Below are 144,179 nucleotides of genomic sequence, written 5' to 3' on the forward strand. Positions count from 1 at the left end.
TGTATGAGGCAGCATGATCAGTATGTGCTATACCCCCTGCAGCAAGGATTTCTGTCTCTTTCTGCTCATTTATTGTGTGTTTATTTGCCTTTTTATTTTCCCATGATGATGTCAATATTAAGGGAAAAATGCTGAAACTGAGGGATTTTAGCCTTTGATACAGAAGGATTACAGCCTGCAAACATGGTAAAGAGATCCCAGCCTTATTCTGAAACCTTTCATTGACTTCAGCAGTAGCAGAATCTGGCTCTAAATGCATTTGGATTATGTATGATCCACAGGAAATTTTCAATATTATGTACAGCAAAGTTAAGAATCAGAATGTGCCTTTCTTTAAAATGAAAATGGAATTTTCTTAGAAAACAAGAACCAGACCCCAGCTGCAGTTTCACTGGTGGGATGAGCTGCAATACATACTCCAGGCCTTAGGCTGCCAAATATTCTGTCATCCCAAAGCTAAGTCTTGCCTGTAGGTCCTGTTTCCAGATTTCCTCACTTTTAGATATATATATATACACACACACACACACACACACAATTTATATTTTTATATATATATATATATTTTTTTTTTTTTTTAGTGTTTTACAGAGCATCATTTGAAATGGGTGCTAAATGAAGTCTAAGATCTAATGGTAGGGACTTTATCTTGAATGCCATATGGATTGTTTCTGTATCCTCATTGTTTTTCTTGTTGCTGTTATCGTGTTTGCTCCATACACACCTGACTTTTCTCCCTTTATGGAGAGTTTCCTTCAGTACGCTGGAAATAATGAGTCACAGATTAATTGGTTTGAGAAGGTCAAGGAGAGCAGCTCTGTGGGCCATCAGCCTGACCGACGGGGTGATGGTTTTGGCACTGTGCCCCAGGTCTCGCAGACTGGTGGGTTCTCAGCTGCAGCGATACAAACCAGACAGCATCTGCTCCTTACAGCAGAAGAAATTTCTCTCATGGTAGGCAACCCCAGAGGCCTTAACAACGTGTAATCCGGTGATCTCTGAACGTAAGAGTGGCTCTTTGGTGTTTGGCAGAGGCAGAAGGCTGCTGTGGGTGCGGCCCATTCGATGCTCTGCGCGCTGAGGAGGTGGCTGGCTGCGTGCACCGGTTCTGCCTTCGTCTCTGGTTAGTCCGTTCCTGAGGTCAAGTGCGATTCCCGTAAACCACCCGAGCACCAGCGATTGTCGCACTGGTGTACATGAGTAGATAAAGAAGGTTGCGCTTGCTGAAACTCCCCAAGCTCTGTGCTGTTTATTTTTTCCCCATTTTTATTATCTTCACATTGGAAGCTCTGTGCCTCTGCCTTCTTGATGGAGAGGCTGCGGAGTCAGGCGTGAACATGTGTTAGGGTAAGGGATGACCTCCCTGCTCGGTGCCTCTCTGCCTTTGGGGCCATTCCCAGCTCACCCAGGACCGTGCTGCTGGGCAGCTCGATCTGGAATGGCATACAACTGGACCAGTGTAGGGGATTCACACATCTCAGCTCTCTTTCCCAGGTTTGTTCCCCAGCTGTCCGTCCATGCACACTTCTTGTGCTGCTCATGGCCAAAAGCTTCACATGATGACACAAAAATATCTGCAGCCGAGACCTTATTCTTCACCCTTCTGAACTCCCAAGTGCTCAAAGCCCTGTGAAGTTTATAAGAATTCAGTGTCAAAACTGAATCTTCAGTTTTCTGAGTGGTTTCTTGCCAATGAAAAACAATGTCTCTCAAAAAAATGTGGCATACTTCGTTTTTACTGATTCTACGAAAAGCCTGATGAAGGCAGGCAGACGTTCTTCTGGCTATAAATATCTGGAAGAGTCACTGATCATTTAACCTAATTTACAAAAAAACACACCTCAAATTCTGCTTTTTCTCTGTGGCCATAAAACCTGTTCAGACACCTCTGCTGAACCAAGGCAGGCAGCGTACATGGAGTAGTTAGGGTTTTTTAATGATTCATATCTGTCTGAACCCTGAAATCACTGTTTGGTCATTATTCAGACCTTACTCAGGGGTAATTCCCATTATATGGTGGTGCTTCTCTGGCAGCTGTTGCAATTCCTGCCTTTGAAGTCTTTTTCTTTTGCTTTGTGCTAGCACCGTCCTATCAGTTGAAGTGGCTCCTGGTGTTGGTGCTTCTTCCTTTTTTGTATGTTGATGAATCAGTTTGAGCTAAAAGCTTAAAGTTGTGACTTCCCAGAAAGTCTTGCAACTCTTGCTTGTAGTTCAGTGCTTATGAACTACAGCAACTGGGAGCAGATGCACGGACACAGAATGCATTCTTGCTTTTCTTCTTTCTTACTTTTAGCTATGGGAAAATACTTTCCTACATCCTGCTTTGGTCACCACAGAAATATAATGTTTCTGGTCCTGGAAGTGGATGTTTTTCATTCTGAAAATGGCTGGAAGAGGGTACTGCTGCAGCTTTAAAAAAGTATCTTCCTCCTCTCCTCGCTGTCCAGTCCTTGCTCCCCTGCTCCTCACTTTCTGCAGAGCTTTTGGGAACTCTGAACGAAATAGCAGCTAATGGCTTTTTTTTGCTTCCTTTGCACAATTTCAGTAGCCTGGATGATAAGCAGATGTCTATAAGCCAGTGTATAGGCATTACTAGTTTGATGGCCAAAGTCAAGAATGAGAGTAGAAAGTAGAAATCTATGTTCCAGCTTTGCCAGGTGTCCCCAGGCAGATCGGACTGTCTGTACATTCTATTTCCATGTTTCAAATGAGTGAAAATATGACAGACTTATTCCACAAGTCTCTTCTGAAGCTTTATTTACTTCAAATCTTCAGGCAACAAACAATGCATAGAGGCAAAGAATTTTTTTCTGCTTGTTTGCTCTTTGCTGGATTTTGGGAAGAAAATTCCAAATTTGTCTGGTTCCTGCTGTTCCAAGCCTTGCTGACAGTAGGAAAGTTTTGTCCATAAACCTATATATGCATATTTGAACTAACAGCAGCTATTACTGTGACAAGAGACACAGCAGTGTGATAGCACAGCCAGTGGAAATCCACTCTAACATCATAAACCATCATGGCAAAATTGCGCTGGGGTAGCTCCACTGCACCGCTGGGCCCTACTGCCATGGTCTTGTTGGGTTGGGGAAAAAAAAAAAAAAAATCACATCCCTTCCTTAGCTGTGCTGGTGAAACTTCAAAGGGTAGAGTACAATTTAAGCAAGGGCTATGGTATTCTTTCTGTTGTTGTGGCTCTGGGGATTTTGGGTGTGAAGAGGTGTGGTCCTTGATTGACGGGACATGGCTGGCAAAAGCCTCAAGCATAGACACAGTTGCACCAGCCAAACCTGTGCTTTTTGGTTGTGGGGCAAGGTGGGGCTGAAGCAGACTCCACTGGTGAAATCTCAGTTTTAGCAATATCCTCTGCATCCCTATTAGAAATGCTTCTGCAGTGCAGCTATCTCAGCCAAGCACTTGTAAGACAGAGATGGCTTTGCTCAGGCGGCTGCAGAAGGGAACTTTTTGGTACACAAAATGTTTTGTCAGAGTAATGTCTATTTTCTTTCTTTTTAATTTTCCCAGCCTGCTGCTGAAAGGCTTCTGTTTTAAGTCATGGTTGAGCAGGTAACCATCTGTTAATGAGTAATTCTTGTGTCTGATATCTGCATTGATCTGGTCCGTATTTTGCAATGTAATGTCATCTCCTGAGTGGGCTTGCTTGGAGCTCCTTTTTATTGCTATACCATGCTTTTAATTAGCTCCTGAAGGGAAAGAGACGGGAAATGTCTGGATGGTAAATCATCTCTGATTACAAGCAACATTGGAGCAGCTCCTCTGGAGGTGCTCTTAAATGCTTGCTGAGTACACCGGCGATCATCTCCGAGGGTCAGGCACTTTGTAAACTCTTCACTCCCTGTGCTTTAGGGAGAATATCTCACTACATGGCATTCCCATCTATCCACAAAGACATTAATGATTAACAACGATAACAGCTCTGCTTACTTAGAAAACTAAAATACCCTAAAGTCAAGTAAATCGCAGTGCCTTGTGAAAGCTCATTGCTGATTCACCCTCCCGCTTCAGCCCAGCCCTGGAAGTTTCCCTCTGCCAGGCAAAACCTTCGTGAGAGGAGACCGAAGATGAAAGTCTGTGCTCCTTTCACTGTTGTCTTGGCTCTGACTCTGAGCAGTGACTGTGCGAGGATGGTAAGACTGATTCTTCTGTTTTGGAGTGGTGGATCACCTACGTGCTGGCTGGCAGGACGATGTTGCCTCGGGGTTGGATGAGTGAAGGTGCCAACCAGACCGAAAGGAAGAGTGCTTCAAATGAAAAACAAAAGGGATTTGCTAGATGAAGGCTCACAGCAGTGATGACTAAGTGGGGGGCCTGTAGGATAGCTGGTCCTATATGTATCTGCATTTAAAGAATTTCTTACATCCATGCCCTGCTAGGGAGGAAGAACGGGAGGGGAGGAAGGGCCACAAAAATTGAAATACTTTGAAAATGCATCTTAGAAATGTGTTGCCATAAGCAGGTACCTGCAGTAGCATGGAAGGAGAGTGCTACCCCACCAGGCCTTACTGCTACCTGGTAACTGAACATGCCAGTTTAGGTAACCATCTCCTTCTTTTCAAACCTCTCCGTGTTTTCATGCCATGCCCTTCAGTGTTTTCATCGTGTGCTTTGTGTCTTTTTCGGGGTATGTCTGCAAGGCACCTGCAGCACTGCTGAGCATGGCCGTGATGGTTTGACTTTGCTAGTTTGCTTAAACAGCACCATGGCCTGGCATCCACCATGGACTAGCAGTGCAGCTAATAGCCCGGATGCTCAGTTGTGTGGCTTTATGATTAGCCTTATTTCACTTGCTAGGTTAAAACTAGCTCAAATATACCTAAATGATGCTATAATCCTAACCATCCCACTGAAGTACAGAAGTGTCTCCTTAGATACTGCAGGTGGGAGTAGAAAGGAATATTCCTGGTGCCTAGGAAAATGTCAGCCCTGGCTGAAGCCGTTGGAGACTACTCAGTGCTGGCAGGGTCGGTGTAGAGCGCAAAAACTGTTCCTTCCTCAGAACTGTTCAAGCCCTCCCTAAATATCTTAGCAACAGCTTTGTCTTAGCCCTTACTTGTTAAGTCCTCTATCCAGTTCTACGTTCATGATGTGCTGCTTCTTTGACTTCTTTTGTGATATTTTTATTTTGCTATAGTTCAGTTGTCAGCACCTTTGGTGGCAGCAGCAATTTATGTGTATTACCATTTTTTATTATTTCCTGTGGCTTAAAATCAGCTCAGCCTAGCGCTCTTTGCTTGCTGATTGGCAAACCCAAATAGAGTAGAGGTTGCTTTTTTAAATAATGCCCTGGGGGATACAGCTAAATGGCAGGAAAAGTCAAATTCTGGGTTATTATTTGTAGCTGTGAACCGGCCCCAGAATGCATATAAGCTTCCTGCCGAGAGAAGTAGGAGATGTGTCCCTTGGCAATAGAAAGTTATAATGGAGCAGAGCTTTGGCCTTTTTTGTGCTGTGCTGGGTTTTCCTGGTTTAACAGAGACCTTTCACGAGCCCGTGTTTATCTACCCTCTTTCACCAGACTGTGCCCCAGCAAAAATCACATGCAAATAATGAGATCTTTGCAGAAGCACTGGGAGAAACACAATTTCAGGGCACACTGGAAAGCACATTTGTCTCTATAGGATGGTTCCCAGAGTGAATTTGTGTCTCCAATCCACATTCTTTTTTTCTCTTTGTAGCACTACAAATCTGGGGCAGGAAGAGGCTCAAAACATGAGTTCACTCGCCCACAAGGTACAAAGTCAATCCAATAGGTTTCATGACAGTAAGAATGATCTGCCTGTCTGTATCCATGCTGTGCAAGTCAGTAGTAAGCCTGTCTTTGTTTCAACATGAATAAGGATTATGGAATAGGTATGCCAATATTAATTTCTGTGTAGAGGGGAATTTGGGATTAGCTCAGGAATCTCAGATAATTTTCCTTCAGGTGTGGATTAATGGGAAGGTGCTGATGGGATTTTAGTTTGTCTCAGCTGGCGTGGCTTATATTCACTCATAACACGGTGTGGCTGTAAGTGTGCAACTCCCTTTATTTTAATCAGAGCTGCGTCTGCCCTGCGACTTTAAAGTGTAAAAGCTCTTTGTGTGTATAGGTTCAGTTTGTGCCACAGCCCTTGATCTCTCTGTGAGAGAAGGGTTTGAGCCTCATGCAGTTTGCTGGGTTGCATTTGTTTTGATGGCACCTAAACAAACAGACAACCTGGCTGTGCACGGGCATTGCAGACTTCCATTTTTAAAGCTGTTGTTCTCCTGTGCTTTTGCTGTTAAGGATTACATGAATTAGGCCATTAGTGGTGCCTTTATAGCTTAGAACAGTCTTTAATGGACTTTGGGATGCAATATGTCTTCTGAATGGATGTATTTTCACAACTCCCCTAACTGCTTATAAAGGGAGGTATCAGAAGAGGTAAATACCTGAACATTTGCTTAATTAGTTCAGACAATGAAAACCAAGCTTGGAAAAGGGATAGCAGAGGGGCTGGCAGTAGCTAGTTTGCATTGACAGAGAAGGGGACAGTTAGGACAGATAGAGAGACCATAATTCCAACCGGTTAGGAAGGGCTTGGACCACAGGGATGGGTTATTTTTTTCCATAATGCTAATAACTGGCCTCAGCAGCTCTTTGAGATGATAAGCCTGGGCTCGTGATGGTTAACAGGTATCGCAAGGGTGTGCAGAAGCCCCATCCGTCATGGAAGGGGTAAGCTCAGGACAAGGAGCAGTCGTACATCGTCACTGAGAAATGGAAACGCACTGTGCTGCCAGCTCGGCTGTACGCCCCATTTCTCTCCTACGGCAGTGGTTGGCTTCCCATTCATGCTGCCGGCTCTCAAAAGTGATTGCTTTTAGTTTAATGGCTAAATAAGCTCTGACAGTTTTTCATTGTCTTTTTTATCTTCAGTCTCTCATTCTCAAGACTCATCTTGAAGGATTTTTTTCTGCTAGACTCCCACTAGCCTTCCTTAGACTCCCACCACCCTTCCTTAGACTGCCATCACTGACGTGGTGAACATAAAACTTGCCCTTTTTAGATACTGGTCCCATCAATGTCTCCCCAGTTGTAAGGAATCTGCTTATCCGAAGAGAAGGTGGTATGATCAAAATTATCTGTCTTCCCCCAAACTTTAAACCCTTCTTTCTCCTGACTGTTTCTATTTCAGTTTGTACTGTCTGGTGCCTTAATTGTTTTAAACAGATGTTACAATGTGATATGGAGCCTGAAAGGATACTACTTCAGAAATCAATTTAATATGCTATTACAATACTACATAATTAGAAATGATAATTGCAATTAATGAATATAATTGGCATTTGCTGTACCAGAATTTGCAATATATTTTGAGCCGAAATGATCTGAGATCTTTATTCTACCACAGAGCCCATTTATCTTTGTTGATTTGGTCATTATGTAGTATTTTAAGCCTCTTCTTACGCACTAGAAGTTGCAGAAACACAGAGTCCAAAGTACAGCTGAAAAACTTGAATATATCTATCATCTTCATAATTTCATTTAATAACATATAATATATATACCCGTGGGTTGGTGTTCACCTGCATGATGAGTTTTTTTATTCTTGTATTTCAGTGTTTACGGAGGATGGAAATTTATGCAAATTTCCTTTCCGGTACGGTGGAAGGTTTTATCACTCATGTTTATCAAATCTATTTTCCCAAAAGAAATGGTAAGTTCACATGGCTCATAAATGAAGACAGCATTCAAATGAAAATGCCATCCTTTTAGTGCTTTAATCTTGTTTTTAGAATAATTAACTTGAGCTTGATGCGTGCCCGAGGAGAACCATGCAGTTCTCCTGCTTATTGTCATGGCCCTCAGGTCAAGACATGCTCAGAGGTTAGAGAGCCCAGGCACGGGGTCTCCAGGGCCACAGAAAGCTCAAGAACTGCAGAAATGTTTCCTCCTTGGCCTTCATGTTGGAGTTGCAACTTACATGAGTGGCAAGAGCTTGTACAGAAAGGGCAGGACCAATGAAACAACGTGACAGAAACCCTCTGCTGAGGGAGAAAGGAGAGATACAGACACCTATAAGAGATGACACTCGGTTAAGGAATTGTTTGATTTGTGTGAGCCATACTTGTACTGCAGCAGAGACCATCTGATTTTTGAGGAAAGTAGGGTTTTTCCCCCTCCTCTCCCCTTTGTCCTGCTTGTTGGGCAATGATTTATTCTACTAGTGTGTTTAAGACCAGGTGTCCTTATTTTGGGCAAAGGTTATTCTTTTACATACGCAGAAGTTGTTATTCATTATTCATTTTGGGGTAGGGGCAGTCAGGTGGGAATCCTACTGCAGCAAGCACTGAATAAACAAGACTAACTTTGCAGATGAACCTATCTAATGGGCATATATTAACAGAAATCAAAGGCAACGAAGCAGGGAATGTCTGGGTACCAGTAATGTGAAAATGTATGCGCAGATGAGCTATGTGAAAGGCACATACTTGCATGTTTTCAGGGTGCAGATAGTATTTTATAGTTTATTTTACTCACCCATACAGGACAGAACTCTCATTTTTTATACTGGACTGCCTAATTTTTTTCGTAATCTGTGCCATCTTTCTAATGGCACATCTGTTTTAAGTGTAAGTGCTGGTGTAATGTAAACAACACAACACATACCTTCTTACACAAATAGACATAGAGCTTCAGGCTAGGAGGCCACTTCTGAATTTCCCTGACATCCATAGATACAATCCAGATAAGAAAAGCCTCAAGGAAACAAGAATTACAGAATATCTTAAGAGATATTGGAGAGAACCAGAATAATTTTCCAGTTTGAACCCTGTCTTTGATGAACTGTACCCACAAAGAGTTTGACCTTTGGATCCACTTAATTTCATGCAATGCTTAAGATAGATCTTGTTAATACATGACACTCTGTGTATTTGTTTTTAGCCAGTTAGGCCACAGAAATGGAAAAAACCAGAAAAACCTGTGAATGGATGGGATCCAAGGTTAGAGCACACTTTAGAGCTGACCTTGGACAACTTGCTCTTATGCTTCCAATTTTTAAAAAGCCATTTACAAGCAGGGAGATGAGGAGGAGGACAGCTGGAGCTGTTTGGTTTTGACAGGCCATTTCACCCCATGGCTGACCTTCTGGGCGGTGTTTACTCTTCTTTCATAAGCTAAAAGCAACCTAACGTGTGACTTCAGGCACGGAGATGCCGGGAAAAGAGCCCTGAATAGCAGTCAGGAAACCTGCTCTGTGCATTTTTGTGTTACTTGGCACTAGCCCATGTTGGGCTGATGCTGAATAACTGATCCCAGGGCACCTGGCAGGTAGCAGGTGAGGGCATGGCCGGTGTCCTTCCTGCTCCTGCCTGCCTGCCAGCTGCTAGTAAGGATGGAGATGATGGGACGCTGGATGCAACTTGCCTCTTTGGGTCCAAATGCAAGGAGACCAGACCAGGAGAGTGCTGGATTATGCACTTAATGAGTCCACGTCCTTAGTCCTCAAGCCATACTTTAAGGCAGGACTATAGGCAGGACTCTCTAGTGTGAGCCAAAGCCTGCTCCAGTAGGCTTTAATTTTATTATATGTTTTCTCCTACTACGTATGACACAGATATTGTGTGCTAGCCCATCATATTAAGTTCAATAAAAAGATAGTCCTCCTGCAGAAAGCACTTAACAGCAGTGTCTACCTTAACACAAAGCTGGATATCTCATTTATGGAAGCTACTGTGTTGATTCAAAGGGCTAAATGTGGAAGGCAATCAGACATGACCTTGTCCATTCATAGCGTTAAATGTTTCAACATAAATCAGTCCTGACTGCAGAAACGTCTCCCTACTTTCTCTGAGAGCAACAAACAAGTTGTGTCTTTATAAATATTTATCAAAAACACAGGAAAGAAGACAAAATAATTGCAGTATTCAAATAACAAACTTCCTTTAACAGCATCCTGTATTGCATTTCCCTTTAATTATAATCTGTTTTCACAGATAAATTCCCATTTAGAGGCCTCTTATGAGGTACTAAAGATGTCATGTAAATTTGCTTTTTGTGTTGAAGAGCAAATATTAGCTGGAACTGTTGCTAAAGTTCATTGGTACCTCCAGAAAGACAAAACAGTGTAGGGACAGACAAAATGGGGGTGCAGTGAACACCCATGAGAGCAAATGGGGATGGTGGTCTGAATTGCAGCCAAGCTGGGGCTGCAAGGGATGCTACCAGTGCCCTGCCCCTGTGTCCCATGGTGGGATGGGTTCCCTTGAGATCCTGCTCAAGGGGAACAGTGGGAGCAGACTTTGGCTCACATTTTGGCTGTGAATTGAAGGTGTTGACTCATACCCTGGAGAAACCTTATCCTGCAGTTGAGTGCTGGATGTGCGGGTTCCCGTTGTGCCAGGTTGCAAGGGTGGGCTTAGGTCTGTGGAGGAATGGCATGATCTTACCATCTTCTCTGGAAACAGGAAGATTTGATGCTTTGGCCACAGATTGAAAACAGTGCAAAGGAGGGCTTTTTGGCCAGCTGGATTACAAGCTGGAGAGTTTATGCCAGTCCTGGAAAGGAGAAGGACATGTGGGGTGAGCCAGGAGACACCAAACGTCAGGCTCTGGATTTTGCTGGTGCTAGTAATGCTTGCTCTGGTGTTATCAGGCAAAGTCTGGCCATCTCCTGTGGTCAGTACAACAGCTAAAAAGGTCTGAGGGAACCTCTGGGCCTCGAACACGGTGACAGCACCAGGTGTGATGGCAGAGCTTATTCCTTCCACCAGTCTGGCTCTGGCCCAAGGCTTTGCTTGGTCTCCAAAATGTCCTATTATTAAGGCTCCCGATGCTCCTGATGGGTAAAATAGCCCTCTTTCCATTTAACCTGCCTACCAGTTAGGCCTCACCTCTGATACACCATTTTGTCCATCCATTCCTGTGTTGTTTACCAGGCATGGGTTTAAAATGTTGTTTAAATCAATGCCTAGTAGTGGACTTTTCTGGTGTAATTAATTCAGTATCTGTGTCTTTAAGTTTTCACTTTTTTATCAACAATTTTATGTGACAGGCTGATGTAAAGACATTTGTTGTCTCATAAACTTAGAGAGTGGTCCCATTTACAAGTAGCACAAAGAAATAATAAGCCCATTTGGTTGGTGTGGCTGCTGGAGGTAACAACCTGTGAGACCAAAATGTCATCACATTTTTGATAAGCCTCCCAGCCAAGAAGAGATTTTAAAAAGAAAAGGAGAAAGACTAGTGAAGTAGCTTTGAGGATGCTCTGAGCTTCTCCCAAACAGTGAGAGATAGGCGGTGGAAAATATGAAAGGATTATGTGAATGTGCAAGAAGCCTGGCACTGAGGAGGCAGCCTGGCATCGCAGGGGAGGACCAACCTCTTCGTAGGCACTGAGAGGCGATAGGGAAGGAGAGGACTGGCTGTGAAGAGCATTGGGTGGGAGGACCAGTGGGTTGTGGAAAGCTGGTGGAAGAAGCCTCTGTCAGGGTGTCTGATGACAAAAAACATTTAAGAGGGGAAAAATTGAATTCTCCATTTGCTTAGAACTTGGCTGCTACTGGACAGACTCCAGAGAGTATTAATTTGCATATAAATTGGTTTTTTCCCCCTAATGATCAGAGTTTGCTTGAATTCCTTAGATGTATATGGGGCCTTTTCCATTTGCCTCTTCCATGCTGCTCAGTGTAACGTCGCTCTGCTAAATCACTAATTAAGTCAGTCAGAAAAGTTTGGATTCTCCTTCCCTGTCACGGCTGGCACAGATGAAGTGTTCAGTCAGAGATGGTTTTGCCAACAATGACACAAGCAGCGCACCGCTGGGAACCACTTTTAACTTACTCCTCACCTTAATCCTCATGCGTAATAGACCGTCCTTTAAAAAAAACACGATCCATTTCCCACCGAAGGAGCACAGAGAAATTTCCATTAACTCCCAGCAGAGTCACACGGGCCTTAATGCCTGTGAGAAAACAGCCTCTTTAAGAAGGTGTCAAGTTAATCTGCACTAGACTACCAAGCACCTTTCTTTTTGTGCACCTTATATAATTGAGGTCACCAAACTTAATATGTGTGGCCTATTCAGATGCTCCATAGGAATTAAAGCATTTTAAAAACCGCATGGCACCTAATTAAGAAGCAAAGTAGGGCAGTTAAAATGGTAGACATGCTCTACAATAAAATTTCAATCTAGCTTGTGATGTCCTAGGGTGAAAAAATATTTGATAACACAACTGTTCAAGGTATGATAAAACCACACATAATAAAAATAGGTTATCAGGCATGTTAAATAAAGCAAACTCCTATTTCTTCCAATGCCATGTAGCCACTCATTTTCCTGTGTAGTGGCAGCTGATGTTTATTATGCTGCATTAGAACTGGTTAAGGTGGCTATTTTGGTGGATGGTGCATTGGGACACAACATGGACCTCCAAGGTTCAGTCACACACTCCCTGTGTGGCCTCAGGGAAGCTTACAAGTCTACCTCTGCAAATGGAAAATAGCAGCTTAATGCTCCTTGGAGTGCTGTGAGCCTTGGAGATAACAGACTGATGAGGGCAAGGAAAGCGCGTGGATAAAAGAGTTGTCAAAGTTTGTCTCTGTAGGATTCTCACAGGCGGCGTGGCGCGCGGGTTTCAGCCCGCTGCTCTGCAAAAAGGAGAGGTTTTATCCGTGCATTTGGAAATCACCCTGTGTCAGTTATTTCCTCATTTTGTCTGGCAAGTTAAAAAATAGAAACACTTTAAAGGAACTGAGTGCAAAATATGTTTGCCACTGAAAGCCAGGAAAAAGTCCCTCTGTGGACAGTCTCCTGACTCCACAGATTATTAAAGTAACTGACAGGCATAAGAAATGGGTTGGTCCTGTTTTGCTTGTTTTGTAATGAATAAAGGAGACATAATTTATGTGCTTTGGTTTTGGTTTTTATTTCTGTCTTTCATTTTCTAATCTTAGAAATAGCAAGAAGGTTGGGTTTTTCTGGAGGATTCATTGGAGATCTCAGGTCCTGCTTCCACATCTCATTCTTAATCTGTATTTTGTTTGAGAGAAATGGGGCAGAACATCTTTAACAAAAGAAAGTGTATTTTTCCTCTGGTCTTAAGAGAATTTGAATGAAACAGATGCTAATTAGAAAAAAACCTATGAATTGCCAGGTTGCCAAAGTGTGAAGGCCATATAGTTTCAGTGCAAACATCCAGGCTGTTTAAAACTGCACTAAACTGCACCTTTCATTCTTTTCAGGTGTTCAACAACACATAACTATGACCGGGACAGGAGATGGGGACACTGCGCTTCGCTGCCCGAAGACCACTCAGGTAAGGCGAGCCATTGCTGAGTGGCTCCAGATACCTGGCTCCTAGTTTGCCACCTGCAGTAAGGAGGGACGGTGCCTTCAAGTGCTGCTTTTATTTGGTGTACACAGAGCAAGCCTTCACATTAACTGTTTCTGGGATCTCTCTGTGACTCTGCATAATTATAGCATTAGATTGTGACTATCACACAGTCTTTAGTTCACTCTCTGTTGACTAACTTGAGGTCATGGAGAGAAATTATCGTAACGCCAGCATGGAAATCTGAACTCCTGCTGGAGCCAAGCACAGAGGTGTTCATCCTTCCCCTCACGGCTTGGATGTGCCTTTTACTTTTCCCTTCATTTAATCAGCTACACTTTCTGTCTGTTTCACCAGTTAATTTTTTAGAAGGTACAGAAATATTTCACACCCTGTACAACACACAGCCATCACTTCTGGCTGTCCTTCCTGGAGATCTCAGGGTAAAGAGCAGGCCTCCAAAACCAGACTTCCTTGGGCTTTAGGCTGTGTCAGAGAAGACAAGAGGACAGACGCATTCATTGCAGGAGTACTGAGGGACAATGAAAGGGTTACTTAGCTGAGCAGTGCTACGGCTTCTTGTGGTCACCACACTCCAGTGCTACAATCGTCTCATTGCGAAAGTCTGTCTAAAACGGGAAGCCAAGGTCTGCGGCAAACTCTCCTTTCTAGATAAGTCACTTCAACTGACACGCTGGGTGAAAGCACCACGTCCCAAGCAGTTCAGTGGGGAACACGCAGCCCTGTCCTCAGCAGTGCCTCAGGGGCTGGCCCTCGCTTGTCTCTGTCTCCCCAGCTCCATGTTTCATGAGCTGGATGCTGGGGAATCTCAGTTTGTAAGGAATGTATATATCTAATTCTCAATTCATACAGCAACAGACCAGCATTGAAATATCAGGTGTTGCACTGATCAGACTTGACGCCCCTGAGGTTTTTTTTGGATCTGTGTCTAAATGCTGATCGTGTTCCTCTCTTCTCCATCTCACTACTTTCAAATGTGACCTGTCTTGTTTAGTCTGCGGGATACAAACAGATGCCCTTAGATGTTTGCTTCCTACTTTCAAACAAAGGTCATTTTCCACCATCCCCTTGCAGGGAGTTCTCCACAGTGTCAGAAGTCTCATTGCCAAGCTGATTGCAATCTACTGGAGCGCTCGAAAAGCCAACGTTAGCTGAATCATGCTGACAGTCTAAAATTAAGCAGTGCACAGCATCATCATTTTAAACTTAACAACTTTAAATTATTTTCCAGCCTGGCTTTAAAGCAGATTAACAGTAGATCAGAGACAAATGACCTAACCCCAAAACAAGCAGCAATGTATGTGCCTTTGTAATGCAAGTATGTTAGACACGAATGTAGACTTTATAGACAGTTCATGCTTACAAGAGTCAGGCTATGAGGGCTGCGCTAACTTATTCATGAGTGCCCTCCCAGAGCTTAAAATGTTGGAAGCTGTAACTCACGACTGCTTTAATCCGCCGGTGAAACACTGACTGTCATGGTGGTAGCTGGCTGACTCAAAGAGGCTTTTCCAGTAGCTGAAGAAGGAGCTCTCCAAGCCTAACATTGCATTTCTGGGGGTGCTTTGTGCCACCTTTGTCCCTCAATCTGCCCATTGCCATTGACCTGCCAGCCCCACGTGCAGCCATCTCCGCAGAGAGCTGGCTGCCCGCAAACCTTTTTGAGCTTGCTGCTTCATTTTTGCCTGTTGCCCACCACAGTGTTAGATAAGGTGGTTTGCAACAAGAAAGCTACCCTTGTCTGCCTGCCCCTCGCTGAGGGGTATCTCTGTCAATATACCTTCACACCAGTGAGGGCTTGCTCTGGCTACTGTTTTTTCTCCAGAAAAAAGAAGAGTTATATGTGTGAGAGAGGAAAGGAAAGAAAAGAAAGGATGGGGTAGCTGGAAAAGATCACTGCTGGCTGTTGCAAAGAAAAGACTTTATTTCTGGAAGCGTTAAGAATTTTGTGAAATTAAATAAAAGTTCTTTAGCTGTTAATTATAAACATAAGTCTACTTTTTTTTAAGTAGCAAGCACAGTATTTGGACTTGGAAAATGTTTGACAGATCACCAGCCATAGCTTAAAGAGAAAAGTTTTATGGTGAGGGTGAAAGGAAGGAGCTGCATAATGGCTGAAGGGAACTTCAAGCAAACAGGAGGAAAGTTTGCCTGCCGGGGAAGATAGCTGGGAAGAAAGAAGCAGTCAAACTGAATAATGCTGAGCTTTAAGATGTGGAAAATATATGATTTTGTTGTGAAAAAAATCCACTAAAATATGAAATGTTTGAGGGAATCTCAACCACTTTATAGACACTTGAAAAACATGAAAAAATGAAATTTTGGGGAGAGAGAGAGTATCCTTTGGCCATGAGAGATTGGTGAGGAGTGTGTGAACCAGGATGGGGAAGGACCTGCTTGAAAGTGAAGCCTGAAGCACAAACTCTCTCCAGGCCAAGAATACCATGTGTACATGGGTGTAGACTTGAAACCATTGGAGCTGCTTAGAAATTAGTGCTAAGCAAGTGTTGGAGGCATTGATACAGAAAAATACATCTGCCAACTTCAAGAGAAAGTTTAAACAAAAAGTGTTTATCTTCAGGATGAAATGAAGCTCAGGTATGAAGGCTATGATGGAGGGAGATGGTAGTACTGCACTGTACAGAGCCAGAGCTCACCGTAACAACATCCAAGGCGCTTGTTCAAACCTCCCCTAAATCAGTTGGAGCTTTATTTCTGCCTTCAGGTTTCCAGAGGATCCTCCACTCCTGCCCAGGGGATCTCTGTGGACTGTGTGTAGCATGTGCCTGATGTGATCCCTTCATACATATGGGCCAACTGGGCTGCGAACGTGTAGCTCGTATGTACGTACATATATATGCACAAAAGTGCAATGTGCCTACATGTGGGACCTCCAGATCTTGGGCAGTCTGTTAGGACTACTGTTCTGAATGTCTGGAAATCTTGGACGAATGGCCAAACCCCCAGGGAGACTCAGACTTGGGGAAAAAAGTGCCAGACAGTGAGGTTTTTTGAGACGTTTGGACCGATATGGAAGGAAGAAGTAGAGTCGTGTGGGCTGCGCAGGCAGGAGGAAGAGGCATCATCCCAAGAGAGGCTCTGGGGAAGAACAATTCCAGTTCTGGGAAAGGTGGGTGGCAGAAACAAAAAGGCCTTCCTTCTTTTGTGGGAAGATATGGGTAGAAACGCAAGACAAGGCTACTTCTCTTTCAGCAGAGCCTCAGAGAGGTGAAGCTGAAGTCAAGATGATTGCTAGCAAGCATGGAATGTTTTACCCATGAGGGTGGGGAGATACTGCTGGGTGGCTTTAGACATTGGCTGAGCAGGCAGGGACTTGTCACTCCCCAATTAATGGATAGTTAATGGTGGGCAGGATTCCCTGCAGGGAACTGTGAGTTGTCCATGTGCTTATGAGTGGAAGTTGTTGCTGGACTCCAGGAAAGGTGAGGAGGGATGCAGAACACCCCAGGGAGGTCAGACTGGAGTGGTGGGTGGGATGTAGTGAGGCACTCCAACTGGAAAGAAATAGACTGGAAGTCCTTTTTGCAGATTTAACGAGGGTACAAAAAATAACTTAAGCGCCACTGCACCAGAAGATGGCTTGGAGATCAAGTCATGGTTTGGATGTGATGGGAAAAGGAAATGCCGGATTTTCCTTTGAGGAAATATTACACCACTAAAAGTTTCATAACTATCGAACAGCAGGAACAGTAGGAACGTCACTGCCTTTACTTGCTCTCTCTTGATGTTATCGTGGAGTGAAACTACCGCTGAATACACCCAGACCTGCTATCTGATATCAATTACACCACTCTATTCTGAAGTAAATATTTTGATCCATGCAGGGGAACCTTACATTTACACTGCTGCAGCAAATTTCCAGATGTACCTTTCATGCTTCGCTTCAGCCCTGTATGTGTGTGCCTATGTTTCTGTATGTTGCATCCCATGCTTAGGACCGTACTCTCTAGCTGAAGCAGCACCTGGATTGAGTAACTCTACAGCTGCCCTCGCAGAGTTTGACCAGCATTAAAAATGAAGATTCAAATGCAGACAAGCTGTTGGGCCAGCTCTGCAGCAGGTGTAAAACATTGATGTTGGTTAACTTCAGGGGAGATAACTCCCTCGACACTGCCTGAAATCAGGAATGTTGCCAGGCCAGCAAGACTGTTACAACTTTTGCATTGCACATTGCCAAGTAAAGCTTCTGTCGCAGGAGTTAAGAAGGTTGTCCTGGCACATCCCCTCCTCTCCCACCATATTTTCCCATGATTTAGAAAATTCTTTAGAAAACAGAGATATACTAGACTGGTCCAGTTTAATATTGCTTGGCCTGATTTACTTGGATGTGCCCTTGTTTTGCTTTACATTTTTTTCCCTTGTTCCAGCTGTCCATTAGTTTTAGACATAATCCAAAAATCCATGGCAAATTCTTCTGTCGAGGGTTGTCCTTTGTGTAATTGAAAGAGAGATGCATAATCCCGGTCATTGATGTTGAAATGCTAAGCATGCAGGGCAGTAATACGGGCAGAGGCAGAGCTGCAGCCTTCCCTCCCCAGTGTAAAGGCACAGCTCCATCTTGTGGGCATTTGCCCCATCTTCTTCCTCGCCACAGTGGCAGCTCTGGCAGCTAACTACATGCGTGCCTGGACCTACCACTTTCGGACAAGTTACTCTGGGGGAGGAGGTTCAGCTCAGTGATTTGCTATACGGTTATTAAAAGCTGGATAAATATAGCTGCTATACAGCTAGAAACAAAACCAATGTAAATTGGTTGGAGGAACTTTGTTTTAGGTTAATAGATGGTATTAAAACCACCATGCATTGAGCCAAAATGGTTCATGTAACCAAGCTGACGCCTAACACAACAAAGCATGGCTTATCTGGCAGCTATTAACAACAACTTCTTATGTGGCCTGTCTAGATCACTGTGCAAACAACCCTTGCCAAAATGGAGGGACCTGTTCTTTTGCTCATGGCCATAGGATGTACCACTGTACCTGTCCCGAGGAATTCACGGGCGAGGACTGTCAGATGAGTAAGTATCTTCTTCTGTGAGTGTTACAACATGAAGTACGAGCAGTAAGTAGAGCTCGTTAATGTTCGCTTAATGAAAAGGTAGTGCTGTTGTGATGGGAGAGACCACTGCAGCATGAATATTTGTGTAGGCGGGTTTCCAAGTGGTTATGACAGACAATCCATTGCTGACAGGCCAGCTGAAAATAGCTTGATTATACAATTATAAATCCAAGCATGCTCTGAGCCAGTGAGGTATTAAGCTATGGGAAACACAAAGAGCCTCTTCCCCTCCCTTTGCTGTTTTTAAGATTTAAATATCCCTTGCATGTTTGGAAATTACTAATATCATCTAGTAGGTAGGGCAGAGAGACATGAAAAAGCAACAAAATTTCAGGTGACGCCTTATCCCTTATGTATATGCACACATGGGTCTATTATGACTTTTCCTGTGATGTCAGCTTTGCACCTGGGCAGCTCCTCCACCTTCAGGGTAGTAATTTTCAAAGGAGGAGAGTCAAGCCAAAAGGCTTTGCTTGGGTTATTTTTCCAGTTTTATGGTGGTGTCACTCCCAATTTACCGCACGTCAAGCAAGGAACTAGGCTTTTACACCTAGGGTTTTCAGCTGTGTTTGCTGTTGTTTAATGAAGGCTTTTCATAGAATCATAGAATAATTTAGGTTGGAAAAGACCCTTAAGATCATTGAGTCCCACCATTAACCTAACACTACCAAGTCCACCACTAAACCATGTTCCCTGAAGCTCTAGACTTCTCTCCCAACAAGAAGCAAAGAAGTCTTTTTCAGTCCTCATGCTCCACTGTCTCTAACACAGCCCATCATCTGTGGATGATGCAGTGAAGTGGGACAGACAGAAGTATATACCACTGATGATTTGATTTTTTGTGTTTGCTGAATGAACTTTTGGAAGGCCTTAAGTAGTGGTGATGCTGTCGTGCTTATAGGGCTTGAAGAGAAAGCCACCTCTGCCTCAAGGGCCTTGGAGCTGCTGTGAGAGTGGCTTAGTGCCTCCACACTATGGAGGCTTGCTTACTTGAGAACCACTGTCGACAAACATGTATCTGCTCAACAGGAAAAAAGGGATGAGCAGGCAATGATGGAGACTGTGGTGCCATGCCTTGCAAGAAATAACCTCAGAAAGCTTGTGTTGTTTTTTAAACTATGTTTCAGATAAATGTTTTGACAACAGTCTCTATGAGTTCTTTGATGTGGGCATGAGCTGGTCAAGAGTCCAACAAGGAGCTGTGGAGCAGTGCATGTGTGTGAACGGTCAGATCGAGTGCAGGAGTGTCGAACACAAAAGTAAGGCGCTATTTTGTATTGCAGCTATTGGCCTGCATGCAGTGGGGATAAAGGACAGTAAGGATATCAAAGCCTGAGCAGTGTTATACACAGTAATGCTGCTCTTGCAGCTTGTGTACCCTCCCCAAAAGAGAATATTTTAACTTACCTTTCCATGTATGAGCAGTAATGCTGACCCAGGAAATCATTTCAATGTGTCTGTATTTATTTGAGGAAGCAACTATATGCATTAAGCTGAATTTTAGGGACACATCTTAGGGTTTTCTTTGAGAGGGATGCAATCCTGAACTGCAGCATGTAAGAATATGCAACAGATTATTTAGTAGAGGTGGTAAAATTACTCCTCCGAAACTGTAACATGCCTGAGAGGCATGCCCTCCTCTACTCTTCCCCTGCACACCTACAATCATTTCACATTGCTGTTTCAGCTCTGGGTTTTCTTCCCAAGGCTATCCCACTCTTGAGTTGCCAGCACGTAAACTCTACCCACCTCCAGGATCCCATATGCCCTGCATTGACCCCAGAGTCCCCATGTTTTTTGGCCCGACATATCCATTCCTGGCTGCAGTGATGCTTATGTTATGAAGCCTCCTCCTTGTTTTGGGGCTGCCAGGTGCCTGACACAGCCGGTCGGCTAGCTGCAGGGCATGCGCTTTGGGTTGTCACTTGTCTGATGAAGCCAGCACAGCACCTCCTTTTTGGAGGGATAGATGGTGGGAAGCAAACCGTATGCCTCCTCTATATGTGTGCTCTGGTACGGCTATTCTGTTATTCAGTCTGGCTGACTTTTACCCTGCCCAGACTCCCAAGTAACTTACAGTACTAAGTAAGCTTTATAAAAGCCCTTCGAAATAGGTAGGTGCTTTTATTCCCGCCTTACAGAACTGGAAACTAAAGCATGGAGAGTCGGTGGCTTTCTAGGACATTGGAAGTCCATGGGAGAATTGGGAAATTTGATAGGACTTGATACTTCCCAGTCACAGATGCTAAATATTTAACTGAGCTCCCTGCTAGATACGTTATAAATTTTAATGCAGCTCAGTGGCAAACCTGGAATTGGCAGAACCCTCTGTACGGAAAGAAGTGCTAATGCCATCACCATCACCACTAGTAATAATAATCACCACCCCCATTTTACCTGTTGTTCATTGATAATATTTGTCAACAGCTAGGCTGACATTGTCCAATAGAAGTGAAAACAATGAGACAGACTTCAGTGGGCAGAAATCAGTAGAGTTTCCTTTAATTAATATCAAGTGTAGGTCTGAGATGAGTAAAAAAGGAAAAACTTCCCCAAAATGCATATGCGCGGAGAAGGTGTACTAAAGTAAGTTAAAATGGACTGATTCTCTTGAATAGTTTGTACCTTTGGTTTGATCTTTGGTTTCTGCTTGTAGGTTGTGTTCATGATCCTTGCATGAATGGTGGAGAATGTAAAATGGTTACTTTCAGTGGGAAAATAGTATGCGATTGCAAAGGAAATTATGCAGGAAAGTACTGCAGTATTGGTAAGTATAACAACCTACTAGTGGGCAGGGAATTTGGAGTTTTCATCTGGGTGTGAAGCTGGTGTTTTTTGCCTCTGTATTGTATTCTGCCTTTGCAGACAGTTCTTGTAATAACTCAAGAGTCACACAGAGGAAGTGTTTAATGTATTCTTCCAGTGTAAAACACAGCACACTCTTCACCACCAAGACCCTGATTCTAAAAATATTTGTCCATGTCCTTAACTCTATGGAAAATTAAACACAGAAATTTTAATCCAATTACTCAGGCCCGTCAAATAAGTGCATGCTTCCCTTTTGCAGGATCAGTCACAGATTGTACTCTAGTCCAAATGCTTCCGCACAGATCCATGCATCCCCTCATAAGGGGAGGGATTTATGCTCTGACAAAATCTAGCAGCTGACTGTATTTGGTAGCACTAGATTATTGTGGGAAGTAGACAAATCTAAAATGCACACCCTTTCTTTGGGTTTTCTTGTATTTTAAATTAATAGTACATTTAGCCCAGTACAGCTTATCTAAAAATCCTTACTTGCACTGGTGGGTCAGGACAGAGAAATTTGCTTTTTGGTGCCTACATGTTAGTTCTGTGTTGCTGCTTATTAGATGCTACATAGTTTTTGAGATAATTTTCCTCCAGAAGACTTAACATTTCTCACTGTAGGGGTTAAATCTGCTTGTAAAACTTACTTGCATGCTAAATCCTCAAGTTATATCAGTGGCTGCTTTTCAAATACAGCAGGTTTTAGGCATAAATTATAATAGACATTCAGTCATACAAGCCTGTGATCCCATCAACTCACTGGCTATGTCCTTCTGAGTACATAAATCCCAGGGCTCATCAAAATTGAAGACAAGACTCCTGGTAGCTATGGTGGGCAACTAGTTGTCCAAATGGGTGGTGGGGTAAAAAAAACGTGGCAGTGAACACTGGAATTGGTATCCAGTATTCTTTTTTATTATTCTGATGGTTAATAAATGGTGTAGCCATCTACTCAAGCTGGGGAAAAAAAAAATCTATTTGGGAAAGCAGCAGTACAGCTGGAATAACAAATAGCAGGAGTGAATTGGCAAATTGAATGGTGTATGAACTGATCCTGAAACTTCACTCACCAGGTACCCAATGAATTGTTCAAAATAGGCTTGTGACTATTCCAAGTCCTTCATAAGGGTCTATATTGTAGCTCTGTTTTTTTGTCCTTTAGTTGCCCTAGGGATATTTGTCCCAGACTTTGGGAATGCTGCTGCATGGATCCGGGTTCAGGGCTGCGTGTGCACAAAGTACGTGCGACCTGGTGTCTCGGGGAGGACTGCGCGCTGCTCGTCTTCACCTGAAACTGTTTTTCAAATTCCTATTTCGTTATCAGCTTCCAAAGCAGCAACGCTGTGCATAAACATCCACCCAGCGCAGCCTGGATTATAAGTATCAGGATGACAGTGTTATAGCTGTAATACTGGTTTCTGTCTGACTGGCTTAGAACAAGAAATAAGCAGGTGCTCTCTGATTACTTGAAAATAATAAAGCAAACATTTGGTTTGCTAAACAAATGGCTTTAGATGCTTACAATCCATCTGTGTTCAGCTGCCTAACACCCCCACACAAAACGGGAACTGAAGGATTGTATTTATGTGTCAGGGCCTTGCAAGCAAGTTTAAAAATGAAAAAACCCCTTTGCCAGGATTTAGTCATTCTAAACTAATGCAAATAAATTAGTGCTGGGGTCTATAAGACCTGGTAGCATCATCACAGGAGGTCAATGGCATTCTGATGAAAGTACCGGGAGCTTGTGCTCTCAGAGCACGTAGAACTGATTTTTAAATATACGTTGGATTAATTTTTTCTTCAACCCTTCAATTTGATGCTGTGAGCACAGCTGGCTTTTTTTCTTTGTTTTCCTTTTACTGTCTTGTATAGTATCCCTTTTTACTGGCTTGTATAGTTTCCCTTGTCTAACAGGACTGAATTGTGAGGTTACCCTTCAGTCTGAATAGTCTATGGTTATAACGGTTGATTCAGAGAAAGTTACAGTGTCTCCAAAATGTACTTTATTCTAAATTATTCATTTATAGAGGCAACCTTAAACCCAAGATGTGATGCAAAAATGTCTTCCTTTAAAAAAAAAAAAAGAAAACAATCAGTTTACTAAACAGTAAGTAACCCAAAATGTTATTGGGCTGTGATATGTTTGAGGTCTCTCTGATGTCCTCTGCGCTTGACTTTTACAAAGAGTAACCAGTCTTCATATGTTTCTAATGGAAAACCAGCTAATTTGTCTTGACGTCACACTCACAAATATTAATAACCGAATTGCCATTGTCAGATCACAACTCTAAGTACTACTGTGACTCAAGCACTGGCAAAGTAGAGGGTGACTGAGGAATAGTGTAAGTAGCAGGAAATTACTGAGAAATACTTCTGGTTGAGGATATTCTCAGCAGGCAGCTGGACCATAATATTTGATAGACCTTTACCTGTTTTCCATGAATTTGTCTAAACTCTTTAGAACTCCTCTATGCTTTTCCCTTTCACAGTATGCCATGTCAAGAAGTTCCAGAATTTAAATAGATATGATGTATCTTTTGTATTTTCTATTGTTAGCTTAAAAACTACTGCCTGGTAATTTTATTTCCCCCCTTTGAACAGTGAGTAACAAAGAATAATCATAACTTTTGTGATTTTACAGATACCTATTTATATGTCCATTAGTTGTTTCTTTTTTTGGATTATGGGGTCCCTGTCAGTACTCAAAAATAATCTTTTCACCAGTCTTAAAATTCTCCTGCAAACAATCATTATATATATGTATATTTATATTGCCAAGCCATTATCATAATGGCCGTGCAGCTACTGGCAAATTATGAGCTGACAAAAAAAAATATGGGAGGTGATAAATGTAACATAGGAGATATCTATAACAAAAGAGATCGATATATAAAAGACAGTTTCTAATATAGCTCTCTATTCTTTGTGGTAATACATTACTTTCTAGCCCTTAAAGAAGAAACTTTCAGTACTAAAGAAAGAACTGCCATTTTAAAAAATGTTCTAATACGGTTTATAGGCATAAGATTTCAGTGAAGTTTAATTTCAAAGGAAATGAGATACGTCACCAGCAAATCCATCCCCAAACAGATGCTGTTTAAATTTGGTCAAGGATCCATTTTTAATTAAGTTTAATTCATAATAATTTCCCTTAAATATGCACTTATTTTCGGAAATAAGGATTTTGTGTTAACAGAATAGTTGCATTCACTTTGGAGACGGAGTTCTTTCTGAGAGAGCTCTGAATCCAGGCTTTAGGTTAAGATTCAGAATTGATTATCCAACCATGACTAGCAATAGTTGTCTTATTGTACAGAGAAAGTTACAAAAAGGGCTCAGACCCAGCCACTTTGGCAGTGATAAATGTGAGGAAGAAGTGAAACCTGAGAAGGATGTGATATTTCATCTCTGGCCCAGGTTGGTACAGGGAGTGGAGAGGGTATTTTCTGGGAGATGTTTAACTTCAGAAATACTTAGCTTCATTGAAGGTGATAACTTATGACAAACAGTTATAAACATGTAATTGTAAAATTACTTGACATTTTATGTTTCTTTGGACAGATAGGAGCCATGGTAGAGATGTTGGGTGACTACAGAGGGACACACAGCTAAAGAAAGAGGAGGAGCTATTTGGCTGGAGGACAGATAATTCATTATAGTAAGCATTTATGCGATGTTAAAGGGAGTTGGAGGGTGAAGGAAGGAGTTGTAGGATTTTTTTAAGGGATTGGTGCCTTTAGGTTTCTGTGGTTGAAAACCCACCATTGCATTCACACTGTCAGCCTCAGTTGATATGCAAGTGGAAACCAATATATATTTTGCCCCATTTCCTGGGTAACAGCACTTCCTTCTCTTTACCATTGCTTTGGTACTGTTTTGGGGTGTGGGTTGTTAGAAAATTTGGGGGTCTCATTTGTATTTTTTAGGTTTGTTCTTGATTTATTGGAGGGTATGTTAGCGGAGTATCTTTATTCTGTTTAATTAGTTGCCAAGCCTTTTCCCGAAACATATAGTCTCTGTAGGTGGCTTTGTTATGTTGCTGTTGATCAAAGGAATAACTGGTAGTCATATGTAGATAATTGAGGTGGGGTTTAATGCTAGTATTTCAATGGTTTGTGAGCTTTCAACTGGATTTTTAGGGTCTAGAATTACCTCGATCATTGGGTGGTACATTGCTCTTGATGGCCAGCTGGGGTTTTCTGGCCCATTTGTGTATTAGGGCTCAGCGACAGTTCAGGGTGTGTTCTTGTGGAACTGTTTGTGAAAATAAGGTAGCCATGTAATAAAGTAAATCAGTGGGATGGGTGAGTTGTGGCAGATTTTGGTGCTTTTCATGATTAAACTAATGAAGAGGTAGAAAGCAGCACATGGAAAGCCTGTTTGGATTCGTGTCACTGTGGTTCTGGGTTACAAGAGATGGTAGGTTTGAGAGTATTGGGAGGACTGCGCAGAGGATTATATGTTTTGAGTTTTCTTTGGATTAAGGTTTAGGTAGCAATAATGTTTTTGCTAGTATTTTGGTCACGATGAAGTATGAAGTTGTCGAAGGTATTTTTGAAAACTCTTTATGTTTTCTAGCGTTTTTTTTTTCCTAGTTAGGCTATGAGTAATGCAGTTATAGGGGTACCGTATCTTTAAGGAAAGTATGAGTTGGAATGCTAATTGTGGAAGGCTTATGGTTATATAAGGAGATGTGTTGTTGTATGTCAGAAGTAGGTTGAAGATTTTTAGAAAAGGAAGATGACAGAATAGCTGAATATATAATTACATACAGGAAAAAAACCCACTTGGCCACATCTTTGGGGGTTAAACTGGGGGAGTTTGAGGTAATAAAAGAAGTAAAAAAGACAGCAAACCCACCTTTTTAGTGGCTGTTTTGCTGAAAGAAGGTGTTTGCAGTTTTCTACTAAAAAAGGTACTTTAGTAAAGGAAATTCAGCTCTGGAGGCTGGAGAGAAAGTTTTAAATCTTTTTCTTCTGAAGAAGACAGTGAGAAGAAGATAACAAGTCTTAACTTTTTGGTTTATATTTACCAATGTTATCTATAATCTACTAGAATGCTTTTGGATTGGTGTTTAACTTCTTATTTTCTAGAATCCCAGGGGGAAAAAAAGAAGAAATAGGGTGAAGTGTAATAACAAGGTCAGTTGGCTGACAATGGTGAGTGAGTATTCAACCAGTCAGTCCCCCACTGAGCTTGGAGAAGTAGTTCTGCTACTGAGAGTTGAAGAGGATTTGTAAGTGGGGCTGAGACGCTGCTTGTTGCTCACATGTATGGACCATTGGGGATTAGTAATAAAACTAGGATGAAAAAGAATAAGGTTCCACAGTTCTGGAAGTATGTATGGGATAGCAGATAAAAAAGCATCATTATGGTTTGATATGGCTTGGAGAGGGGACTATGTTTTTTGCAGGGGTAAAGTTTTATGGGTCCCCTGGGAGGTTGCATGAGGATAGGGTAAAGGTTAATAAGGCAAGGATAATGAAGAGAGAGCCTAGGGTACCGTTGCAGAAATAGTAATGGTGGGTTGGATTTTTATCAGATTTTGATTTATTTCAAAGTAATTCAAGTAATGCTGGAGTTACATAGAGAAAAACTAGGTCTAGTAGACTATCACCTGCAATGATAAATGGTGGAAGGGATTGGAAGATGGAGTGAGTGAGCATGGCATTATCAACTAAGAACCCACCTCTCATTCATTGCACTAAGATAGTGCCTATATAGGGGATGGTGAGGAGACTAGGGCTAACTGTGGCTTTGCAAAACGGTAATTATAAGGTGTCATTTATGGAGGTGACAGATGTGAGCAATAACAGAGAGGCTACTCTGATCTCCCAGGTTTCTTCATAGAGTTAGGAAACATAATAAAGATTTTGGCTGATATAGAGAAAAAATGCAAACGAAGAAGGGAGCACCATTTGCATGGAGGTTACAGCAAATGTAGGCTAGAGAGGAGAGGGCTAATGAGCTATACTGTTAGCAGTATAGCATATAGAAAGGATTAACTCTATAAAGATTGAGCAATAAGACAAATACCAAGAAATAGGCAAAAGTTTCTCCAGTCAGAGATAGGGGTAGTTTCAAGATCAACAGAGGACTTTATTTTTACAAAGAAATGCTTTTTCCGGATGTTGGTGGGCACTAAGGTTTCTGTGGTGCCTTCTGTGTTCCTACAGTGGTGCCTTTTTAGATGACAAGTCTTTGTTGTAATCCTACTATAAACTAATACGATTAATATTAGCAGCTGCTAATATGAAGCAGCTGCTTAGTCCTTACTCTTATGATAGAGTGCCTGACTTGGCAGCAGTGTCAGTTATTGGGTGCTGGTTAATTCAAAGCCATAAAGGTGTTTTTAATCCTATTTTTGATTTATTTGAGACACGACAGTGGTATTGGTTAATTATGTTTTATAGAGGGCACATCTTCTCTTGAAATGTGAGGGGTCTGACATCTCTTAATTCACCCAATCTGTTTTGCTGTATAATTGCCAGTTAGGAAGGTGGTTGAAGGGAAGATGTGATAGATGTGGTACAGAAGCTCACAGGCTTTCAGCTCACCCCTTGGATTACTGCAGAAATCTCCATTGCACTGTTTGTCTCTCCCATCGCCTGCTTTCTCCCACCAGCTCACACTGGGTGTTTCAGGTGCTCCAGAGACCCCCCTCCCATTACTGGCTCTCTACAGAGCAATGGCTCATCTACTGACCATCATTAATTGCTGTACAGTCTGTTTCTTTTCCTGTCCAGAGACTTATCTTGGGTCATTCTCTTAACACATGAGGACCTACAGGTATATTCAAAAGAATGGAAGCTATCACTATGAATTAGGCACTCAGTCTTGAAAATCCCATAAGGTAGTCCATGCAACAGGTTGTTTCCCTGTCAAAAGAATATAGCACTGAGATTTGCTTGTTGCTGTTGGAATTTCTTTCCCCTACCTATTGACAACCTATTTCCTAAATATGTTTCTCCTTTTAGCTCTATATACTTACTTAGCTGATTGAATTTATGACTCTGTAAATCATAACTATTGTGTTAGAACTGAAGATTATAAATAGAAAAATGAAATGGAAAAAGAGTGAGTCCTCCCTCTTATCTAGGATATTACTTTTCTAAGCTATAAGAAAATACTGGCAGAGTTTGTAGATTTCTGGATTTAAATCTTTGTGTGAAAGAATTAAGGTAGATTTGTACATTAGCTTTTATAACAAACATAAATCTCTTCAATTTTAGCTCCGTTGATCTAAGTATTTGTAAGTATGAAGGTACAAAGATACTTTGAAGAAGAAATATATTAAAAAATAAGTCTCGTTTCAGTGAATGGAGTGTACCATCCTTATGTTAGGATGCAACTTAAAGAGACCTTTTGTGCTTTATAAATCACTTTGTTTTCCCAGTCTTAAATCCATCCTTGTTTTACATGGTAAGTTTCTATTAGATTTAATTCATTACAAAAGCATGCCAATTTTTCAACATTTCTGCCCAGTTTGTGACTCAGGCAGATGGTTTGTGTGTTTCATAATCAGGCTATAGTTTCAGCAGGGATTTATTTCAGTGTTAGGTGCTGTCAGTCCAGGGGTTTTATTGCTATTCAACAAACCAGAAAGCAGCACAACTATTTGAATCAATTATTCATTATAAATTAGTGACATGCATTATCTGCTGTTGTATTAAATCATAAACCCAAACAGAAATATTGAAATCTAGATAAATATTATAAATGTATGATTGAATTATATAGAAATATAGCTATATAGATATATAGTTTCCCATATACTTCAGCTGTGGTTTATGTTCATTAATTTTGAAACTCTGAAAGCTACAGTGGGTGCTGTTATTCTCACTTTCACAGGCAGGTATTAGTGCATGAAAATGTGAAGCAATTTGCTTCAAGCCAGGAACAGTCCAGTCCTGGGGCTGCTGCCATGCAATCTCCTGCCCCTGCTCATTAGACTTCACATTCTCACCATTAAAGAGTGCAAAAGATGGCAACTGCTTTCTTCAGTGCAGTCTATGCTCACTTGGCCATCTTCCTAGATATTTACAGAGATTTTCAGCCACACATGGAGCCACTGAAAGATAAACCAAATCTTCCTTTGGGAGCAGTGCTAGGTTAATGTGGACATCCTTCAAAGCTCTCTGTGTGGTGTTTGTTTTATTTTGCACAGGATTATTTACCTTATCGCTTTCAGAATACCTGGGGTTGGGGGGTGTGTGGGGATTCAGTGCTTTATCTGACGCAGTGAGATGCCTGCAAGAACGGTCTCTAGGAATACTGGAGACTCCTTTCTGTCACATGTTTATTGTCAGCTCAGACTAGTGGTTAGCTGCACTTGCAGCGGGGGAAGCACAGCTCCCTAAAATCAAAGACTTTCACACCTTTCATCTCTGAGGGGATCTCATGGCTACCCAGGAAAGTTGATCAGGGAACTTCTAGGTGAATCAAGAAAAGACGGATCCTTCTGCAGGCATCCGATGAGTCTGAGCTCATGTAGGAAGGAAACTTGACTTATACCCTTGTAAAGGATGCCTTGGAGAGCAACACGTCCTGCAATGCTGAGGCAGTGTAAGCAATAAGCTTATGCAGAGGCACAAAATTTCATTGTTCATTGCTACTCATCTTCATTGTTAATAGATGAAACAGGATCAGGTGGAAATCTACATTGATAGATGTATTAGAAAGGCTTCAGAGAGATATGAATGCCCTGTCTGGCAAACCAGCTGCTATCTAGTGAGCACTGAAGTGCTCACTCTGGCCAGTGCAGGGGAGGTAGAGCAAGCACTCAAGCCCTTGGCTCTGGAGCTTCCTGAGGCACTGCAACAGGAGTGGAAACGTGCTCCAGGGAAGCTCTGAACGAAGGATGTTCTCCTAATTCCACCAAGGTTTTGCTTTAGTTTATGATTTTCTAAAGAACTCTTCCATTGGCATAATTGATAGTTAAGACACTGGAGAAGACCTCTTGTAAAGGTAATTGGAAGCAGAGAGGGGATTTACGCCTTTCTCCTCTTCCCCCCCTCTCCCTTCCTGCTATCAGCTGATACAGAGCAATACAAAAGAAGATATCCATCTAACATTGTATTTAATAAAAGCATTACAGGTTGGTCAGGGATAAAACAAAGCATTACTGAATGAAAGGTTACTTAAAACTATGCTATTGCAGGATTAGGAACATCAGGGGGAAAATGCATATTTATTAACAGAATGAAACAGCTTATGCGTATCTGCAAGAAAAATACAGTTAAAGCTCAAAAACATTAGGAAAATTGCTGGTGAGATGTTTTGGGGAAAAAAAAATCTAAAAGTTTTCTACAGAAAGACTTCTAAAAGAAACTCATAAAAATGTTCAGGTATGTAACTGCGGAACCTGAAACAAGATCTGGTGACAAAAAGTCTTGTGAAAAGTTTTCAGGAAGTTAGCAATTAGAACTGGTTGGATAACTGCTATTTCAGGTTGCTTTTAATTTTAAGACATGAAACTTCTTTTTAATGAAAAAATAAAAGGCAAGGAATTGGTGTGACATGCTGATAAAATATGCCATCCTAACAAAAGTAGAATGTTTTATGTGAGCTATTTAAACCTCTTGGGTTTTAAAAATAAAACATAACAGGAAATTATTTCTACATTTAAATTTTAATTATGTTTTTTTTCCTGGAAGAAAATGAACAGTGGTGATAGTGGCATAGGTCTGCAGAGTAACTTGAATCTGCATTTGCATCAAAACTTTCATCATCTGAAAGTTTAGGCCATTTCTACTCTTAACATAGTGATTGACAGTACCGCAGGGAAGTGAACGAACAGAAAAATACATATATTATGCCCTCCGTTACTTTCTTCCACATAAGAAAATAAATATGTTTCAGAGTTATGAGAAGTTGCAGAAGCTATAAAGAATTGAGATTGAACAATTCCCAGTCAGAGCAACCCATTAGGAACTGCTGAAAGCAGATCACCTACACATTGTTTCTGATGAAGAGGGGAAAAGATATTTTTTCAGTGCTGCAACTCTTAAAAAAAGAGTATTAGAAGCAGAAGATCTATACGACTCCAATAATTGCAGAGATTTTTTTGGAAAACTGGTTGTCCTGAATTATAGGTGATAAATTTTATTAGGCTTTGCGTATACTTCTTAACGGCTTTAGATACATAATGAAGTGCCCTTTCATGAGTGGTGATGTGGGTACCATGGTGCTACTGCAAGCTAGTGAAATAAAACTTGCTGGAGTGGAGAATAGACCGATGTAAAGCTACCAATGAAACGACCATGTTAACCTAGATGCTTCTCCACAAGATACGAGATTAAGTCACTTTATTCCTGTGCCCAAAATACTCCTTATAAAACCAAAAAGAAACAAAAAACTGATAAGAGATATTACTATTCCTCTCAATAAGTGCAATATGTAATTTAAACTTCTTAGTTACAGGAGGAGAACATGAGGGATGATTTAGAAAGGGCCCAAGTTCTTCCAGTTATAATCTTCTGGCAGCTTTAGCAATGACTGGCAGACCTGACGAAACAGAGATGCATTGGATTTTAAGCCTGACAAGGGTGAGCACAATTTATAAACACTGTCTGCAAGATGTTCAAACCATTGGTATTGCAGAATATGGCCCTGGTTCTGCACTGAAACAGAATCTTTTGTTTCATCCTTGTAAAAGTAGGCAACTCTAAATCATTTCTGAATGTAGGAAATACAGTACAAATAAAAACAGCACCTGGCACTTCCCTGGATAAATGAAAGAATTTAGCATACAGCATGATGGTGGTATTTTCATGACACTGTTTCAGGCAAACAAAGCAACATAACTTGCAACTTGTCCAGAAAATAAATGGCAGGGTTGCCAAGAAATGGTTACTATTGCTAGCAATACAAATGATAGACAAACTATTTTCTGTGAGCTCCTAGATTATCGTTGTTAAAATATGAGCTTGATTTAATGTTATATTCATAGTTATTGAAATACAGGGAATTTGATACAGGGTGCGGGTAGGAGAAAATATTGTCTCATCATCTCAGAAGTGTCTGCTGGGCCAAGCTAGAAAGCAAATTTTGCTAAGTATTTGTATGCTAACTCACACTGAAATTCTTGCACCAAATTTCTTGACCTTCAGCCCCCAAATTTATGCCATATGCTTGCTTGTGGTTTTGAGGTCTGTTGCTATACTGATGACTTGGAAGGATAATTGACATCAGCAGTTCAGTGCTGAGATTCACTATTTCGGTGCTGGTTACGTGTCCCGGTTCATGTGTCACCTTATTCTGTCAAAATAAACAGATCTTTGACAATAGCTGTCCACACTGTGTGATGTGATAGATTATCCTCACAGTGTGTTTTTCAACAGGCAGGCAATATCATGATGTTATATATTTAAGTATGTTTATAAGTTTAGAAGAAGATTCCACCAGTCTTGCAGATGTCAAGGATAAGTCACACTGGCATGGCTGGGATAAGAAACCGTCTGAGGCTCGGTCACAATTAATCCTCTTTGTACATTAGATGGTTTTGTGTTTCCTTTGGGATACTCTGAGCTGTGTTTTGAGGTGTAGACTTTCTGCTCAGAGTAGCTATTTGTATACAAATGCATCCCCATATGTTTTTCAGCCATAATGCTGGTATGTGCTGTTGATAGATCTTGGCAGCTGAGTATACAGGTCATAGAACATGTCAGACCTAGCTGAAGAAATAACCCATGTGCAGGTGACAAGGAAATGGGTTTTGAATTAGAAAATTCAACCTACTAGTTAAATTCTTGCAAAATCGATATATTTGCAATATGTAGCTACATATATATAATATACATGGGTATATTGTGTATATATATATATATATATATATGGGTATGTATGAGGCCATAAAAAGAAGTATTTTCCAAAATCAGGCCTTTTAAGCACTTGCTGGCAGGGCAGGATTGTTTTCACTACTTTACAACACAGATATCTCTATCTGAGCTAGTTGACTTAAACTCCCTTTATTGTCAATGGAGATTCAGTCAATGTATTCAAGAGTGTATGGCAAGATTCGTCTCATCTTTAAAAAGTCACCTCAAACAGGCTGGATCAGTTTGGCTCCAGAAATGCCTGTTTCTCTTAATTGACTAAAAAAGGAGGTCTCCAGTGATGAGCTCAGTTGTGTTTAAAATTAGACAGGAGGAATCCCAGCCATATTGCTGACTTTGCTGCAGATTGCTGACTAAAATCTTCCATATGCAGTATAAATTTTAGGTCTACTTTCCTGCCATACTGCATGTTGAATAGTTATTTGTGCATGTGTAAAATCAGGCTAACTCACTACTAATTTTAAACAGAAGTTTTAACTGCTTGGGCTCTTTTTTTATTAAAAAAAAAAATATCCTCATTTGATGCATTCAATTCCTGTGAAAGGTGAAAGGTATGATACAGAATTGGGCCTGCTGGCTCTCATTTGGGACCTCAGCTGAGAAGTGAGTATTTAACATGTAATTAGCACCAATTCCTGACCAGTGTCTTATGCTTTGCCAGTTCCAAGCCATCGGTGCTATGTCGGCAATGGCACGGAGTACAGAGGTACGGCAAAGACGACCATTTCTGGACACAGCTGCTTGCCTTGGGATTCAGACTTGCTTTACCAAGAACTTCATGTCGACAGCATTGAGAAAGCTGTACAGCTTGGCTTGGGGCCGTTCTCTTACTGCAGGTGAGAAAAGTTCTTGTTTGCCCTGTATTTGTAAATCAAGAGATGGATGTATTGTGGAAGGGAGAAGGGCCAGGAATGTCAAAGCAGGTGTTATTCCTGGCTCGGAATAGCTAGACTGACTTAACAGCCTGACACAAGGAGTGTAAGTGTGCAGAAGACAAGATCTGATAGATAGGCTAAATCAATAGCTAGGTCTACCAAGGGAAGCTCAGACACAATTTTTTTTTTTTTTTTTTTTCCAAATAAGACCGTAGTGCAAAACTTTTGAAATTGTTCATAAATACTATCCAAAAAGAGAAAGAAATGCAGTAGCCAAATTGAAATGGTTAACTTTTTATTTCTAATTCTTAAGTTGTGAGGTATGTAACATAAAGGAAAATATTTTCAAAAGTGAAAAGTTGTTTGAAAATGAAAAAATCAAAGCACTATATTTCAATAATGTTGAAATGGGATGTCAAATTTCTTTCCTGGATTTCTTCCAAAGGAAAACTATTGCTAAATAAAATTTCACTGTGTCTCAATTTTGTTTGAACCACATATTGATAAACTACATTTCTACTGAAGTTTTCTGTTCCGCTATAATGAAAATAGCTTGTGGTATATAGGCTTGTGCTTTCTCCTCAGTCACTTTATGTTCCCCCTGTCTCTGAGGTCTTCATGAGGTCAATGGATATCCACAAATAAAAAAAAAAAAAAAAGTTTCCATTTAGAGAGAATCCTAGAGATGAGCAAATGTTAGAAATGGCAAGCTTCAGATGATTCTCTGTAAATTACTGGTTGATGTCTAGGTTTTGGTTGGGTTTTTTTGCTTTTTGTTTTTGTTTTTCATGGAAGTTAAACCAGTATTTCAGGAAAATCAGAATGTACTGCATTTCCTAATTTGTTTGATGATAAAAAGCATGCATGCATGCTCGAAGTAGATCTTCTTCTCTATCTAACACAAACTACTAATAAGCAGTTCCTACACCCTCCCTTAACCCAGATCAGCTTGCTTTCCAAGGCTTGGTCCTGATTCAAGCACTTAAGTATGAGATTTATGGTCTCCCAGCACACTATGGCAATTTATTGGGCACATATTTTATGCTTTGATAAAACTTGATCCTTTTGATTAATATAATTTAAGCAAAATATTCAGTTGCAGATTGGAAATGCAAAGAACAAAATGGTGTAGGAGCTGATGTGTTCATGTTCTGTAGAGCTGAGAAAAAAGCTTTTCACTTTTTTGTCAGCTTGTTACAATTTCTGGGGATATCTCTGCTACACTATATAATCCTGCAGATACCTTCTTCAACTAGCCTAATTTAGAAACATTGTTGGCGGAAGATGACTCAACCTGTGTTGCTTCTTCAGTTCTGAGAATTTGAAAGTGCTGTAGTCTTTTTCTGAATAGCAGTCAGATTAAAAAGAAAAAAATACTGAAGAACCTGACAATAATAGATAGTGCTTCTGATAAATCCAACTGAAATTAGAATTACTGTTTATCTGGAGCCCTGAATTATCTTGTCTATTTTTCTTGGCCTACTGAAGATCTTTCTGGGTCTCCAAAGTTTCCCTATATTCTTGGAGGAGTAAACTGGGCAAATTCCTGGTTACTTATAAGGCATTGATAAAGACAATTAAGCTGTACCATGGGGAGACCCTAATGGAATCAACCCAAAACCTGCTTAACACCAAGGTAACAAAGGGCTAAACTGTTTCTGATATTCCTTTTTTTTTCTTTTTCCCTTCTGAGGAATACAATATTTTCTTGACGTAGTCTTTCATTTCCTCAGACTCTCCAGGGAATGTGAACCTGAGCTTCTCAAATTCGTTTTTGCTAGCTATTCTTGTTATGGATTTTCTATGAATCTACCTGTGTTGGAATTTCCTCACTTAAAAAAGTCATCTAAAAAAGGAATCTCTCCCATGGGATTTAGTCCTGAAAATAGCTGAGCTGATATCTGTTAAAGCACTTCAGTGTGGGCTGTATTTAAACCATGTGAACATGCTCATGCATCCAAACACTTGTAGGCAAGTTTTGCAGGTGTTTAGTCATGTGTCTTTATTTCAGGTCCTACAGAACCTTAGACTTGGTTAGCTTTAAGCATGAAGAATTCTACTGAAAGGCTGCTCACCCATTTAGGGGTTAGCAGGTGCTTCAGCGCTTTGTCAGGTGGCTCGAACTCTAAGAGTCCTGTCAGTCCTCTGCATGGGGCAGGGGAAAAAGCAGAAAACCTTTGGGAAGCTTGGAACAACACTGTGGTTAATGCTTGTAATTCGCTCTCCCCCTGAATTAATTAGAAATCCAGATGGTGATGAGAAGCCATGGTGTTACATCATGAAGGAGAACAGTTTGTCTTGGGAGTATTGTGACATTCCATCTTGTGGTATGTAAAGGCTCTCTTAAAATCCATGTTATGAATGAATGAAGAAAGATTTATTGATACTAGAGCAAGCTTTTACTGTATAATTTTGAATGTTATGCTGTTCCCAGGAGTGTTGAGTATTTTACTGTTTGCGGTAAACCAACAACAGGCTTCTTTTGCATTTTTTGGAGTTGTGATACAATCTGTGATTTTTGTCCTGAAATAACAGCCCTGTCACACCATTGCTTTCAGTCACAATCATCCCAATATCACCAAATTTTCTGCTAGAACATCCAAGACGTCAGAAATTATTGATGCTTTGGTACAAATTGTCATCACTCAGGGAATTACAGGCCCAGTGAAGTGAATGGGCCTCTATGAGCAAACAGAGGACTGGATCCTAAAGATGTATGAGACATAGTATTTAATTCCAAAACCTAAAGATCCTGCTCTTCCCTAAATTAATACTTAACTGTTGTTAATGTTGAAGCTGACCTTTAGAACAGAGATGTAAACTAAAATGTCAGTTTATAAAGTGATCCTTTTATTTCCCTTTTATGGTTCTAATGCATTTGATAGATGATGTTAACACAAGCATCCTAGTCCTTGCTATTGCAATGGCAAAACTCAGTCCAGAATCCAAAAATGAAGGTGTGATGTATCATGCATTCTGTTGTGCCTCCTCCAGTAGTGAAGGTTATATTCATACTGGTAAATGAAACAGTGTCTGGGAATGTTCACGGGTGCATTTAACTTACACTAGTGCACACGTAGCCGGTGTTGGGAATAGGCATAGCTTTCAGTCTTGCAAATCTCCTGAGGAACTGAATGAGATTCAGTTGTATGTGAATGTTTAATGATAATTTAACGAACCTTTCTTTTAAAGACTCCTATAAAAGTTCCAGTCCTTAGAAATCACAAGGATTTATAGTCTGATGCCATATCCCTTTATATCTCAGCAAGCAGGGAAAGGAGGCCACCAGTTCCAGACAATGTAGATAGTTTTGCAGTTACCAGAAGACCATGTGGGAGAAGACACAAAAAAAGAAGTTTTGTGAGACCTAGGATTGTTGGGGGATCTTCATCTCTGCCTGGATCTCACCCCTGGACAGCAGCTATATATATTGGAGAGAGTTTCTGTGGTGGAAGCCTTATTCAGACTTGCTGGGTTGTGTCAGCAGCACACTGCTTTGCTAACAGGTAAATTCACCCATTAGTATGACAGTACGTCCTCTCCTCCTCATAGTCACTGTCTGCTTGAGACTCACAACAAACCTGAACTGAAACAAATAAGAAAGAAGATGAGATTATAAAAGACCAATGTTTCAAAAGGAGTTTCTGGCAATTCAGATGCTGTTCATGAGCTAACAAATAGCTTGGAGTCCTGTTATCTCATAAGCCCTTATCTTGTTCCTTAAGGAGTCTCAAAGAAGCTAAATGACCTGACTGAAGGCATAAGGTAGGGCAGAGCAGGACATAGAATGGGAGCTTGCATGTGCAGGCATCTGCAGGGAGATATTAGTATTTCTTTTCTTCTCAGTTACCTTTTTGAATGTTTATGCCTGCTTTGAGGTATAACAGAGATGACTATGCTCACTGCTGTGTTTTGTTCAAAAAGGCTGAGACAGCCAAGCAATGATTTATTAGAGACAATAAATTACCGTTGGTTGACACAAATAGAGTGGGCTGAGCTTTACAAAAAGCCAAAGGGAAGAACTGAACTGTTAAATTTTTGAAGCTGATTTCCTTGAGAGGTGTTTTGGGTTTTTTTGAGATTTTTTGTCCTCCAGCTGTGGGATGCTGGAGAAAATATTGACTATAGGATGCTCTTACTTTATTCTCAATATTTCATTTTCCACAAACGCTGAACACTTTCCCTGATTTCAGTTTGATCACATTGATGGGAAAAATATTACATCATTTCATACCCTTTGTTCCTTTGCATAGTAAAGAAGCCAAGAGAAACAGAAAACCTTGTACCAGAATACATATACTGATATCTTGTAGAGCTAATAATACCATTGAGAATGCTGTACTGAAGCATTTGGAGCTCGAGCCACAACGCATTTGTTTTTCAAATGTTGTGAAATAGCTACTAACTTTGGCAGTTATTCAGGACATTTCCGCCCACTTCCAGCTGGTGGTTTGGTACATACAGATTTTCCATAATTGCTGCATTGTAATTTGCACTCTTCCGTATGTTTAGTACCTCTGTTAGCCACAATTTCAACTGTTTTCCGCTAGGCGACAATAGATACCTGTGCAGCTAACTTGTTTTTTTTTTTTTCCTTTTCCATAACCCCTCATGTTCTATTTCTCTTCCTGAATGAACCACCTGTAAGTCATAGTAGGACCATTCAGTGCCTTTAAAATCTATACTAAATACTATTCCAGGAAGTGAACTTCCACTCTCTTTTACAGGCCCAAAATCTGATTTTCAAGGGGGTTGGTTTTCCACTGCAAGAACACTGAGAAAATCCTGGCCTTACATATTGATCAAAGAATATTTTATTGTCTTCTTGATTTCCAGTCACAAAAAATTAAACTTTGCATTTCCCTTTGCTAATTATAAGCATAGGTTTTGTTGCAAGGTGGCTGCTGGCTCTCTGCTGCTATTAGTTAGAAACTCTTTCCTCTAAATACATTACTGTTGATCATCACTTCATGCTCAGTACTGGAGGACAGTCCACAGCACTTTTGTATCTGACGAGCACTGGTGACGCATAGAAACACAGCTAGGGAAACTGCAATGATGTTGGCCACTCTGCATCTGTTCATGATGTGTGACAGCAGATATTTTCTACTCCTGCACTGTGTAACAAAACATACGAGTGCTCCGATGTTGAAGACACTTGCTAACTATATTCGTTGTAGACTTATGCACATGCAGATCAAATTGGTTTTAAAGCAAGAGTGAAATGCGAATTCCATTGCTTCCAAAACTAGAGAATTTACTGTCTTTCCAAATGCTTCCAGATTATTTCTAAATGTTTCTTTCTTCCCATCTGTTGTACTGGTTCTTATTAGTTGTCTGTCCTAGGACACCAGATATGAGAGGACTGTGGTCTTTTTAAAGTAAACATACAATGACTGTAAAAGATGGTGTGAATTACAAAAACTGTATTCTCCTCTGAGTGTGGTTTTTCCCATTAGATCAGTGTGCTGTTGGGACCTTCCTCCGCCAAGTTGCTTTTGATTCTAGACAACAGATTTAACATAGATCATTCTAATCTCTGAGCAGAAGTGGTGACAGCTCTTAGGTGGAAGCTGCCCAGATGTTCCTGAGTTGTCAGTTTGCCAGCACCTTTAAAATCTTGACCCATGCCTGTAATATTTCTAAGAGCCTGGTTTCCCAGAGAAATGACTCATCTTTTGGTCCCTCATTTCTTCCTCAGTAATTTTTGTACTCGCTGGCAAAGTCTGGTCGAAGTTGACTCAGTTAAGTTTCTAGAACAAGAAGCGCTTACAGCCCCTGAAGATGCTTGTTAGCCAGACAGCAGCTGGGCAGCAGTGCCTGTGCTTGCCTTTTCCTTCTGTCAAGGAGCCTTTAGTTAGGCTAATCAGGACCCTCAGAGCCTGGGACTCGCTGTAACATTAGTCATCCTTTTCCTGGCCCCCAGTAGGTAGGAGGCCTGGGAAACAGGTCAAGGCATTATGAGAGGGTAAATAATGGACGTGATGGGGGGCTGAGGTTATAACAGTTCATGGGATACACAGCCGTTGGAAATCAGGCTTCATTTGTCCCGCTAATCACAGAATTGCTTGTTCTTTCTTTTGTATTACAGCCCACTAAAATCCACTATTAGAGTAGTTCTGGGTCAGCATATATTTAATAAAACGACTGAGGTAACACAAACATTTGAAATAGAGAAATATATCTTGCATCCTCAGTATTCTGTGTTCAACCCTACTGAACATGATATTGGTGAGTATTTTTGTTCTTACAGTTTTATTTTCTGTTTATTCAACTTAGTTTCAAGTTTAGTTGATCTGTCAAAAATCTGGAAAAATCATAGATAGTAGGAGAAGCTTTTGAGTGCAGAGAGTTTTTAGTTCTACCAGAGTTATAACAGCATCTGAAAGCTAGACAAATTCAGATGAGAAATAAATTGAAAATTTTAAATAGTTATGATAATTAGCCTTCGGAGCAATTTACCTAGATGTATGGCAGATTCATCATCAGTTTAAGTCTTTGTGAGATTAGGCATTTTTTCAACTGAAACAGAAACTGTGGGCTTGATGCAGGAATTACTTTGTAAAATTCTATTGTCTGTATTGTATAGAGGATCTGACTAGTTGAATATAATAGCCCCATCTGCTCTGAAAATCTATGTTACTAAGAATAATTTTTTACATGGAGATCGATTTAAAAATCATCTGTCTTACCAGTCAAAATTTAAATGCCCTTCTGATTGACCTTATAATATTAGTCAGAATGACAGTGGAACAGCAACTTGCTTCTTATTTTCTGATCTGCTCTTGTGGAAGGTGGCACATCACCCCAGGGTATCAAGCTGCGTGAACACTTTGTCTATGGGACTATTTAATAGCCTGGCATTGGGGCTATTTTGGGTCAGGCATGTACCGGCTTTTCTGCTTCCAGATGGCGAATATTTCCCACTCTGTAGCAAAAAGCATTCAGATACTGTGTTGGTGGGAGCTCTGTCACAGAGTACCAGGAGACGAACTGAATTTGGGGTATTACTCTGCTCTGAAGTATCCTGGTATAAACCACTGTTGGCATTTTGAGATCTCCTGACTTTTTGAATTACTCTGAAATTTGGCTTGCCTCACCTATATGCAGTGTCCAAATCTAGGGTCAGCTGAACATGGAGTGCCTTAGACAAGCCCAATTGCAAACAGGCAAACAAGCAGGCAGAAACTGGGGGGGAAAGATGTGGGGGCATGTTCTGCCCTGTCAGTGATTTCTACTGATGCAGCAGAAGAGTTATTTCCTGCTGAAAACACTTTTCTAAAGGAAACAACGAGCCGCTGAGTGTTGGAGTGTGGTTGATGCGGGCTTCTCAGCCTGTGAGATACTCTTCCACAAACGCCAAAAAATGTCGTCAGTAGAGAAATAAGACTATCCAGTGGGATCTCTTGCTTTCCACACAGCTGTTCACAGAAAACCCACAGCTTCTAAAAGGCGTGATGTGAAGCTTTCATAGGTGTGTCCACACTAACTCAGCTCTGTCCTCTTTGAGTAGTGTGCCCAAACCCAACACGTTGCCCTTGTTACACCAAGTACAAAGTCCCCTCTGTTGCTTTACAGCCAAACACAGGGGTTTTGCGACAGGGGAACCAAAATTTCTGCCACTTTTGACATCTTCTTTCAGTATCAAGCACATGATGCTGCACAGCTCTGTATTTACAGTTTTCAGCCCCATGAGGGGATAGTAAAGGTTGTGTAGGTTGCGTAATTCTCTGTAGCTTTCAGAAGCTTGGCTTTGAAATATCCTGATTTTTTATTCCTTAATTTTCAAGATCTTGAATTTTGCTGAACTCAGTGATAATAGAGCATGAAATACAACAGCTCTTGCAGTAATTAATTTTTTAAATCAAATTGGAATTAGGCAGGTGGCCAAGCTTTCAGAAGCAGTGAGCACTTGCACATCCCACTTATTTCAGCTGAAAGTTGTGGATATGCCACTGTTATTTAACTTTAGGTGGGAGGAGACATATGTATTTTCTATCTTCCCCCTTCTCTACAAAGGCAATGAAGCAAAATCTGCTCAGTGAGTGCAGCATAAAATAAATATTCCCACAAGGGGAGTAGTTGAATGTTTCAGCCTTCAATTTGCTATGAAATCAGGTGCTGTTGAGATGAGTCTGTCTGTCTTTGATTGAAATATCTTAATTAAGAGAGGCTTAGGGGATAATTAAAGTTGTATCTCAGACCCATTGCTGCCAATCCCATTAAAGAAAGGGAACAGTCACTTTATTCCTCCTGTATTTTCTGATCTGCAGCTTTGATTAAGCTGAAGAAGAATGGCCAACGTTGTGCTGTCAAGTCCCAGTTTGTTCAGCCCATCTGCTTGCCAGAAAGTAACACTGTTTTCACTGATCAGTTCAAATGTCAAATTTCTGGCTGGGGACACAGGCATGAGAGTGAGTAAAATGAGAGTTGATGTCTGTAGAAAAAACCTGATGATAATTAAAACATAATGCTCAAGTATATGTTATACAACTGATAGTTTGGTATTCTGTTTACCTGCCTTTAGATGTTTACAACATTTACATCTGAAATAGTCATCCTGAACTTCCTTTATAGTCCTTGGAATTTGGAGTGTGGTTCCCTTGACCAAATGTTTGGGTCTATTTTAGGATGAGATGAGCTATGAGCTAGCTAGATCTCCGTGGACTGGGAGGGGAGCAAATAGCTTAGTTGTAGGTGCCAACAACTTGACACCTTAGCTGAGTGAATCCTACCCCTGGTTTCTCAAGGTAGATATCAAAGACTCCAAACCAAACACTACCATCTTACTAGTCTGTGATGGAGGAGATCTTTACCTTCACTAGCAAGAAACTTTGGAAACATCTACAGGAGAGGGCCAGATAGACTTTGGGCTGAGAAATGCTTACATCCAGCTTGAGAAAGGTGGAAAAATCCATCCCATCCTTTCAGATGAAGAATTTCAGGATTATGAGGCTTGGCCATGCTGCTTTGATGTGGAGATAGCAGAGACCTATGTAGACAGATGAGAAGGATTGGGGAGCTGGCTGCCTCATTTTGGTAAGTGATTTAGTGTGAGCAAATGTTGTCCTGGGCTAAATGTGTAGTCTAAAGGCAAAAAGAGGTAATGGAACCTTTGGTAAATTGATGATTTGATATCACATCTGGAAAGAGGAGAGGACAGGAGTTCCTGAGTCTCTAGGAAATGAGAGAACCCAAAGTGGATTAGTGTCTGGACATGGCATACTGTAATTTTAAAGGGCATTGAGTCTGACTGGAGGAGCAGAAAGTGATCTGGTCACTAGAAAAATTATTATCTTTCAAAGAGGTCTACAACACAAATATGACTGAAAGGTGTTAAGTGTGTTTATATGTCATATTGTGCATTGTGTTTCCATGTTACGCTTTTCACATTCTATAAAAATTACTTCCTTTTCCTCTCTGGGAATTTTTTAAAGATATATCTGGTTATTCACATGTCCTGCAAGAAACACTGATTCCAATTATTCCTGACGAGAAGTGCAGAAGCCCTGAAATTTATGGAACAGAAATGACTGAAAATATGTTCTGTGCTGGCTACTTCGATAGCAAAAGCGATGCTTGTCAGGTAATGTGAGTCATCTCTAGGCAGAGAATATAAATGTATATTATTGCCAGAAATGTTGCAGTCTTACAGTGCTTACTTTTGCCATTACAGTGTTCCTAAAGAAAAGAAATGTTCCTAAAGGAAAGAAACTTATGTGCCTGCACTGTTTGCTTCCACCTTCATTTTTTAACCTGTTCAATGTCAATTAAGTTCTACAGAAGGGCAAAAAACCTACAGGGTGTTATATTCCTCCTACCTTCGTAAAAGGCAGTGGCTATGCACTGGAGGGTGAGTTGCTTTAGCTCCTGGCTGAGCCTGCAGTGTGATGGCAACGGTTTGCTTGCCAGCTGGCAGGGATGTGCTGGCAGGGATGCGCTGGCAGGGATGCGCTGGCAGGCAACCGGCGGAGCCAAATCCCCGAGCTGCTGCCTCTTGCCTGAATGGAAATAAGGATACCTGGGTAGGAGGTGGGGAGCAGTGGTGAGGTTTGGAGGAGGAAGGAGCTGAGGTTACTATAGCGGATGGGATTTAATGGTGTAGAATATCAATTAATTGGAAACCATGTTTCATGACTTCAGTCCTTCATGGAATGACCTCATGCTCTTACTACTTTGCATCTCTTTTTGAATTATGTCACACCTTGGCTCCGAATAAGGATGCAGAATTATTGTGGTGATAGATGAGACTATTTTGTAAATATAGGATCAGATTATTCCTTACATACACCTTCAGATTTTATCTGCAGTTCATTTTGAAGGAAAAGGGTTATGCTCTATTTGCATAAATTTGGAAACGGGCAGCACATAGCTAATAGTTGGCAGTGAGATTAAGTAAAGCAAGGAATATCATATGTACCGTGTGCTGGAATCCCTATAGAGATCATAAAAGTGTCCAAAGAAAGGTGTCAAGAGTGAAACGGCAGCAGCCAGCAGTGGCTCAAGGTTTCCAGGCCAGGGCTGAGAACTGATTGTAGTTATCGGCTGCAAGCGTTCGTACTAGCCAGAGAACTAGAAACTACCTTGCTTGCTCAGTTTTCCTTGCCTTACCCAGGAAGTACAAATACAAGACACAGCATTATAGCTGGTTCTCACTCCCTGCCCTGGAAAAAAAAAGTCGATCAGGAATGAGGGGGAGAAAGAAGAAAGCAGAGGGAAGGAGAGAGGAGCTGCACAAAGACAAGTGGTCTGGAGAGAGTTGCAAAGTCTGAGAAAGAGTGATTTTGAGTCGCAGATGTTGCTGAAGAACAGTGCTCATGACATGAAATCATTATTAGTGAATCAATAATTCATTTTTTTTCCTGTTGGCAGACTTGTAGTGTGCTCTAAGGAGAAATAGCATAGACCTCTTAATGTCGCAACAAATGTAGATGACCTCTGAGTTTTCTTAATGTGTGCTTAGGAAATTAAACTATAAACCATCTGTAATATTTAAAAATATTTCAAGACCAAGAAATGCCAAGCAGATAATGTGTTCTGCTTGATTATTTTTTAAAGATTTTCTTGGAAACTTTTTTTTTTTTTTTTTAATCAGTGCACTGATACCAAAATTGCAATCAATGAGACGAGTTGTGGAGAAAAAAGCAAGATTCTGAGAAGTAAATTGATCTCAGATGCAAGACTTCATTTGATGTCCCTCATTTATCACAGAAATCTCCTAGTATAAAGGCAACACAATTTTCCTACCTACTTTGCTTTCAAGGGAGTTTCTTTTTAAATAGGAAAAAACATATTTCTCCTTAGTCTCAAATAATTACAGTGCTGGCTCCCTTCACCAGTACTGTTTACTAAGTCACATTTTTCTTTTCATTTCCAACATTTTCATTTCTGTAGAAAGTCAATCTAAGAGTAACAATAATAAAAACCCCTTTCCTGAATGCTTGCAAGCTTTTAAATAAGTAGAAGTGTTCCAAATTAATCCTTGCTGTATTGTGTCATCAAACATTAGTTTAGTCTTATTTTTGGTCTATGGTTTTAATGACAAGGTAAATGCTCAGTAACACCAAATTCAACAGATGCAAAAACCCCATATGCCACATAAAATTATAGCATCCCACAGTCACATGGAAAAGTGTGTATGTATGCAACACCTTTCTTTGAAGACTTTCCTGATCTCTGACAGTTGCAATACCGCATGGAGAAACCCTCCAAATATTCTCTGCCTTATATAATCCATCCATGCAGCGCCCATATCACAACACAGTGTAAGCCTCAAAGACTTGCTTATTCCCATTGAAAGTGACCCAGATCAACTGTGCTCTTCAGTAGGTGTCTGAATCTAAAAGAATTTCAGATTTTTAAACAAAATCTGTAATTTGATACTTCTGTTCAATGTGGAATTAAAAAACCCCACCATTATATTAGAGGTATGACTAAAAAACTTTCTATAATGAAACTTCAGTAGACCGCTGCTTCCACTTTTTCTTTTTAAATCTCACATGAAAACGTTCTTAATTTAGGATTTTCCCAAACTGATCTTTTTCTGTCTGCTTTCTATCAAATTAGATAATCTTTGCTTACTTTTAACACAGGGAGATTCTGGTGGACCTCTGGCCTGTGAGAATGATGAAATCTGTTACCTCTATGGAGTTATCAGCTGGGGAGATGGCTGTGGCAGAGTCAACAAGCCTGGAGTATATACACGAGTGACAAACTATGTAAACTGGATTAATGAGAAAATAACCCCCCGAAAAACTAGTTGAACAGTTAAATATGCTAACATTTGAAGTAGGGTTCAGGAGTCTTTTGGTTTCATTAAAGTGGCATAAATATCTTACTATAAGCTAATATGAAAACTGTCCTGGTAATTCTTAGCAATTCCAAACCAGACCACCAAAAGTAGGCCTACTCCATCTGATGTAAGCAGCCTTGATCTAGAACTTTAGGGCTGTGCATTGCTCAATATACGAGACTGTCTTTATTTGGCTTAATAAAACAAACATGTTGAGACAGTGCAGTGCACCAAAATCTACAACTGTTTGTCAGGTTGGTGGATTACATAAAAAGTGATTTGAATGTGTTTGTGCAGTTTCTGGTGGAGCTGTCATCCCCTAAACCAATCAGTAACAACGTTATCCTTGTATTGTCAGGTGAGATAAAAAAATAAACAGGAGGAGCACCAAAAATGAAACTCCCTCCCCCTCAGAAATGATCTCTTGAAGTTCAGGTCAAGAGACACCAATAGAGTAACACAGGTGAGGCTGCTCCTCAGCTGACTGCAACAAACCAGTTATGGGGAAAAAACAGAGGGTTTAGGTTTTGGTTCAACCAAACATGTAAGCATATTTTTATGTTCCACTGACATAAAAGCAGGAACATGCTGCAGAGCTCTGCTGAATCTGGTGTGCAATTTTCCAGCAAGGTTAATGCAACACCTCCTGAAAGCACAAAGTTTCTTGCTGAAAAGTATTGGAAGTCAGAGCACCTGATTTCAAGTGGGTGCAGTTAGGACCTTTTGCAGACTGTGAGCTGCTCCTCACCCTGAGGATAGCAGTGGAAATAATTCACCTTGATGATAAATGCCTAAATGTTTCTTAAATTTGAGGGTGTTTTGAAGATGTCTTAGATTTTGTACTAACAAGTTGTTCAGCTGTTTAGATAATTCAGAAAGGAGGTTTTCTCTTAACAGATTTTTAAACTGGATGGCTGGGGGAGCAGCTTGACATTTGCCTTGGGGATTTGGTGATATCATAAACTACAGGCTTTGCTGTCATGGTCTACGGAATTGTTATGGGAACAATCAAAGGAATTATTACAATATACAGCTGTTCAGAGGCCGTGGACTCAGCTGTGTTAGCAAAAAAGGCAGAAAATGATTCAATGAAAAAAATCTAATCTGATAAAGAAGAATGGAAAATTGCAACTTTTTTTTTTTAATACCGGGAACCTTTAGCCCGGTAAAAATATACAGATGTGTATATGTGAAGGTGTTGATGTAAAATGTATTTCTTCTCTGATAGTTAACATTTTTGAATTCTCTTAAGTGTTTCAAGCAAAGCTGTGCTTTAAGATACAGAATTTTAAAGTGGTGCCTAGATACTCAGATATGTGTTTTGTTTTATAGTACTGGCAGTGTCTTCATGGGTTTCTTAGTTGTGGTGAATGATTTCTGCAGTTAAAAGAAACTTTGTAAGGAAAAATAACCAAAACCTGAATTTGCGTAAGTACAAATACATAACAATGCTAATCTAGATAAATGATGTAAACTGTTTAATAAAAATGTTTACCTGCTATTTCTTGGACTTACTCTGTTATGTACAAGGTTACAATTAAATCTTTGAATCCCTCTATAGGCTGTTCAACAGGTTGAGAGCTGGTAGAAAAATGAAATGACACTTCTCTGTGCTGGAAGGCATCTGAAAAGCTCTGCATAAGGAACAATTTCAGCTGGTGGTGCTCCCAGTTTTATTCAAGTGTCGCACAAATTTCCAGTAGACAGATGTAAGAGCTTAGATATGATTTTCAGCTATGAATACTGTGAATACTAAGATCAAAGTCCTTAGTTTGTTTTTCTGAAGCACTAAACACTAGCTTGAAAAATTGAGATCCACCTCTGGGGTCTTGATTCCAAAACAAGCTGACGACTCTTGCTGTCTGGCTTTGCCTTCCTGGCCATTTGCAGTACCAGTCTGGCTTGCTTAACTCTGTGAAATAAATGTGACTGTGTAACAAGACTAACTGTACCTGCTGCTGAAAGACAAGTACTAAATCAGCATGAAGGAACTATTTACTCTTCTTTGGAAGGGATTCATTTGGAACAGGTTTCCCACACAGAGCTTATGCCATTCTGAACGTCCGTATCTGTTCTGTGACTTCAGTTACACTTTGAAATTAATATCCATCCACGCTGTGCATGCTTTTAATCTGGTAGTTTTGCGTTACATATATTCTCTCAGTCTTCTCTCGCTGTAAAGAAGGTGGCTGTTTGATAGGAAAGGTGTTAGACTGGTGTTTCTGACAATTTGTGTAGAGCTTTTCAGCCGTCCTGTTTTCAAAATCTATGCTGCTTCTGTCAGTATATAGCAACACCAATACAATCAATAAAACAGTTTTTTAAAAAACCTTGAATGTTCCCAAGTGAAACAGTCTATTTTCTGCCCCCAAAGGTCTAAACAACAGATCTTCGGTCGATACTGTCATACTTTGAATGCATTAAAATTAATCTGTGGCTTTCAAAGCAGCCTGTTTGTGCACTGTTACTGCATTGATTTGGTGGAACTAAATTTCATCATTTGAGCATCTGCTGTATGGTGACTAGCACTGTATTAAATCCACAAACCCACACTAGGGGTGGCAAGGAAATGTCCCGGTTAAGCGAGAGGTCCTTGCCTGACCTCTCACACCACTGACATTGGTCACATTCATACGGGGCACTCCAGCAGCTTCTACCTCCCGCCTTGCTGTTGAGCATTACCCCAGGGAAGCTTGTCCTCCATATTTTTCTCCTCCCTTTAAGTGCTTATCTCTTTGGTTAAAATGAAAATCCAACTTCAATTTACTAGTGAAATTTTATCTGATATTTTTCCTAACATTTGTATTGAAATTGAATTAGAATGCAAAGCCAGTTGAACAAACACGTCCCTAATTCATTATGAAACACACTTAAAGATGGTTTTATTAAATTATATGTTATTCCATGCAAACTGACCAATTCAAAGGGAAGAAAACGCAAACATCTCAAAAAGCCCTTCTATTATGCTATTGAAAGAAAAAAATGTGCCGTGGTGCTGTTTAAAAAAAGCTGAACAACAAATTACCATCAAATAAGACGCGGTAGGAGTATTTTTAGAACAATGGACTCTAATTAGTCCATTGCTCGTTGAAATAAATCTGAGGACATCATTAACACATCTTATTCCATTAATTGTAGCTGCTCCGGGTTTGGTGTAAGTGGGTTGTTATCCTGTGACAGTTGCCTTGCAGAGAAGGAAAAAAAAAAGAAAAAAAAAAAAAAAGAGTATTTTTATCCGGGGTGGTTGGCTGTATGTCTTCTGGGAGCCGATGGGAGCAGTAATTACACTTTTTGAAAGAGAAGTTTGAGCGTTACAAGGAAGCCGCCGGTTCGGGGGCGCGGGGAAGGGGCTCTTGCGGCCCGCCGGCACCAGGCCCCGCTCCGCAGAGACAGAGGGCGAAGGGAAAGTCCGGTCCGGGCTTTCCCTCCGCCCCGGGCCGCAGGGCTGCCTCGGCGGTCAGCCGCAAAGCCCGGAGCGGGACCGGAGCGGCGCCCGCAGGAGACCCCGCTGGGGCGGCTCGCGCGGGGCTGGGGCGCTGCTGCGGGCGGCCCGGCTCGCGCCTCCCGCCACCGAAACCCTGGAGGAAAAAAAAAAAAAAAACCAAACAAACCAAACCAACAATTAAAAAAAAAAAAAACCCAAACACAACATCCACCCCAACAGCGCAATAAACGACGTGAACAAAGAACCAGTGCAAAGCTTCCCGGGACCCCCTTTCCCCCGAGCCGGAAGCCGCCCCGGCCCCTGCCCGGCCCCCGTCCCGTCCCGGTGGGGCAGGGGGTGCCGGGGAGGGCCGGGCCGCGCTGGCCGCTCGCCCGCGTCGCTGCCTGTGCCCGTGCGGGGACCTAATAAAGCTATTTTGAAAGTGACCCCTCGGGCAGAGCGCGGGGAGGGAAGCGGCGAGCCGGGCGCAGCTGTCCGGAATCATGACTGAAGATGACGGATTCCGTGGTGGTGGAGGGTCACGTCAAGTTGAGAGATGGAAAAAAGGTCCCCGCTCCCGGCGCCCCTTCGGCCCGGCCCCGCGGCGGGCCGGGGCCGAGGGTCCCCGACCGACGGCCCCCCCCCTCCCCAGGAGGGGAGAGAGCCCGCTCTTCCCTCCTCCGGCCCTGGCTAACCCCTCTCCTTTTGCCTCTCGTTGCAGTGGAAGAGTAGGTGGCTGGTGCTGCGCAAGCCCTCCCCGGTGGCAGGTGAGAGGGGGGCCCGTCCTGTGTGTGTGTGTGCGGGGGGGGGGGTAAGGCAGGCGCCGGGGCGTCCCTCCGTCCTCCGCCCGGGGACAGGGTTTGGGGCCCCGGGGGCAGGGAGTTCACAGGGCTCCCCTCCAGGTCGGCTGCCGCTGGAGATCACCCTCGGCGGGGCTCACCTCAAGCCGTCGCTGCTCTTTCATTTTTATTTTATTATTATTATTAATTTTTTTTAATCGGGGGAGCGGGCCATAAATTATCTGGCAAGGGAGCAGGCGGCCAAAAATAGGAGGCGGCTGCTGCCGGAGCCCCCCGAAGCGTACTGAAGGCGGAGGCGAGGGGAAAGCGCGGAGAGGAGCTTGCGGGGCTTCGCGTCTCCTCACGGCCCCGGGCTGGCGGCCGTTAACGGCTTTAACGGCTCGGGGCCGCTTTCTCCTCAGCGGAGGCGAGGGCGGTTATGGTCCCGCCGCCCCCTCAGCGGCTGGCGGCAGCCTGGCGCGTAACGCTGAGGCCCTTAGGCCGGTGCCCGGGCGTAGCGTTTGTCCGTCGGGCTGCCAGGCGGGCCCGGGCGTCGCGTCCGGCGTCGGAGCGAAGGCTTCGAGCAGCTTGATATCGGGCGCTGACTAAAACCGGTGGGAAAGGTGACTTCTCAAGGCGCAGCTATGTGGTTTTGGTTCCCGTTTAAAATGCAATTTCTTTCTTCCCCCCCCCCCCCCGAAAATTATTATTATTATTTCTTCAGGGTGATTGGTGGCTGTAAAAAAAGCTGGCACTGTAAGCTCAGTAGTTATTTTTGATCAGTGTTTTGACATAAGATATCACTTCAATTTAAAAATAAAATGACATTTTGAATTAAAAAAAAAAAAATAATTTCTATGCTTCTGAAGGGGAAACTGAAAATGTTATTCAGAGTTGATGTTTTACTGCCGGAGAGGGAAAAGTAGATTTTGGGTTGCTCCATTTATTCCTAACAGGGAAAACATTTGGGCCCAAAAGTGTTTCTTTCCAGGGCTAAATGTTGCCTACACTTAGAAGACATGAATCTGTGTTGCTGCAGAATGGATTATGGCGTCTTTTCTGGGTTGTTGGTGGTAGACGAAAGGTTTCTTATCAGTTGAAGCTTTTCAGACCTAACTCTTTGTTACTTCAGTTGTTACAGTTATGTGTTAGTGTCTTAGATGCCTGTATCCAGGCTGAATCTCTTAAACTTCTCTGAGTGAATGGGCATCTGTTGATCCTACAGCTAGTACCTAGACATGTGAATATGGGCCTGGATTTCTAACATGAGTAAGCCAAGTTTGAAGGAGGAAGATGAAGGAGCTTGCTTTGAAAACTTACTGACTGATAATGTAGCTTATTCCTCAAAAATAGTATTTTTATTCTAGCTAAATTAGTCAGGTTTACTAGAAAAAGTCCCCAGTGATTTGCTTTTCTTGGTCTGTAAACCATAACTGTTCTTTCTTCAAACACACAACTGTATTGCGGAATGCTTAAATATCATAGTTGCAGCTGTTTTTGCTAACAGGTGCACAAAAACAATTGGGAGTCCATGCAGAGCTCTGCTTTAGTTAGCAGACGGTTCAGTCTTTCAGTCATTTTTCACCTCCTTGGAGATTTGCCAGTCCTTTGCCCAGCTGAGAGCCACAGGGCACCTTGCCAGGGCTCAGAGCACCACACCCCAACATTCATAAAATGGTGCACAGGGGGCTTTCTCCTTTGTGGTATGTAGGTCAGCTTAAGCTGTGGATGTTGCAGCTTTGATATTGACCATTAATTTCGTCTACAACTGAGTGCTATGTGATAGGAAGGGAACCTGGGGGAAGAGGGGTGCTCTTGTTATAAATGCAAAAGGTGGGAGAGGTCTCTCCCCTTTTTCTTGTCTTTTGGGTTTGCTTGTGAAATCTGCTTTTCCTATGGGACTGTGGCACTTGAATTACTTTCTTCCCTGGCATAGTTACTGTGTAATAAACACATCTAGGAAGGGGTTAAAAACAAATGGTGACAAAGGCAAATATTAAAAAAAAAAAAAAAGGTAAATATTAAAAAAAAAAAAAAAAAAAAGGTGTGGCAGATAATGATTATTTAGCAATGGCTACTGTGTAACATTTAACTAGGAAACCTGAGCTGACACTAACAATCTGGCAGTGCAGTCTGCTCGCCATTTAGTAGTTGAGTAATCTGTGAACTACTGTAAGAATTTCATTTGTGGTTCAGTATGTTCTAATGGAAATATAGATGACAATAGCCTCTCAGTCTTTAGTGTTTGTAATATGAACAGCTATCATAGTGTAACTCCTAATGTTCAGAATTAATGAGTCAGTCCTTTCCGGACTTGGAAGAGTATCTGAAAAACCACTGGATTTTTGAAAAGTAAAACAGGGAAGACTTTTTACTTACCTCCTTATTTCTGAGCCTGCAGATTACCCTTGAAACATGCCTTCCAATGTTTGCTCCCTGAAAACAAGGATTGTAAACTACCCAGGGGTGGGGTGGGAAAAGGAAACTGAGTTCTTACCTTGACTTGATCAGACTGACCCTGCAGTTGTCTAAAGCACCTTTGTACTGAAGCTGAGTACTGAGAAATGTGTTATGTTCTATGTTCTGCCTCATCATCTCTGACAGTTTTGCTTCTTTTAGACTGTTTGCTCATGCTGGTATACAAGGATAAATGTGAACGAGCAAAAGGGCATAAGGAGAGGAGCAGCATGACCTTAGAAGACATCTGTGGCTTGGATCCTGGGCTCTCCTATGAGGGCTTGAATCACACGCTTGCAATCATCTGTCTCTCTCAAGTTGTGATGCTGGGATTTGAGAACAAGGAAACAATGTACGCGTGGGATGTACGAATCCGCTACAGTCTGGGGGAAGGTAACCTTTGTCTTCTCACACTTTTTTTTTTTTTTTTTCCAGGGCAAAAAAAAGCAAAGAAAAACATAGCTAAAATGCAAATAACAAAGTACAGTTGAGGAAAAGACTGCCACTCATTTGAGAATGAAGAGACTGGTCTTTCCCTTACATCTTGAAGCAGGTGTCCCTTATGATAGGTTTTGATTACAGTACTGCCCAGTACTGATGGCTAACTGTCAGAGCTCTTAACTTAGTTTTTGATTTTGGCACTGAAAGTGTGTAGCTTTGAAGCAAAGTGATCAGACTTACACTTCTGGTCCTGCAGTTTATTTGGGGATTTTGACAACAGGAGTCAGAGGGAGCCTGAATTAAGAGAAGCAGAGTCCTGAGTAGAACTTGAGTAGTTCAATCCCAGTTTTCTGAGCTGCCTACTAGGTAGGCATTGATAATTGCATGGATAATGCTTATTGCTGCTGGTGTCCCCTTTCAGGAAGAGACATCTTGCAATAAGGAGTGTCATGAGACACAGTCTTTCCAGCTAACTTCAGTTTTACACATCCTTTTATTTTATTATCTTGCTTGGCAGCTCTAAAATGTACAGAGGTGAACAGATAATATTGGTGATCTATAGTATCTGTCTTATGTTTGTTTAGTCGTAACTAGGGAAGGAGGGTAGGTGTGTGGGAGACACACATTAGCCATCTTAATCATTTGTTACATATGCTTTGCCATCTGTTGCATTTGTGGACTCTTTCCTTTGCAGTACATACATAGAAAGATGGCCTGGGAATTTTACAGTATAAAAGGTAGAAGTATCAGAAGAGAGATGTATGGATGTACCACTTGGAGCTATCAAATATGAAGCCTTGCATAAGGGGAAAGGTTAGAGGGGGTTTCTGAACAATACAGGCATGAGTAGCTGGAGTAGTTGGTACACTTCGATGATGTAGCTGTATTGTGTTCCAGTTCTATTTTTTTACTAGATTTGGGATCTATATACAGCATAGACTTGTCCTAGAACCTGAAGGAGAATTTGAATTTGATAGGGTAGGTCTGGTTTTCATGATCTTGCACTGATGCAGTGCTGGGATGGAAAGAGTATTGAATCTCAATCTGGGTGTGAGGTTTATGGTTGTGGTAGGAGGAAATGCAGAAGCAGGGAAGAGTTGTTTTTTCTTTTTTTTGTTTTTTTTTTTTTAAAGGAAAGCTGTGAGTGAGGTAGGAATAGAGCCTATTGGATGATGATATCTGCAGCCATGGAGTAAAGATGGAGTGGGAGAGAATGTGTGTGGAGGTGAAGAAATGACGAAGTAAGAAAACAAGTATAATTGGTTGAACTGGCAATAATTTGTAGAATGTTAATTGCAAAAAAGCTTAGGGGAAGGAGGATAGACCAGAGTATAGAAATTTTTTTCAGGATTTTATCTTTCAGTGCAGGTTCAGTTAGGAGAAAAAAGTCGAATAAAAGTGAATCTAGTTTGAGTAGACAGCAAAGAACGGAGACTTAGATGAAGAAAGGATGGTCACTGGTGGTTTTTGGTTTTTTTTTTAAAGTGTAGTAAGGGTGCCTTTGTGTGCCTTGGAAGTAAGGTGGCTGGATGATAAAAATAGACTATGGATAGATGACCTCAGAGTCTGGGAAGCAAAAAAAAAAAAAGGTGAAAGGAGTTGATGCTGTTCATGAATGAGGCCCGCAGAATGGAGGCATTTGCACTGGAGTTCCCAGTGTTTTCTCTCCATTTTTAGCAGATGAGGTGGATGTGTTTCCTGGAATAAAAGAACCAGGATTAAAGAAAACAGTAGAATTAAGTGAGTTGAGGTATAGGTCAGGTATGAGAAGAGTGCTTGAGCCCACAACTCATTCTGAGGAAGTTAGCATTCTGCAGGTCAGTGAGTAGCTGTGAAGAGGAAAATATTAGCTAAAGGAAATGAGGAACTTAAATAGTACCTTTTGTTCATGGGTATATTCAGCTCTGTATCTTATTAAGTTTTTTTTTTTTTTTCCAGAGTAGGAGAAGTAGATGGCTGGGGAGAATTTTGAAAAAAATTCCAATTTACCAAGAAGGCAGCACATGGCAAAAGCTTCATGTCCAGATCCGTTTTTTCCTCTACTTTGGCTTTGTTCAGATTTGGATATGCTTTTTTTTTAAACTAGAATCTGAGCTGCAGCTCTTTGTTTTTGGCAGCTGTTGTAACTTGCAACTGATTACAAGTGGAGTGTGTGCTCCATTCCTCAGTTATGAAGCAGAAAGAACCCCGATGCTTCTGCTCCTGTGGTTTAATTGCCAGCAAAGTACTGGGCAGAGAGGGGTCCAAATGATGTTAAAGATTCCTTACTGAATGTTATTCATCAAGATGGTTTTGGTATCTTTTTCATAGTTTATGTTTAAGCAGGTTGTGTAACAACTGCTTGCCCAAAAGGGGACATTGTGTGACTGTTGATTTGCTCCCTAGCAGTACCACTGGCAAAGCTGTAAGTAGAGCTGTGGTTAGTTAGATCTATCTCTGTCTCCTTGCACATTTCACTCGAATGACTTTGTGGCTAATTCTGCTGGAGCCTTAAGGAACTTACCAAATGCACGTCAGAGATGAGGAGTTGACTTACAGCTAAGATGGTAACTAAGAATATAGCCAAGTATTTAGATGAGAAGCAAGACTCAGACCTAGCTGAAATTCATGATGCTTGAAGAAGCATAGGCAAGAAACAGGGAAGAGTGGTTGTAAGAAGTGAGACTAACTGGAAGTTACCCTGTAGATTTCATAGGCAGGTAGCTGTTTGTATGATCTTTGATGGATAACCAAAAGCTAAATCTATGTGCTTCTTGATAAATGCTCCACTGAAAACCTCTGACTGGAAATGTAACAGTCCTGATGCTTCTCTCTGCCAAGACAGATTTTTTTTTTTTCTTCTTTTTTTGTCTAATCACAAGATGAAAGAAACTAGAGGAGTAGTAGAGGTCAAAACAGTTGTTTGAGGATTAGGTGCTTGCTCACTTAAATTGCTCCCTTTGAAACACTGTGAGATTTGAGCCCTTGAAGTGCTCCCAATAGCTTATTATTCAGACTGCAACAGCTCTGGAGGAGAAGGTGGGAGATCAGCCTAGAACAGCTGCTACTTTAGGTAAAGACCTTTGCAATATAGGGGATACTGGATTTGGGATTTGAACCTGAATTTTGTAAACTTGAATGAGACAGGCGTCCCCGTCCCCCCCCCCCCCCCGGCTTTTTTGAAGTTTAGGCTGTGAAATATGAAGAAATAACTGACATTTAAGAGTGTGTACTACCTACAAATCACTTAATTTCTTAGTCATTTTATATGTCTGGGCATCTACCATCACCAACTCCCAAAAGATTCACAAAGGTGGGAAAATGTAATTTTCCCCATTTTACTTAAAGAGAAGGAGTGAAGCAGTTTATTAAAGGTTGCAAATGAGTCAGTGACAGAGCTCTGGTTAGAACTTGCCTACTTCTTTGAGCCTTGGCTTTTGGTCTCCTTGGGCACTGTGTTATATGTGTGTGTTTGCATGCACGTGGGAAAGGAGAGGCACAGGCTATTTAGAGGAGGAGACAGGAAGAAACCCATGTAGTAATGCAAGGATGGAAGAGGTAACTGAAGTGTGGGCTGGATAACTGACTAATTTGAGATAGGGAGTAGCCTGGAAGACTTAGGATAAATTAATGTAGCGTTACAATTAATCATTTGTAGCATTAAGCCAAGATATGTTTTTTTCCAATCCTAAACTGGCATAATAGAATGTAATGAGCTTATAGCTACTCACAGGGGGCTGTCCGGGCTCAAATTAGAATCTTTATGCTAGAGCCTCGTGGTGTGGGCAGGTGTAGGTCCATATACCATGGCTGAACAGAATGACTTATGTAACATAAGTCATGGTACCTTCTATTTTCTATAGTAATTTTTGTTTCTTCCTTATCTGATAGTTCATAGATTTCAAGTTTTTGTAGCGCCTGGCACTAAACTAGAGAGTGGGCCTGCTACCCTGCATTTCTGCAATGACATTCTCGTCCTTGTAAAAGACCTTCCTCCTAGTGTCATGGGGCAATGGAAGCTCTCAGATCTGCGTCGGTATGGAGCTGTCCCAAATGGATTCATCTTTGAAGGGGGTACCAGGTGCGGCTTCTGTAAGTACAAATGGAACCCATCTTCTAAAACTCGTTTGAAACCTTTTGTAGAAATGTAAATGCTAGCCTCATTCAAAGTGGAGATTGCAGAACCAGCTGTGCTGCTTTGTCATACAGGCAGCCTCATATCAGAGGGTCTGTTCTACTGAGTAGGTCTCTGCAGGCTTCAACCCACTGGTGTTCGGTGAAAATGTGACTATGTGGAGTCCTGACTGAACATTGCCCTGTGGCTTTCCAGAAGATATTTACTCAAATGTTGTGATAGGACACAGAGCAAAAATAAAGGAATGAAATTTTATGGCTTGTGTCATGCAAGAGATAAGGCAAAATGGTTTAATATTCAGATTATTAAATTATGATTAATTATTTTGTTGTTTGCAGAGGGGAAAATGATATGGAGCTTTGAAGTTACAGGCGGCATCAAGGCTCTCATAGTGTAAATGCTAATGTCTAAATCCCATACAGGACTTGTAGCTCCTAAAAGTTAGGAACTTCTGTCTGTTCCTTTCCCTGTTAGTAGATTTGTCACTTTCTGGGACCATGAAATGTATAGAGTCACAATGCAAGCAAGCAAGCTGAAGCTAGTTGCTGTAGCCTAGTAGCCAAGATACACCTTTAGATGGAGAGAAATCTCTTGATCCAATGTCCAGTTTAGGACTTCTCACATTCTCACTTCAGATAAAATGCAAAGCTCCTATGCAAGTGCTGAAAAGGAAAGATAATTAATGCACGGGTATAATATCATATACATCACTAGAAAACATAAGGTTTTAACTTCAAAAGCAGAGTTTGAAGCCATGCTGAATTGATGACCTGTGAGTGCAAGTGGGTATGCAGATTGCCAGTTTGGATGTGAAGTTGTTTGACTTGCATACTGAAATGTGAAAATAATGGATTTCTTCAATTACCAAACTGAAAAAACGGAAGGTTTCACAGCTGATCCAAATCCAAAGATATTGTTCCTTGGGACTTGTGGCAAAATTTGGGGAGGAAGGGGAAAGAGATTATTTTGACTGTTTTACTCTAGTGAGGGATTTTTGTTTTGTCTATTGAAAATTATAAAGCTGAGTTACAAAGATGGTAAGTATGGACTCAACTGTTATATCCTGATTCCTGATTTAAGACACTCATTTTCAATGTGGAAGATTCTGGTTCAAATCTTTCCCTTCCTAATTCAGTGGTTGGGGTTAAAGAAGGATTTTCACCATCTGAAGGAATGGGTTATAGGTACAGCCTGTGAGGAAACAAATCCATTTTCTTTTAAGGTTATTCTGTTTCAGTTAAAAACTGGCATGTGAACACAAGTGTCTTGTTTCCTATTGGTGTGGTTTAGACTGTGAGCTACTTAACTGGTTATAGAGTATAAGAGGGAGTCAGCACAGTCACCTTTTCCCCCTCTCTTGTAAATAGTGCAATTGATGCAGGCTAAACTTGAGTCTGCAGCTTAGTGTAGGTCTGCCAACACCTGCAGTTTTGGTTTGAACAGCTTTTTTTCCATGCAGAATAAAGCAATTGTTCATTCCTGTCTCTGTGTGCTAGTACCACTTTAAATGCAAGCGGGAGTTCTAATAAACGTGTGTACTGCTATGCTGACATAATTTGGATCTGCTTTTTGAATTACTAACTGAAAATAGAAAACTTAATTTTGAACTATACACTTCAGAATTCATACAGTGAGAGAATTTCCCGAAGTTGAACCACAGTGTGTTTTTTCCCTTTTAAAAAGCTGCTGCTTTTTCTGGAAAGCTTGTGTAGAGTACTAGTTTTTGAGCTAATGAAATATGAAATAATTTAACTATGGAAAACTTATATTTAAAAAAAAATATAGGGAGAAATCTGAATATAGCATCTCCACAGGCACTCTTTTGAGGTCACCTAACTTCCAAGTATTCAGCAACAAGGCACTTAAGATATAAGCATAAAGAATGAAGGTATGTTTCAGTAGGATCTAGCTAACATACTTCGTCCTAAATTATTGTGTTTAATAAAACCTGTCTGCTTCATTTTGTTTTGTAATGAAATGTATCTATATTATTGACTATGTACTGTTATGATCTGTATTTATGATTGGAATGGAATATATTAGATTACTAGTATATCACCCTACAGTTCTATGTATTCCTCATGTTATGTTGTTAGATATATACTTCCCCAAATAAAATCAGACCAGTAAGTAATATGAACTGTTTTTATGGGATATAAAAAATGTTCAGTAGCCCGTATGGTGAATATAGACCACCTCAGTTTGTGCATTACACTTTCATTACAGTGTTTAGGGAATAACACTTTCAGTCTTTTTATTCTTAATTAGGTTTCATACTAAATGCTAACATATGTTATAACATTACTAATATACTAGGAACTTTCATTTACTGTTAATTGATTTGAAAGAAAATGTTATGCTTTAATATATGGAATATCACCAGTTCACACTAATGCTCAAATTTTGAAAGCTAGCAAGAAAATGAACAAAAATATTAATCTGAAATAACTTTCTGTCAATTTTTCCTTAGTAGTTTTGTAGTACAAATGAATGGTTTAATTTATTTTGAAAGATTAGTGGTGCTTTAGTATAGAGAATTTGCTGTAGCAGTTGTGTTATTAAAGTGTTGATGAGACGCTGCTGATCTGGTTATGCAGCAGCGTTATAGAATGCTAATTATTAAGTTTCTACAATATAGTAAGAAGCCATTTTTTTTAGAATGAGATCAGAAAGAAACTTCCAGTTTGGATGTCACAAATGCCTAAATATCACAGAATGCTTGAGGTTGGGAGGGACTTCTGGAGGTTACCTTGTCCAACTCCCCTGTTCAAAATAGGGTCAGCTACAGCAGTTTTCCCAGGACCATATCCAGTCAGGTTTTGAATATCTCCAAGAATGGGCACTCTGCAACCTCTGTGAGCAACTTCTTCCCATATTCTGGTGTATCAGCTGCTCATCCCAATTTTGTATCTTCTGCAAGCTTGCTGAGGGTACACTCTGTCCCATCATCCAGGTCATTAATGAAGATGTTAAACAGCATTAGCCCCAATGTTGACCACTTGCGTACACCAGTAGTGATTGGCCTCCAGCTGGACTTTGCGCTGCCGATCATAACCCTTTCAGCCTGACAGTTCAGCCAGTTTTCAGTCTACCTCACTGTTCACTATCTAGTCTGTACTTGATCAGTTTGTCAATGAATATATTATAGGAGCTGGTGCTGAAATCCTTGCTAAAGTCAAAGCAAACAATATCTACTGCTTCATCTACCAAGCCAGTCATTTTATCAAAGACTATGAGATTGTTTAGGCATTATTTCCTTTCTGTAAATCTACACTGACTACTCTCAGTCAGCACCTTGGAAATGGCTTCTAGGATTATTTGCACTATCACCTTCCCTGGTCTGTAGTTCCCTGAATCCTCCTTCTTCAAGATAGAAGTGATGACTGCTTCCCCCCGTCCCTGTCCCCCCGCCCCAGACCTCAGGCATGCCATTCCACCTCCCAGTCTCCCTGACCTTTCAAAGATAATAAAGAGTGTCCTTGCAATGACACTAACCAACTCCCTCAGCACCTGTGAATGTATCCCATAAGGCCCCATGGGCTTGAGTGTGTTCAATTTATTTAAATTTTCCTTAACCTCGTCCTCTTCCAGCAAGGGAAAGTTGTTGTTTTTCTAGATTTTTTTCCAACAAGTCTCAAGGGCCTGGGATTCCTGATGAGGGAATTGAATCTTGTCAGTAAAGACCAAGGTGAAGAAAACCTTGACTACCTCAGTCTTTTTCATGTCCTTTGTCAACAGGTCCACCATTTCATTCAGCAGTAGGCTGAAGTTTTCCCTAGTTTTCCTTTTGCTGCTGATATGCTTGCAGAAGCCCTTCTTGTTGCCTTTCACATGCCTCCCCAGACTCAACTTCAGGCAGAGTTAGGCTTTCCTAACCCTATTCCTGTGTGCTTTTACAGTGTGTCTGTATTCCTCCTGTGTCATCTTGGTCACCCTACTTCTACCCTATATATGCTTTCTTTTTATGTTTGAATTTTGTACGGAGTCCCATGTTCATCCATGCAGGCTTTCCTGCCACATTTGCTTGACTGGAACTTGCAGGAGGTCATCCTTGAAAATCAGCCAGCTCTCCTGGATCCCAGGACTCACCAAGACTGTATCACATGGGATTCTTCCAAGTAAATTCTTGAACAGGCCAAAGTGTGCTCCTGCAGACTGATTCTAGGAAGTGGGAGTGAAGATATTATGGGTCCCTAGGTAAGCAGTTAAAAAACACAAAATGGGAATCTTTTTCCAAGTGTGTTGCCTAACTGGAGAGGACACTCTAAAACACTACTAGAAAAGATGAAGTGGTGGTAGTGTTACTCTTCATGTCTTTTCTGGTTGCCGTACTTCCATGGAGTGGGAAACCTGGGTTCCTGGCCTCCTTCAGCTTGCAGGGCTTCAAATCTTTGTTTTCGTCCTGAGGAGTGGTTGGTGCCCACAGAAAAACAGCCCACTACAAGGCCTGGAAGTTGCCTCACTGTGTAACCAGACATGCAAATACCACTGTGATCAGAAGAGAAAAACGGATTATATGTCTGTAGCCCTGAGACTTGGAGCACAACTGCAGGGACAGACCCTAGATGCTGGTCACTGCTCCTAAGCTTAAATATTTAGTTCCCAAACTTAGACCTTAGTTGTATAAGAAAGCCCAGAAATAATGGGGTATATAAATAGTCATTCACTTATGTTCTTTAGTTAGATTGTGACGTTTCTTCTGTAACTTGTTCCAGATTTGATGCAATTGCTGTGCTCCAAGAATTTAAACTGATTTGGGCTTAATGAGTGTTGCTATATCTTATCTCCGCATTGCAGAAAACCTAAATGGTTCAATCCATAGGCTAGGGTGTCAGATGCATAAGGAACGTGTAGTATGACATGTGGATGGATGATACAAATGTGAAACTGTAGGTGATGGAGCTTGAAGCATCTGAATTACTTATGTTATGCTTCCCCCTCACCCCCTTAAACTTACACTAATTTCTGGTGCAAAATGATACAGGTGTAAAAAGGAACAAATATGATCCCCTATCTTTCAAGGGGAACTTTTCTGGTTCCAGGAAGATATTCTGCATTTCTTGATATACCATGAATTAAAATGGCCTTTGAAGTTGTGGTGAGGCGTACACAAATAAAGAATCTGACTTCTGAATGACTGTCAACTGTTTCTGAAGGTCCAGCACTGTTTTGAACACTGGTGTTGTCATGACTCTCTAATCCTTTAAAAAGAATCAAAGTGTGATTACGCTTAAACTGTGGTCTTGAGTTTTGTAGATCCTTTTATATCTATGATCTTTTTGATCTTTTTAAAATTTCCAACCTAAATTTATGTGTTCTTTTATCCTAGATTGTTGTTGTACCAACATTGTTTTTTAGTATAACGTTCTTTCTCTCTCCATGTTGCTTACCTCTCTAAATATTTATAGACCATTTATTTATGCTCTCCGTCATTTTTGCTATGTTAAACTCAGCTGTTTATCTTCCCGGTAAGAGACAGGAGGTCACCAGTAGCTATCCTGTATATCTGTTTTTTTAAGTATGAATTAATTTTTTTTTTTTTTTGGTTATAGGCAACCAGAATTAATGACAAGTACTTTGGGAAGGGTCCCACTATGTTGTTGAGCATTATATTAATGTTGTGGGCTTTTTCTAAAAAAATGTCTTGATAGCTGAGAACCTTCAGTTGCCATGAAAGGGTGTTTTTGCCTCTTCCCCCACATGTGTTTGTTCAAAGGGAAGAACAGCATATTAATTTTGGTACAAATAGCCTGCCTCGGTTGGAAACTCTTTACACACCGAGTTCAAGCTTATCTTGTTAAAGGAGCTGTTGCTCTTAACTGAGCACTTAGACATATCTGCAAGCATAAAAACATTTAAATATGTTTAGTCTAAATATTTAGTACTGCCACTAGAAGAAAATGTTTTTGTAAATGGGACCTAAATAAAAATATAAGTCTGGTTATTCTTACTAGAAAAGTGTTGGTAAAGGGAAGGACCATCTTTCTTCAGCTATCTGATTCTTTTACCTCATTCCTCTGAAATTCTTGAGGAGCAGGACAAACAAGTAGTGTTCAGGAAAAAAAACTGATATGTTATTACATGAAGTGTTTTAATCCGTAAATGAAAGCACTCTCCATTACCCTGTCGTAGAAACATCAAATAATATTATGCAGACTCTATTATTAATGTTACTTTCCTGTAGGTTAAACCATATCTTTGCTCACATTCTTCCTGTGAAGCTCTGAATGCAGACGATTAGTGAGTTGAAGTTTTAAATACCACTGTAGTAAATACCTTACTAAAAGGAACTGATGAGCTTGTGGTTAGATTACCTTTCTTCCCCATAAAAAAAACCCATGAAGGCTCAAACACAAGCAGAGCTTACTTTTGGATATTTCTCTGGTAGAACTGAAGTCTAAAAGGATGTGAATGTTACAGCTTTCTGTTCCTTGCTTCCTCATAAAATTTTTCATAAATATAAAATACTTAATTAAATTATGTTTTTTAATTAGTTGCGCAGTACAGGTTTTGTTCAACTCTGAAGGCTTTTGTGCTCAATCCAAGTAGAGGGAAACCATCTGAGATAATGCTGAGATTTTGAACATTAAATCTAGGTGCATTTTCAAGACAGTTAATACTAGTTTATTCTTAAATAAGAAAAATCATTTACATTTTAACTTCTCTTGCTCTTAACATCACAATTGTACTGCTAGAGATAAGAAAATTCTTCCTTCTGCTTTTGACAGCTGCAAATAACTTAATCTCTGGGGCAAAATTTTGCTCCCCCTGCCCCAGCCTCTCTGTACTGAAGCTCAATCACACATACCATTTGCAAAAAAAATAGGCATTGGGGCGTAGGACTCAATTGAGAGGTTTACTTACAGGAACAGGCTGGAAAAGAGGAGCCTCTTGCTTTCCGAAGTTGCTAGCTCAATTAGTGTGCACTGATTAAAATGACCAGTTGCCAGGAGAATCTTGAATTGGAGGTCAGTGTGAAAAAATTCAAGTAGGGTAATAAAAGGGCATGTTAAGGCTGTGAGAATTCAGGCTCTCCAATGTTCAAGTACTTCAGGATTAGCTTCCAGAGCCCGGTTTGAAGCTGCCTCATGTTTTCTTACAGTGTCTCCTGGAAGAGAGCAGCTTGTAGGACACTTGAAGCCCTTTGAAAGAACAAATGATACTCCTGCTGCTAGTTGCAGGATAAGCAGGAGTATTTCTGTGATCGTTTTGATGCAATTAGGTGCTTCTTTCTGTCTGTCTCTTCTGTAAGTGGCTCTTAAAAATCATTCTGAAATAGTGGAAATGGCTATCAGCATATCTGGAAGGGCCAAAGGAGGAGAGGTGGAGCCCTATAACAAATGGGAATTTATTTGAAAATTAGAAGTAGTAGAGGTAGTTGAACTGGGACAATACCAGGAATTTCTTGAAAGATTCTAGTTTGCATAGATTAAAACTTCTGTTTATGTACAGATACTGTTCTGTTGCTGCCTCCTACTTAGGCCTACTACAGACTACATTCTGACCTTTTTAGTAGTCATGCCAATGTCTTAGTTGCCAATAATAGGAGTACCAGATGTTGTTTTCACTAGAGAGAAGAGCAGCCTGAGCCATGCAGCCTGAGATACCTTCTAAAGGGGGTTGCTCAAGGCCAGGATTGAGACATATTGGTTGGACAACATGATGATTGCCATGAACTGAACTGCCATGGTTCGTACCTGTCCTGTAGCTAAAAGACTTCAGGCTCTAGCATTGTCTGGCACCTGTTAGGAGTAATAATTCATGGGAAAGGACTGACTCTTCCTCCCTGCTTTCACACACGGTACAGAGATTTAAGTAATTTTTGGTTATTGTGCATTTTGAGAGTGTATTTGCCCATGGGTTTACTTTTTTTATGATGAATTAAAATCAAACATTAGCAAGATTTAGTAATACTTGGAAGTTTTATGAAATTGGCAACCTCTCTTGAATGTTTGGGAGACTGTACAGTGCTTTACTGCTAACTGCCACAGAGGACTGGCTTAGTGTTTCAGCCTTGTGCAAGTGGTTGCAGGCTGCTTTTCACCAAGTCTCTTATCCTGTGGAGAGAGTGAGTGAGTGAGCGAGCTCTTCAGTCTAGTAAACAGCTGCATGGTATTACAGTGATGCATACCACATATTCCTCGGCTTCCAAATGCTTGTGCACCAAATCTGTTCCAACACATGACTGAGAAGTGTAATTTCTAGTAGTGAATTTGTCAGCTTTCTCAAGAAAGCAGAAAAGAAATGTAATTGCTGGCTCTTATGTATGCTTTTAAAACATAACTTAGTTAAGCTTATCTATTCATTCATCTCACCTGATGTCTTTTGCGAGAACCCCCAAACTTCTTCCTTCCCTTGCAATCTAGTTCTTCCTAGCAAAACAGGAAAGAAAATGTTTCCTGTGAGAGTTGATCAGCGATTACAGTGATCATGTAAATAATAGAATCTACAAAGAAATGTTTTACACACGTGTATATTGTATTTGTATCTATGTGCACATGTGCGTACACTGTTTGTATTAGTTATATAAAGGCCGTCACGTTTGTTTTTGGGATTTACAAGTGCATGATAGTTCTTTGCAGAAATTATCCTTTCAGTTAAGTAGCCAGCTTGCATGCACACATTTACTTTTTTGTTTCCATTAAAGTCAAAGGCTTGTAGACCCTTTTAGGAGTTTAAGACTCTTGACAATAGCGATAAAAGAACAAAGTGGTCCAGATGTACTCTTTATGTACAGAAATATTTGAGGAATCTTCTTTCCCTGAATGGCAACATGGGCGTGTATGATTCTGCTGAATTATCAAGCCACATAGTATATCACTGTGCTTGACATATCAATGTCCTCTGTCGTGTGGTCTCTATATCCTGCTTGCTTATTGTGCATGGGATGGGAATGTCATGTGCTCAGAGTCCAGCAAAGCCTTGTGCTGCCCTGCTCCCTCAAGAAAGGCATGGCTTCTGACATCAGTGTGATTCATGGGGGAAGAGTCATATATCATCTAAGATGAGGCAAACTGATTTCCCTAGACTCCCTGTACTCTATGGGGGGAAGGAGAAGGCAGCTCAAAGGAAGAGCTGAATTTCAAATAATTCCTGAATATATACTTCGCACCCAGCTTTTTCTAATACAGTGTTCTCTGACTCTTTGAAATCTCTTGGGGAGGGGAAATGAGACAAGACTGTGAGTGAGTCACCACCAGAAACTTTCATACCTGTCAGACTGCGTGATTAGTGTTGTAATCTCCTAGATGGTCTTTGATCCTGAAGCCAGGGTGTGTATATGTGCCATGAAGAAACATGGCACAAACATGTTTTTAAAAAACAGTAATAGAAAACAGTACCACAGAAGCGTGGAGTTAAGTAGGCTTTACTCTAGTTTATGTTTCATGAGCTAGTGTGTGTCCATCTTGTCTGTTGCTTAAACATAGCTTAGTGTTTTAATATTTCTCTATCCTGAGTCTCAAGTAATATATTTGAGACCTTGTACTGTAGAAATGATTGGCAAGCCAGCCCTTAAGTATAAATTTAACTTCTACCAGTGAGTGAATTCTAATTCCAGTTGAATTTGTAGCAGTTCACCGAATGAAATAAACTGTACCAGAAACAGGATTTCTGTTTCTTTGGCTGAAGAAGTTTTGATCAGTGAGATCTGAAGAGGAACAAATGTGGTGGAGTGACAAATCAAGTTACAAAGATGCTGCTAACAATGTTGTCTTGAATAGATTTAAGCAGAGCAGGCAGAGACTTAGATGTGATGTAAATTGATAATGACAAAAGTGTGTGGACCAGAATATGCTTTTCCTAGAGTGGTCAGTTTACTGCTTGCTGGCTATATCTAATTTACTAAAATAGTTAATTTGGTTTGCGGTCCACTCCTTATTATCCCCTTTGTTTGAATCCCATAACCCTTTGTCAAGCAGTCAAAAGTGGATCCATTGCTTAAGTGAAACGTGAATATCCTGTTGGATATGACAGGGCATATGTGTGGAAAGTGGTGGTGATGCAGGCATTCTGGTCAAGACCAGCTCTGCTGCTTTGAGTAAAATTGGCAAAAATACACATCTAACTCAGAATTGGCTAGAGACATGCAGAAGTCAAACTTAAGTCCAGATTAGGGGCCCAAGTCCCTAGGAAAGTAATATGCAACCGCCTACTGCAGGTCTAAGATTTGTTATTGTGGTTTTCCAGTGTGCATGGCTCTGGTGAACTGGCAGCACTTCTTCAAGGTCTATATATTAATTTAATCTCCTTTTATGTTTGGTTACTGTATTTTTTTTCCCTGAAGTCACTGGTTACCGGGGTGGTCTTTTGCCTGATGTTTTAAGATCATAATTATTTTTTTTTTCCTGGTGTGAGTAATATTTGGACTGATAATTCTCAGATAAAATGTTCTATGGAGCACTTCTGGTCTTGTGTGTTGTCCATGTAGCCATATATCATGCAGCTCAGAACTTGTTTGTTTATTTAGTGATTCTCATTCTAATTTTGCTTGGGGCTATTCTTAATGAATGGAAAGCAAAATATCAGAATAGAGCAAAGGGTAAAGATCTGATGACAACCTATGGAGTTGTGTTACGTTCTGTTAATAATAGACACATAGGACTTAGTCTAGGAAAATTTATACTATAATCTAGCAATAGAACCGAATCCTAATTCATTGGGATACAAAAAGCTGCTCTTGGTTAAAATTGGGTAGAAGTAGAATTAACTTGGTTCATTTTGATGAAGACACTTTCAGTATCCCTGCCACTTGCATAGGTAAGATTTGATCTACAAAATTTTAGGGGTAAATAAGAATAAAAAACCCAGACAGCTGTTCAGAATATGGCTTGTATTTTGGCATTGCTCTAAGTGCCTGAATCTCAGGGAATTAGCATAAATGATGAGGTAGCTATTGAATTTATGTGTATGTTTGTGATATAGTGGGTGTGTGCTGACCTGAATTTTTTCTTCTTATTTTTCTCTGGAGAATGTGTCTTGTTGATTTCTTTTCGTGGCTTGCACTTGGTACTCCTTTGATTGCTATATTATAGCTAGCTTCAGCTAAATATATTTCTAATGTATCCAGGTGCAAAACTGATATTTATGTTGTGCTTTCTTGCAGGGGCTGGTGTGTTTTTCCTTTCTTGTGCTGAAGGAGAGCAGATCAGCTTTCTGTTCGACTGTATCGTCCGTGGCATCTCCCCGACGAAAGGCCCTTTTGGTTTGCGTCCAGTCCTACCAGGTTAATATAGGAAGTATAGAGTAACTGAGCAAAGTAGGAACTTGTCATGTCTAGCACTTATTGCTGTGACTGTAAGAACAGCTTGCAGACACTAAGGGTGTAGAAAGTGCAAAGTGGTTTTCATTCTGAAATGTCACGGTACAGATTTATCAGTTGAAGTTGAATGTACCCAGTTTTCCTCTGCTGCTCTGGCTCATTCATATTTCTGGTGATATTGCTAACTTTAGCCTTCTTTTATTTAACAGTACTAAAATGTGGCAATTTGAATCAAAAGGAACCCTAACCTTTAGTTTTAAACTTACACAGTTCAACTTGGATCCATGTCTGCATTACTATTTTGATAGTTTAATGGAAAACTAACTTCTGGGCCATTTTGAGTTCATCCAAAACGCTTAGAACTAAGTCTTGCCAAACAGAAAACTTTGTTAGACCTCCACACCACACTTCAGTTTTGCAGCTTGAGCTTCTTTTCTGATGTGCAAGGATGACGTTCCTTTTCCTATTTCATGGTAAATGCTGCATGCACTGTAATGTTCAGAGACGAAATTAGATGGCATCATAGTAAGCCCTGTTGCCTTTTGACTTTAGCAGACGAAGAAATATAATATTGAGTTGGAATGACTGTGTCAAACAGGGCAAGAGTGTGGAAATGAGGTTGCAGAAAAATATCTGTGAATTGGCAGTGGGATATAGCGGGAAGAGGTTGCAAGAATGATGAAGGATGAGGCGGGATTTGTAGGAAATACAGATCAGTTTCTGTTTAAGTGTTAGGCAGATAATAGGTGTTTGACAGGGTTTTATTGCCGTTATAAGATTAAGATAATTGCAGGAAGGAAATGTGATAGAAAAGATTAGATATGAACGCGAAACTTGTGAAAATAAATTATTAGAAGTTAGTTAAGGTAAATGCAGTAGACACAAGGCTCAGTTTATCTCTTCTTTCCCATAGCTGTAAATAAAGTAAATAAAATAATCAAGCAGAATAATGGGCAATAAAACCTCATTCTTCTTATCTGTGTTTGCATTCAACTAAGTGGAGTGTTAAAAAAAATCCCAAACAACAAAAAAACAACAACAGAAACCCACAAACAGTGCCAATACTTAAAGCTTTTCTATTGAACGCATATTTTCTGCATATCTAAAACTGTATTACATGTACACAACTCCTAAATCTTTCGTTTAACAAAAATTTATGTCCAGAAAAATTAAGCCTACAAGTAACTATTCTGTTGTCTTTTTGAAAAATAATTGGTTTTTTTTTTTTTTAATTTTAATTTTAGATGTCACATTCTTTGAAAAATCTTTTTTTAGAGGCATGTAGAAGTAAATCTACTTTTGCATCTTAGTTATCAACTCTGGCATTTGTGGGTTGTTATACATAGCCACATACCACATTCCCTTCCCTCCTTCAAGAGCTTTGACCTCACTGAAGTGCGTAAAGTGGATGTGGAATATCCTGGGGATGATTTGGTGATTTTTGTAAGGGAAGACCTCTTTTCTGAGGTCCTTTTCATTTGTCTTCTGTGCTTGATGGACTTGCCGCTAAAATGAGGTGAAGATGTACTCAACCACTCAATTTCACCTTGTTTCCCTGGGCAGGGGCAGTGTTCTGTAGGGAACTGTGCTCACATTTTTTGCAGACTCTTCTGCAGTCCTTTTCCAAGCTACTTTGACCCCTCTAACTTACATTTCCATGTATCTTTACTCTTGTCTCTTCCAGTTTGTCGTCATCCTCTATGTACACATCCCTTCATAGAAAATCTTTATTTTTTTGTATTCTCCTTCATTTATTTCCCATGCAGAATCTTGCACAGACCTGTTTAAGGCATATGCACGTGTGCAATACCAGTGATTTATCCATAACCTAATTTTCCTTATCAAGTATGCTGTTACACAGAATATACTGTATTGCTGGAAAAGGTCAAGTCTCTACCAGCTGCATAAAGTATCTGGCAAGAGTATTGAAATTTGCTCAACCTTTTGAAAGGGTTAGTTATTAAATAGATTAATCATCTGCACACCTCGGGTAACTAGATCTAAACTTCCAGATTGGGGATTCTACCAAGAAACATCTAGTTAATGTTGTTTATATTTACTGCAGTGCAGAATGCTACACAGCCTCGACTGTGCTTTAGATATGCAATGTTCTGCTTTTGTGTAATTTAAAAGCTTTTATAGGAAGCTTCTGTCCACAGTTTGCTATTCGAATTTGGCTTCTTGCTGTTGCCAGTACCTTTCCAACTTAAACATGAAATGTGCTTCAATAACTCTTAGGTATTTTCAAGAAAGGAAAACACACAAAGGGCACCTGTACAGAGAAAAGAAGCTAATGTGGTGAAAAAATGTCACATTGACAGTGTTCTTGGACACCAATGTCCACAGCACAAATATAATCTAAAGATGTTATGCAGTCAACATCTGCTTAGTCTGTCCTTGGAAAAAGGGAAATGAATGAAGCCAGTGGCTTCATGTACAAACAGCTCAACCATATGGTTAAATGGAGTGCTGAGATACTAGCATGAAATTAATAGGAAATGGTAGAGACTGGTTTGAAGAGGACTAGAAAATGACCAGTTTTCTTACTTTTCCTTGCCATAGTGATTCTTTAAACAAATGTAAAATGCCCAGTATCCAAAAGGAGTTTGTAAACTGCATGTGCAAGGGATATGTGCTCAAGTATAATATTCACATCTTTTCAGGGCTGTAGTTCAAGAAAATATACCTTACTTCCTTAAAACCTTGCTGCTCTTATAACATAGATAAATGATTAGCGTATGTATTTTATTATGTCATCTATAAAATATGTAATGAAAATGCTGTGCAGTGAAGCTCATAAACTTGACTGACCTTTGCAAGGTATCAAAATCTGGTCTAATGTCTTATAGCTGACCTGCTTTGAGCAGCAGGTTAGACTAGAGAACTCCTGACATCCCTTCCAACCTGAATTATTCTGTGGCTTTTTGGAAATGTGTATCAAATGAATATGAATATTCTCATGATAAAAATAATTCTATTGTGTGTACATCCAAAATAAAATGGAAAAGAAAAAGAACATTAGATGTTTTACAGTTTACTACTGTGTGGTACTTATTTGGGGAGTCCATTAATTCTGCAAAATTGTACCAAAATATTCCTATTGGTAGCTCCATTAGCAGATTGGAGGTTTTGATTTGTTAGAGGCTGCATGATTAGGTCTCAAATTTAAGTCATATGGCATTGAGGGGGAATGCAAAGGTAGTGCAGTGTTTTAAATAAAGGACTCAAATGAGTGACAGGATGTCTTTGGATGGCTTGTTTTCCCCAGCTACTAGTTGGAAGATAATTGCTGTAATTGGCTACTTGCATAGTGTGTGTCCCCCCCTTTTTTTTTCTTAAGAAGATATTTAGAAAACAGACCAGAGAATTTTATGTTCTTGTCTTGACAGAAGTCTAGGTATTTACATAGTAATTAATCACTGATTGCATGGTTTGTAATCTATACTGAATTTGCATGCATATTATTTGAGAAATGTTTGTTTGTTTATCAGGTGTGTGTTGAATTCCTTCTTTTCACTAGCAAGATTCATCTTGAATGTCAAACATGAACACAGCAAAGGCCCAACAGCCAATCAGTGATGTCTTTGATCGGTGGGCAGATCAGTACTCTCTAAATCTGGCTAAGGCTATGGGACAGTCTAGTCCTGCAGGCTGGAAAGACCCGAAATGTAATGTTGATAGTCTTGATGCTCTCTTTTAATTTTGGAAGCTTTTTCAGGCTGCTTTGTGACTGACTGGAGAGTGTGCAGTGCTGCTTGCTGAGGATCTATCTGATACTTTTTCTTTTTGTTGAAGCTTGATACACCTTTGGCCATTGCAAGACAGCTCTGTGGCTGCCTTCTGCAGTATCTGTACCAAGTGGATCCTCCTCAAACTTTTAGGACATCTTTTCATTCCTCCAGACATCTTACAAGGTGTGGAGATGTTAGCATGAAGGTGAGGGTCCAGGCCTGATTTGCAAATATGCCTACAGTTACAAAGGAAGAAAGGAGAGATGTTCAGCGTACTTTATCTAACTTTGTTTAATGAAGTAATTAACCAATGTTGCATTTTAAAGATGCATATAATCAAGCATATCTTAGGTAGCTGCTGACTTAACTTGATACAATACATTTTTTCCTGACAGGTGCTTACTGAACAACCCTGGAGCTTTGAATTACTGTGACACTTTATTTGTATGTTACCAAAGTACTCAAAATCTCCCACGATGAGCAGCTGATGTGGCTTTAATGAATATCCACCAACGTAAAATAAAAATAAAATCTCCATCAAGGCATTTTTAGTCTCGCCAAATTTGATGTAATCCTTTCCCTTTGCCCCAAAGCAACATTTAAGAATTCAGTGATTGCCTCACACAAAAGACTTTTCTTCATAGCAAGGGATCCATTTTTTGTTTGGAAAATGATAAAACACTTTCTTAATTGAAGGACCTGAGTGAATCTAACTGCCTAGATTCCATGGGAGTAAATCACGTTATAGGATACATTTGCTAAGAGTTTGGGAAATTAAGGTACTAATTGCTCTTAGAGTTGTTGGAGCTCCTGTAGGACGTTGTGTGGGCAGAGCTGTCTGAACTTCCTTGGACAGCTGTCTCAGTACTGGTCATGCTGCTTCTGTCCTCCTGAGTTAGTAATATGGCAAATTACTATACAGCTATTTAAAGTCTTTGTATTGTGCATGCACAAGATATAGGATGATGCCAACAAATCCAACTTTACTGTTGAAAAAACCCTTGTTTTTATCATTGTTTTTAGGCCATATTTCTACACTCATATGACAGGAAGTCATAGGTTATGCCCTCCGTAAGGACTGGTCTCTAAAAGGTAGCTGCCAGTGACTTCAGTCCTTAGTCTGATTTTGTAGCAAAACATCCCGATTAGTGCTTGGTAGTCTGTAACTAAAAATACTGGTATAAGAATCTGCTGCTTCTGGGGAATAGTATTGTGTGTGTTTTCCATAGAAGTCTTGCTTATTAGCAGAAAAGATTAAAGGCAAGACAAAGACTTCAGTAAGACTGATGGACAATTATTTTAAATGTCTGCCTAAGACTTGAAGTCTATGTATGTTTGGCAGGTTTTGAAACTATTTCTCTAGATATTTCTTAGTACTTGCTGAGAAAGGGTTCTTCTAATCAGTCGTCCACAAAACTGGGCAATGAGAGGTCACAGCACATAACTATGAACCCAATTTTATACACCCCTTTTATACATAGGCAATCCTTAAGGGGAAGTTTAACCAAAAAATTACCAGTCCTGTTGGACAGCCAGTATGCCTAGAGATTTCATGATATTGGGTGAAACCTGTTGTGTTGTGTAGCTGAAAGGAAATTTGGCTTCCAGAAGCAATTGAACATGTGAAATGCAAACTTACTGATTTGCTTTAACTTCCCTCCTACCTCCCCATCTTTTATTTTATTATAGGCCATTTTTGCAAGATCAGTTGTTTGACCAGTTGGGGTTTTTTTTTAATTATATCTTTTGCTGTCTGTAGGAGGGATATCAGTTACTAAAAAACTAATAGTTGTGTATGTGCCCTAGTAACATTCTGAAGATCTATATTTATCAAGTAATCATATTCTGAGGAAAGTGGAAGGATCTTTCCTACTGATGGTTCTTTGCTGTGGGAAGGGTTAGTGTCTGTTGCATCTTGGTTTGACTAATTTGCTGATCTGTTATGCCAAGTTTATACTCAAAGTGCTCGTAGAACATCTTTGTTGAACCTTTTTGGACATAAGGGCATTTAACTAGATACAGCAGAGTAACTGGAGCAGAGGACATTCAAAAATAGATTCAAGCCTGTAATGCTGTATGCCACTGAGCAGATCCTTGCATAGACCTGTCTGGGTTGCACCATAGGTGCTGGTGGCCAAATCTTGTATTTTCCTTTGGCAGAGGTCCATATGGAAGCATTGGGAGTTTCATTTAAGTAAGCAGTTACACAGGTTTGAACTAGTCCATGCTTAATATGAGTTGTATTGCAGGGGAAATAAGAATGGAGACCTAACAAGATAATCCATACCAAACAGTTCTCTTTTCTGTTCTTAAGTTTGGAAGGTGTTAGACAGTGACATCAAACACTGTTTGAGCTGGGAGACACAGAGGTCACAGACCCTGTTTGTCACAGGCATTGTTGCCTTGTCCCTGTTAGAACATCTTTGGTTTCCAACATATGCTGTTATAGAAGGACTGTGTGTGTCTGGCTTGTTCTGCTAATCTTACCCAGGTTGCAGACTGCTAAAGATGGAAGTCCCCTCTACATGGGAAAGAAAGTTCAGCATTGTCAGTTCTGTTCCTGTGACGTGCTTGGATCTATCCAGGGCAGATCAGAAACTGAATGTGGTTAGGGAGGAGAGATGTGGCAGCTTGTTTCTCAGGTAATTAATAACATAGGGACTCCTGTGGAGCTTCAGCTCACCTGGCAGTGCTCCTTCCCCTGATTGTGAGCTTGTTTTGACTGCTGTGTTGACAACTTCAAACCCAAGTATTTTAAAACTGAAAGACCTGGGATAAAAATGAAACTTTTCTTTCATCATTTCAACTGTTTTTTATCTTACTAACTCAACCACAGCAATGTATAGCCCTTTAATCCTTTTTTCCCTCTTACTAAATGATTCAACGATTAAATGTTTTTGTGGTGTGCTACTACTACCCAGTTGATCAGATACACAAAGCAGCAGTTGTGAAGAAGCTACTCTGGTTTATCTGTTATTAATTACTTTCCCTGTGTAATTAATAAAGGCTACTTAAATTCTGATGATGAACAAATTAGCAGACCATATCCTTTGCAACTGCTGAACGCAACATACTTGTCAGTGCTGTTTGAAGAAATCCGTAAGATTTCTCTTGGGATGGTGGTTATGATTACTTCCAACATCTGGTTTTATTGTTGTGCCTGGCTGGAAACAAAATGGTCTAGAGGAAACTGGCCTGTTTTACTGATGAACATTCTTCCACATTCTGTGTAACTTTTGGTCTTTCTCTTTCTACTGGAATAGAATGAGCCTTCTTCAGTGAAGTAATTTCAGCTGGAATGGCAAGCTCACTAAAATGTATGGGGAAAATCCCTGACAGTACATTTTAGGATAGTTTTTACCATTCTAACTTGTCTTGTATTAAACATGAAGGCATGCTTATTTCATCTCTGACTTCTGAACTTAATGATCTTCTGAACATCAAGCTTGAAAGCAGTGTCTTTGTAAATAGATGATCTGGATTGGAAGGTATCAGATAGTTTAATCACTATGACTCTGAGTTTATGATGTAGATTTGTGAATTTGTAGGATGAAAAATTTGGTCTTTCTGGATGATAAAATTCCCAATGAGTTCAGTGAAGTCAGGACATGTTTTACAGGTCACATGTTAGTTTTCAACTCCTCTAGACCTGCTGGTTGCTAATTATCTCTGCAGCTGTTGCCTTCAGTGCTGTGCTCTTCAGGGTTCTGTCCCTGGTGGTAACTCTTACAGACATTGCGTATAATCCCTGAAAGCCTTGGACACTTAGAATTATAACTTATTATGTAGCACTTCTCCAGGGTGTGCTTGAAGGCAGATTGTCCCATACATTTTCTGACTGGCATTTTCCCTTCCTGTAGTAGAAGATCAAACATAAGAACCTAAGAATATCTAATGTTCTTATCTAACATAAGAATACGTCTTCTTTTTCTTTACTTCTTTTTTATATATTTTCCATGTTTCTTCTTTTTTGTTTATTTATTTTCTGTTTCTTTTTAAAGATCCAAGTACAAATCCAGCCTATTCAGAAGAAAGATTGGCTCATGAAGCTTTGCAATTAGAAAAGCGCTTGAGCTTGCTGTCCCATACAAGTCGCCAGGGCAGTGGAGGTAAGAAGTATCTTTAAGTAAATAAAAATAAGTGGTATTCCTTCCCTCCCAGGCTTTAGAAATGAGCATATGTATATAATTATAAGATGCTGAGCTTAAAAGAAAAATAATAGAGAAACAGTCAAGATATTTGATTTGGCTGCTGTTGCTTCTGGGGCAGTTCTTCAACAGCATTGTCTAAAGTCCATTAACATAGATTGCAGTTTTGCAACTGAGCAGGGTGAGTTTGGGATCAAACACTATTAACATAGGAAAATCCTTTAGTATGCTGAATCCTACTGAATTTGTGCATGTGCAGCTTCAAAAGAACTGTCTGTGTCAAGTTTGATATCTCCTTAAGTACTTGACTCACTCCGGCCTGGGAGATGGACTGACTTATATAGTTCACAAATCAGGCTTACAGCAGATTTTTGTAGTAAAACCTAGGACTCCGGTGCTTTGGTTGTAAGTGTTATTATTCTTGCTCTTTGTGGTGCTATCTGTACATGTCCCTTCTGGAGTTCTTTATGCATCAAAGTAGAATTGGTGTCTAGCACTGGATTTGTAAAAGGGCCTATGCCCTGAACTGCCATTTGAATTGTTTAATAGCAGAAGTTAGATCCTCAAAACATCTGCTTTGCTCTTGGCTCTAAAGCCTACAAGCCTAAAAATGGCCCTTTGAAGATCCTCAGGAGCTTAATTATATACTTCTATACATGTCAATGGCTACTTTAGTCTTGACACTGCTGACTACTGTGGTTTGTGACTAAATTCCACCAAGACTTCCTGAGTTTTTTCTTGGTTGGCATATAACTACTAGACTTGACTAGATTGATGAAAAACAAATGCAACTTGATAGAGAAGCATGCCTGTTTTTTTTATCCAGTCAATCTGGTTAGAAAACATGGCCCAACTTCGTATACATTCTCTGCTTGAGATTACTTAAATTTATGACCTTATTCTCCTAAGAATGTTATAATCCTCAGAAAATGAGGAATCCTCGGGTAAGATTTTTGTATTCTGTTATTTAAGTTTTGTATAGGAAAATTAAATATTTGTGTTTATGGGAAATAAAACACCAAGACTGTCCCTGTAGGTTTGATGGAAGGAACATTTGCCTGAATCTGGAGATCTAGGTTCTGCCACTGCCTTGGAGAACATGTAGCTCTACACAGTTAGAGCATTTTCTTCAAGACTGTGGGAGGGCTTCCCTTCCAGAGTTCTGAAGTGCCTAAAATATTTGTCTAAGAGAAGTGATTTCAAATAAATTCAACAATCTTATTTTTAAAATAAAAACAGATGTTTTTGTAAGCAGAATAACTTTTATTTAACAAGTATATTTCTTCTTCCAGGCTTGTTGCTGAGAACTACACTAATATTTTTGTAATTTATGCCTTCCATCTAGGTAGCTGTATAATTTAATCTCAGTAGTTACACTTACGTAGGGATCACAAGACAGTGCCGTGCAATGGGCACTGGGGGAAAAGAAAGAATTAGATTTCACGGGATAAACATTGCTATTTTGTGATAGTATATATCAATAATTACTCCAAGAAGAGCAGGACAATTGTTTTAAACTTCTCCCTCAACAACTGAGAATAGAAATACCCTAGTAACACCAGAAGCTCAGGTCACAATTTGCAGTGGAGCCTTCCCCTTTCTACCCTATCTGGCAACTTATGCCCAAGGTTTAAAATTAATAAAATTAATACCTACAAAATGATCCAGCTGTCAGCCTTTGTTTTCACATTGGTTTTATTAAGAAGAAAGAAAATAACATTGTGGACTGTGTATGTCACTACAAGAAAGTGGGGTTTTCTTTGGTTGATTGGTTTTGTGTATGTGTTTGTGTGATGTTTGTGTTTTGTCCTTATGCCCTTATGGCCCTTTCATGCCAATGTTTAATTTTTTTCTTCCATATTCTGTCTTGGGTAGCAGTAGTTACCTGTAAAAGTGTCCTTCTTGCAAGTATCAGTGAGAAAAAAAATTTCTTGCAAAATGTGCATAAATGAATCATGGAAGATCTTTTTGTATCTAGATATGTAAACATTTTTATAATAGTAGTATTCTCACTTTTTTTTGTTACAGTGAGGTGTGGTTGTGTTTTGGTATGGATATGATGGAGAACTACAGTGTAGGAGAGCTCAGAGGAGAGAACAGGAGTCTTAACTTCGATTTTATTTTTGTTGTCTCTTTAATATTCACTTTGATGTCATTCAGATAAGATTTAAATCAAGAAAAAAGTACAAATAAGGTAATCATTTGGTTGATTCAGATCAAATAGAAACATGGAAATGTCATATAGGGCTTTGGGTTACAGTAACAAGGTTTTCTTCAGAGCATCCTCAGCTATTCTGAGCGTGGGACTTTGATTATTCCCTGTGACATAAGATAGGAGTATCTAAAATAAAACCGATTAACTGTACAGAAGTAAAATATGGTTGAAAAGGGGAGAACTTGGTGCATAAACTCTAAAAATTTAGCCCTGAATGCATTATGTTCCGCAGTGTGGTAGGTTTATGGCAAGGTAATATACTATTTGCATTTTGTTTCTCCCATGGGGATAGGAATTATTGCAGGAATTCTGGCTTTCTGACAGAAGTTCCCTTTACAAAAAGCAGATGGAATCTCAGGGTCCTTTCTGTTTGTACATACTTGCCATGTTTCAGTCTGTTGATTGTGTTTTAAACATAGGTTGATGTGTTTTCTTCTTTTCTAGGAGACGACAGAAGTCTTTCAAGCTCGTCTTCAGATACCAGCCACTCGGATGTTAGTGTTGGGAGCAGATTGACAATTTGGCCTGAACAGTCTTCAGCCAGCACTTCTCAAGAGAGTCATGGATTGGCAGCTGCAAAGGGCATTTATCTTGGGGAAGAAAAGACCCTTCCAGAAGGGGCACGTAGCACTACTAAACTGCCTCCAAAGCCCCTCCGATCCAGACAGCTACAGGAAATAGGTCGTCAGAGTTCTTCTGACAGTGGAATAGCTACTGGTAGTCACTCTTCTTACTCTGGAAGCTTCTCTTCCTATGCTGGTAGCTTGGACATTTGCCATGGTGATGAGTTTGGATCATTGCTAAGCTTGCCATTGAACTTTCCTTCGGATCAGAATTTATGTACTTGTCCTCACAGTGAGCCCCAGAGAGGTGCAGGATCAGAGTATCAGGTTCCCAGCTCTCTCAGACATATTTACGATATACCCAGGAGTTTGTTACAGGCAGCTTCTAAAGATGTGCAACCGAAGAGTGCAGATTCCACGCTATCCAAGGACCAGGCCCTGTCACCTCAAGGTGCTAGTGACCCAAAACTGCTACTACCACGGAGGGTACCTGAGCACAGCCAGGACAGAGGGAGGCCTTCATCCTCACTTGCAGAAAGCAGCAAGGACTCAAGTGATGAGACATACGTGGATTTTGTTTCGAGGTGGTCAGACACAAAACCACAAGGACAGGTGTCAGACTCCAAAAGTAGTGAGTTGTCACCACCTAGTGGGGCCTCAGCTGACCCCTATGACACATGTAGCCCCCACCTTGGGATGACAAGAGCTCTTTTTTCAGCTTGTCCAATCTGTGGTGGACTAAAGGTAAATACCTAACACTGAGCAGATGCTAACAAGCCTTGCTTAATATAGCATGATTAATTTAAAGTGATTTAAGTTGCAGGTCATAAATACTATTGTTTCCTTTATAATTTGAACAAGTAATAACTTTTGTGTTGTTTATGCTCAAGTTGAGAGGCTTAGCACATGGTTTGCTCAAAATCTGTGCCTGATCAAGAAAACACTGAACAATATAGGCCATCAATCATTACTTTTAAATTGGTCAATTTTGGCTTTGGGTGTATCTGAGTGGCTTACAGTGACAGAAACAGAAGCTTTACAGGCACTGAGAGGGCTGAATTTGTCATATAACAGTAATTTAGCATGAAGGACATTGATCTCTTTTGCTGCTGGTATTTCAAAAGAAGAAAGAAGGGAGGTCAAATAGTATGTGCTGCTCTTAAGGTGACCACAGTTTATCTTTTTATTTTATTGATGTTCTTATATTCTTTATCATTGTTGTTTGAGAGTGTCTTGCACAAGAAGCCAGATTTGCAAAACTTCTCACTGGGGAAAGAGAAGATAGTCAAGTCAGCATGGCAATCCATAGCAGATCAAATAATCCAGTACTATAACTGGCCAATGACAGATACTTTAGAGGAGGTATATAAAAACTCATTAGTGGTCTACTACCAGGACAGTGTATTTGCAGGAAAAATTATTTTTGATCACCAGTCACATAAAGACTTAAAACCTAAGTTATGGAAATTCATAGGCCTTTCTAAACAGATTTGCCAGTATCTGTAACTATGACTTTGATATTCTTATAAATTCTTTTTGAACCCTGCTAAATTCTTGCCTTTTTATGGCAGTAAGCTTTGTACATTAATTGTACATTGCATGAAGAAAATGTATCTGTTTTTACCCATTCTGGAGAAGACTTTTTTTGTGACTGTGTTTGCTAAACTAGAAAAAGGTAAAGCTGCTTGTGTTGGTGAGCTGTTGAAAAGCTGGGAAGGTTAGAGGGAGTGCTCAAATTAGGGAATGTGTGAAGTAGGGATTCAGCAAGAGAGACTTCTGTTTGAGGAATTAAATACTGCCACTGAAGTGTGTACATTTTAGTTGAGCATGTGAGATTACATAATTCACTGCTATGAAAAGGGCTTGAGCGTACAGTAAGTTATGAAAGAAAAATTAAAAGATTATAAACTTGAGGGATTATTTTCTTCTCATGAGGTGTTTCATGCATTGGCATCATGGACTGCCTTCACATGTCTGAAAACTAGAAAATGTTGTCTGCCCGAGGTGCTTTTATAGCCTCTGTAACAGCACCTTGAATGTTACTTTGTCATGTACTTGCACCATTTGGGAGGTAGGGAGACACTAGTGTGGCAGACCTTATAAGGTTGTGTCTACACTGATCAGTAGGATCAGTGTTCTTCCAAGACCATCCTTGCCAGCCATCTGCACCAAAGGCCCTCCTAGCCCTCTAGCCTAATTCTGAAGGCTTGGCTGGATGCAAGGGCCTGAGATTCAGCCTCTCACTTCTGTTCTTTCTGCAGTGCAGACAGCGGCTTCCTGTGTCTGCCGCCTGTAGTTAGAGAGAAGTTGGGAAAATTGCACAAAACTGATTCCTAGAAAAGCTCTGCTTTGGGATCAGAAAGCTCCAAGATGGATTTGTTGTAGGAAGTGAGGAAAGATTTTAAGGTACAGTTAGCTCACATGGTCCAAATGTTTCTGGGTGATCTGAATTGTCAGTTTAGACATGAATTTATCAAAGTTTTCCCTGGATATCTGTGGCAGACAAGAAGCTGAAAATGAGTATTCCATTGTATATCTTCAAAGCCATTAAAGACTAAATTATGTCACTACTTCTTTAATTGCCTGTTGACCCCAACAACATACACACCCACATCTTTTATTGCAAAGTGCCGTCAGGTTTCATGCTCTTTCTGGTTGCCCTGAAAATATCAGTTGGCAAGAATGTCAGGGATTGTCAATATTTAAACAAATTTAGCGAGAGAAACACTGGTGCAACCCTCTTACTAACTCTTGTTTTAGCATGAGATACTCACATCTTATCTTTTTTTTTTCTACCCATTTGTAAACAGTCAGGAAAGAAGTCTCATTAAATGGAATGATTCATGGGTTTGTTTTTACTTCTGAAAGAAAAATTAACCTTTTTGATACATTGTCCCAAACTGTCAAGATGAGTTATTTTAGCAATATTTAATGTACACTGTCTTTGGCTTTTCTCATGATGAATATCATGAAAGCACAAATCCATATGCTGTAACTAAAATATAATTCTTATCTTTGTGCTCCAAACAGAATATGCTTAAGATGCAGTTAGGGCCAGGATGAGTTGATTTATGGATTAATGAAGACACCAGGTTTTCACATTTATTCAAATTCATGTTCAAAAGGCTTTAGTGTGCCAGTGTTTGGAGTTCCTTTGCAATTTCAAGCTAAGCTGTTAATTAAATTGTGTTGAAGGTTTTTAAATGCCTACTATTTAAAGTGAGTGAGTGACCTGAGTAGAGGAGAGTCTACAGCAGTAATAAAGGATATAAGCATTGGTTTGTTTTCTGCCCTGTATGTAAACTTTGGCAAATCGAGGTTAGATTTGGACATGTTGTCTGTGTGTATTGGGAGTTCAGCATGTGAAGAGTTGGAGACAGGTTGCAGGATGAAGACATGCATATGTGGAAGGCATGGTGGCGTTCATGATGGGGATTGACTTGGTTAAGAACCACCTGCTCCACTAATGACAAGGATGATGATGAACGTAGGGAGAACATACCGTGGGAAAGTGCCAAGTTTCAAACAGAAAATAGGGCAAGGAAGCCTTTCTGCTTCACTCTGGATGAAGAATAGAACCAGCATGAAGAAAGTCACTAAATATTGCTTCTATTTTTTCTATATTGTATTTCATATTAGACATTGGGGATTAATAAGCAAGCATGCAGGGTGTTTTGCTTTCTGTTGTATGTTATTGTAGTGTGCTCAAGATGTCCTTCTCTACAAACTTCGCAAGGTGTGCCTTTGCTATGTAATTTTTGCCTAGGTGATTTCAGTGCTGTAGATGATTGCAGAGATGAAATCTTTGTGTATTGTAAGTATATTTTAAGCTTGGAATGTTGGATTGTTATGGGATTTCTGAGTAAGCTGTAGAGATTTATTATTAGACTTTACTTATTACATTTTCAGCTACTTAGCTAATACTAATTTGATGAATAGAATTTCACTGTATGCTTGTTGCTCTGTAACTTCATTTGATGCTATAGTTTGAGAAATTATGTCAACCTTTTTTATAGGGTGTTTTTTTTTTTTACACCACCATTGTTTGTAAATTTTATTAGAAGTCTGAAAAATAAAATTATTTTCCAACTCTTTTTGTCCTTTTCCATCTGACAAGTACTGGTTTTAGTTTTGCTTTGCTTTTTGTCCCCTGACCGCCTTCTTCTTGCAAGTTGAATTAATATGGAATGATTATGGCTGTCTCTTCACACTACTTAGTTTTCTATTCAAATCACTGTTGACAGCTTGAAATATGCGTATTAGTAGGAATGACTTTTATGTATGTCTAGCTCAGCCTAAACTCATATTTATGTCAGTGGGAGTTCTTATGTATGTAGAAATATAGTCTTGATTACTGCTTTGGTAGTTAATTTGCCTCTATAGAGGAGAAAAGAAAGTGTCAGTTTGTGTGTGTCTGTTATCATTAATTCTGTATTGGTGTTCAGCCATCTAATTTAGTTGCTCATTTAACAATACCAAAACCTCCTTGGTGACAATGGTCCCAAATTAGGAGCTGGTCTACCCAAATCCTCTGCGAGGTATTTGTATAGTTCCTGCAACCACAGTAACTGTATGCCTCAAACTTTGAATCTCCCAGCATATCTGTAGTAAGCGGAAATACGGGAATGCTGTGGTCACGATGCACAAAACAGGTTAGGGGTTTTGTCAGGTAGCAGGATCCACAGCGCTGAGTGGCTAAGAACCCTTCCCTACACAGGATAGGGAGATCTGGTACCTGCCTTTGGGGGATGTGGATCTCTGTTTCAGTGGAGAGTTGCTTTGATAAGCTGATGGGAAATTTACCTCTTTTAGTCTGTTCTGTAGGAACTGCTTTATTTTGCATTACAACTGTGAGGGAAGGCATGTGCATGTCCGTACTGTGATCCTTGAGCAGGCACTTAGTATATTTAATCATGCGGCACCATGTCCCTGCAGGGCTTGTTAATCACATGCAGCCTTTTGTGAGTGCAGAGTCTCTGAGTAGATCTAGAGCTACTACGAATATCTGTGTTTCCATTGTGCATTGTAGACCAGGGAGAGACTAAGCCTAGAGAAAAGCAAGGCTAATGTGTCCTCAGGCAGAGAAGGGGCTTGAACTCTAAAGAACATCTTGCACTGAAGTCTGTTTTGTGGTCTCGCCTGGACTGATTTAACCAAGGTCATGAACAGCCTGTAACTGGGTTGGGAATATAGCCTTTGTCTTCCAAATCCTGTACGACCCCCTTAACCCTGGATTTAGCTGGTGTGTCTCCTTTCATTGTAGAGACTGCTTTTGAAAGTGGTAAAAAAGATGGTCTATAAGGTGTAAACTTGTGTAGTGACATTCAAGAAATAGCAGCTGCAGACTACATTGTCACATCTATGTAACTGAGAATGTTTTCAATTTTTTTGTCTTTTAATCAGGTACTTTTCTAATGTAGTATTAAAATAGATATTAAAGAAATCACAGTATATTGTTATATACAGCTTTAATGTAGCTATTTTTTTTCTGTTGGAGCCATTACCTCTTTCCCCATGAGACTGAACACCTTATGTGTTTATCCTGTAGTGTGTTTATTTCCCATCTTTCTCTGAAAGTATGGGAACATGATTATTTGTAATTACACGCCTTTTACATCCCTTTTCAAAGATTTTTTTTTTTCTTTTACAGTATTGATGTGTGATGCTGTAACTTTTTATGCTTCCTCCCACCTTCAAAAAAGCTACAGGCTGTCTAAATTCTCGGTTGAGAAGGATGCATTTGTAAGCTTCTACGGCATTGTTTCTACTTATATTTCTGCTCTAATCTCAGAGCTCTGGGCAGTTAGGCAACACACACACCTTCAAAACTGTAACAGGAACAGTTTGCACCTCAGAGGAATCTGGAAGTCAGTCATCAGTATTATTGACCTGAGTGACAGTGTGTTTGTGAGAGTCTCGTATGCTTTAATGACCATTGATTCTGGGTATTATTGGCTTTTGGCATGAATTAGAAAACTTGCGTTTGTGCTCTCTTTTAAGATTTAATTCCAATTGTTTTTCTTTAAGTCCTGACTGTGATACATTAACCTGCAGTGAGGTGCATCTTCCATAACATTTATCACCACTAAATGAGGTGACTGGACTGGACCATAATTTGGCAATCTGGCACTTTACATACATTACTGTTGAGATGTTGCTTATCAGCAGTTCACAGGGGAAGGAAGATTTTTTTTTCTTCTCAGTTTACCGCTGTTATTTTGTACAATATTATAATACTTCTTGGCAATAGGCTTCACTCCCAAGTAATCAAGAAGAGACCCAGCTTCCTTTTACTTTGTTGTTGCTGGTAAGGGCTCATATAAGTGACACGGCTCTTCCAAAGCTTTGCTTGGAGGAGGTCACCTAATAGGTATGTCTCTGGATTTGAGATAGCACAGTAAAATACAAGACATGCCAACCCTACCAGAACTGTGCAGATCTGACTTGCTTTTGGCCCTGTAGGAGGCTGCCTTACCTCTTATCGGAAAAATAATACAGAAGATACTCTCCATCTGTCATGAAAGAATCCCCACAGCATTTGTGCTAAGAATAAAGGTTCTAATCTGAATTCAGAATAATAAGAATTAAGCTCTCGGCACTTCTTGGGATCAGGCAGTAAGTGGAATAGGTAGCCTGTGGTCTGTAATTGGAAAAGAAGTGCCTGCCACAGAAGCACTGGTAAGTGAGATGACATTAATAATGTCAAGGAGAAGAGAGCATCTTTCCTACATGAGGGAATGTAGACAACGTAGCTCAATGGAATTCATTCTTCTGTACTAAATAGAAGTGTTGCTGGATTGCTGTTCTGTCAGAGAACCAGTGAAGATATTGATAAACCACGGTATTGACCTTTTATACCCATCAGAATGAACAAATGGGAAAATCTACTTCCTCCCCTAAATACAATCAAGCTGGATAATAGCTTTTATTATTACTACAACTGATAGCTACTTCTTCCTCTGTTGGGAGCAATAGCTTTTCTGAAGAGAGAGAAAAAAATGTTTTGAAGGAGGAGGAGTCTGACAATAAAAGCTGGAAAAAATTAGTCTCTTTGGAATGTAGGGTTTGTGGGCATTGTTTTTTTTTTACCTAGTTGTAAAGAGACTGATCAGATCACTTGGAACATGGCCACAATGGGAAAATGGAAAGCTTTTTTTCTTCTTTTTTTTTTCTAAATAGAAATCCATTTCTTTCTGGAAAAATTCTACAGAATCCTATAAAGTGTTAGCAGACACTTTCTATCTTCATTTTCTAAAAGGGAGAAAGTAGAATTCACCTGCAGAGGAAGAAACCACAAAAAGAGATTAGGAAAGCATGGATTACATTGAGCTGAACTCAGAGGGAAGCAAATAACTCCAGTGGCAGCCTTGGATTAAGTTTCCTAGGTTTGATTCCCATGTGGTTCATCTCTTTCTGCAAGAGCATAAACAAAGTTGCTTTAAAAAAAACTCAGTTCCTTGACTTGCATTTCTGCAAAATGTTTGTAATGTCTACTATTGTTATATTTTTAAGATCATGGATTAAAGAATGCTATGCAGAAAATACTCTGTTTTGATTAACAGTCACTGGTATCAAAGTAATTGCGTGGTTCAGAAGGAACTGGCGAGTATCAGTAGGATAGCAATCATTTGGATGGGATGTCTGGAGGGTTGACAGCAGCTCACTGTGAGTAGATGAGAGGATTGAAAATAGATGCTCAGTGGGGGTGTGACCTTTCCTACCAACCATTTTTGACAGAGCCACTTAAAACTGGAAGTATGCAAATTAGAAGGATGGAATGTGTTCCAACAAAATTACACAAACTGTGCTTAAACTTGTCCACAACCCATGACAAGACATGTGAGTGGAATTAGTTTTGGTAATTCATGATGCCCAATATACTTATTACTTCAAGATATCTATGGAAATACTTTCAGTCTGGCTGATAATATCCCATATGGATTTGTAATCACATTAGAGCCTTAAGGTATCAGTTGTGTAGAGGTTGTGATGTAGGCAAATTCTTACTGTTTCTAATATAATTGTGCAACCCTATGCCAAGCTGTATTACTTCGTTCATAAAGAGCAAATATTTTTTTCTAATATTGGCTTAGTAAAGTTTAATAATATGGTAACAACACCTTCATATGGGTAATGGGATTTTGGCATTTGTTAACAAGAAAATGGCAAGTGTGGCAACAAATCCACCGAATAGAAAATTGTTTATTACCTGCTCCACAAAAAACCCACACTGAAACCAATTTGAGGAATGAATCACTGAAGAATATTTATATGTTCAGAACAGAATGAATACTTCCCATAGGCAGAAGAGTTAGAAAATGTGGGTAATCCATTCTGGTATAGAAATGCCTGCCAAACAGTTTTCAGGATGGACTGTTTTAGTTGCCTTGTGATTTTATGTATTGCTTTATTATGCATAGTTGTGAATGCTTCTGCTGAAATGCTAGGGAGCTTGTCTAGAAGAAAAGAAGAAAAGAAAGGGAATTCTTTGAAAGTCCACATAGTAGATGGGACTGCCAAATTTACCTCTCATGCAATTGTACAGTCCTGATGAAAATGTCTTACTGAGGTCAGCAGAAGCTTTTTTGCAGACTTCAGGGGGCTTTCCTCTGACGTTTTTAAAAGAAGGGCCACTGAAATCAGTGTAATTAAAACACTTGCTTTGTAAGAGAATTGGACTGTGTGTAAGTTAAAAGAAATAAGATGGATCTTTGATATCTAAGAGAGACAGATTTCGATCCCTGCCGCATAAGTAGAAGAGTGGGGTTGATTGCTCTGGACCTCAGGAAATAAAGAAAGAATCCATACTAAAGTTTGATGTTCTTGCCCTGCCTGTCTTAGTCTTGGATGCATTTTACAAACCTGCATGCTATGCTATAAAGCTAGTTGTCTACTGCAGACTCCTGGCAGGAATTTGTGATGGCAAAGTGCAGATGATGGTGTTTTGGGCCCTGTTTCACTTTAAATAGGAGAGGAATTGCCCACCCCAGGGTGTGCAAGAGACATAAGAAGCTTGAGATTTGGACTGATCTAGGAATTTTGTGTTACGGTTTTATTATTATGGCTCTGACCAGCTTACTCCAGCCCATCTAGTTGTGTAATATCTGTATCTGGATAATGTTTACTTCCCAAGGCTATTGTCAGGACTGATGGGATGGTGTTTCTACAGTACTTAGGATGTGGACAATTCAATCCAAGTGCTAAAGATTGTATTAAATGTGATGTTTTTCAGGCTGTAGTGAGAGACAGAAAGTTGTTTGCCTTTCATGTGAACTGTGGACAGAAAAGGAACTCATTAATAAGAGTTACTAAAGAAGAAATCCACCTGCCAGGATGGAGCAGCTGCTCTACAATTTTTTTTTTTTTAAATGCTGGGAACTCTATCACTAGTTTTTATAACTTCAACAAATAGTTCAAAGCCATTTTCTATTTAATGAAAGATCACAGAGCAGTGGCACCGAATACATTATTTCAGCAGAATTTTTTTGTGTGTGTGAAATTGAGCCTGAAGAATGGTGTCTTTCAAGAACTGCAGAGTTACTGGAAAGAAGTTATTAATGCAGGAACCTTTACACTCAGTGGATTCAGAAAGTCTACAACTGAGAGCATGGCAGTTGAAAATCAGTTCTTTCTAAGAATGGGATTAGCCTGAGGGTTGAGGAATCTTTTAGCATTTAGAAAGGAGCAAGATATCAAGAACATGCTTGAGGATATGGCTGAAATTCAAGCCAAGTTGTAACAACAGAGGAAGAAAAGAAAAACATAATTGTATTACGTTTTCTTCATGTATTCTTTTCTTAAATCCTTATGAAGAAGCATATTGCATCAAATCTAATTTTGCAAATCTTTTTGATGCAATGATTTTTTTTTTCTTTAATTTTTTTTTTTTATTTTTTTTTTTTTTTTTAGGTCAAAAGCGATTTTGCCTGAATAGGGATTAGGTAAAACTCTGAGCAATTCCCCAGTAAGAGGTGTGAGAGCAGATGACCACAGGGAATTTCTGGAGCAGTTCAAGCTATCTGAGGATCTGCAGTTAAATATTTCAGCTAGTCAATTTTCCTGTCTTAAGTAAGTAGATACTTAGCGTTGAGTTTCCTTGGTGCTGGCTAAACTCAGCTTGAAATGTAGGAACTCTGGGTCAGAACCAAGGTGACAAAATGATACCTTAAAGTTACTGCACCTGACCAACTAAGCAAATCTTTTTACACTGTAAAAAATGCTCTTTAACCCACTTTTTATCAGTTGCACACAATCTTTTCTGTTCTATTCCTAAATGAGAGTGTGGAGGGAAGGACTTGCTTGAATTCTGGCCATCCTTGCTAGTGCGGTAACATTTTGAATCTTGAAGGGTCGCTTGAAAAACTAATTTGCTTCAGGGAGTAATTTAACCCATGGGTGTAGGACAGTTGTGTGGGGAAAAAATGTTATGTGGAGCCACTGTTGTTTTTCCATCCCCTGTCCTTCAGCTCCAGTGAAGTTTGATGCATCAATATGTCTGTGTCTGTAACAACACATAAGTTTTGTGTGTGTGTAAAAGTTGGGTGGGATGGGGATGTTAAGATCAAAATGATCAAAGCAAGTGACTGTTAATGTGATCCATGTGATAAATGACAGCCAGGATGGGGAGAGTGAATACCAGTCTTACATACAGATTCTAGGCTTCAGTAAAGTCCCTTCACTGCATACAAGCTCTGCTTGTATGTCTTCCTTGGCATTATTTTTTATGTATTTCCATGTTTCCTTTCCTAAAGCAGGGTAGATGAAAGAAAGCAGTCCTCAAGACTTTCTCTGAAGCAGTTCAGTCCCACACAAGTCCAAAGGGTAGATGGAAAAGGGGCTTTAAAGTTGACTTTGTGCTCCTAAGTCTTGTCACATGAGGATATTGGGCTATTCACAGTATAAACTGCAGCAGCCAGCTGTCAATCAACTGAAATGACTGTTTCAACAGCTGGGAATCAGTAGGACATGAACTCTGGCTGTGTTCCCTCTCCCCTAGCCACATCCTCTGCAGTAGTCTGGATTCTGTGGAATCCTCTGCTAATTCAATGCTGATTGGAAGCAATTTTGAATGTACAAGAAATTTGAGCCTGGAAAATATTAAGGAAATATAAACCTTTTCCAGATCTGGTTTATTACAAGGACAGAGAAGTGCTAAGTGGGCTATATCAGGGCTAGTAACTGTATACTTGAATCCTCTGTAGCACGAGGAAAACATTTCCAGATTAAGTTTGCCAATTCATCTCATTCCTTGAAACACAAAGTCAAGCAGAACACGTGTGCTATGGAGATAACTGCTATAGAAAGCTTTGGAAAACTACAGAAATAATTATACCTAATAATTCATAGCAGTGCTCTCCGATATAGGAGAAGCCTGTGAGCAGCCCCCATGCATAGTTAAGTATCTGTATCCTTTGAAGCTGTGCAGTTTAATTATACTTTCATTACCTTTGACAAACCATAATTTCAGTGATGGGCTGGGGATAAAGGAAAACACTTGTCTTAATATTGCTATTTTGAGCTTTCTCTCCCTTATTTGTCCTTCTAGTTCTGTCCGTTTCTTTCTAATAATGGTTATTGATTAATAATTTTTTTGTGGGAGAAATTGAGGAACCTTGGCTGTAAATGTGAGGTTGAAAAAGAAGGAAAATGAATGTGAAGATCACATTGCAAGGCTTTCATTTTTATTCTTCATAGACTCATAATTAAGCCTACTCTAGTTCTCTCTCTGTGTGGAGCAGGATGCACAGGTTATAACAAGGATTCTTTTCTTCGTGTCTTTATGTGGAATGGGCTGGAAGGAAGGAATCAAATAACTAGTCTAATGTAAATTGGCATAGCTCCATCGGCTACAAAACAGGCCCAAGTGTATTTTTAGTGCAAGCACAAGCTAAGCTCACACTGTGGAACAACACTCTTTGGGGGAAGTAGAAGGAGGAAAAGACTTTTCTTAGGGCAGTCCCTAGGTGAATGTTTCAAAATGGTAATCACAGCTTAACATAAAATTTCTCCATCTCTAAGAATCTGTAGAGGTAGGTTTAATTCGTCTTTAACATCTGAGATTTTACTTTGCCAGCTTTTGAAATATTTTCACAGTTGAGCCCTTCTTTATTTACTGTTTGTCACTGTAACTGTAGAGTTGTAGTTAAACTCTTTATTTGCAAAAAAGAATCCCTTTTCTTTGTGGATAGATGGCTTGGATTTTAAATCTTGCTGCAAGCAGAAAACTTGAGTAAAAGGGATACTTATGTGCTTTTGTATACTTGGTGTAATTAATTTTCTGTTAATCAGAAACTTTTTGACAAGAACAGTTGTGATAAGTTAGGATAATTCTCAGTGCAGTGGCATAAGAGCTATTGTTCACTGAAAAGTGTAAAATGTCTCTTATGCATGTTGGTTGAAGATCATCCCCTTTCCTCATCAGAGAAGGAATGTCTCAGTGTCAAGAAATGAATGAATTATTGGACCTTTTGTCTTACATGTCTCTTCTGGTGTAAATTTGCCATCAATTGCTCCTTTGCTAATCAAGAGAGCAAGGCTGTTTGAATCCCTTTTTAAGTGTGTGCATATGTGTATACGTTAATGATTGTTCTTTTAATTTGAGTCTCTCCAAGCTTCCGGCTAAATAGTACTTTTGTATTGACTTTTAAAATCTTGAAATGGACTAACGCTCCTACTGCAGCAGAATTCTGTTGTTTCTACTGGGATGTGCTATTCTAAGAAAATGTAGAGCAACACCTCCCATTTGTCAAGCCCTCCTAATTTCACAGGTATTTCTGTAGTACTGAGATGCACAGTTAGTCTTGTGAACTTCAAAATATAAACAAAATGGATCATGTGAGGTGTTGGATCCAGTCGATGTGCACTTTGCCTCTCCTGTTTCTTTTACATGCTGAGCAAGAAGAATGAGATGAGAACACCACACTGCTTATTATCTGCACAGTAGAGTCAAGTCTGTTGTTATTCACACCTGTTTGGGCCCCATCTGAGCCTCATTTTCAGTGGTATGGTAGTTTTGCTGGAGTCTCTGCCTTCTTGGTGCAGAATGAGTGGAAATTAACGGATCTATTGTACAAGGAAGCTCAGACTAGCAAATGTGGGGAAACTGAGTGTATTTTAAATATCAAATATTCTTGTAGTAGTGTAATGCTACCCCCTATTGGAAATTTGAATATATGGAATATAAACCAGAATATATGGAACTGAAGCCTCTTTGACTTCGTGTACATTACTTTGTTTCCATTGGACTTGATAGGACTTTAGAAGTGCCATTCTCCATTTAAAAAAAAAAAAAAGAAAAAGATTTTTTGGCGTAAATAGGAAAGATGTTTTCTCCCCAGTTACCAGAACTGAATTCAGTTTAAAACAATCTTCTTTTATGTTAAAATACAGCTGTAGGCACAGATGCCTGCAATTTTACTGTCTTTCTATAAGAATACAAATATATAACCTACATTGATTTTTATTGTTCATAAACATCTATATATTGATAAAGGCCTTACCACTTCTAAAAGAGAAACACATCCTGTCTTTTTGCATAGCTAAAGCTACTGTATACACTGTTACTCAGCTGTATCCTGAGTAACAGCACTTGTGTTCACCTGTGAAAATGTGAATGGTTAAAGCAATGCTGTGCGTGCACTGCTGAACCTTCAACAGTCAGGACAAATGCGTGTTTGAACTCTTTTGCTTAAGCATTACACCAGGAGTTTCTGTATGTACCTTAGGAGAGAGGTGGTTTAACTAACAGCAGGCTAGCTGAACAAGGTTCTGAAAATGGGAAAAGGGAATGTAATGTTGCTATGAAAACATCTCTAAAAAGTTGACAACACTATCTTGAATTGGAAAATCTGCTGGGTGTCTTATGCTTCAACTAAAAATTTTTCCTTTTCATAAAATTCCAGAACAGATCTGCTGCTGTAAACCATGACAGCTCAAATGAGGAGTTAGGGGGAACAATGTAGCTGATTATTATTACCTGGAGGAATTGGCCTTCTTTATTTTGACCCTAAGAATATGAGATATGCTGAACTTTAGAGTGTATCAGGGGTATCTGCCTTGGATCTTAGACGTCATGGTTGGAGAAAAAAAAGTTATAGTTTCTGAGCTGAGTGTATTTGATGGTTTATTTTAATGGCAATTGTGTCAGGAGTCTTTCATGTCCTGAATGGCAGAATGATTGTTATGAGATACATCTGGTGAAAGATGAGGCAGTGAAGGCTGATGTTAATACATTTGATTATGTATCTAGCATCAATTCGCAGATGTATTTGTTCAGGCTTCTGTGCTCTGAAATCAGGAGATGCTGTGCCCCAGTTGTCAAGTTTGATGAATATACCCTATGATATTTGCATATAGTGTTTTTATTTTTCGTGAAGAATTGTTTTTGGTTCCTGCCTTCTAACTCCTGCACCAATGCATGTCTGTACATGTTTATCAAATACATTGAATTAAAATTGGTCTCAGAGGCAACTTGCTATGTCTGGTCTAGCCATTTCTTCTGGCTGGCTGAATTCCTCAGCCTAGTGCTGGCTCCTGCTATGAAAGTCCTCCTGTATCATGAACTGGGAGTGAAATGTGTTCTGATCATGCTCCTGTGTCTTTGTGCTGTGAGGTCTGTCAGGAAGTTTAGATGAGATCATCTGTTCAGCAGTATTCATAATCATTAGTGTCCACCTTTTCATTTGAGTTGCTTACAGAGATCTACAGTATCTCTCTCTGCAGCTTGTCACTGTATCTGTCCTTACAAAACTTTCATGAAATAATGCAGTGCTTCTACCTGTATAGAAACCAGCGCTTCTGATTTTTACATGTGGTTAAGTAGGACAGACTCTCAAATTCACAGAAGTATTTAGTAATCTTGTTTGATCTAGAACCATCATACCAATTTTTTTGAAGGACCATGAGAAACTCAAACCTTAAGAAATTAGTTTAAAAAATTGTAAGGTAAACCGAAAATCTGTGTTTGAGGGAGGTGGTAGAGTGTTTTTATTTTATTTATGTTTCTTAAGTTGTTGTGGTTTTGGGCATTTCTCTAACCACAGGCTGTCTAGCTGATATTGGTGTTAGGGCAGTTTATGATGGTTTGGTGTTGTGTGCCTTCAGACTTTGCTATCTACTTGGAGTGAGTGTTATCGCTTTGGGTCAGCTGTACATGCTCTTGGCATTGTTTTCTGTCTAGCAAGTATGCAAGCTTGACTTGTAGTAGTGCCTGGAAACAGACACAAACTTCACTGATGTGTTTACACCAGGTATTTTATATGCATTGGGTGGTATTGCACAGCTGTTTTCTCTAGAATTCTGTCTAAATACTTTTGTACATGATGAGATATGTATGTGATGTTAAAAGGATGTTATTTAGGTTGAAAAGTTAAGCCCCTTACTGTTAAGGAATTGACAGATTTACAGTTGCTCATGCCATCTTGGTTTTACCCACACATGTGTCCCTCTCGTGCAGTGAATGAGGCAGATGTCCCCTGGAAAAAATGGTATGTGACCACATAATTGCATTACAGTTCAGTTGTTCAGCACACTCCTAGTGTGACTTTTCGGTATGTAGTAAATCTAGGTCTGTTTTTGAAAAGCAAAAGGCAAGAGCAAATCATGTGCCTTGCTGTGTCAGCTTCCCCATGCCCATATATTATCAGTAGCAGAGCTTGAAATTTGACCCTTCAGCATTGCGACCAGGACTCCTACCATCTGAATTTCAGGGCTGTTGCTGCTAGCTGACAGCTGGAGATGGCTTTTGTCTCAGGGTGGAGGCTTGGCAGCTGGATCCATGTACTGGCTTTTGTGATAGCTGTGGCAGAGGACTCAGCCCAGCTTTTCTTTCTCTCCCTTGAGTGGACAGTTTCAGAGCATGCTAAAGGCAAGGTGTGTCATTTTTGGAGCTAATGGTCATATTCTGATGCTGATGATCGTATTCTGGATTGGGTGACAAATGGCTCATGGCTGCAGGTGGCTGGGAAGCCCACAGCAAGAAGCAGAATGCCCCTCTCAACAGAAGCATATTAAAATCACAACTGAAGACTTCCTCTGTAAAAACACGAGAGAGAGAGAAGATGGTACACAAATCTGGACTGGAACTAAACAATACTTTTCATTCTTTCTCATGTCTTGCTGTTTAAACACCGCCTGTAACTTGTAGATGAGTTGAGCTGTGATTATCCCACAGGCTTTAGGAGGCATATTTTAATGTGACACAGCATGGCTTGCCAGTGCCACTGAAATCGCCAGCTTCATGCTTCAGAAAATAGCTGATGTTTGGGCTTGGCTGAGCAAACTGAGATGTTTCTGAACTGACTTCAGCAATCTTTCTGTAAGCCGACAGTTGGCTTACGACAGATGAAGCTGAGTAATCAAAGTTTGTGGCTGAAATTGGAGCCCTGCACCTGAAGCATGCCATGGGCAGGAGTTTCTGTTTAATTAGTAGTTGCTACAAAGGATGGTAGAGTTTAATAATTTTGTATCTTTTGTTCAGAACCTGATCAACTGCTGGGCACCGTGAAACAGCCCATCAAAGCAGATGACCTTTAAAGGTTGTTCCATGTGTCTATTTACTGACCTTTCCTGCAAACTTTTTTTCTCCTGTGGCAGTCTAAGCATTCCAGCTTTAAACTTTTCTGGTGATTTGCTCCAAGAGTAAGTCATAGTCTTTAATCCTCATGAGGAAAGTACCTTAACTGTCAGTTTCATTAGGGACTGGTTTCTTTTTGCTGAAATACCTGAGTTTTGCAGAACTTCAGACATGTTCAAGAGTTTTTCTTTTCCATTTTCTAAAAGCAATTGACACATTTCTATTTTTGTGATTCTGATTTCAAAATCTTCATTCAGGATTTCTCATTGAGTCCTTTGCTCCTTTGTGAAGTTGCTGACAGTTCAAGATACTGTTGTAATAAACTATATAATGTAACTGTAATCTGCTGTCTCCCTCTACATACAAACTACATGAAGCAGTCAGAGGGATTGTGATGAAGGGCCACCAGCTATATACAGCAGGCATGAGAGTGTTCATTGTTAGAGAAGTCTGCTTCACAGTTTCTGCTTTTCAGGGACCATCCTCTGGATTTTGAGTCATGACTTTGATGGTTTTCTCTTGAAAAACTGGATGTTTTGCATGGCATTGATACTGCACAACAGCTTTAAAATAAAGGAAGGGAGAGGAGAAAAAAATCTAGATCATATTTTCCATGAAAATTAAGCAGCTGACCAATGTTGCATTCTCTCTGTTTGAGTGCATTTTTGGTATGTGCTGAATAAAAATCTCACACTGCAAATAGTTGCTTCTATTACTCTTGAGTATGAATTCCTCTTTCCTGACAAGAAGCATCTGGGAGCCTCTCAATTATGTTGAGCCTTTCTTCTTCTAGTCTGAGGACCCAGACTGGGGCAAAAGTTCATACATGTGCTTAGACTAAAGCAAATGACACCTAAAAATCATAGAATCATAGAATAGTTTGGGTGGGAAGGGACCTTTAAAGGTCATCTAGTCCAACCCCCCTGCAATAAGCAGGGACATCTTCCACTAAATCAGGTTGCACAAAGCCCCATCCAACCTGACCTTGAATGTTTCCAGGGATGGGGCATCTACCACCTCTCTGGGCAACCTGTTCCAGTGTTTCACCACCCTCATCATAAAAAAATTTCTTTCTTATATCTAGTCTGAATCTACCTTCTTTTAGTTTAAAGCCATTACCTCTTGTCCTATCGCAACAGGGCCTGCTAAAATGTCTGTCCCCATCTTTCTTATAAGTCCCCTTTAGGTATTAAAATAAGGTCTTCCTGGAGTCTTCTCCAGGCTGAATGACCCCAACTCTCTCAGCCTGCCCTCATAGGAGAGGTGCTCCAGCTCTCTGATCATCTTCGTGGCCCTTCTCTGGACTTGCTCCAACACACCCATGTCTTTCCTGTGCTGAGAACTCCCTTACTAGGTTCAGAATAATGGAGCTATAATAAGCTGCCAAACTTAGATGAGCTGAAAGAAAAGCTTTATTTCTAAAGATATACAAAGGGAATTACATAAGCTGTGACTGATGAGGTGTGTCTGAAATGTTGACAGTTATCAGGCAAATGGCATTTCATTCCTCTTGCCAGTGATGATGGAGCCCAGCTCAGCATTACAATCTACAGAAGCTGATCTACTTTTTCTTGGAAGTGTGGTTTCCTCCTTTTTAGGAGGAAAAAATATGAAACAAAAATGTTTTGGTTCTTTGAAAATACATGCTTTATATGCAACAGCTATCTATCAGTTCCTACTCTCAGAGCCAGTGATGGGAAGGATTAGCCTTAAGACAGTATTTTCCTTCCTTCTTTTCTGCCCATCTGACTCTCAGTCTCCCGGCTCCCTTTTACACCACAGAGATGAGTTTACAAAGCAGTTGTGATGCCTTTTGTCACTATGAATCTGGCAAAACTTCTTCCAGAAAGAGGAAATTGTGCACTACAGTATCTTTGCTCCTTGCTGTGGAGCTTATACTGGAAGATCTGGACTTTGGGACTTATCTTGTGTCCAAAGACTAAAACTCCTATTAGCAGAAGCGGAGCAGGTTTGGGTATGTAGTCCATGGAAAGTGGTTTGAGTATAAACAGAAAGGTAGGCATACTGCTCTTTATATGGGACAGTATTTATGTCTGGTAATTTTTTAAAATGAGAACTGATCTGGTAAATCATATATTTCATGAAATTTAAAGTGAATGAAACTTTGAATGAAATAAAATGAAACTTTAAAAGAAAAAAGAAGGAGAGAAAGACAAAGATATACCAAATATACAGAGAGGAGAAAAAAGTAATCTCATTTTGATTGTAAAAAGGATTATGTACTACGATGGTTGTTTGCACATATAGAAATAAATGCCAAGGCTTAGGTTCTGTTTAGCTGTTTAGGGCAACAGAGCTAATCTTTGAATAATGATCCAGCATATCAAACTAGTGGGTTCTCCTAACATCTATCATTGAACCCTACCCAAGATATTTGGAAGCAGAACATCAAAAATGAATGTCATCTGACAGCAGCCAGATCACTACCAGAGTTAAAATAGCCCTGGACATGTAGTCCATGATGTGTGACATATAAGTGGTACATATCCGTTTACTGTGGGTGTTGTAGTGATGAGGTTGTTTGAACTAACAACCATGCATCACATACTTCAGCACTCAGCTCTTGGGTCACAGATAAAAGAATCTACATTAGAAAGATATTTAACTTATATTTATGAGTAATATTATGAGATATGCAGGTTTTAGATACTTGCTTTGTTGATTATTGTCTGAATATCATAGCAGGCATAACAAAAGCATATTATTTGAGTGAGGTCACTTACCCCTTTTTTTCTTTAGTGCAATCATATGGTAGATTGAGACAAGTATTATACTTTGCATTTGAAAACTATGCATTTACATTTGTATGTTATGCCATAATAATTTAAAAAGTTTCTTCTACAGACAAAAGCATGTTTTGTCTGAGTTTTGTAGAATTAAAAAAGATAGCTTTTAAGTCTCTGATGCTGTTCTTTCTACTGAGTTGCTTTAGTGGTAGCCATTGTAAGTTAGTGAAGTCTCTGCCTTACAGAGGATTGCAGCAGGAGGCCTCAGAGTTGCAGAAATAATAGAATATGATGTATTGAAATGGAAATGAAGACAACAATCTTATAGACTGGAAAAATCACTTGATAACAAAAGACTGGTTTTATTTCTGTTATTATCTCAGACTCACTTTTTTATCTAATCACATCTGATTCTTTTTAGTTACTTGGTGCCTTTCATCTACTCCCTAAAATTTCAATGATATTTTATCAATGTCCCACATCTGATGTAATTTCACACATCTAACTTCTGTGTGCCTTTTTGCATCTTTCTTTGTCAAGTATAATCTAATCTTCTAATAATGACTTTAAAAGTATATTTATTTGATGTTATCTGTCTAGCCTTTATCAATTTTCTTATCTTACCTAATTTGTACATTTTTATGAAAAACTTTTTAGAATTTATTTTATAAGAGTGACTAGGAGTTCCAGGCATGAAATAAGACTCCATTGTTGAACAAACTGTACCCATGTTAAAAAATGGTCTCTCTTTAATTTTCAGTTATTTCCATGTCATATATGATGTGCAGAATAAAAGGCAAATGATGGTTTGAATTCTCACTCACATTCAGAGATCAGAAAGCCCCAATGATTGATTTTAACTTGCATTAAGCAGCACATCACCAAAACAAAAAAGTTTCTGCAACGGAAATGTTTTTAACAGTTTGGTATTGCCAACTTTTTAATCCTCATTCTTGCAGAATTGCTATACTTGTGCAACACTGAGAGGAGGGAAAAATGGTAAAACTTCATTTGCAAGTAAATCAAGTAGTTATAACTTGAATTTACAGGAGGAGCAGAGCTGTTTAGCAAGTAGGACTGTATGCTATTTTGCAAATAACAACTTTGCTATAAGGTGAGAAGAAAACCAATCATTATAAAAATATTCAGTTTATTCTTTGTTTCTTTGCATTACTGTTGCTTGTAACATTTGCAATGATGAAAGAGGACTCTTCTCTGGGAGATTATGTATAAACAAAGAACCAAAATGCCGTTCTTTCTTCAAAGAGCTTTCAGTCTCATTTCAGGTTTTCTGCTTTCTATACTTTATTTCTAACCATGTTTTTGCCATAATTTAGGATATTCTGATGCGTAATGCATTTATGGAAAGAGAGTTAAAAATATTTTTCCAACTTGCTATCTAGTTTCATGCATCAAGCCCATGCCCTGAATGACAGCAAGGCTGTGCAGATTAATGAATCTAGAGGCAAAGGTGAGGAAGGTAAAGAAAATTATTTTTCCCCTCCCAAAACAATTTTTGATTGACTTTGTGAACTAAGTAACGTCCAGTTCCCCCCCATACCCCACAAGTTACTAGAAAAAAAAGCTTTGTTTTTAAAAGCAAGAAAGTTGCCAGAAAGTTGAGAGATCCTTTCTTATTAGAAAGATTTGCTTTTCATGCATCTCAACACTGTAGTCTGCCACATTCTATTTCATTAAGTAAGCTAGCAGTTGCTGCCTTCAGAAGCAGCATAATCTGCTTTACATCCACAGATGTAACCAAAGTCAGGGAAATTATTTTTTGGTATTCTGTATTAGTAAACCCTTAATAAGTTACTGGGGACAGGAAAACCAGCATTTTTCAAGTCTGCTATAAATAATAGTGACAAAAAAATCATAGAAATTCTACTGTAATGGAAAAAAATGTTACCTAAATATACAGAATTCTGCTTGTAATGAACTCCAAAGTCCTCTGCCCTTTATCTGTGCATACTTCTGCATATTCCCCAAATGAAAGCAGCAACCTCTGTGGTGGCATGCAGTAACTATAGAAACAAATAACATCCACTGGTTAAATTAATAAAATGCTCATTTTCTGAAATGCTGTGGGATGGTTTTTCTCTGTCAGAAGTGAAATCTTGGCCATGTTTCTGATTTCCTCCCCTTCTACTCTAAACAGTTGCTCAAATTCAGTGTCTCATATATTAAAATATACAGCTAGCATACAAGCTCAAGTAAATACTGAAGCTGTAGATTCCATGTTTGCAATAGGATCAGGCAGAAACATCTTGCATGTTGTGTGTTGAAAGTTGTTCTGTGTTGCAGATTTCAAAACTCTATTTAAAATTTTTTTTTAAAAACCTTACCCATCCCCAGTTGATCCAAGTAAGCTCTTTTAATGTATATTTTATTGGCAGAAACAGAATCAATGTAATCTTTTCTAATCTTTTTCTGGTTCATTGCAAGGTGCATCAAAACCAAAGAAACCCTTTCCACTTAACTTTAACTGAGTTTGGATCTAGTTGCCAGCTCTGGCAGTTTTTTGTGATGGGCAGAGGTAATGAGTTTTATATCTTAATATGTTTACCTTAAGAAAATATTGTGCAGGAATTAGTATGACTTGAACTTCTACATGGATGATAAGTAAATAATCTATTTTGTTTTCTGCTGAGGAATTTGGGGAAGTCAACACAGTGCCCGTATGGGGGGAAGATATGTGTAAAGTATATGTAAAGTCCTAAGTGCGTCTAAAAAGCCACCACTTTGTAAGAAAGTATAGGAAATGGTCACAGTATAGGGAATGGACACAGGTCACAGGTCTGTGTATTTAGGTGAAGGAAATTACTGTCAGGTGTCAATATAAAATGGAATTTTACTGCTTTGGAATTGAGCAGTGTTATTGCCCAGCTCCAATAGGTATATAATGTTTTTCCACTTCAAAGTCCAGAAGACACGTTCATTTATCAAAAAGAATGGATCATGATGATGAATTCTTCTTCTTACCAAGATGATAGAAATAAAAGATCTCTTTGACAGAGTGGTGGTCAGTAGCACAGACTGGACTGACTTCACAGCCTACCTTGATGATGTTGTGCAGGAGCAGCCTTGGTACCATCTGGAGATGGTAGTGCCAGAGCATCCTCCAGATCAGCTTTGAATGACAGAGATAGTATAGCTGGGGAGAAACCTGGCCTGCAAGCATGTTTTGGAACATGCTTACTCTTAAGTGTGAATGGGCACTGGTACTCTTTGCCTGACTGCTTTGATGTGCCCCAGCTGCCATTGTACCACCACGGTACAAACAATGTGAAACATCTGAGATGGCCAAAAGCTTTTCTAGAAAGACGCTGATGTCACAGGTGGGATTTGTAGGCAGTCTGAAGTCAGTTTAAGCTCTGGGTTGGTTTTATGGAGCTGAGTCAGAAGCACACCAGGCTTCAGTCTGCTTGCAGCACCTACCATTTTAAGAGAATATAGGCATGGCCTTAATTTACGTCTGTTAAGCCTGTTACTCCAACTTGATATCATCTTCCTCTGACTATAAAATTTTCTTGCTTTTTGCTGTTTAATTCAGGACTGATTCAATAGTGCTAAGCTTCACTGTGCCTGCTACAGTTGTTGCAAAGCATCCAAAGCCAAGTTAGTTAGCCTTCACTAAGGTACACGAATGTTTTGCAACTTACACGTTTTGAATGCCTTCAGGTCTGGGCACCTTTGTGTCTGTTGTGGATTTTAAAACCACTTGTTAAACTTTTGTGATGGTGAAGTGATTTCTCTGCCATCTTCCTATATTTTGTGAAGTTTCTATTTCTTGTAAAGATTTTTTTATTCTAAAATTTTCTGTTTTCTTTAGGGAACAGCAATATTACAGTCTGGAGTCTTACCAGCTATACCAGGTAGGAGCCATTTAGTTATTTCTTTTGTTAAAGAACAATGTTTAAGTCTCAAATTGTGATTTATGGAAGCAGAACTAAAAACTATATTAAGAGGTATCCTGTTCGTGGTTGGTTTTGCTGCTGCAATTCATGACTGACAATTATGAAATACATTGTAATCTGTAGTATCTTTGTTTGCAAAGATTAATATATTTGGTTTTCCCTTCCTTTTGTAATCTAAAGAGCTTTAAAGTCAGTTTCCATATGAAGTTGTTTAGTGCTTTTTCTACTTACGTAGTTGAAGAACGTCAAGAAAGTATTCTTTTTAGGATATATTAACACCAAGGGGAAACTTAATTTATATGTTCAGTGTGTATACCCAGTTTTCTAAATAACACAAAACCACAGGAATGGATCCTTATCAGAGACAACCTGGAGATGCTTCTGTCATGTCAGTGGAACTACTGATCGACCAGCAAAATGAGTAAAGGGAGGAAGCTGAGTATCTGGCCTGGAAAGATTATTTAGGCAAAGGTAACACACTGACCATCTTTGCATTGTAAATCTACCTATCAGTAGAATGTGTTAGTTATCTGGAGTTCTCTAACGTAGCCAAACTGATCTGGCACCTTTTCTACCATCATTTTATTTCAAAGATAACATTTCATAAGCACTTGGTTTTGTGTACTGTTTCCATCTTAGTCCTTGGAAAGATCTGTGCAAAGAAGTTGTTTAGTATCTTAAACATCTTCATATTCCTTAAATTCTTTACCTGATAATTCAGTAGATCCATTAAATTTCTCAGGTTGCCCGCTTCCAGTAGACATAGAACAGCTCTTTGTGCTTGGTTTTCTTTATTACTTTTAAAAACCTTGGCAAATACATAAAGAAGTATAGCTGATTGATACTTGTGTGAACAAATCCAGTAAGATACCTAGGATCAGGAGGTGTTTCTGGAGAAGGTTATAAGTAACTCTATTCTTTTGTCTGTCTTAGCAGGAGACAATCCAGAAGCATTTAGCAGATCTTGTTCCTAGTTATTCCACTCGAGTCAGTGGAATTACTCTTGATTTATAGAGGTGTAAGTAGAAACACAAATTGGATCATTAATTTTATCTTTCCTTCTGGTACTCAGGTTTCTAGTCCTCTAATCAACCCAAGGAAACCAGAGCGCTTATGATTAAAGTGTGTGTAAATACAGGGGAACTTGGGACTATAGCTGCATGTGGTGGGCACAATATTATTTCTGCATTAATTTCAGTGGCAAATTCATTGTGGATGCAAACAATATCTGACAAAAACTTAATCTCAGACTATTCATGCAGATGAAGGAGTTAGCTGTTTTGATAACACCTATCATTAAGCAAATTGGAAATGTAGAAACACAGGACAGATTTTTAGATCAACAGAAAGGGAAGATACAAGACTGAAGAAATTTGGGTGGGTGGGTTTTCATGTCTGGTACACTGGGAAAATATTGTTTAACAAAAGAACCGAATACTTCCTGGAATAAGTATAAATGCTTTGGGCAAATGCAGCATCTAAAGCCAGTGACGGAAGTTTTTAGCTATCTTTGTGGGGTTTCATCTCTCAAATGATCTCATTAAATACATATAGAACTTTATTCTTCAATACTTTTCAGAATACAAAACAAACCCATGTTGTCTCTGTCTCGTCACATTTTTATTGTCCTCAGATATTTAATTTTAAAGTATTGTTTTTATATATGTGAACATTTCAAGTATAATTGAACTTGGCATTTCAAAGCTTTCAAAATAACACTGTAGCCTTTGAATGTTTTGTTTCCACCATCTTTAATTCAAGCCATTAACTGAAGGTCCCTGAGTGCTGACCAGTCATTCAAACAGTTCTGTTGAACTAAAGGAACACCATTAGAACTTTTCTGTGTTCTCTATTATGATCTTTTAATCCATTGTTGAGGATAACATAAGGGCACACTAATTTGAGGTAACTACTTTCAAAACCTGTCTTGCGCATGTACGTGGCAAGATACCTCTACTAGCATGAATGATTGTACAATGACCCAATACACAGTTATAATGTTTGCTAGTGTAGCAGTCTACCTAGTTGTAAACACATTTCTTTTTTTATCACAGAAAGAACTGTATTGTATTTTCATTCAAATACACTGTACAAATGCCAACCCACTTCTTCCAGCGCTACAGGTGCCCGCATGTTCTGTACAATATTTTTGCTCTTGAATGTCTCAGTTCTGTAGCAAGAAATGGAGTTAGAGTCAGGATCAATTGTTTAAATATTTTTCAGTTTATTGGTAGTGAATGTGGGTGAAGATATTCTCTTTCTACTGTTAGTTACATATGCTGAGCAACAGACTCAGCAACTTCAGAGAAATGTGTCTAATTCTAATGGCAAGTTCATAAATGCGGCAACAATTCTGAATTGTATTACTAGAAGGAAAAAATCAAGTTGGGGTGAATCATTTAATTCTGGTTTAAATGATTTGGTTGCCTTTGTTATAAATAACTTTGTAAAGATTGATTAGAAAGAGACTGAATTAGATTGCTTGCATTTGTAGGAGGAAAGTGTTCCCATTGTTATCATAGCTTTGTACTACAGATCAAGGTAAGGGATTCTCTGGAGTTCTATGATGTGGGAATGCCTGCTCTTAAGTATAATAGACTGCATTTCTGGTTATTATGGACCTTAAAATACTGTGACAGGATAGAGGTTCAAAAATGTGATTCAGATTTCCTGATTTCTGAGACTGATGGATTCTGGAGGCACCTGGGTTTAGTACGTTTGGTCTAAGAAGTTTTTATGGGACCTATACAGAGTTTCTCATCAATGCTTATGAAATTCTGTAGCATGATCTAGTGGATGCAATTTCAGAGATATGTATGTAGGTCTTTTTCTCAGGAGCTGCTTATGTGTTTTGAATTAAGGGGTCATGAATGAGATGCACATTTAGCGTTGAGAGGTGGAACCAAAAGACAGCACTTTCCTTCACAGAATGGTGAGCTGAAGAGCTCTTCTTTATCTTGAGTATCCTTCTGGTACTATAAATCAAAGTACTGTAGGAAAAACAGGGCTGAAGGGGTCATCTAGCTCAAGCCTCTGCCCTGAGGTTAGGATGTACTTCTCTGTGTATGTCTGACAAGTGTTTGTTTAGCATGTTCTGCAATAAGAATCCTTAATCCACCTTAAATCATCTGAAGTCCTTTGCTATTCTAACCTGCTGTTATTTAGGCCTGGTATTTAAACCTTGTGCTTCTTTCTAGTTCATTGCAGCAGCTTAGATAGGAACCTCCAGCTCTTACTTATAATGTCTTCATGCTCTCCTTCAAAATATTTGGATTTTCTCGGTTGAGTAGAACTCCGTCACAGTTCTCCTGTTTTATGATGTTTAAACCATGAGGTTGTTTTGTGGGGGGAAAAAATGCCACTATTTCTGTCCTTAGTTGCCAACCCTTCCAAGTGAACTGAGCAGTCTGAATCCCAAGACTCCTATTTAGAGAAGCTAAGTTGAGAGCTGGAATGGGTTTGCAGAAGTGCTTAGGGACCCTCTGCAATCCCTGGAGAAGGCTTTTCATGTAGGGTCTATGCACCGTATTTCAGAAACTTTTGTCCCTTTTCATTAGCTGCAGGGAAACTGATTGCATAGATGTTCCCAGCAGCCAGACCGAGCCTTGGGTATTTCAACACTCAAATTAAACTTCTATAGTGGGAGGTCTGATCTCCCTGTACTTCTGTGCCGCAGGCTCTGGCATTACAAAAATCAATAGCTGAATGGGAAAATAAGTTAACAAATATCCTCCCATGGAAGCAGTGTACTTTAATATCGTTAAGTTTTGTGACTCTTAAATTCTCTGTTATTTTTCTTGTCTGTACAGTTCCATATTTCCCATATTCCACAGAGGCAAATTCATCAGCATTGCAACAGACACTCTTGCTATCTGACAGCCTCTTTGCTTGTAATACCAAACCTATACAATGCTTGGTGGGAAATGTTCTGAGACGATGAATTAAGGAATAAACATAAAACAGTGCTGTGGATTGGAATTCAGCTGAAATGTCAGCTGAATGCTGATTATGGACATTGTATATTTATTAAATTGTTCTTAGGTAGATAGGGAGTCAAGGTAGGGACATAAAAAGAAAAAATAAAATTAAGTATATAACAGGTGATGGGTGCTGAAAATGAACTCAGCTGTCTGACAGCTTAGCTTTTATGATGGAATAATAGGCTTTCTTTCATACATTTTTTAAATTTTTATTGCGAACCTATGCAGCCTGATACTTCTCTTCCAAGCTTAGGAGTAAGCTTTCAAGGAATTAATTGAGAGTAGTGAGAAAGAAGAATCTGGGCCATACTGTGTTGGTTGTTGTTGCTTAGGTTGAAAATAATTTATAATTCACAAAATTTTTTTTCAAGAAATATGTTGTCAGCTCTTCAGATGTAGGAAGACTAAGTACGCTATGATACTTTTGTTGAGCGAGTAAAGGACTGTGTGCTGAAGTGTCCACCATAAATATGTCATAACTCATAGGGCTAAACACTGTAATAGAAGAGCATTATTATAATGGGAAATTGCTTAATAAACCCCTGCCATAATATGGCATGCTCTTTCTTGATTGTGCTTTATTTTATAAGAGCACTCAAAATAATTCTGTAGGGGAGGAAAAATAGGAGCTAAGAAAAAGTAAGCTGATTAAAATACATATTACATTTACAAGCTAAACCTTGGCCTTAGCAACTCGCTGAACTACTAGAGGCCTGACAGGAGGTGAAAAAAAAAAAGTCATTGTGGTGAAACCATATGCTAGTGGATGATCCAAATGCTGCTGCTTCATCCTGTGGGCTAAGTAGATCCAGCAGGTTCCTGTTCCCTGTTTTGGGGATGACAGAAGGTGGTAAGACCATGCCGCAGTGACCCTCTGGTCCTGCCTTTTCTGTATTCCTGATTTGCTTCCCCATGCCTTCTCTAACACTGAAGTCTGGGGAAATTACATATTCCAGCCTTCTAGAACACAAAGGTGAAGAACCTTATTTGCAAACATAGTGATTATTTCAGCTTTTTTAAATTTTTCTATTAAGGAAACACATTATGTGACCTTCATTCTTGACCAATATAGATCGTGAACTTCAGATTCATCAAGATTTTTTGGAGTAAATATATGTAAAGCATCAAAAAACGGACACTGGGTTTCCTGGTACAGGAAAATGGTAATGATTCTAGCTTAACACTTCTGCGTTTTTAAGGATGGGAGGCTGGGCTGGAGTGGCCATACAGCACAGGAAGATGAAAAATAGCTAGAGGTAGTTAGATCCTCTGTGGTTCTTTTGGACACACTAAACAGACATTTTTGGGCAGCAATATTTGAACAGTCAGTGTGCTTGAATGCATTTCTAATTTTGAGTGATTCTACTACTTCTGAAGTTGACTCTTAGAGAGACAGGAGGCATTTCTGAATATAGTGAAATCTGTAGAGCAAGTAAGCATTTTTAAGCATCCCCTTCAGCTTTTATGTATTGCAGATAGTGCCATTTGTATAGCAGAAAATGTATGAAATCACTTTGAAAATTGAAGAGTTAACAAACTGAGGCAAGTTTTACAGGGCAATTATACAGCACCAGGAACTCTTTTATTACATTTACATGAAAAAACCTCCTGGTGTACTTGCAGTATTTCTCCTGTCAATCAGTACCTCTAGCCTTTGGATGCTCTTTTAAGCAAGGTATCTGTTTTCAAAGGAGGAGATGGAAATGTTGCTTGACTGAGTGGATCAAAGTACTTCATAATAAAGGTAGTTTTAATTCAACAAGAAGCAAGAATTTATCATAGAGCATAATGTTTTCTTCTGTCCTGACTCCTTGTCAGCAAATTTAATAGCCAGACCTGTGGAATTTGTGACCTGCTCCGTGAAGGCAAAGTAGAGGCCAGTCAGTAAGAAGTGATCACTTGGTAAAACCAGTGTAGTGTTGCATGTGTCTACTCACTGGCCATGTAATGATAGGTGACAGGATTTGAAAATGGAAACTGCCTGGGCTCAGTTTATAGCATGTATTCCAGCTTCCCTCTTGTTTGTTAATTTTTTTTCATGGCTCTTTCTAGTAGCACGTGCTGTAAACTGTGCTTATTTTTGAAGAGTGGGCATAAAAAAATGACTATAAAGTTAGAAAAAATGTTTCAAATAGTTGTATTCATTGAGCTACAACACACGTTTGAGTCTAATCATATGTAGCAATGCAAAATATTCTGCAGCTTATTTTCATTTTATCACATTTTGAATATCTTCTTCGTCTTACACACTGAGGAAAGTAGAACAGAAATAACTCTCTTGAGCTACTCAGTTTTAACAAAGACTTGAGCGAGTCAGCCACACAGAACTGGATGGCAGGGGAAACTGAAAAAATTATTCTTAACTTTGATTTGTAAGTTGAAAAGAATGATGGAAAGGAGTGTCTGTCTCCTGCTGGATGCTTTATATGTTCAGAAATTTATCTTGCTAACTTGCTTTTTCCATTCCTGCAAGTGTTATCCTAGGATTCATAAATGAGAAACAAACCAGTTTATATGGTAGCTGTAAAGAAGAAGGAAGAAAATATCTAGGTCAATCTCTCTTGACATGTGTTTATACAACACCGTTCAAAGCTCCAAAAAAATTCCATGAGAGATTTGACTATGTAAATATTTGTTAGTTGCCAGATTTGAAAATGAGGAAAATGCAACAGGTCAAATTCTGAAGCATTAACAGCGTTCTTTTAAACGAGCTCCAAATGGGAAAACTTCAACTTGACCATAAATGGATTGGAATATCTTATTGTTTTAAATCTCCTTTCCTGTCCTGTCTGCTTTTCACAAATCCTAAGTGTTGCTTAAAAATCCATTTTTCCTCTGGAATGATTTCTGCTGAATTACATTAAGTTTTTGAGGGAGAGAAAAAAAGAACCCACCCACTAGTTTGTGATGAAGCTGCAATTAGCATGAAGCTGTAGTCTTTCTTCAAAGTAAGGTAAGGCTTTCAGCTGCATAAAGCATGTTCTGATATTCTTAATAATGCAGAGACAGGATGCTCTGAGGTGAGAAACATGAAAATCAGTTACAGTGAAAATATAAGTAAATCAGCTAGGCCAGGGCTGTCCTATTTTTGCATTTATTTTTATCAGCAGTCTTGTAAAAAACAAAATTTCAAATGACGTTTTTAGTGGTTAAGTCCTCACCAGAGTATATAAAGGTTCTAAAATCTGATCTCATTTGTTAAAATACAAAATCAGTTTCTCAATATGGTATGCTTGAAAATTGTTCTTGTAGCCTTGGATTACCCTATACATGCTTTTGTGTACACAAAAACTACAAAACTAAAGGTTTTAGTTCAGTTGTGCACTTCTGAAATAGGTGTTTATTATTTTTTTTAATCCATTGTCCTCATTAAATGACATAATCTGTGGTTTTTATTTAGATTTATTTTATAAAAGTGTAGCAATAATTTTATAAGCTTGGAAATTATTAGATTTAGAAAAAAAATTGTATGAGCGTATACTTTATGCAGGGGAAAAAATTAAGAAATTGCCATTTTTAGGTTCCTAGGTCATGCAGTTTTCTTTGGTATTTGAGACTGCTAGTTATCTTATAGAATTTCTTCATGTTGCATAAAAATTACGGTAATTTTTGGACGCTATTTTAAAAACAATTTGCAGAGAAGTGTCTCACCTGCTCAGAGACTATTCATCAGCTTAGAAGAGTGTTAATTTTATACCTGATCCCCAACACACAGCAGCACATGGCACAGCTGCCCTGTCACCAGTGACAGGGTTACTCATAAGCACAGCCTCCTACCTTATTTCTGTTAAATACCATTTACTTGCACAAGTTCCCTCAAAATTATTCATGTGAGGAAGTAAATGCCACTCATCTTGATTAAGATGCCCACAGTGACAACAGTAGAGACAAGACATTCACAGCTGGATAGGAATAACGCTAACAGAACAAGTGGGTATAATGCTGATTAGTTTGCTGGTTAACTAAAGAAGGGCTGTGTGTATGTAGACGAACCACACTACATGTGTACCACTCTGTAGGTTTCCGAGTTGCTAGCTCTTGTTTCCTCAAACTTCCGTATCTAACGCTGTACCTGGGACAGCTTCCTGCTGGTCTGAATTGGGCTGGGGAAAGGAGACTGACTCTGCCATCTGACATGCCCTCGGTAAAGCTTTCCAGGCTGTAACACTTGGAATGGTATTTTACAAGAACTGGCTATGACCTGGATTCAAACCCCATGGAAGCTAGATCCTTCGCCTACCCTTCACGCTGCCCGTTTATGCATGTCTAAAACTGGATGGTGGACTACTGAAGTGCGTGACTGTCCTGGTTTCAGCTGGGATAGAGTTAATTGTCTTCCTAGTAGCTGGTACGGTTTTGAGTTCAGTATGTGAAGAATGTTGATAACGCTGATGTTTTCAGTTGTTGCTCAGTAGTGTTTAGTCTAAAGTCAAGGAGTTTTCAGCTTCTCATGCCCAGCCAGCGAGAAAGCTGGAGGGGCACAAGAAGTTGGCACAGGACACAGCCAGGGCACCTGACCCAAACTGGCCAACAGGGTATTCCATGCCATGGAACGTCACATCCAGTATAGGAACTGGGGGGACTGGGGGCAGGGGATTGCCGCTGGGGGACTAGCTGGGTGTCGGTCAGCGGGTGGTGAGCAATTGCACTGAGCATCATTTGTACATTCCAATCCTTTCATTAGTGCTGTTGTCATTTTATTAGTGTTATCATTATCATTATTAGTTTCTTCTTTTCTGTTCTCTTAAACTGTTCTTATCTCAACCCACGAGTTTTACTTCTTTTCCTGATTTTCTCCCCCATCCCACTGGGTGAGGGGGGAGTGAGTGAGCGGCTGTGTGGTGCTTAGTTGCTGGCTGGGGTTAAACCATGACAGTGATACAGTTCTTCCCATTGACTTCAATAGGTTTTGGATCCAGTTGGATGAGATTTTAATGAACACTTTAAACTTAGCAGTTGCCAAAGCTACATTATGGATTGCAAAGGCAACTCCCCACTCAGTTTTCATTGCCATTTTACTTCTTAGTTCAAGACTGTCTCTGTGAGTGAGGTAGTACTCACCACAAGCAGGGAGACCAGTACCCTGAAGTTTTATAGAAGGCATCCTTCCTTTCTAAAGAAAGAAAACAACAAAATTAGATTATAGTGCCACAATCTCAGGATAAAGAATTTACCGAAACAAAAAGGAATGTTGTTTAAATGAAGAACAATGACTTGTAATTCTTACTGACATTTTTCTTGATGTTTCAGAATCATCTACTAAAAATGCTGATGCACAGCAGATATCTAATAATAGCAACAGGTATTTAGATTTAATGTGAATATCTCTCTTTGAAAACAGGTGGTGCTTCTGTCATGGCAGCTTCTGGGTCTTTGAAAGTACATAGAGGGCACAGCCTCCAAGCTGGTAAGTGTAAGTGGTTACGAGGTATGTGTATGCATGTAAATTTAAATTAATTTAAACAAATTATTTTAAACTTCAGAAAAAGTTAAAGGTAATATATGACTCGATACCCTATTGTAAGACTTACGTATTTCTTTGGGGTTTTTTTGCTTTGCAGGGTTTTTGTTAGAAAGGCATTGACAGATGGGATAAGTTTAGAAGAGGCAGTGACAGATGAGATAAGTGTCAGAGCATAGGCAGCAATCTTATTCACAGCAGTAAAATGCTGCCAGCACTTTAACAAAGGGCACCCATCAAAAAAACCCCACCTCGGGCCATGAGAAATCCTGTACCTTAGCAATGACATGGTGGGGAAAAACCCCCACCACATTTAAAGAGACTTCTTCATGATAAGGGAGAAAGAAACAACACCAGCAGATAAAATTATGAGTGTTTGTCATTCAAAATTAATCCCAGTATGTTCATTCGATGGGCATAGATTTTTAGCTTGCCTTGTTTGAACTGGGGTGGAGTCTGAGATCACAGGGCAACCTGGACATCTTTTTCAGCTTAGTGGTCTGGAAGCACTGGTGATGTTGTGCAACCTGGCTTCTTGCAAAGATGATGATTTGCACTTGGAAAGCAAAGTTATATTTGGAAGGGCTAGTTTAAGCATTTTTTACAGAGCTTTGTCAGAAATCAAGAAGTTATCCATCATGCTGGAGGAGGAATTTTAACAAGAGTCTTCCAGATGCTCCCAAGATCACCCACGCACTTCTCCCTGATTCATGTTTTCAAGACAGCTTTGCTCCCTCATCGATGTATAGCAAAACACGCGGTTGACTTCAGTGGCCTTCAGTGTGAATACATGTAAAAATGTCTAACGTTTATTTCCTTGCTGTTGCGCTCATTAGAAAATGCTGACATCACCACCACAGGAAAGTCAACACTAGCCACTGTTTACACTTTCTGAGATTTTTTTCAGTATGATTATTCAGATTAGAAGGTTACAAGTCAAAATCAGAAAATCATATGCTTTGTTTTCATTGTGCAAGTTTCTAAATCCAAAGCTGTTGATGGTGTTCCTGTATTCTAGGTCCTAAAGGTGGTTATGAGATGCTGACACTTCCTGCAGAACCTGGAACTCCTACTAGCCCTGAGGAACCTGGTGAGTACAGGTCTTTGCAGCCAGTTGCACCAGAGGACACTAAGATCTCCTGTTTCTTTTTCCTTTTCATTTTTTGTTGTGATGGCTTCTAAATGTTTATTTTTGAGATGTTGCCCTTTGAACATGTCAGCTTTACATGTATGCTCACACATGTGCACATGCACACACTTATCTCGGGGCTGTGTTTATGGTGTTGGTTTTCTTTCTGCGTTATTTATCACATATTTCTGAGAATGGTGCCTACATAGGGGAGAAAATATGAATAACTAACACTTGCTGAAAGAAAGGCTAAACCAGCAGTTTCAAACATAATTTTCTTCTTCCCTCCACATTTATACTATCTTTTTCTGTCTTTTCCCCATCATTTCAGTGCCATTGCATTTTCTCTTTTACTCTTCTCCTGTTACTTGCTTACCTATCTTTTTTTCTTCCTACATTTTCCTCCTTTCTCTTCAAGCAGTCGTGATATTCTACCAATTCTTTTAGAATGTTGTAACCAAACATTTTGGTCTGTTTTTCTCTCAAATTCTCCTTCCATAACGATCTCAAATACTGGTCCTCTGACCCCTCTTGTAATCATCTTCTACCTTTGTCCACCCAGAACGGACTGCTGAAACCACTGTCTTTGTCCACAGCTCTCTGTGCGTGCCTTGTTTTCTTAGTAGGAGTTTTTGGCTGTCTTGTGCTTTTCAAATAAACCCTTCTCTTCAAACATATATATAAGTCAGTTTGTAGTGTCTAATGAGGTGTATTGTTGGGTTTTTATTTGAAGGAAAAATGAAAAGCCAAGTATTTCTATGTTTACAAAGAAAAGCACAGTTTCTATTAAGACAGCACTGACTAAACAACAGAAGACTTTTCCTTTCCTTCCATTCCAGTTTGCCCACTTTGTTCTTGGTTTGTTTTTTTCCTTTGAAAAGAATATTTGACTGTTGCCAGGGGTTTCATTGTTCTGTGTGTTTCTTTTGTTTTTCTTGCACAAAGCCCTACCAATTAATATATTATTCTCCATGTGTGTTTTTTTAGTTCTCAGGAAAATTACTTGGCTTGTCTGCATCAGGTATGACATTCAGCTTCCTGAAACCTTTCAACTATTTAGCTTTATAGAGAAGTTCGCTGGTTTTCATGCTAGCCAGCTTTGAGGACACTTCACTTAAACTCCTGCTATGTCACTTTAACAGCATATAGAAAGACTTCAAAAATTATCTTTTCCTTCATGACTGTTCATGACTGTATCAGTCCTTAATATTGGCATTTGCTTACAACTTTAACTATTTGGGATGCAGGTTTTCAATGCTATGGTTCTGCTGAATCCCTTTTGGCACAGTCATGCCAAGTTCCTTTGAAATACTTAAGACAGAATAATTGAGAATAATTTCTGAGAATGATGTTTGATGAAGATACAGGACTTTCTTTGTTTGATTTTTTTTTTTTCCGTCCCTTTTCATTTGTTCCTAACAACTGGCTTTGGGACAACAACTTGAAGTCTGACTGTCAGAAAAATGTTTGGTTATTTTGTGGATGTTCCTATGTTTTCTTTATGAAAATCTGTCAGAAAATTGGCAAACTTTCCAGGCTTTTAAAATTTTGGACTGCATGGTAGACTCTTTTGATTTAAATAGCTTAAGCCTGGAGACATTCCATTATCCTGGAAGCTGCTGTAGCCTCTGACAATTCTTACTGTTGCCCAACTTTGTATGAGCTCTCTCTGCTATTCATAATACACTCCAAGAAGAAGAAAAAGTTCCCCTTAATGGTTATTCACAGCTGCTGTTGGTTGGATATAAGAAGTTGCTCTTTCCTGTGCTCTAAAGAGCCTTGATCACCTACAGCCTCTCCATTCACATCTCAACAGTGTCTGAATGGGCAGAAAAGAAAAGCAGTGATTTGGACAAATAAAGTTTTGATACCAGTTTTATGTGGGGACAAGGAAGGGCTTAATGGGAGAACTTCAGGGAAAGGGAAAACCTGAAAGTGATACCATTTTTCCTCTGCACTCCTCTGTCCCAGATTGACTTAACAGCAGAAGGTGTTTAAGGGTAAGAACTTCAACTGGACTGGACAGGCAGGTGATTACTATCCTGCTGCGTAGGATAGTAATGAGAATGTGACTCAAAGCTTTGCCCAAGCACAGAGGGAATACAGTTTGTATTTGGGTCTCCTGTAGCCCAGGTAATTCTGGGAAGTCCCTTGGTGTTCATGGATTGAAAAACTGGATGTAGGTGCCTGATATCAGGAAGGGATTGAAAGCTGGAATGTCTGGTTGGCCAGTGAATGGAACATTAACCTTCTACCTTCCCTCTTAGTTTAACTTCTGACAAGATTAGAATAATTGAAAGTAGGACTAGAAGAGGTCTTGAGAATTCATCCAGTGGACAAAAAAAGTTGTCTTTAAGTCAGAATCGCTTCACAGAGAATTGTTTCCTGGTAGGTGTTAGTCTATCTCTTTTTTAGAAATTTCTAGATGCAGAAATTCTTCAGCCTCTGTGGGATTTCCTCTAGTGTTCTTGTGATATTTCCTATTAGAAAGGTTTTCCCACTGTCTAATCTTCTACTTTTTTCCTGCAATTAAAGTATTTTATTACTTGGTCCATCCCCACTTAGTATCGTTCCTATTTTTTTCAACTCAGTACAGGGAAGCTGTCGACGTTGTCTCCTCAAGCTTGCTTGAAACGGTTCTTCGCTCCCTATTTTCTGGACATACTTTCTGAACTTCTAGTGATTTTGGTTGCTCTCTTGCAGATGATATAATAGTTCCCATCTTCCTAGAACAGATTGCTTCATATAAGGCTTTACTAACCTGAGTTAGAGCTGAAAGCCTTGTGAGGTAGTGTTGCATACATTTCTTCTGTTTGAAAATTTCTGCATAGTGTTTGCTTTCTGTCACAACATAGTGAGATCACTGGCTGTGGTCTGTGGTGCATAGATCCTGACTTGATCAGCCTCTGAGGATCTTTTCTGCAGAAACCTTAGTCTTCTCATGTCCCATCTATGACTGAGGAATGTACTGTTTGGCAAGCTGAGTTGTTGCTGCTGGATGTTTGCTTTCAGAACATTTGATGGAACAGTACGTTTTTATTAAATGGGTCATTGGTCATTGCAAACTGTCTATAATAAAATATTACTTATTTTAGAAGGAGCAGCAGGTTATTCAGCTGATGTCTCTGCATCAGATCGACCCCACAGTGAGACAGCCACCTATGTTAATATTCCTGTCAGCCCTACTTCCAAAAAACAGCTTCATTACATGGAATTGGAACTTCAAGAACATAGCACGAGCATAAGAGGTAAGGAAGTCTACAATACCATTTAAACAGCAAAGGATGCAGTAATGCAGAATGTGTGGTGCATATAGAATCTTAATTTCTCATCCACCCAGAGGCTTTTGCTAACAGAGGTGTTGAACCCTGGTATGTTTGTGAGGCAGTTCTTGTAATTGCCAACTCTTTTGGAAAAGATTTTGAAGTAATGAGGTTCTATAAGATGTTGCATCCTTCTGACAGGTGCTTTGTATATGCACTCCTTCTAAAGTGAACATTTTTGTGTCTGTGGAGTTTGACAGACAGTAATTTGCTTCATGTTCTTAAGATTTTCATTGCACATATTAGGACTACACTTACTTAATTTTTCTTGCTTGGCTTCAGAAACAGGGCTGTGGGTGTAGGTGTACAGGGCTTGCTCCTGAAGATACTGACTTTGGAGCCATGCAGTAAATGCTTAAGAATAGAACATAGTGTTCTTCTATCTGCTGCCCATGAGGATGTGTAGAAGTGCTACAGAGAGAAAGTCAGCTCAAGTATTTGATTTTTAAAAATTTTTTTTTTAATTCTTTTGTCTGAGTGTGGGTATTTTACTTCTAATGCTTAACTTGGACAATTAGCACATAAATATGAAATATAGCTACCATGTATTGTCATTTAGAGATGCATTCCTCCTTACAGAAAGCCCCTAATCAGGATTTGGCTCATTTGGTATTGATGGGTTTTCAACTATTGAGATTTTAATTTTTATACTTTTAATTTCAGCTATTTTATTAACTTTGAAATGCTAGGACTTTCCCCATTCGTTTTTTGTGGATGCTCTAGATAAGTAATTCAAAGCTTCTCCCAGACTTTAATGTAGTTCTCTGTACAACATCCTACTGAGATGGAAAACCGATGTGTTATCTTAATTTTAAAGACAGTGAACCAAGGCATTAAGAATGAAGAGCGGAATTCCATAAACTGACATAAACTTTCCTAAATGTCAGCTACCCTCCCAAGCTCAACTTGTATAACATTGAAGGTGCCTTTAATGACCATAAATGTTTTATTTTTTCATACTAAAGTTTTCCCAGCCTCTGGAGTTGTATGTCTGCACCTATACAGAACTATTTTACTCCTGAACAGACTGAGCAGCTTTTATCTCCCTTATTGCCAATTATTGGACTAAATTGTCATTCTCTCTGAGGCAGAGGGTGGTGGATCTGGTAAACATTCACAGAGTGCCTAATCCAGAGAAAGAAGAATCCCTGCCAACTGCCCTACCAAAGGTGTTTTATTTTCAAATACCAGATGTTGTTCATTTACTGACTAGTAGCCTGCTGATGAGGCCTCACAGAAGTGGGAGAACTGAGTTCAATTTTGTCTTCTATTGGGAGGAGTAGGGGTGGAGATTCAAACCTGGGGCAGAAATACAAGTGGTTCATTTGCTTATTTGAAGAAAACCAGGTAGCTAAAATATGTAGATAACAAAGCTTTTGAGGTTTTTTTTTTTTTTTTAATTGTGGTTATCATCTTACTCCCTTTATAGAGCTTGCTTTAAGACCAGACCAAGATCATCTAGGAACTCTGCAGAAGTGTCTCAATAGCTTAACCCTGGGTCAGTTTTACCCAGGAATATATGAGGGCTGTAGTCTTTTACAGGATTTCATTTGGTATTTCAGGTAGTGGATCATCCCGATATGCACAGATTGACATTGCAGCCACTGAGACAGCCCACAAAGTGGGAACGCAGCATGCTCAGTGCCGGGAGGAACGCTTGCAGGAGCTAGAGCAGAAGAAGAAAGGGGCTCAACAGTGACCTGTCTAGGAAAGAACTTTTTGCTCACCATAAATTGGTACTAAATTATCTTCCAAAAGATTCACATTTATTGTAAAAAATACTCATACAAAATGCTGCCATTGTTTATTGCATTTATACCAGATTCATTCCAATGTCTTGATTCCGAATTGGAAAGCTGGTAGCATGAGGGGTGTGTGTGGTCTTTCTTTTTATTTTAATTTAGTTGTAAAGTTCAGATTTTTTTTCCATATGCAATGACAGATGTAAGTAACCTTTTTCTATAATTCTAAAATCCTGGAAAACCTGGACTCAATTCCAGTGTTTATTAAATGGTGGCATTTTCTTTAAAAATAAAGAACTTGAATGTGTGCAGATAAGGGAATGTGAGTGTGTGAGTGGTAAGTGTACACATATGTTTGCATGTGTGCATATGTATGTGTGTAAGCACACATTACTGATAAAATATATGTATATATCTGAGTGTATAAAATATGTAAAACCTCTATTAATATATTAATGGACTCTTACAAAAGCAAGAAAATTCAGTGCCTGATTTTTTGCAGGCACACTTTTGTTCACTTTATATGCTTATTTATGGACATGCTTAACTTTACCTATGCGTAGTTCAGTTTTATACCTCACCAAGAGTTCTGCAGCTTTGGCTAAAGTTGCTCAGATTTTAAAAGCTGCGGTGTCAGGGATGCATATGTGTATGCATACAGACAAGAGCACACACAAACAAATTATTTAGTTTAATTATGTCTATAAACCAAAGTAATGTGAAGGGACATTTTGAGTGCTTCTGTTCTTAAAAACCTTGTGTCAAACCATAGGCTTTGATTTCATAGTTGCTGAGTACCTGTAATTCTTAGCAATTTTGCTGGAGTTGAACGTATGTATTGCTTAGAAAATCAGGTCTCAGGTTTCTCATACAGAATATCTTAAAATCAAGGTACTCAAAAGAAACATTCACTTTTGAAAATGGAGTCCTTTATCTGTATCTCCAAAACTACCCCTAATGTAAACCAGCGTCAAAAGCAGATCATCCACCTTGAATCTAAAACTTTCACTGACTAATTCTCTGCTGTCCCTAAATAGCATAAAACCAGTTCTGTGTAAGAGGATGATGTCTTCAGAGATGCTACAGAATTGAGGCACAACAGGATGTTATGTTGTAATATAGGTTTATCCGCAAGTCTGTGACATCTTGCTTTTGTACGGTGAGATTGTATGATTCAAAACTTGACTTAGTTTCTTGTGTTGCATTGTCTACGTAATTCTTGTGTTCTATGTATTTGTCCTGATACAAAATGTTATTTAAATAAAATGTTATGGCAGTGACACTAGACTAACAAGCAATATACTTATGAAGAAAACAAAATTTTGGCCTGAGATAACGTATCAGCTTTGGCTTCCAGAAGTTATCCGGAGTGATGTCTTGGGTATTATGATTTTTTGATCGTGTCCTCTTAAGATACAATATCACAGCCCAATTTTGTTTTTCAGATATGCATTATAATTTATATTGGTGAGTGGAAGTTTTGTGCCAGTGAGGTTTTCACTAAGTGACATAGAATGAGAGGTGGGTGTTTGTTTTTTGAGGCAGAATTTAACCTATAAATTTGTTTGAATGTAGCCTTAGTAGTAATGTAGAATATCAGATATCTCTCAAATAAATCAAAATGTGTTTGAGAGTTGACAATTGCCATTGTCACCTGTCCTATGCTAAGATGTACTTTTCTGTTTACCAGCCTAGCATACTTCTGAAGGGAAAGGAAATATTTCTTATGAGATTCCCAGTTTAAAAGATTTTTCTTATTTGACAAATGGCAGTGGTGATCTGCTTTGTAAACACATATTCAGTACAACTGGAATGGCCTGGACTTAGAGCTCCTTGGGACCAGGTTTATCTAACTGAATGGCTATTCAATTAAGGATCCTCTACTGGAGGACTTGCAGGGTTAAATCTCTTGCTATGTGTCTATTTATATTTAGTATTTAAAGTGAGTGTAGCTAGCCTGGTGCAGTGAAAGGCAGTGTTTCCCATCATGTTATATAATGAAGCTGCCATATTTCTACTGTAAAAATATATTTACCAGGAAAATACATCACCCAGGTTCTCTACAAAGGCTGCCTTTTGGTATGTTGCTCAAAATTGCTTGCATTGAATCCTGGACTTGCAGCACGGGTAAAGATTTGACACAATAGTAAAGGTCATCATATTGCTGCTGACCTTACAGGATGAGTCACAATTTTAAAAATATGTTTTTCACGTTGAACAGGGCTGTGAATCCATGCATGCACATGGTTCTCTGTGCACACGTATTTGTGTATGTCATAGTAACTTCAGCTAGGATTAGCTAGATGGCTGGATATAAATTTGTACTTAAGCCTTTGTTAATGTCAACAAAATTATCCTATAAGGCTTTCCACAAATGAAATATTTTACTTTTTAGGCTTCTGTTTCTCTTTTTTTACTTCACTTGAATAGGACAAAGAGAACAGGTGACTTTAGCTTATTTTTTAAATTCTCTTCATATTCCCATGCACTAAATTATGTTTAGGACGGTGAAGTAGGAGGCCAAACCTTACTGTTGCATCTGGTAAAAACTGGTTGGTGGTTGTTTTTGTAGTACCTTGCAAGCCTTCCTGTCAAGTTATAGGCTTGACATTTCTGTTGAAGAAACTAAAGTTTTCTCATTTGAACAACAGGAGCTCACAGAAATGAAAAACTTTTTCCTAAATAAATAAAATAACATGCCTTCAACTTCCAGTAGTGAACTGGGGAAAATGGAAGTCAAACCATAATCCTATGAGCAGGCTTGTGCTCACCATGTAGCTTCCGTGAGCTAACTCTAGTACAGCTGTTAATGTACAAATAGTTAGGGGTTTATTCAGACGCCCTGCATAAAACTTGTGCGTAAGTGATATAAAATACACTTTGTGATTGCTATAGAATGATTCCAGATTCAGAGCTCTTTACAAAAAAACCAAGAGAGATAAATGTGACTCGTAACTTCTGCTGGTAAAAACGAAGACTTTGCTGGCTTTTAATATAGGATTCTACCAGAGTCAGGTCTCCTCCTGCCCTTACCAGGAGTATGAGGAATCATTTACCAGAAGAACAAAACAACGTGATGTGGCTGATTGACACTTCTGTAAGATGTTCTTGAAGTACTTCAACATGGCAGAAGTGCCAGTTTGGGGGCAGGGCTCTCAGTGATAAGAAAACACGCTGTCAGCAAGTGCAGTGTTTGGGCATAACCGTTGGTGTGTTGCATACGTACCTCTTTCTTTCTGGTAGCCCTACTCAGTAGGTTACTGCCAAACGTAACTACTACTTCAGTGGTTTTTATGGCGTTGTTCATAAGCTGTTATGGAACATTTTTATATGCAAGTATTTGGATGATGGAATTTCTCCAAGTTAACATGTGTTGCAGGATGGATGGCTGGAGTTTGGAGGCATTTAATTGCCCAACAATGCAAATAGTTGTCTGGGTTTTAATAGCACTCCAGCACCTAATTGTGGAAAATGCCAGTAGGTGTCTTTAGGCATCTAAATGTGTGCGAAAATCTGCCCCAAGAGTTGTTTTTAGCAAATAGCTTGGAAAAATTTCTCATTTTCCTCTCTGCTGTAAACAAAACAGTTTTAATTAGTGTAGCTTGGAAAACTATGCTTGACTTTGAATTATGAGTGATTACATTTTTTTATGAGATGCCGAAACATGCACCCTTTGGTAAGTACCTTTTCTAGTTTGTCTGGGATAATACACATGCTGTTGCTAAAATGACTACAGGAAGAAGACACAGAATTTTATGGGTTACTAGCCGCTCATTTCTGTTAAAATTGTGCATTTTTTTCAGATGACAGTGCTGTTATATTTTTATGTCACCTTTTATCTGGCAAGATCCTCAGCTTTCATTTGGCCCGTCACACAAACATTATTTTGCAATCCAGGTTGAAAGGAAATGTTAATTTAACATCATACAGCAGTAAGAACAAACAAAGCAGAGTAAGGATGGAAGAATTAGAAGTTATCAAAGGGAAATTCCTAAGGAGTAGCTCTGCAAACATGTCTTTTCAGTGTAGGTGAGTGGAATTAAGGAAAACTGCCATTTTTAAAAAATTTGGATGGGTTCTGATGAGTTCAGTTTTATGCTTTCCTTGACCAGGTGTATCAACTGAATGTTCACGAGTCCCTGGGGCCTGATGGGATTCATCCCAGAGTACTGAAGGAGGTAGCGGATGTTACGGCAGGACCCCTCTCCATCATCTGCCAAAGGTCTTGGGAGTCTGGGGAGGTCCCCGCTGACTGGAAGCTAGCCAGCGTTATTATTCCAAACTCAAAGAGGGCATGAGGGAAGCCCCAGGGAACTACGGACCTGTTAGTCTAACCTCAGTTCCTGGAAAAATTATGGAGAAGATGATACTGAGCACGACTGAAAGGCATTTAAAGAACAATGCAATCCTCAGGCACAGTCAACACAAGTTCACAAAGGGAAGGTCCTATTTAACCAATGTGATATTCTTCTATGATAAGGTCACCCGCCTCGTGGATGAAGGGAAGGGAAGGCGGCGGATGTAGTTTCCTGGATTTTAGTAAGGCTTTTGATACCGTCCCTCACGGCATCCTTCTGGACAAGTTGTCCAGCTGCGGGATGAGCAGGTTCATGGTGCGCTGGGTGAAGAACTGGCTGAAGGGCAGAGCACAAAGGGTTGTAGTGAATGGGGCTACATCTGGCTGGCGACCCGTCACCAGCGGTGTTCCTCGGGGCTCAGTCCTAGGGCTGGTTCTGGTAAATGTATTTATCAACGATCCGGTGCGGGAGTTGAACGCACCATTAGCAAGTTTGCTGATGCCACCAAACTGGGAGATGCTGTTGACCCGCTTGAGGGACAAGAGGCCTTGCAGAGGGATCTACTTCGATTGGAGCACTGGGCTATGGTTAATGGGATGAAACCTAACAGGTCCAGCAGGAATGCTGGATTGTGCACCTGGGACGGAGTAACGCCAAGGGGCACAAGTATAAATGGGGAGAGGAGTGGCTGGAGAGCAGCCCTGCAGAAAGGGATCTGGGGGTGCTGGGCGACAGCAGCGTGCCCCGGCAGCCGAGAGGGCAAACCCCGTCCTGGGCTGCATCAAACACCGTATATATAACCAGCCGCTCAAAAGAGGCGACTGTCCCGCTGTACTCAGCGTTGGTGCGGCCTCACCCCGAGTACCGCGTGCTGTTGTGGGCTCCACAATTTAAGAAGGATGTGAAGGTCCTTGAATGCGTCCCGAAAAGAGCAACAAAGCTGGTGAAAGGGCTGGAAGGAATGTGGTGTGAGGAGCGGCCGAGGACACCGAGTTTGGCTAGTTTGGAGAAAAGGAGGCTGAGGGGCGACCTCCTTGCTCTCTGCAGCTTCCTGAGGAGGGGACGTGGAGAGGGAGGTGCTGAGCTCTTCTCCCTGGGATCCAGGGACAGGACGCCCGGGAATGGCTCAAAGCTGCACGAGGGCAGGTCGAGACTGGACATCAGGCAGCATTTCTTTACCGAGAGGGTGGTCAAACCCTGGAACAGGCTTCCTGGAGAGGTGGCCGATGCCCCAAGCCGGTCAGTGTTTAAGAGGCATTTATTTGGACAATGCATTTCATAACATGCTTTAACTTTTGGTCAGCCCTGAACTGGTCAAGCAGTTGGACTACATGATCATTGTAGGTCCCTTGCAACTGAAATAGTCTAGTCTATTCTGTTCTAAAGATAACAGGTTTCAGGGTAGCCTCACACTGAGGCTTAGAACAGTGATGACCAGTTGGTTACAGACTAAAAACGACTCTCCTATGGACTTTTCTTTGAAAGGCTGGAACATAAGTGACAGGAAAATACATGTAATTCACATCCTGGATTCTCACACAATAAACAGCTTTAGAAGACAGTGTGCAGGTTTAGGAAAGTGTAACTGCCAAGTAAACTTTGAGTTTAGTAAAAACTTTAGGGTGAGTGAAAGTTAACTTTAAAACCTACTTGCTTTCAAACATTTGTCTGCATCAGAGCATCTAGAAATAATTCAAATTTATTATCCCACTGTGTACACAGAGGCGTATGTAACATCACCGTTTTACCGAAATAATAAGTGTCAACTTATTTGAGGAATGCACAGTGGGGGGGTGGGATCAGAAAGCCGATTTAGCATGACAGTAATTTGTCTCTACATTACATTATACTGTTGTGAAATCCCTAAAAAAAAAAAAAAAAAGCCATAGCATCTGCTATTGTATAAGTTAAATTTTAGTCATCTGTGGGCTGAGCTGCCAATTTATGGATAGTTCATATACAGAAAATAGAGCAGATTGCATGCTCGGAAAGGAATCTGGCCTTTGGATACCGAAGTTTTATTATGTAATGAATTGCTCAATTAATCACACATCCACATCTCTGCTACAGTTGGAAGCTGTACCCTGTGGCCTGCCTTTGGCTGCTGTAACACTTTGTCCTTTTACTACCAACGGTCAGCAGTACTGGACCCAGATTGAGAAGCACAGGAAAAATTCATATTGTGAATTTGTGGAGAAGTAGGTAGGTGTCAGCAGAGAGCTGGAAAGCAACAGTTGTCCTTTGCCAGCTATGGTACTGACAGAAGGACAGCGACAGGGTGGCAGAAGAGTGAGTCTGGAAAATGTAGTTTAGGCCAGTGCTGGAGACCTGCTGGCTGGATTGGTGCTTCTGGTACACAGTGTGGTTGTAGCAAGGAAGGGGAGCTTCCTGGAACAGACCGAGGTTGCGGTTGTGTCCTTGGTCAAGCAGAAGATGAGCTGGCGCTGTCTCTACCGGGAAGGAGTGGTAACTGTGGGATGGTTAAATGCCGGCATCCACTCTAAAGCAGCAGACTGTCGTGCTCCATGCGTGACAGCGCGTGTCTCGTTGTCTTTGCATCAAGTCATGCAAATGGTTCAAGCTTGTACTGTATATATGGTCTAGACCTTGGACAGAATTATTCTCCATGTCTGGTTTTTCTCCTCTCTGGAAAGTATATGAAAGCTTAGTATGTACGTTGGGTGAGGGGTGGTGGGAGCTGGGCCCTGCTGTGAAACAAAGACCACCCTAACTTGACATGAAGGTGCACCTAATTCTGCATTTAGCTATAGCAGTGTTATTTACAATAGCTGGGAGATTTGCTAGAGACGGATCAGGTCTGTTGAAAGCCCAGAACGGGTCTTAGATGAATTTTTGCCATCTCTGTGCTTTTTACGGTGAATGCATGATACTAGTGACCACAAGTGACAGCTGTGAGAATGTGTTTCCCGCTGTGACTGGATTTGAAGTCCCGGGTGGGCTGCTTTGGAGCTTTGCTGACACCAGATACTCTTTCCAGTGTATGCACCTCTGGCCAAGCCCTCCTTTACGCTGACAACGTTTAACATGTTTAGACCCTCTCACTGCTGTCCATCTGGTTGGGGAACTGTGACGGTGCAGGATGTTACAGCCTGCAGCTGGCCACACCTTCGGTTTGGACTGTGACAGTGCCCCGTCTCTCTGTCTGTCAGCATGCTGCTTGCCCTCAGCAGTGCAGGAAGAGCCAGAAGTAACTGGATGAAACAAAACCTGGTGGCCAAGGTTGTCAACGCGAAAACGTCAAACTACCTACCCCTGCTCTCGGTCCCCGCTGTGTCACTGGAAAGCTGTAAGTGGTCAAAACTGAATAGGATGAGTTGCTCTGTTCCTTGGTTTGAAGGAGCTCAAGAGAATTCATGTTTATTCTCACTGTATGCTTGTGGCTAAATATGCTCTCTCCTGTTTCTCCTGTAATCCTAGATACGTACTGCAGCAGTACTTTGATTTGGACTTCTGACTGTCTGATTGGGTTATGCTGGCTGTTTTTTTCTTTCAAAACTCCTAGCATAGCTGTTTATACAGATGGCAATAAAATGAGAAGGAAAACAATTCCTAAGAGCGTCCCTGGAAAACTGTGTTCTTACCCTGAATTAATAACTAATCATGAATGAAAACTGTTTTGCAGTTCTGCAAAGCTCATTCCTCTGCAGGGGAATGAGGGTCAGTATGCACAAGACCTGAAACAATCGATCAGTGGTAAGGGTTAGGCGACACCAGCAAACTGAGGCTAATGCAAACACTGTCCAAGACGTATGTATCCCGTACAGGTTGTGGTTATTAGCTGCTTGAAGAAAGGCTTTGGGAAGGGTAACTTGAGCACTTCAGGCTGCATTTACCTGTATGGAAGGTGTTCACACTGTTGGAATGTGGGTTTTGTGTAAGAATTTGTGTCAGCTTGGTACATATTAGGAAGAAGGTCTAACCTGAAAAATTTCTAACAAAAATCGGGAGAAACTTGGTGCATTTCCCACTGCCAGTGGTCTGCTGTTGAACTGAAATGAGCAGTAACCCCTGATTGCTGAGCTCTTGCCATGGAAGTCTCTTCTTTTGGAGACATCACTTTTTGCACATAGTTCTTCTCACTCCGCTTTGTTTTCTTGAACTTGACAATGGAACAAATACTAGATCACCAACGGCCCCAGGAACTGGTGTGAATGAAGAATCTTTGCACTGTGACTGGGCATATTTGGAATTGTCAAACGGGAGTCCCAGAACTTGAATCTGAATTGAGGTTGGAGAATGGACTCTTTCCCCATTGAAGGACTATTTAGTTAATGGTTCTGGTTCAAATGTCTTCTTGAATTAGAAACTGAGATTTGAATTTTGAAGTTAGACTCCTGGATCTAATGCCAAGCACTGCAAATGATTGGGTTTCATATGCAGGTTTCCAGTTCTCAGTGTTTTTCTTCTTAAAATAATGTAGCTCCCTTCCCTCTTTAAAGCATCTTGCCTGGAAAATTATAACTGCAGAACATTAAATAGCATTTTATTTTAGTAGGAGGCTTATTTCAAAGTGATTCAGCACTCACCTTGCCCTATAGAAATCACCAGGTTTAGTTACAGCAGACCAGTTATTGACAGGCAACTGAAAATGATTACTTTTATTAAAATGGACGTGTGCAGCTTTCTGATAAGTGAACACATCAGTGACAGAAGAAAATATCTACATGTTGTATTAAGGTACCCATTGTTTTTACGTTCACATGTTAAGCACGAATATTTGTGTATTGTTTTCTTTTTGATTCAGGAGAGTGCTCTTTTGTTGAGTGGTAGGATAATATACATGAAGATTTGGATATGAAAGTACATTAAGGGCAAGTGATAAAAGCATTTGGGTTACAATCGTTCTGTACCAAATATGGCTCAACTTGAAATATGTACTGTGGAAGAAAGTTTATAAATTTATTTTGGCTCAAGTGGACAGTTTTTATGAACGCTTCCATTTTATGACTGTGGATACAAGTATAAGAAATCCATACAGTCTTTCTTTTCTGTAGATTGACAACCTGCTTCCCAACAGGTGCTATGTGAATGGCCTGAAATACACGTTAACTGTGTGTTGTATGTGGAAATGTTGATTCCGGTATTTAGAAGCTGTTTGTTAGATAACATAGCGTATATGGAAAATGCGGTCTTTGGTAGCTACCTGTTCTCTGTCACAAAGGTAGGTCTGTTGGTACTGAAAGCAATGGTCTATTCTATTTATTGACTTGTATTTCATGACATTTTTATTTATTTCTTGTATTCTAATTAAATGCTACGGAAAGAGACATTATATTTAAAAATTGTTTTAGAACTGCCTGTGTACTGGTAGATTTTTGTATGTGAAATGGCACCTTTTTAAACAAACCAACCCCAACCCCAAATACCTCTTCAAAGCAGTGTCAAATGATGACAGGAAAGGTCTGTGGATGTTGCGTATGTTGTGAACTGTGTGTTACCTCTGTCTTAGTCCTGAGCTGAACGCTGTCCTGGGGCTTTTGACACGTGGTCCGGGGTTAGGGCCGGCAGAGGAGCTCTCAGCAGCCTGGCTCCCAGTGCAATGCTCTGGTTTCTGGGCACTGTGGCATGCTGGATCCTGGCTGGGGACGTACATTCTTTCATGGAGTGTAACTGCACCAATTCACCTAAACTCACATATTGAAAAAAATGGCAGAACTGAAAATATGATGTTAGGGCCCCTGCCAGCTCCCTAGGCTGGGACTAGGGCCAGCGGGGCGAGATGCCTGCTTAAGCAGAGCTGCAGAACCTGTGTGCTGGGGTCCAGGCAGCGTACACACAGGCTTGCTTCGTGTTCTTGAGCTGGGAGCTTGGGAGCTGCCTTCTGCTCCCCAGTCAGGGCTTGAAGACCGTCTAAATGCTCAGCCAAGATCAGCCGTCGAGGCAGCCGCATCCTGGAAGCTAAGCTGGTTTCTCTGTCTCTTGCTCCCCGTCACCTTTTGTGCAAAAGCCGCATTCCCCTGGTTAGAGGGAGCCCCGCAGAGGGAACCTGACACGCAGCAAGCAGGAGAGCCCTTCCGAGGGTCCTGCTTCCTTCAGCTCCTGAGCACCAAGATCCACACCTGCAGCAACTGGGTCACTACTGGCAGGTGGGGCTGGAAAGTCAGACCGTGCCTCAGCTTACAAAATGTAAATGACCTCTACTTGGTGAATTTAGATACTCTGGCTATTGCCTGATTCATTAGGCATCAAAATCCCTTGGGAGGGTAGAGGGGAAATCATGACAGCAGTGCATCTGCCATAGTGGCTGTTCCTTATTTGTCTGGGTAGAATGATGTGACCTGAGCTCCTCTACCAGCATGTAGGACATAGTATTTATTTTAAGAAAGACTTGGTTATTTTTGTTCTATTTAATGCCTTGAGTATTTATTTCTCTCTCATTTCCACCCCCAACCTGTTCAATAAATAAAATCTGTCCTATGTGAAATCACTGTCATGTTTATTTAAATAGAGGCTCTTTTTCAGGGCAGGATTTTACAGACCATATAAAGCACAAAATGTTCTGATCTTCCCCCCGCACCCCAGTAAATACAGTTCTTTCCTCCTTCTTCTGCTCCCACTTTTGTATTTCAAATTGTTTCTCAGCGTGCCTTAAAAAACTTGGTAATTTGAATAATTACAAAAGGATCAGATAAAATACCAGTTAAGGAAGAGGAGAAGGTTCAACCACTGTTTAAAAGCTGTTAGTTCCTTCCTGTTCAGATGTCTCTTCCATGTACTCACCTATGAACTCCATTACTCACCTTTCACTGGGTACAGGAGTGCAGTCATATTTCATTTATACCCTTTCTCTTGGCTTTGAATTTTTGTAGCTATTTACAGAAACACAAGAGTGGTGACTCAAGCTATTTTTTAATCTTTAATGTCTCAAAACCAACCCACTCTTGTTATTTTGGCCATATGAATTATCTTTGGAGGCTTAAAAACTGCAATAATTAACTGACTTGTACAAATACTGATGTGTGTAAGGTGAAGACTACAGAGACAGGAGTGAAATCAGACTTTACAGCTCATTAGCCTGTGCACTGTCTTCTCTGTGCTGTTGCAGACTCTAACTCAGTTACACTCTTTCCGGAGGAAGTTGGATTCAAGGGCAGCAACCACCGCTGTTTAGTATTTTTTCTTCTCTAGGTTTGCATGAACAATCTTTGGGCCTGATGACTCATTAACAGCTATGTTAAATAACTAATGTGAGGTGACTGTGGTGACCTCTGTCTCCAACCTTTGCCACTGATGATCTGTGACTTGTTCCTAATTTGAAATTGCTGTGACACATAAATATTTTGTCAGTCTCTTGTACAGTGAAGCGCTTGCTAAGCGCTCTCTCTGCTGGAGCCGACCTGGCCTTTGAGCCCGATTACTGTCATGGTGTGGTGGGTAAAGAAGTGGTACGGCCACCACCGCACAGTACAGCCATCACCTGTTTACAGCCTGTGCCGAAGCAGCTCTGCACTTGGAAACAACCATTACTACTGCTGATCTGACCCTGGTGATGTGTTCCGTGAATCCAGCACCCTGTACTATGCCCTCCTGTGCGGAGCATACAGCTACTCTGCCCGTGTTTATTGTAGGCTCATCTACTCACGTTGCTTTCCCTTGTGCAACAGATTTCCCCCAGCAGCAGTATCTGAACATGCTCAGTTAAAGCTTTTCCGTTCTTGTACTAGCCAGCTAGGATTGCTGAGCCGGAACTGCTCAGCGCTTTGCTTCGTTCCTTTCTTCTGCTGATGTCTTTAGTGCATGTGTTCAAATTCTTCACCCCGCAGCCAGTGGTGTGGGCCTCTTCACCTCCAAGCTCCAGCCACTGAACACCAAACTGACCTGTGGTACATGGATTTATTTCTTACTCTACCAAAGGGAAAAACTGAAAGACATAGCGAAGTCTGCACCTTCCACACATAGTGCAGAATACATTTCTATTCTGCATTCACCTCAAAAATTGAAAAAATATAATGATGAAGATAAACCTGTAAGACTATGCAGCTATTGCTGTGTTAAAGGCGGCCGAACAGCCCTTAAAGCGATAGTTTGGGGAAGAAAAGTTGTGTAGCATCTAGGAAAAAAACAAACCATTTTTCTCATAAATGGGTTTTAACTGTCTTTGGGTTTACTTTTTTTAGCTTACTAAACAAAGGGGATGTACACTATAAACTAGATGAACTAAACCATCTCTAAGGTAACTGCTAATATCAATGGTAGCCTGTGTTTCTTGTGATGGACTGATTCTCTGGAATATAAGTAAATGTTAGCTTACATTAACATAAAAATGTAAAAAAAAAAAAAAAGCTTGCTGCTTCAAAGAACCTCAAAGAAGCAAGACTGCTACCACAGTCTTGGTTCCGATCACTTGCACATTATGAAACAGTCTTTACATACAGATTCATACTGCTTTTAACCCAACATGGACCCAGGAACTGGATAAATAATATATAGAGTGGCTGCTTCTGACTGAATGGATCTCTTCAGTATTTCTCATGGAAGAGGTATGGCAAGTGAGGCTTGAGGACAGCTTCCTCACGCAGCACACTGCAGTGCTGCAATGTGTGAGCGCCAGCTTCTTAACCAAGCAGCTGTAATGATTTACCTACACTGGACCTCTGCCTTAACCTTGTTCCTGGAACAGTTTCATGTGAAACACTCCTTAGAAACAAAGGGTTGGCATTATTATTACAGCAAATTTCAACCCAGATGGCTAATGTTTGCCAAAGTTCTGACACAGAACAGAAAAATCTGGTCTCGAAAGGGAAAGTGATAATCATCTTTACTGGGGATTGTACTGGAATACATGCTCAGAGAGAAGCTGCTTTAGAAAGCCTTCTGCCTAGTCGGAACATAGAGACACATTCTTGTCGTGCAAAACTACCCCTCCTGTCTTAAAAACTAATGTGTGAGTGAACTTTAGTTTAAAGGAATAAGCAACATGCTCAAAAACCAGGTCTTGTTACTTCTCACTACAATGAGAGGGAATTTAAAAAAAAGCCTCACCAGTATCTTGTTTTGATTTTTTTAATGACTAAGTGTAACAAAACCAAGCAACCATGAGCAAGATAATTGTACACGTACATTCACTAACTTCTGATGTGTTAGTCTATAACAAAATTGTGTGAATTGACCTCAATACTTGTGCCCTCCTTAATCTTCCTCACCCTCTCACATGAAAGATTCATATACAGTGCAGCTCTGAGCCACTGCTCAAAGTCAGTAGAAATATTTTTGTTACCTTCAGTAGGAACAGTAGGAAATGTAATAGGCCAGGCATTGAAATAAAAGACTTTTCTGGCCTCTGTTTTAACTTTCTATACCTCAGTGTTTGCTTTCATTGACCAGAGTAACTTTCCTGACTATCAGATTAATATTTTTTTTACTAGCAGCAATCCTCTGAGAGTTCACATATTTTTCCTTTTGACATGACTGCTTATTTCAAAGGCTGTTACTTGATTCAGATGTAAGATTTGTATGATCCAAGATGTGCAACTTAAATTCATAATCTAATCGTTATTTGATAGTGCAAATACAAACCTGGCAATTAAGCAGACCAAAAAAATTTTGTTACAGGACAACCCTGTTCAATCCTTACTATTTCAGAAGTACTCCTTGGTAAATCCTATTCAAAAAACACATTATCTGTTTTGTGTTAATAGATTGATCCCATGAAGGAGAAAAAATTTTTATAATTCATTGTGTTGAAGACCTTGAGAGATTCTGCTGGATAAGTCTTGCAAGTGCTTCTTTACCTAGCAGGAAAACAAAAAAAAAATTTTAGTAAGACAATGAATTATCAATATCATGTATTCAGATTTTGCTATCAGTATATGTGACAACAGGAAGAGCAGAGACCAGGGAGATTTCAGGCATTTTAGAATTAGGTCTATAAAAAACAATTACGCGTATCCTGTACTAAACATGGAGCGCAGGCATGCCTTAAACTCCCTGTCTATTCAAATTGCATGAAAAGCAGCACTGGATAATCTACACACCCTCTACTACTGAGTTAACCTTTCAACATATATGTACACTGGACTTATACAGACCTTATATCCTAGTTCTTTTGTCTTTTCTTCCAGCATAGCGTATTTCTCTTTGTTTCTGTTCAGATGATCCTTATCTCCAGTTCCCTCTACATGTTTCAGTTTCTGGTGTGAAATCTCTAATTGTTTCTGATAATGATGGTGTTTTTCAATTTTTGCTTCAAAGTGTTTCAGCTCCTCCTACAAGAACAAATACACACAGCTTCACAGGATTTTCTTTCCAAGGCTTCCTCTCTCTTTTCTTGCCAAGACATCCCTAATGCTATTTTACTAAGTCAAGCACAGAAAGCTTTTTCAGTTCCCTGCTTCTTAAGAATGTCCAGACAATACACTATCATCACCACCCAGACACCCAATCTTGAAGGCAGGTGCTGAAAACATCCCATTGCAGAGTCCTCAAAAGGAGACTGTGAGGTGCTAGGAGAAGATAGCAGTGAATACCAAATAAAAGTTTATACATAAGAATAGTGGACTGAGGGGAAGGAGACAATTTTTAAGAGAAGCCTCTTTTCAAAATCAGGTCCTGGATTTGCTATTTTCTGCTCAAACTTAAAAGTTTTCTAGGTTTGCAGTCTGCTATGAATCTGGAATAGGATCAATTAATTAACAAACAAAAAGCCCTCTTAGTTTGCCCCATAGACAGTGGCCAGTGGTGTTCAGGGACATATCAGAGACAGTCCTCAGATAACCTGGTATAATAACGAGGGGGACCAAAGAATGAGTAATGTCTCTACCCACCAAAGCATGCTCTTGTTTTGCTACTTCAAGGCAGTAAATTCAGTTTCTCTGTGTCTTAGGACACGTCCTCTGTGAAGAGGATATGAACAGTTCAAACTGTTATGCCACTTCTGTCAGCAGTTCTATGCATTACACCCAGAAAAACTCAAGACAAACCCTAAAGTGAAAACCCTGTTTGACAGAGCCTGCTTAATTTTGGTCACTGGTGTGTTTCAGTCCTGGTGACTGACAAAATTCCTCTCATTTCAAGACAATTAAAAAATATAAAAAAATCCATCACTGTAATAGATCTTCAGTTTTTAAAGCAAAGGGATTTTGTTTTCAACATTTCTGACAAGAAAATAGCTTCCTTTTGTTGTAGAACATTCCAGTCTGTTTTACATAATCCGTTCAGGACCTTAGTTTGGGGTTTTACTGCTCTGATAAATTATTTTAGCTGCTCCTCTCAGATGATGTACCAGCAGAGCAGCACTTGCATCCTTCATTATGAAACCCTTATGAAGGTTGGTACTGTGGCCAGTCAGGAGAAGACAAAACTTCAGCTGCTCAAACAAGGCTGAATGGAGTCAGCATGACTTTTTAAATTCTGCTTTCATGGACTCTTTAAATAGGCAGATGTTTCACCGTGATTCTTACTGTCTTACTTTTGTTAGGATGTCCCAACATTCACAGTAACAAGACAGGTTTGGTCTTGTGAAGAGGGTTTGCAGGAATGAAGATTACTACTAAAACAGTAAAATTAATAAGCAGATATGTGTTCTTGCTTATGGAATTGGGTTCTCCTTTTTCACCGGGGCAGATATGAAGGCCAAATTTACGTCTCATGCAATTGTACAGTCCTGACGAAAATGTCCCACTGAGGTCAGGAGAAGCCTTGTTGCAGACTTCAGGGGGCTTTCCTCTGACACCCTTAAAAGCAGGGCCACTGAAATCAGTGTAATTAAAACGTTTTCTTCATAAAAGAATCGGGCTGCATGTGAGTTAAAAGAAATAAGATGGATCTTTGATATCTAAGAGTGACAGGTTTCAATCCCCGCCCCAGGCAGTTAAAACTCTCTGATTACCTTATCCAGAAAAGAAGATCAAGGTGTCCCTAGCCATGTCTTGGAGGGCAAGACAACATCGTAAATACATGCAACTCCATGAAGAAGCCCTGAAGAGTTGTTTCTCCAGGCTATCAATCAAAATCTAGTCTGACAAACAGGCAGAGTTAGATGAAAAAAAACCCAAACGAACATTTTCTCAATGTAATTTGAATTAAATAAAACCAGTGTGAACCCCACAGGAATTAATTTCTGTAATATTTCCTTGAAAAGTGGTCTTTATCATGGTACTTTTGGGTCAGTTCAACACAGCTCCAACAGGGGAAGTCAGAAGTGCAAGAGGTGGGCATGAGAGGGAAATTGTTGGATATATAGAGTACACTGCTTCCCAAAGATGTAATTACATTAAGACATTGGGTAAGAGAGGTAAATCTAGTGTACTGGAAACAAACAAGCAGGGCCTGATCTCTCAGAGATTTAAAATATGCAACACTTGGTTTCACAGGATTCAGAATTTTAATTTTGCTGATTATAACAGAACCATGCGTATGACTAATTACATACATGTTTATATATTTGAAATATTAAGAAAGAAACATGACTCTCTTTTATGGTGTCTGAAGAGCAATACAGAAGTGGCTGCACTCAGAGTAACATCGACTATTTCTTTATGTGGGAAAATATCTTTCCATAAGAGCTCTAACTGGAATTTCACTTACCCGAAAAGATTCAAGTTCTTTCTCAGTGAAATTAGCAGATTTGGCCATGTCCCACAGATCAATCACTCTCGGTTCTTCAAATTCTAAACAAACAAATACCACTAAATGAAAATCTGGACACAATACTTTTATGCCCAGCTGCTATGAAAGATGAGCATGCTTTCTCACATACATACACACAGATATATTAAGCACTGCATTACTAATAGGTCTATTTAGATGAAAATGGAGAGAAAAATCCAAGTACTTAACTTAAAACTATAGTATAGCTGTAGCAAGTATTTTTTAAAAAGCAAAAGGAACTCTAGGAACTGAATAATGGCATAGCTTACCCTGCATGTTGTCTCACTTACCTGCCCTCCTGGGGCTGAAGGTGTAATATACCTTCTCATGTGGGCATGGAAGACAGAACTATCCTCTTTACAGGTTGCCCCTATCCTTTCATTAGGCTTCTAGTGTTGGCTTCTAAATAGAACAGCCTGGCTGTATCTCTTCAGCCCTTTGTGGTCACACCATATACTGTGATACTGTGACTACACCTTATTACTTGCCCACTGATTCTCAATTTTTTTAAAATGAAATTAATCCCAAATAAGCACAAAAACCATTGTATCATACCACTGGTCGTGTCATATCCTTGGTGACTGACTTTACGCAAACGTTCAAACCCCTGATTGATGCTTCTTAGCTTGTCTTTGAGTTCCCTGTGTTTGTTGTGCAAGATTTCCTCTTTCACCAGGTTCTCCTCAGATGGGTTGATAACATTTTTGTGGATATCTGTTGAAGAAGAAAAGTGTTATTGATTGTGGGCCAAATCCCGATAGGTCAAAAGCTCCAGAAATCCCCCAAATCTGAGGTGAATAAAAGATGATAAGTTCTTAGCATTTGAGCTGAGTGTAAATAAAGCATCAACACCATACTTTAAGAAGCAGTAATTCTGTTTGCAGGACAATATTAAGATCAATGCCATTCAGTGCTCTGGAGGGTGATATTACAGAAATGCCTTTTAACTCCTACTGGCCACCAGCTGAGATATTAGTAAGGAAATGTTCTGATTTTCCTAGGTTAGCAATATCCCAAGGAAATGGGATAGGGATGGTTGATGAGTCCTGTGCCCTCTTCCCCGGGCATTTCATGAACCAATCAGGACATCTGATGTTGAAATGACTTCCAGCAGCTTCCAGCTTGGAGTTTACAATGCAAACATCAAACTGCCTATAAGCTTTAGAATATTTTGGCTCTAGCAATTTTAGCTAGGATTAGTACAGCAAGCTGGATTCAGATCCTTGATGCTTCAATACATCCCAGGCTCACTGCCGAAGATATTCAAGTATATCCTCTTGGGCTCCCAGCTGGTGAGATAAAACATGCATGTTCTGCAGACTTTAGGACCACATTTTGCAGCAGTGGATCTATGCTTGCTGCATAATTTCCAGTAAACTACTATGGCCATCATTGCTAATCTGATGGTATCTTCCCTGCTTGAAATGCAGGCAGAATCAGAAAACTGAAATGGCAACACATTCATTAGCTGGCAAGATTTTTGGCAGCTAATGCAGAACTAAACCCAGCAAGTATCTGGAAATGTCAGCATCTGCAAGCAGTTCTGACAGAAATGTCAGACTTTAGGAGTTTCAAAGAAACTTGGAAACAATGGAGGCGATGGGCAGAGAAAAGAGTTGTACTGATCTTGAAACATCAGAGAAATGTTCAGGCACCTTCTGTTCTGCTCACGGTCTCCAGCAGAATATTGTATTCACGAATCTTTTCTTTGTGATGCTTAAATTCTCGCCAAAGCTTATCCAACTCCTCATCAGAGAACTTCCCAGAGGTCTTGGCCTGAAAGAAACATGAGCTCATTATGCTTTCCAGGCCAAGTGCTTTTAAGTGCACTCAACTGCCAAATCTTCTCCCCACTTCCCACTGCATTTAGAAAGTTATTAAGTCCAACTTTTCCTTATGATCTTTTGTTTTAAATCCCTTTATATTAGTGTGAGGTCAGGATTTAGACATCGACGGATATGGTGGCTTTAATCATGTCGAAAGGAAGTTTCCTTCAGACTTTAAAAGCTAGACTTGCTATGGACTACCCAGTGAAAAGCGTCTGTCATTTCTATTCCATGGGAAACAATTTAATACAGAAATAAGGGCCATCCAGCTCCACATGCAACTGTAAGGGGACTGTTTGCATGAAGAATGCAGCCTGATACCAAGCACAGTCTTTACTTAATCTTACTCTACTGGCAAGTGAAGATTTTATCACTGCTGTGCACTTGCTCTGCAGTGATTTGTTCCTCACTGGACTACTTTTTAGCAATTAGGGAAGCACTGGTCAGACAGCTGGAGCACTACCCACAAATCTGGTGACTTATTTGCTGCAATGCATGATCAAAAGTGAATGTTTTTGATACCTATTCAGCCCAAACCCTTTTTTTTGCTTAGGGAATATTTCTACCTAATGCACTTTACTGTTCCCCAAAGCACATGACATCATGTTCCTTGCCAGAGCTGTATCTAATTACAGTAACATTTTAAAACCCAGCAAATCTTTTTCTCTGCTTTACTATCACTGCTCTAGACTGGTGTAAGATTTCTCTGCTTTACCTGAGTACCTGTTTTTTAAAACTTGAGTTATTTAATTTTTGAAGATTATGACTTTGCCAGTTTTAACTGCCCAGACTGACAGTACACCTTCTATTTTTTATGCATTAATGCAAATCCTGGAAATATTCACTTGAATACCAGGTTGGGAAACTCCTTATTCAACACTCCCCACTATATACTTCACTTTTAAACAGTCTATGAAATGGTTCTATTTTAAATGCATCTTTTTAAAAAAGCCCAGAAACAACAATAAGAAACCCAGGAAGAACACCATAGGTAAACTACCACACAGTGTAACAGTCACACAAAGGGAATCTGTTTCTCCTCGGTGGACCCAGGACCTTACCCTCCATGCAGACTGATGTGGGGGTCGTCTTTGGCAAAGAGAACCTGCCACACCTGATGACCTGGATATAGGTGGGATGCCCTCAGGGTGCAAAGATGTGAGCTACAGAGCACAGCAGCTTGGCCACTACTTAGAAACAGAGTAGTAAAGCTATTCAATTCCAAGTCTGGGGGCTCTCAGAAGACACAGACAATAGTTCAATGAAGAAAGACTGATTTCTTTCTCTGGTTCCTGGAAGGAAACCTTACTCACCTTGCTCCATAATTTTTCCAGTCTTGGATCATCTAGTGTATCACTTTCTGTACCGTCTTTAATGTAGTTGGTATCAACTAGTTGAGAGTCCTTCTTTCCATTCATTCCATATTTAGTCATAATGACTGCAAGGGAATAGAAGATAGAGAAACATTAGAACTAACTATGGGTGTATGGAAGATAAGAGATTGGCTACATCCTTGACTGGCTGAGCTGGATTTTGCAGGTTACAGTGCAAAAGCTAACAGTTTAAGACACAGACCTCCCATGTTTAATGACCTCTTCTGAAAACATCAAGAACAAAGGAATCTGTTAGCCTCCTGCAGCTCCCTACTAACCTCCAAAGATCTCTTGTGTGCTCAGTGTCTGGAAAGACAACCTGTTATTTAATGGTTCAAAAACAAACACAGGTGTCTAACCATGCATGTGTCTGATGCGAAGTTTAAACTCCTTCTGCAAAGATATACCTTACCATTTAAGTTACATCTAAGTTTGGCTTCTTTCACAGATATACCTTACCATTTAAGTTGCGTCTCAGTTTGGCTTCTTTCTCTCCATCTTCATCTAGCCCTTCAGCCTTCAGTTTTTTCCAGCTTAGCTCATCCTTTTCTTGTATTTTTAGATCACTGTGCAGCTCTGCCAGTTTCACAGCAGAGAGCTGAAGCTAACAAGAAGAAAGAAAGGTTTGTATTCAGTTATGTGGAGTCATCTCGTGCTGCAGTGTTACCTCAGAAGCCAGTATAGAGGCATAGCCAGTATAGCACAGCATTTTTTTCTTTTACTGTAATGCTATGTATCCATCTGAATTTAAGGGCCTTAAGGTATGAGCCACTGCATATATAGTATCTCTTGCCTATGTACACGGCTATGCCTCCCAGCATGCTAGTGTTAACAGGGAGTGATCATGTAGCCTTCTCTCTCAGCGTTTCAGCTACTTGGACAACAGCGAAATTATGTAAGGGTTAAAAATTTGTGTCTTTCTTTGGTGTTCCTTCAAGTAATATTTAAATGGGATTTTCCCCCCACTTTTAATGGGACCACCTTCTAAAAATTATTCTACCTTAAAAATGTCCAGTACCCATAACAAAGAATGTAAAAAAAATAAAATTGATTAAATCAATTCAGTTTCACTAATTCACAAAAGGCAGTGACCACCAAATCTCTCAAACATGTCATTGCCACCACATGTGCTTTCTTGTGGACCACCCTCCACTAGTTATATAGAATCAGTAAATTTTATTTGTCAGTATGATTTTGCACACTACCAGGACACTGAGGATGGCCTTGCAGGTCAAAGAGCCACCTCATCAGCAATTTTTACTATGATCAAAGTGCAAAATTTTCTAAGATTACTTCTTAACATGGTTTATGTGCATTAAAAACATACAAAACCTAGAGGTATTCCTGTCCCACGTAACAGAACAAAAAGATAAGATATTGAGGCTGAAGCTATGAAAAAAAAATATTAAGATTTAAATGAATGATAGGTCAGCTTGAAACTTTGTGAAATACAGAGAAAACAGGAACAGAGACAATGACTAATATGCAGTTGGCTAAGCAGCACTGCTCTAAGTTGAGTCTGACCTTCTGAACTTCCAGATTTTAGACACTTCAGTTTAAAACAAAGAAATGTAACAAATAATATTAATGCTTCTGAACTTCTTTTGTGTGTGTGTGCGTGCATGTTAATAACAAGAAGGTGAGGTAAGGAAAAGCCCAAAGAGAGGAGATCAAAAAACATGAGCAGTGTGACTTCCAATACAGTACTGCCTGAGCTGTCCGAGTCCTACCTCCCACCACCGAGCAGCTAGCTCCTGGGAGCTCAGATCCAGCTCTGAACCACCTGGGCTTTTATGTCCTAGGACAAGCTTATTTGCTGAAAGGGGGGGGTGGGGGGTGAAGGGTGTCATTAAAATCAGAGTACAGATTATAAAAATTCTCATTTTCAGTGAGGAAGCGGTATGTTTAATAAACACAGACTCAGAACTCAGTATTATTTTTAAACATCAGAATGATACTGAAAAGATTAAGCCATTCATTTGAGTGTCAGCAGGTTATTTGAAAGTAACTAGGAAAAATGTCATTACTTTGAGCTAATGCACTAAATTCCTATTGACAGGAATTCAGGAACCTATGCACGTTATCGTTTCTGTTTTCAGCTTAGGCTGTGCTATTAATTAGTCTTGTGCTACTGAATACAATTATTTTAATTTTTAAACTAAGTTTTTTCCTGTATCTTGCACTTGGCTTACTGACATAATTGACTAAAATCTAGAGTAGTTAGAATCACAGGTATATATAAAATTTATAGAACACATTAAAACTGCTGACCCCTCTAATATTAAAGCAAAGGAGCATCCCTATTGTCTTCTTTACTATCTACTTTTGGGGAACCGCTTGATAAAAGCTAATCACTTAGAAGGAACCACTTTATTTACGATTTTTAGTATGTGCTAAAGTCAAAAAACCTTAATCATGTACTTATTTGCTTTTCTGGAGCAGGATGACCTGGACAGCCAGAGTGTCACTGCAGCAGTGGTTCCAAGTAACAATGCGTTGCTCAGCAAGAATTACGCCCTGGTGCTTCAGGAGGAAGACTGAGTGAAAAGTTTGCTATAAATTGTGAAGGAAATGATGATTATCTCAGTAGTTCTGTACTCTTATGTTAGCATGCAAGTAGCGTGGACTTAATATGCAGTTAGGCTGAACAAATCCAGGAAAAAAAATCATTGGCAATAACTTAGATAACAATTAATTCAGCTCCCAACTACTGCAAAAACTAGGAAAATACAAACTTTTAAATGTATGACTTTATCATCAGAGACACACTATTGTAGAAAAGCTTACACAATGCAGCTTCTGTTAGATACTCTCTGCAGTTAGTGCTCTCTCATAAACACATACAGTTTTGTGTTTTCTAAAAGTTCCAGAGAAGAATATCGGAAGTTCTAAACATAAAATTTGGAGACATCTCATCATCAATCAAACTTTTTAAACTCTTAATAAAAACTAAGGAACTACATTAAGCCCATTGTTCCTTAAGGGAAAAAAGAAAGATTCTATTCAAACTTCTCCCAATTCCAATAATATTCTTCTGATTCTCATTATAATTTAGTATAAAACTCAAGTAACTGTCCTTTTAAACATTATAAATCCTTTGAAACCTGTTGGAAGCCACTTGCCTGTCCCATTTATATAACACAGAAGTGAATACATAGGCTAATTTAAAGTATATAGTTAAGAACTGCTTCCTTCAAAGTGATCTCATGTAGGACACTGAATGACAACAGGTAAAAAATGTCAACAGGTAAGACTCCACATCACTTTACTAACATCAGTCATATGTTGCAATAACTAACTAGAAGCAGAGCTGAAAAGCTAAGTTTAATGATTAAATAACAAAGCCCCAAGTGCCTTACGCTCATTCCTCATGCTGCCTGGACATTAACATCCAAGATAGGTACCTGGCAATTCTGGGAACAAGCACTGGAAATCTGTGAAACATTACAACAATTAAGTAATTTGCTGTTCACCTGGTTACAATCATTACCTGCAATATCATTACCTACACCCTGAGAGGAAAGGGTTCTTTACTACACATTTTTAATGTGTAACATGCCCTAGATTCTGGAGCCCACTGCTGCTTTGGAATGGCCAGGAAGCCCCAATAACAAGTGATGGTAGAACTACACCAATGGCAACAACCACAGCACAGTGGATTGTTAGAGACTAGCAGGTGGAACCACATACCTCGTGAAACCTACATAATATCTGTCATTGGTTCAAATAACTATAGAACTAGGGTCTGACTAAGAAGAACTCTTGTATTAAAATAACTTTTTAGAGTTTTTATATAAAACATGTACCCATGAAAAGAGATGCTGGAGAAAGATCAAACCCTCCTTCCCTCTCTCCCTTCCTCAGGGAAACAGGAAGGAATTCTAGCTTGCCAACTCCTGGTTCCCACTAAGGAACATATTGGGGCTTTCTGAAGGGCTGCTCATCCAGCTGTGTGTTGCAATGCTGAACTGCAGTATCTATTTTTTATGTCAAAACAAAGGAGTTCCTTATTTTTGGTACTATCTCCACCACTACCAAAATGAAGGAAAGAGTTCAGCATTGGCACACACAAATATTTCAAAGCAGGTCTAACACACAGGCATAGTTTTCCTCTTATTTCAGACCTTGCCCAGACATACTGAAAAAATACTTTCTAGAACACAGGCTGGGTGTCAATTATACTCAAAAGTGAAATTTAGATGGTGGCAAATTTAGTTCAAGTAGTTGTTGCCTCTTTAAAATGAGGCTCACACATATAGAATTTACTAAAGCTTAGTTCTTTACTCTGACAGAGTTAACTTCATTTTACATTTTAGCATCTTAATGTAGATGATGTAAAGCATCTCAAATTCGAATTCCAGAAGATCCAGGTATGAAAATGAAAAAAGACTGTAATTGGAAAAATAAGAGGAAACTGACAATACTATAGTTATAGTTTATTTCTAGTCTCTGTGTTGTTTCTTTTTCAGCTGTCAGTTCACAGCTGGAGTTTCATTATCACACACTGCCCTATCCCCCATCCCATCCTTCTCCCATTGAAAGAAGGAGTATTTTTGATACCTTCTTTTGGCACGCTGGGAGGCAGCACTATGGCAGGGGTTCTATTTTTTGACTAAACCCAGCGATGTCCTGCCTCTAATTCAATAGTTTAGGCTGGGGAACATCCATCCCGGATACAGGAAATCCAGAATTAATATTAACTACATTCTTTGCCTTAAAGAACTGAACCTTTACCAGCCATGATCCTAACTTCCATGCTCCACAATATTTAGGGGATGAATATGGGTGTGCAGTGCGCTCCTCCCCTCCTGTTGGAGCTGTTCTGCTTAGCTGTAATTAAATATTTCCACTGTAATTAAATATTTTGACAGTTTTTCACTTTAATTAAGTATTTTTTTAGCTCAGAGTGAGAGGAACTCAAGTATCACTGTCAAAATTAAGGCTCTCATCTGGGAATGGTGCTACCCACTTGCTGGTCCTCCTGCATGTGACTACATCACTTGGTGTAAATGAAGGTGACATAACCACCAAGGTGGAGGGTTTCTTACTCTCCTGTGCAGGGAGCTCCTGCCCTGTGCAAAGTAGGAACTAAGGCCACTGCCTTCAGACAGATGAGAGCACCACACCCCTTAACAAAAGGGCTACAGCATTCAACCAGAGAGTGCAGGAGCCAGTCTCAGATCCTCCGTGGTACCAGAGGGACTTCACTCTCTCTTCCACTTCCTGGGCATGTGGTTTAACTGCTGGATTTAAACATGGGAAGATCAACACTTCCCATGACACAGATACATATGGCAGAAGAGGGGAAGGAGACACCACCTGAGAGAAGACCTTACACAGCACCGCTGTTCCCTGCCGCCCGGGACACCCCCAGGGAGCGGGGCTGTGTGGGTCCTGCTCTGAGCTGCCAGTCAGGGGCAGCCAGGCCTGAAAACCAAACAAAAGCCACCGCAGCCCAGAGGCCCAACATCAAGCCGGGGCCTGTCGAGGCGACGCCGGGCCGGACAGCCTCCGTGTCTCCTCACACACAAGTCCCCCGCTCCAACCGCCGCCCGCGCCGCCTCTCCCGCCGCACCCCATCCCCTGAGGCGGCTGACAGCGAAGCAGTGTCCGAAGCGGCCAAGCCCGACCCTGGGTCCCCCTCAGAGCGCCGCCATCGTCCCCGCTCCTCCCGCGCCGCCGCACTCACCCGCTGCGCCTTCTCCCAGACCTGGTTCAGCCTCACCACCCGGAACTCCCCGGTCTCCCGCCGCTTGGCGCCGGCGGCCGCCAAGCCCTCATTAGCCTCCCGGGAGTACTTGCTGGCCTGGACGCCAGCGGCAAGGAGGAGCGCTGCACCGAGG

At 39.9% G+C, this 144,179-nt stretch overlaps 3 protein-coding genes across 5 annotated transcripts in view; 2 read left to right on the forward strand and 1 right to left on the reverse strand.

Moving 5' to 3' along the window:
* Positions 1 to 3,964: 3,964 nt before the first annotated feature.
* Positions 3,965 to 47,727, forward strand: HGFAC (HGF activator). 3 transcript variants are annotated; one of them, XM_030023366.2, is made up of 14 exons: positions 3,965 to 4,145; positions 5,694 to 5,748; positions 7,601 to 7,697; positions 13,226 to 13,299; positions 18,260 to 18,373; positions 19,542 to 19,673; positions 21,071 to 21,181; positions 33,721 to 33,895; positions 36,176 to 36,261; positions 37,200 to 37,440; positions 40,026 to 40,165; positions 42,208 to 42,348; positions 43,372 to 43,520; positions 46,027 to 47,727. In XM_030023366.2, the coding sequence occupies exons 1-14, from the start codon at positions 4,080 to 4,082 to the stop codon at positions 46,195 to 46,197; spliced, it is 1,752 nt and encodes a 583-aa protein (XP_029879226.1). In that variant the 5' UTR covers positions 3,965 to 4,079; the 3' UTR covers positions 46,198 to 47,727. The 3 variants fall into 3 exon arrangements, with proteins under 3 accessions (XP_029879226.1, XP_029879241.1, XP_029879236.1); XM_030023381.2 differs by lacking the exon at positions 42,208 to 42,348; XM_030023376.2 differs by lacking the exons at positions 3,965 to 4,145; positions 5,694 to 5,748 and adding an exon at positions 5,832 to 5,868.
* A 2,134-nt stretch (positions 47,728 to 49,861) lies between these two features.
* On the forward strand, positions 49,862 to 119,510 carry DOK7 (docking protein 7). Its single transcript, XM_030017044.2, has 12 exons — positions 49,862 to 50,217; positions 50,372 to 50,417; positions 53,049 to 53,279; positions 57,198 to 57,398; positions 68,546 to 68,665; positions 76,434 to 76,541; positions 79,240 to 80,102; positions 102,511 to 102,553; positions 111,917 to 111,982; positions 113,055 to 113,126; positions 116,261 to 116,413; positions 118,051 to 119,510. Exons 1-12 carry the CDS (start codon positions 50,164 to 50,166, stop codon positions 118,185 to 118,187), a joined length of 2,094 nt encoding a protein of 697 aa, XP_029872904.1. The 5' UTR covers positions 49,862 to 50,163; the 3' UTR covers positions 118,188 to 119,510.
* A 12,028-nt stretch (positions 119,511 to 131,538) lies between these two features.
* LRPAP1 (LDL receptor related protein associated protein 1) overlaps positions 131,539 to 144,179 on the reverse strand; it is a 12,714-nt gene continuing 73 nt past the window's right edge. Inside the window, exons 1-8 of the mRNA XM_030016545.2 lie at positions 144,026 to 144,179; positions 138,796 to 138,940; positions 138,277 to 138,401; positions 136,793 to 136,913; positions 135,693 to 135,851; positions 135,075 to 135,157; positions 132,578 to 132,754; positions 131,539 to 132,280 (exon numbers count right to left, since the gene is read on the reverse strand). The exon at positions 144,026 to 144,179 is cut by the window's right edge and continues 73 nt beyond it. Of these exons, the coding sequence (XP_029872405.1) occupies positions 132,215 to 132,280; positions 132,578 to 132,754; positions 135,075 to 135,157; positions 135,693 to 135,851; positions 136,793 to 136,913; positions 138,277 to 138,401; positions 138,796 to 138,940; positions 144,026 to 144,179 (1,030 nt within the window). The 3' untranslated portion in view covers positions 131,539 to 132,214. The remainder of the gene's footprint in view (positions 132,281 to 132,577; positions 132,755 to 135,074; positions 135,158 to 135,692; positions 135,852 to 136,792; positions 136,914 to 138,276; positions 138,402 to 138,795; positions 138,941 to 144,025) is intronic.

This window comes from Aquila chrysaetos, chromosome 1 (genome assembly GCF_900496995.4).
Source record: "Aquila chrysaetos chrysaetos chromosome 1, bAquChr1.4, whole genome shotgun sequence".
Taxonomy (NCBI): Eukaryota; Metazoa; Chordata; class Aves; order Accipitriformes; family Accipitridae; genus Aquila; species Aquila chrysaetos.

Excerpts from the sequence above, each read along its gene's own strand:
- HGFAC (XM_030023366.2), top strand. The coding sequence starts at position 4,080 with ATGAAAGTCTGTGCTCCTTTCACTGTTGTCTTGGCTCTGACTCTGAGC. Across the intron at positions 4,146-5,693 it reads GCAGTGACTGTGCGAGGATG|CACTACAAATCTGGGGCAGG; the intron begins GTAAGACTGATT and ends TTCTCTTTGTAG. Across the intron at positions 42,349-43,371 it reads CTGGGGACACAGGCATGAGA|ATATATCTGGTTATTCACAT; the intron begins GTGAGTAAAATG and ends AATTTTTTAAAG.
- DOK7 (XM_030017044.2), top strand. The coding sequence starts at position 50,164 with ATGACGGATTCCGTGGTGGTGGAGGGTCACGTCAAGTTGAGAGATGGA. Across the intron at positions 50,418-53,048 it reads CAAGCCCTCCCCGGTGGCAG|ACTGTTTGCTCATGCTGGTA; the intron begins GTGAGAGGGGGG and ends TGCTTCTTTTAG. Across the intron at positions 53,280-57,197 it reads CCGCTACAGTCTGGGGGAAG|TTCATAGATTTCAAGTTTTT; the intron begins GTAACCTTTGTC and ends CTTATCTGATAG.